This window comes from Pezoporus occidentalis, unplaced genomic scaffold (genome assembly GCF_034315485.1).
Source record: "Pezoporus occidentalis ecotype Australia unplaced genomic scaffold, CSIRO_AGI_Poc_V1 ctg108, whole genome shotgun sequence".
Classification (NCBI taxonomy): Eukaryota; Metazoa; Chordata; class Aves; order Psittaciformes; family Psittacidae; genus Pezoporus; species Pezoporus occidentalis.
In genome coordinates, this window is record NW_026912865.1 from 3632380 (window position 1) to 3740118 (window position 107739).

Sequence of the window (107739 nt, forward strand, 5' to 3'; positions counted from 1 at the left end):
TGACCTGAGCCTTCCAAGCTAACAACAGACACTGAGATTTTCCCACTTAGTGTACCTCAAGTATTGTGTTCCAAAAAATATCCTATTTTATCAAAAGCTGAGTCCACCAAAAGTCATGCCCTTATGCAATATGCATGTACAATAAACACATCCTACAGACTTAGAAATACTACAAGTATGCATTAGTGATCTCAAAATAGATAGGTCAGCTGGATCTGAGCTACATTTGCTTCTTGCATAGGTTTCAAGGGAATGTCGCCTTAACTACATCTGCATTGCATTAAGGCAAAACTCTGAATTACTGAAGGAGGGAATCATTCAGATTTAAAGTGATTCTTGAAGGGCAGGATTGTCATAAAAACTGGGTTGCAAGATTTACAAGTTAGCCAATAGCAGAACTTAGTCTAAAAATAATAAAAAGATAGAGCTACTAACAAAATACCCTCTAATTCTAATTGAAGGCTGGGCTGACTTTTTACACAACCAGAAATTTCAGCAGAAGGCCCAATTGCCAAAGCAAGGAGCTGTTAATGAATTAAAATCAAAAAAAGAAAGCATACAAGAAGCAGAAGCAAGGACAGGAAACAAGGAAGAGTATAAAAGCATTGGTTAGGTGATGGTATCAGGAAAGATGGAGCCCATCTAAAACCTCAAGCTGCTGAAAGGCATAAAGGGTAAAAGGAAAAGAATTCTGTATGCATGCTAGTAGCAGACTGAGGTTCAAAGGAAATGAGAAGCTACTATTGAATGGGGGAGACAGATAACCTGGTGGTAAACAATATAGTAAAGGCTGACATACTCAGTGATTTTTGCCCCAGTCTTCAAAAGGCTCCCAGTCCTCCATAACATACCTGTGCAGTTTGAGAAAGGAGGAAGCACAAAAATAGGGACAACTTACAGAAACTGGGTGAATTCATGTCTACAGGGATAGACTCATGGAAGGATGGTGAAAAAACTGAGCAATATGATTGTGAAGCCACATCATTCATAGAACATGTGATGATCCAGAGGTCAATGGGAAAGGGATTGAATATTACAGCCATCTTTAAGAAGCGTGCAGAGGGAGATCTGAGGAACTAATGATGGCCAGCTTCAACTCAGTTCTTAGAAAGACCATGCAGCATGTCTCCCTAGGACCCATTTCCAAACAAATGAAGGACAAGAAGGCAGTGAGGAAAAGTGTGGATTTACAAAGGGTGGAGCAGCTCTGACACATCTGATTGCTTCCACTAATGAAATCACTTGTGTGGATAAGGGAGGAGCAGTGAATATGATGAATAGCCTTCGTGACTCCACACATCAAAGCCACCAGTTTTATCATTGTAAAAACTTCTGCAATGCTGACAAGTCACAAATACCCTTCCACAGCTGTTCTTCCAGCCTTCAAGGTAATTTGTTTCTCTTTCCTGGTAATCTGGACCTCCTCACACAGGTTTGCTTGTTTTAGATGTTTCATGTCATGGGACAGGTCTCAGCTGAGTATTCTGCAGAGCTGCTTAACTCATTTGTACAACACCTTAGACAGTGATTAGGCGCAATGATCCTCTTGCTCTCTGAACTAATAATTCCTTGTATATTCCATGGGGCTTTTTCTGCAATTAGTAAATGAAACTGGAGGTATCTGAAGCATTCATTCAACACTAAGAACCCTAACTTAACACGTTTTCTTGTGGATATTTTACACCTCCAAGATAATTGGGTTTTTTTTTACATTAGTTCCAGTTGGGTGAATGTTTTGGGCAAGTCTTTGTCCAGTCATATAGATACAACATATTTCCTTTGGTCAATCACACCTTGCATGCAAATCTGTGTTTCTGCTTATTTTGATTCTTTTTAGAGGATAAGGATCAAAATATGATCCCTCTGCTGAATTCCCTCTCTTGTGTTTATTTGTGCACATTTTACAAGTTCACCTTTTTAAAAGATGTTTTGTTGCACTTGGGGAGTTTCAGCTTATTCCATTAAAACATTTTAGATCAGCTCCTTGTAGCTTTTCTTTCTAGATTATTTCTTAAAACATCAAAAATGCTTATGATAGGTTCTTTACTTTAAAGGGTTGTCATTATTTTCATCATAAAAGTTCAAAATGGAAAAAAAAAAATAACAACCAGAAACATTGCTGTGTTTTTCTAAGTGAAGGTGAATTTAACTCAGATTCTACACTGATTTGACCTACACTTACACGGATGTAGAAGAGGAATCATCAAAGACGCTTGATTACACCAGTAACTAGCGTAATTGAAATCAGACTCAGGACAGAAGCCTCATGCATCTACTGCCCTCTCGAGGTTTGTCAAAGGTAACGCCAGCAATTAAAATCTTCCTTCTCGCTGGGAAGCTGTGAAATACGTACCATCCTTACCAGGCCTGCTCCTACAATCCCACAAAACCACGGAATTGCAGCCAAAGTGTGGCACGGCTTATTAGTTAGCATTAGGTACAGATACTCGTCTCAGAAGACAACATCTTTCTTTAACCAAAGCTTCGATCCCACGGAGGATTAGCATGAACATTTGACACATACACACAGCAAAGGAACCACTTTTTTCCATTGGGAGCAAATTTACAAAAGCAAATTATTCATTTGTGAGATTGGAGGCAGAAGCTGTGAAAGTATTCTTTGATTCTTGTAAGGACATGGGAACTCTCAATTGCAATGTGCAATGCAGTATTTCAAATAATACTTACGTATTTCTGTCAAATAAAACAGTTGCGTCTAAGATTAGCAGAAATCTGACTAAAACAGATGTCCTATTTAGTCTGTTCAGCTTAATTCCAAGTTATTTCAAGCTCTGCTTAGAGTGGCACTATGTCATACGTTACCGAATATATCTTCTCAAAAAATAAATCCAGACTTATTCATACACATTGCTTAACTAGGACAAAGGATATTTCCCAGGCAGATGCAACTGGCCTACTATGAGGACCTGTCACTTCATGGATTTCAGATACTTACACACAGGGAACAATTTAATTATTTGTTTAATCTGCATTCAGTCTACTGATTAAGATGGATTTAGCCTTTGAAACTGTTCTGCCCACATGTGATCTTTTCCGTTAAAATAATCTCGGAAAATATTCTCTGCATGTTTATAGGTTTAGTTTTGCACAGGGCCACAAAGACAGAGGCTGACACAGGGAGCGGAGAGCTCTCAGTTCGTATCCCACAGCTTATAGGACTATTTCCGTGCGGGCTAGAATTATGTGGGATAACAAGTAGCCTTTAAAGCTGTACATTTTCAACACCCTTTTAAGTCAAAAAAGCCATCCAGACAAGGTCCTGGGCAAGCAGCTGGAGGTGGCCCTGCTTGAACAGGAGGGCTGGACAAGATGACCTCCAGAGGTCCCTTCCAACCTCACCTTTCTGTGATTCTGCGAAAAGTCGCATACACAGTAATGGGACTGTATCCTGCAGCCTTGGTAGATTACCTGCAATTACCAAATCTCTCTCGATTCTGCAGTTATGTGTGAGGGTTGTATGCTTGCTTTCTCAAGGAAGATTCATTTATATCCCTTAGCCAGAAAGAGATTGTTAGGTTATTAAGACACTTAAACAATCACTTCAATCTGGAAGGAGCAGCCATCAGTTTGTGCATCTATGTTCAAAAGCATCCTGTCAACGTGTGACTAAGGCATTTGATAAGTACAAACTAAAGCAATTTCAGTTATTCCCAAAAGAAAGGCAGTAACATTTATGTGCTAAAATTTCAGCACAATCATCTTTTTCATTTTAGTCAGCCAAATTATAAAGATAGCAATCACTGTGTGCTTGGTTCAATTTACCTTTGATGGACTAAAAATCAGAAAATAGGACTGAGTAAATCTATTTATCACAAACACACTGAATAACCTATTCTGCAAAGGTTGCAGTAGTCTGCTCCTCCACACATCCATCACACAGCTTTAGTTCTGGGGCATTTTGCCTTCCCTGGAAACAGGCATTAACAACCACTTGATCTAGGATGCCAAACCAATGTTCATAATCAAATGAAAGCTCCAAGGTGTCTTGCTAGTTTTGGGGGTTCAGTTAGCTTCCTGTTTGGAAACTAGCAAGGATTTTTCTGCTCTGATTAGCTTGGCAGGGACTATGACCTTGGCATTCCCTTAAAATTCTTTGCTATGGCAGAAAACCCCAGGCACTATCCTGTATTTTTTCTCTCTTCTGCTTTTCTCCCATGACACAGAGCAAATTTCATCTTGCATTTGTGGTAAAAAATATTAGTTCTGCAACAGAAGTTAAAGTAACTTTTGTGGCTGACAGTGGAAATGGCACAAAGTAGACCTGCCTGAGCAAAAAACCTGTTACACAAGTACAGTTGTGGCGGATTAGCTCCAATGGCAATCTCTCTTTCCATACCTGTCCTTACTCCAGTGAAATAACACTGTATCTTCTGGAAACAGTTCTACTTTCAAAGAGCCTAAAATCCTAATTTTCTAAAGGAGAAAATACATGTTCCAGTAAGTTCTGTAATGAGTTAGTGCTCTCACTTTCTGCTTTTACAGTTCCATTGTTTGGTTGGGTGCCATGATTTAAAGGGTGTCATCTCCATTTACCTCCTCCTGCTGGGGAATGGAAGCAAGTCTGAGAGAAGTTACATCCTCTCAGGATGTAGCACTGCTCATGCCACAGTACTAGATCCATCTGGGCTATTTTTCCCCTCAGTGCAGTATGAAAATACCTACAGGGGGAGGATATATTACAGCAACTTGTACGGGAGGGTCACATTTTGATCCTAACTAGACTGGCATCATTGCTTGAAACCACGAGTTCTTCAGCAACTAATAGTACCAACCTGGCCCTTTGCCTGACAGTCTGGATGGCTGCCAGCACCCCTCCTTACAGCCTTTCACATCTGCTCTTGGACAAACAGGAAGGGGGCTCAGCAGCTGGGCTTCCACACAGACAGCAGCTGTGGTAACAAGAGATCTGAGAGTCATTCGCTGCTCTTTTAGCTGTTTCATGGGACATCAAGAAAATGCAACAATATTTTGCCCACCTATAAATTTCCTGTGAGTTTTCTGGAAAACTTAAATGCAAGTCCTTCTAAAAAGCAGTGCTAACGAAAACACTTGCTCCAGGTGAATAAACACTAACAGTGCTACAAACCATTTATAAATTCACGTCATTAACCAGGTGTGACATGCCTGCAGATTAGGATAGCTCAGTTTATACTTTCCATGTTTCAATTAGTAATTTAGCTATCCTGCAATGCTGACATTAGGGACAAGAAAGGGGAAAACAAAAAAATCCCTCTCTCATGGTAGCACTCACTCTGTTCAGAGCCAAAGCTCGAATATGTCTGTGCTACTACAGGGAACAGTGGATCAGGCACCAGCCCCCAGTATGCAGCTGAAAAGGAGCTCACAGTTAAATCCTAGAAATGTAATCACCTCTTCTTTGGTACTTTATTAATTACATGGGCTACTTCATACCAATCTAGTGTCACCTAAGCTCTTCTGGGACTCCATCTAGCTTCAATTCTTCACACACGGCTATGGTCCTGTGCTAAATTTTTATTAACAACCCTATAAAAGCAATACAGTTCCACATACTATCTGCAGACTATGAACTGCGGCTCATGAGTCACTGGCATCTCTCCTGAGGCTGAAAGGTTGGCAACCACACAGAGGTGAGCTCTAACCTAGAAGGAAGTGCATGTTCGGGGACCTCAGAGGCCACCCCCGCCTTATTCTGACCACATTTCAACAACCATTATGGTTCCAAGTTATCCTGATAGCATAATATATATGCGTGCTTTGAAAGTGGCCTTGAGTGGTTGTCTGTGCCTAGTGTTAAGAGAAAATAATTACAAGGCTGCCATGCCTGGGCTTTGGGAGATGCAGGCTCTTTTTCTAATAAAGTATATCAGGTTTTGGCCGTTGTCTAGCCAAAGGAACTCCCCCTGAATGTGCATCGGAATGAGGAGTCCAATGCATTAAGCTGACTGTAGAACATGCCACAACACTTATTCCTCCCTGAGAAAGGCAAAGGACAGCCTATTGCTTGTCCCACACACATCAGCGTTCAAGCAAACTCTTACCCCCCTTGGTGGCAAATGTACCATACAGCTGGATAGCTCCAGGCAGTCCTGGAAGAGGATGAAAAGACACACACAATGGACTATCTGCAGGTGTTGGGTCAGCCTCTGTTGTTAAAGTAGCCAGTGACTATTTTGCTTCATTACTAAAAAATCAATTTATGGACATTAATGTAATTGTTTATCTTTTAGCATCATGGTCCTTTCTTCAGACAAAAGCTTAAACTATTAGGCACAATCTGCTATTTTAAACAAGATTTTTACATTAAATTCAGAGCAGAGCAACAGCTCCATTAATTTTTCCATCTGTTCTGTTCAGGCTCGTTGGCTTCCATGTACCATTTAACTTTTGTATGAACCCAAAATGCCAAAAGCTACACGGAGACAAATTCTATTGTGCTTAACAATCTGACAGAAGGATAATACACTTATCTACCTCAGATTTAGTAGAACAGCATAGGCTCTTTGTCACTGTTCACCAACTATTATTTTTAACCAAGGGAAGTTTTCCAAACACACTATTGTGTTGGAGGCAGCCACGGGACCACTCATTGATGCCACAATCTCACAGACCAAATACAAGGGCTGACAGTATTCGTATTTCTAGCAAATCTGTGTATCTTTATGCAATTTAACTTCAGCAGAATGACTGGAATTCCTTTGTGCTGCTCTTTATGTGTTCTCCTGCTGATCTGCAGTCCCTCTCCAGGCTTTGTGCATCTCCTGCCAGCATCAGCATCAGCCTGTTAGGAGTGGGATGGATTGAGGTTCTCCTTCCCAGTCAATTTTAGTTTAAAGCCTCTGCACCAGCTTGGCAAGCCTGTGACCAAAGCTGCTCTTCCTCTTCTGTGACAGATGGACCCCGTCATTTCCCAGCAGACAAGGTTTCTCAGAATGGGTCCCGTGTTCTAAGTAGCTGAACCCCCAGCTGTGGCACCAGTCCTGTCACCATTTGTTGATTTGTCAGATTTGACTGGCCCTTTCAAATCCTTCCCTTTGGCTGCTAAATGTTATAATGAAGAACAAGACTTAGCAGCCTACAGTTGGACAGACATGGGCTTTTGGGAAAGAGTCAGCATGCTCCCTACAAAGGAAAATCCTGTCTTACTATCCACACAGTCCTCAAAAGAGGTGAATAAGTAGAAGGATAAAGGTAACACATCAGATACATTTTGATTTTCAAAAAGCCTTTAACACTGTTAAATACTTAAAGTTACAAAAGAAGCTAATGTTGCAAAGAGACTGGACAAAAGAGCCTATTACAAGGTGAAAGCTGGTTACAGGGTAGGAGAGAAAGCATGAAAAAACCCATCCATTATCATGCCTTGGCAATGAATTCATTTATTAGTCAAACAGTATTTAACTGTTAAATAAATGGGACGTATTTAGTGTTAACAAGAAAATGTTTTTAAGCTGTTTACTAGTTAAACAAAACAAAGTCAAGAGGGCTACTGAATTTGTATCTCCAAAACTGACACTAGTGTGAACAGTTCAGTAACTCTGGAAGTTAAAGTTTTATACCAATTACTACGTGAATGAAAGTGGTGAAGTTACTCTAAATTTTATTATCATTATTTTATTTCCACATTTCATTTCAAGCACCAACAGAAACCAGCACAATAAATACAGAGAGAGAAAGAAAAACATGTGTTTTATTTGCATTGAGGCAAAAGGAGCTCGTCTCATTTAGATCAAAGAGATGGAGAGCAACTGATTTTAATCAAGTTTTTGAGAATTTACAGAAAAAAAGAAACAACTCATGCCTATAACACCAGCAAATGTTTGAATTTCCTATGTCAAAACTCTCTCTTCCTTCAGACTTGGCACAATTTTTTATTGCCCACTACCACATTTCAGATCTTTACTTGTTATAATGTATCACCTATGTAAACATCTGGTTCATGTGTAAACTTCAACAAGTAGTTGGGAAAGCTTATTTTATCAACCCAAAAAAAATCAAGTATGAACTAAATACCAAATTAACTACATCATATTCTATATAATACTGTTTCAACAAGAACTACAGCCTGTTGAATTAATAACAAAAAGGATACTGAAAGCAGATGTGCAGTCATGCATTAGTGTAATAATATTAAAAGGCAATAGCAAAAAGGTAAACATATGCATTTTTTTAAAAGTGTACTCACCAAGACAAAAATCAAGGCCATACTCTTAGTTCATTTTGGTAGTGTACAATTTCTTCTTAGCTCAAGCTAGAAGTGTTAACTTCTGAGCATATTCACCTGTTGCTTGGTGTTTGGTAAGAGATACTTTGACAAAAATACAACATGTGGATTTAAATTTTGTGCAATAACTTTTTTTTTATTTTGTCAGTTCAAATTCTTTATGTGGAAATAAAAACTCTGCTCCCAAAGAGCCAAGTAGGGTAAGTGGGAAGAAATATTTGAAATTAAATAGAATATATCTGCAGGAAAGAAAAGTTCAGCAGCCTAAGTCAAGGGACAGAGTTAATACTATTTTTACATGCTTTTTGTTGCTTCTTTGTTCACTTTGTGCTCAAATTGAGTGAAGAAAAGTAGTCATATGGCAGCCTGGAAAGCTCGACATCAACAAAGATTTCCTTTATTGTTCAATGTGCCTTTGTAGTGCAGAGCAGAATTAGCCTCAACCGTTCAAAAAGGAAACTGAAATCACATCTTAAAGTTGCTATAAATGATTTCAAAGTAATTATAGTATCATAGTAATCAAAATGACTGTTCTTTTTCTTCTAATTATAGCTTAATCTACAACCTGCCATTTTTACAAACTGCAGTTCACATTAAAACATTTGCTAATAACAAAAGCTCTTCTTTGAAAACAACACTGCTTTACATCTAGTCAGGCAGCTTGTGCATATCAGAGCACTCTGTCAGAAGAGACATGGAAAAGGGTAGAGGAGACAAAAGCTGAAATACGGCTACAGCTTATCTGTGCCTTTAATGCACTGCAGAATCTCAGGCAGCACTAGAAACAGCAAGTTTCTTCAGATGATCCATAAACACTTGCAAGCTGACATCATCAGTGAGAATGGGTGCTCCAGACTCCTATAAAATAAAAAGGAAACAAGGGGAATTGATTATACTCATTGTGAAGAATAAGGCACAACAGGTTTCAGTAAATAAACACTATAAATTTAGAAAGACCTTAGAAGTGTATCATTGCTGAAATCCTCTAACAAAATCAGCAGACTGTACATTTACATAAATTTTCATATGTTTACATAAATTAAGGCATAAACCACAAAACTCCCTTCCATATTAATGCATATGGCAATGAGCTGCAGTATAGCAAGATACTTACATCAGCCATACCAAACTCCAAGTTTCTGACAGCTGCCAAATAGTAACTTACAAATTTTTAAAAGTAAATAAAACTTCTGTACCACAGTTTTTGTATCTTTCCTACCGCAGAGGAGGTGACAAGGATAAGAGAAACAGAAATATGCAAGTGACAAAACTAACAAATCAGTATCTGTCAGTGAAGCTCAGAGATATCAAAGTAATAAAAGGAGGAAACAAACCCACCAAGGGTCTGATTTGACACTGAATGAAGGTCAACCAGCTTTTATCAAGGAAAGGTGGGCCAGATCTCTCCTACAGCTCTGTGCCACCTCAGAGAAACAGCAAAAACAACATCTGAAGGTCATGCCACTGCAAAAATCGGACCACGAAAGATTAAAAAACAAGCAAGCAAGCAACGACAAAAAAAAAAAAAAATCTCACCATTTTTGGGCGGATTTTTGCAATTTTTTTTTTATCTCAGGAGTAATTTTCAGAAATCCTATTAAGTTCAAAATGGTCATCTTTTAATGACTATTTTTAAACAAATTTAAAGTCTAAATAGAACAACAGTTGGCAACTCTGCAAATGCTACATAGCAGTTCTCTTCACATCATTTGAAACCAATCTGCCATTACTTGCATTTGTAGATGCACAAAGAATTCATACAGATCTCAACAACTCACCCTTTTCAAAGGTACAAAGCACCCATAATTTCCAAATTACATTAGAACTCTCTGAACTCTTACATCTTCTGAAAACACAGACATGAAAGTCTTAACAAGGATGCTTAGAACTGGTGCCCCTTTTTGGGAACTGGCCAAAACCAATTTCCAGTTAATGATCGAGGGTCAAACCCAGGACCAGTAAGAGTTCTTAGATCACTACAATACATTTGACACAATATACAGCCACTCTCAGTAGAGGCCCACTAGATCATCTGCTAGCTGATGGTGGCAAAATGAGAATAAAGGATGTTCTACTTGCAACCCTGCCAAATGCTAACCCTGAGCTCCCTAGGAAGCCACAAGGGAACTACAAGCAGTTTAATTCTGGGGCAGGATACGATTTGCCACCTTGTGTCTTACTCCTGGAAGGACAGTACATCAACCTCTAGCAAATAAACCACGAAACGAGCTGATAGACCCATAAGAAAAGAGATCCCTTACAACGTTGCAAGTGGTAATCCAGGGTAATTAAAACCAATGCACACACTTATTCCTGAAGTTGAGCACCTCACCAAAAAAACTGAACACAGGCAACTGCTGTCATCCTGGCTAACACCAACAGCAGCAGCTTTACTCTGAAGACTAGGAATCCTTCATTATAGTCAGTAAGGGAGCAGAGTATTTTATCTGCTGCGGAATAAAGTGAAAACCAGCAAGGTCACAATGCAGAAGTCATAGAATCATAGAATAGTTAGGGTTGGAAAGGACATTAAGATCATCTAGTTACAACCCCCCTGCCATGGGCAGGGACACCTCACACTAAACCATGTCACCCAAGGCTCTGTCCAACCTGGACCTGAACACCGCCAGGGACGGAGCATTCACAACTTCATTGGGCAACCCATTCCAGTGCCTCACCATCCTTACAGTAAAGAACTTCCTCCTCATATCCAATCTAAACTTCCCCTGTTTAAGACTTAACCTGTTACCCCCTGTCCTATCACTACAATCCCTAATGAAGAGTGCCTCTCCAGCATCCTTACAAGCCCCCTTCAGATACTGGAAGGCTGCTATGAGGTCTCCACGTAGCCTTCTCTTCTCCAGGCTGAACAGCCCCAGCTTTCTCAGCCTGTCTTCATACAGGAGGTGCTCCAGTCCCCTGATCATCCTCGTGGCCCTCCTCTGGACTTGCTCCAACAGTTCCATGTCCTTTTTATGTTGAGGACACCAGAACTGCACACAACACTCCAAGTCTGAGAAGCACATGAGCATTGGCTTTGATTTTTCACAGATCACCTCAAATTTTGTTTTCTGTTCATTCAAAATTTTGATCCAATGCATACAGTGAGAATTTAAATTTAATTAACAGTGTTTTGGTGACAGCTACTGGGCATTTTATAAGATTTGTGCTATTAAGCTCTTCTTTCATTTCAAACTGCAAAATCCCCCCAGTTACCAAAACAAGATTAAAAAAAAAAAAAAACTGAAAGTAAAGGCAATCTCAAATAAATGTTATAGCCAATATAACCTGAAAATTTCCACCACATCTTCAAAGACTAACCAACACAATACAGCTGTACGAAAAGTTTACCATTATTTTCTGAAAAGGTTTACTATACCATATAAGGCAGCTACTTGCTAAAGTTTTAAAAAAATCTTTATTTAAAAACCAAACTAGTCAATTCATCACCTCCTGAAACATGGTTTCAGTGGTGTGTGGGTGCCCTCTTCAGGTAAATGTGGACCAACAGATTTTTCTATACACTTTCAGCCATGCACAAAACAAAACTACATGTAAAAATCCCAGAAGCTCATGAGAAAAACAAGAGCAAAACCAATTCAGTTCAGAATTTTCTCCCAACAGTTACGTTTCTCATTTCATAAACTACATTTGGTTCAACTTTGTTCACAAAACACCCTGCAAACACAGGAGGGTATTATGTTGATCACACACACTGCAATGCCACTAGGGAGATAAACAGACCGTTACTTATGTTACCCTAGTACTGGCTTATTTTCAACTTTAAAAGGGAAACTCATCTTTTCTAATACATATCAGAGTCTCACTTGTCCAGCATGAACAGTTTTCTCAGAGATCAGTTTTGTATTTGCATTTATATTTGGACTAGTGTTTCACTTGCTTACTAATTAAAATGAGCAGGAAACAGCTGTCCTGTACTGCTGGAAACACCAAACTTCAAAAATTTCCAGGTAATGTCTAGATAAAATTAAGACCTTTCAAACTACAGGATTTGTGTGTATGTTGTGTAGGAAACATGATGAAAAGCAACACTAACAGATTGCTGGTTAGGTTATCGACTTCAGAAGCAAGACAGCTGGGTTCAAATCGTGCTGTCCCTGACTCAGTACAAAGTTTTCATGTATTTTCACTCTGGATCTCAGTGCTATTTACTGCCAGAGGCTTTGTCAAAACCAACAGCTCCCTGTGAAAAAGTGCCCTGATGACACTCATCTGACAAACATCACTGGCATAAAATTGCTATAGAGCACTCACACTCATCATCTGAACACTGTATGCCCTTCAGCAAAATACTCTACAATTACAGTTAATATGTAGCTTCAACTCTCTGATGCCATTACATTTTCATGAGAAAATGACGCTGCCCCAGCATTCACCCAACACAGAGTTTCTCTTCCCACTATAAAAGCTAAATGTGGAAGGAGAACATGGAACTGGGATGCAGCATTCAAGAATACAAACTGCTTCAGAAGGTTTAACTTTCAAACTCGCATAACTTCATTCCTAAAGACAAGATTTGAAAAACTGATTCCTGGTCACCTGGGCCACAAACATTCTGAAAAACATCAGTACACTGGTACTGGTGTACTTTCCAGTTCTTGCTTACAACTAATTTAAAAACTTATTTCCCCTAATGCAAAAAGGTCCCTTAGTCTTTATGTGTGGTAAGTGTTCTCATTCTAAGGAATCTGAAAGTATCTGTGTAAGAAAAATGGCTAGACACGAAAGCAGCCTAACAGAAGCTTAAAATAGCAACTACATCATTTTCGTCTAAAGAAATTACAACCATTTTTCTTAACTTCTGCAGTTCTGGTGACATCAGGCCAAAACTGCATTTCATACAATCACAGAATGGCTAGGTTTGGAATGCTCCAGAAGTGGAGCATCCACAACTTCTCTGGGCAACCAAAGAAGATTCTTTTTCAGTTTCACAACTCAGATATTATTACTTATATGTACATAATGTGTCACTTGATTTCTGAAATAGAGAAAAATAAAATCATACATAGAAGCTTCACCAACAGATTCACACTTACCTGTCCCCACGCATACATATTGTTATGAGTCTGAGAAGGATTTACTTTTGAAAGCAGGAAACGAGCCTTTAAAAAACAAGCAACAGGCAATAAATTAATCTATTTCAAACAGAAGTTTTCTACAGTTAGAAAAAAAATTACATGTGTATGAAATATGGAATTTCTGTTACTTGGAGATAAAAACATGGAGAGATACCTATTCAGAAGAATGAGTAGCAGCTCTATAAATAAAGCCACTCCCTGGCTTCAATGGCTATAATTCACAACTGCTAACAACTTTTCAATGCAGCAGAAAGTACGCTTTTGTCTTTTTCTAAGCACTAATAAAGTCAATGTGAATATCAGCAAGATAATACTTAATGAGTTTTTTAAAAAAAAATAAATAACACAAAAAATAATTCTGGTATTGGCCCAGAGGCTCTGGCAACCACTCTCTGTTTTGTCCTACACATCTCACACAAGGAATCTCAGAGTCCAAGACAGTATGATAAAAATGGCAATAAGTATCAGGATTCACAAATTAGGTAAAAAGCTACTATGAGATACCTGGCTCTATAAAAGCTTTAAAATTCAAAATGTTCACTTGCAATTTACATGTGTTTTAGCACGGAAATGTATGTTCACTGAAAAAAAAAAACACACTCATATTATTAACACATCATTTCCTAGATTATAATATATATTTTACCATACCTGGCTTCCTCCATGCTCTGTATCAATGTATCTGGGCATTGGAAATCTGGAATGGAGAATTTCTTGAGCATCATCTATTGGAGCTTGTAGCAAGTGGTGAAAGTTTTCATATTCCGGCATATCTTGGTAACCTGATTTACGCCACTGAGCTATGGTCTGGGGAGAGGAGAAGAAAGAAGTTTAGAACTGATTCACCAATCTTTTTTAGAGGATACACAGAGCTTTTCAGAGAAGGATGTAGCATTGCTGGCCTCTTTTCTATCATTCACCCTTTTCTGCCCTATAGTATGCAAGTTATTTTTTGAAGGCCAAGATGTGCAAGTAACATGCCACTAGATGTTTGGGGGTTTTTAACAATCTGTGGTCCACCTTTCTTTCCTTTTCTGCAATCCTTTATATGCTAAATATTTAGCTCATGAGGTCAAGGCTACTATTTACAGTTCTGTAATATCCATGTTTATGACACTTGGCAAATAAATGTTTATACTGCTATTTATCTTTCAGGTCCTCTAGCACAGCCTCCCAACCTTCCAGGAGTCCAGCTGGCTGCTCAAGGTCAGTGCACTGATACAGGCTGTTACTAGGAAAGACCTGGAGGGATCCTCAGCAGAGCTTCTTCCCTCCTTTCCTTAGCAGCTGCTTTTAAGCTGAGGCTCTCATTCCTGGCTCCTGCCTGCGCTACAGTGCAGCCGTGCCTGTACCTGGATGTGCCACCCACTCACATGGACCCCCAGCCAGGGACTTGACTTCCCGGCTTGAATTGGGATCTGCCTCATTCCCACCGACCTGTTTGGTGATCTGGACTGGTGACTGAGCCTGGCTACCGCCCACAGACTGCTCTGCTTCCCTTGCTTGTGTATGAGGGGACTAGGTCCTCATTAGTGAAGCCTATGCCTGCCTTGCAATCATACTCAACTCCCTGGTCCCCTTCCCTCAGGTAGCAGCCCTTCCCTGCTTCTTCCTGACAGCACCTTACAAAAATATACAGAACATTTTTCTACTTAAGAAGTTTAGTAACTATTTTAGAAAGTGCAGCTATGAGGACATGATCCAGAAGAACATTTCTCAAACTCTCAGCTGTGAACTATTTACAGTTGCAAAGCAGTAAAAAGCAGCAGCTCAGGTCCTCCAGGGAAGTAGAGCACTAGCAAGTCACAAGCATTTATATTTCCAATACTGGGGAATATCTATCTACCTAACTGCCAGGAGCAGTTTCATTCCTCCAGGACAGTGAAAACGAAGGATGACTGTAAAACTTTGGGTTCTGACTCCCCATCCCTGAAGAATTCATTTAGAGGTCTACAACAAATGACTGAAAAGGCAAGATGAAACACATGGTGCAGGGAATAACACTCTCAAAAGTTGGAAAAACAACTGATCTAAACCAAATAGTCTGCGTATTGAAGATAATTCATCTTAAACCCATCATAACAAACAGGAGCAAAATATCGAGTACTGTCAGGCATCCGTGTACAGGCATGTTAGGTTACCAAACTACAAACATGAACTAGGAGTCTGGTATCAGCTATGCAGATGAGAGGTCAAGCACTGGAGCATGTTAGAACTGCAGCTTGACTATTATAATGCAGCACTCCTATACAAAGAGTATTTATGTAAGAATCACAAAATCTTACCTCTCCATGATAAATAAGGATCTGGAAAAAGGTGTCCATGAGGAGAATGCGATCTGGTAAAATGCTGCTGCTGTCCAGAAGAACAGGCTAAGATTTAAAAATAAATAAGAAATTACCAACTGAGGCAGAATTGAGTATCAGATGGCATTACCAGCTTTTGAATCAGACACTGAATCTTGGGAACTTCTTTGATCACTAACTAAAGCTCCATATTTGGTTGTTGTCATGTTATACATCTGTAACCCACACAATCTCATTCTGAAGATATTCAGCTTAATTCTGAGAATATAACTTCATAAAAGTTAAAAAAAAAAAAACAAACCTATTTAAGAGCTGAAATCTCTTTGATTATTATGCATTTTTCTAGTCCTTCAAATACCTCCATATTTACCTCTACAATGTCATTAATTCAAATGATATTTCAGTGTATAAGGATTCAGTAATTATCCAAGTATAAGATTTGGTGGCTGTGGTTGTTTGGGGTTCTTTTAGTCTCGTCCTTGCAGCTATTACTACTGTGCACATATATGCACCAACACTGGTGGATGATTCATGATTTATGAAATCAAACATAACACGGTTTTAATTCACCTTTTTTAAGTGAATTAATTAATTTTTAAGGGCACTGACACTATACTGGCACTTTACTATTTAATTGCATCAGTACCATATGATTTACTTGGAATCATCCTGTTAGGGATACCAAAATATTAACTACTCCAAGAATTTATTTTTTTTAAATAAAAAAATATTATTCATTCTACATTGATAAATCATTTCCTTCCATCACCTGACTGTTATTCACACATGGAAGAATGATCTTGCACCTGTAAGCAGCTCTTCACAAACCACCTCATTGTTTTAAATCCACTTTTAAACACCTTTTTTTATCCCATGAGATAGTCTTAAAAACAAACAAAAAAAAATCCTAACAGTTTGAATTCCAACCTGCCAAAATCCTTGCCTTCTGTGTTTATTTTCATTGTCTTACCATTTATGTATCAGACAACTTTTGTTGTCTCCTATCTTACACTTCTTTCACAAGCTTCTTGGAAGATTACCTTTCTATTTTAGGTTTATACAGAATGTGTTGTGATAAGGTGAGCTGGAAGGTTCTCTACCAAATATATCAGTATACATACGTACATATACACATGACAGTAACCACAGCAAAATTAAAAGCTTTGGATGAGGGTGTTAGGACAGAGAGAATTTTATACATCTAAAAAAAAAAACAAACCAAAAACTTATAACCTGTTATTATATTTAATGATACCTCTGGAGGTCCATTAAATGAGTAGGCATAGAGAATTGGCTGAACCATGATAAGTGACTGGGTTAAATCTTGACGCATAAAATGATGACGATAGTATGAGCTCTCATCTGGACTGTTATTAAAAACTTGTAAGAAAGGAGATCTTCGCAAGTGAAACATGAACTGCAAAACAAAAAAACATGCATTTGATCTTTCACAGATAAAAAGGAGAGCTGTACAAAGAGAGAAATATTTTTCACAAACTACACAAGACCAATGCCGCAACAAAATTGAATTCTAAGTCCATCAACATTTCTAACTTGCATATGCACCTCTGTCAGTTCTTCTACACTCTCGTGAAAGTAAGAGAGAGAGACCAGAATGGATAAACCTACAAAGCAGCTTTGAATTAAGAGTAAAGTTTACCATTTCTTCTTCTCCAGTATTAATTCATAAATAGTATGAATGAATATTGCCAAACCTTTCCTTTACTGGAAGTGCTATTGCTCCTGTCAGGGAGGCTGCTATGCTTGAACACACAAGTTATAGTGTGTGAACAGGAAAACAGAACATTAACCACAGCAAAGCTGAACTTCATTAGCAGAGTTGAAAAAGCAAATCCCTCCATTGCTGAATCAATCTCTCCACAACTCATAACACCTTGAGACAGACTGGAAGGTAACTAAAACAGAAATAACATGGAAGTCTACGAAGAGTCCAAAAGCAATGTACCTGGAGCTATGAGAATGATGGAATTTATCAAAATGGATTATTAGCAAAGAAACTATTCAAAGTTTAATTATTTTAAACTATTCAAAGAAACTATTAATCCCTGTAGGCACACACCTTCCTCCTACTCACCTGTGGGTAAAGTGAAAAGGTTTCTGAAAATCTGAAAGAGCTTGGATCATCCTTGTGATACTCTCCAAATTTCTGACACTGGAGTAAAAGAAAAATTCATCCCAATTAAGAAACAAACTTGCTTGGTCACGCCATTACTGTAAGTTTGTCTGGTTTTAAGACACATGATTTGAGGTGCTTACAGTTTTGTAAGCAAACAGAAACCTACCGAAAACAGTGGTTTTGCTATGTCCTTTCCTTGTGTATGAGGCCTTAATGGCTTACTATTTTTTCTCCTCTATAAAATTGCTAAGCAGAGTTACATGATTAAGTGGAGAGCACATTTAAAATTAAATTATTAATAATTACTTACAAGTAAGTAAAAAAAAAACAACTTTTGAAAGAAATTTCACATGATTTTCTAGACACCTTGACCTTTTTCCCTAAAAATATTTCATCTACACTATTATTATAGGCAGCAAAAAGTAGAGAAAGCTTTCATTTCTGCTAATCTAAAACTAGAATTTCAATTGCTGGCAATTACCAATTGCTGATGATTGAGGAAACATTAATAAACAAATCAAAATCAAATTTGTTCTTTTTCCAATTTACAAAGAAAATCTTAGTTAACTCTGCATACCCACTTGAGGAAATGAAGCATTCAGTTCACTTTTTGTTTTATTTTTAAAGAAACAGTCACTGAATACCAGTCATCTAAGTATGACGTTGTCTGAAGACAAGATACCAGTCTGACTCTTGTAATATAGTCCTTCTTACCAGTCGTATCAGTTGCCTGTCCAGCCACCTAAGCACATCAGGCCCCTCTTCTGTCTCTGCCCTATACACTGCCAACCTAGCCATGAGAATTGCAGCAGCTTCCTGGTCAAAAGATGCAGCAATGTTTTGGATTTGCGTCTGTGCGTCTGCCCAGCTGCAAAAGAAAAATACAAGTATTTGCATTACAGTGAAAGGAAAGAAGAACCTCAAAATATCCCTTCAAAATTAAGGCAAAGAAAGCAGTATTACCAGTTTAACAAACTCACACTAGAACTTCAAAAATCTACAGAGTGTAAATGAGCAGCCTCTCAATTAACCATTCTTTAATTAGAAATATCCTTTATTCATAGAGATGTCATGCAACCAGTAAAATAAAATGCCACTTACAAAACAGTTGTTGTATTTTTTTAAATATTTCTTATGAAAGGTTACAGAAAACACTGTCCATGAAGCTAACTACATGTTCCCACACCAACAATTGCCTTGTGCAGCTTTGCTTGTTCTTCTCAATTTACAAGATGAACTATTAATCTGCCCTTTTATCAGTTGCTAAAAATATTTTACTAATGTAACTAATGTAAGTTAACAAGATATTTATATCAACAGTAAGGACAATGCTTTTTTTGGTAAACTGAATTTTCCATTGTATTACCCAACTAATAATTTCCTTCACCTTAAATTAAAGGTCACTGGACATTGAAAAATGCCTGCACAATATTAAACATCACTTTCTAAAATTATGGAATAAATTAAATCAAGGAATCTGACGGTAAAAAGTTATACATTGAAGAACAGGTATTTTTACATACTACAAACAAAATTGAATTCCACAGACAAAAATAACATTAACCACAGCTAAGCTGAATGTTATTAGTAAAGTAAGTGTAAAAAGCAAATCCCTCCATTGCTGAGTTAATCTCTCCACAACTCTAAACACACACCCCACCCTGAAATGCAGCTAGCACTCCCGAGTTGAGCTACAAAGTGATCTTTGTCATTCCCTAAGTCTGACCCTCTCCTCAATTTAGGCCATAAAATTTCACTCAAAGCTTCCTCTTCATCTAAAATCACTTGGGTTACCTGATGTGAGCACTCTCAAAATATCATTATAGAACCACTGCAACCTTTTGGAGAAGAAACAGCCCACAGAACAAGAGAAGAAACTGGCTCAAAGGTATAATCATGCTTTCACCACCTGTGGCACTGCACATTCCAGAATAATAGACTGATAACAAAATTCTAAAGATGAAAAGGTAAATATATATATCCTGCTTTTTTGAAAATGATTCATTGCAAGTAAAACTTACTTTCTGGCAACTGTGGTCACTCTGATACGTCTCTGTCCACTGGAATGCTGGTACTGAGTCACAAACTGAATTGCACCACGTCCTCCTTGAGGAATAGGAGCATTGTGCTAAGTACAGGAGGAAAGAAATTAAATGTAGTGGAAACTTGAGATTTTACAGTATAATTCAAAAACGTATCAACAGATTACTAGAAAATGATAAAATTATTTGCAATGGGCAGCTTAAGTTATATAAATGGATTGTCTGGTGCTTTTATTATGTTGAGTACCTTTACTAAACATGGCTAATAAACTTGGAGACAGCTAAGGGATGTTAGGAGCAGCTGCTGCCTCCACCAGACACCTCTAAAGCAACCAATGCTCTGTCCTTCCACACATCCTTACAGAGACAACACATTCAAAGGGGCTGTGTTAAAATTGTTGATGTCATTACTCTACTTGAACATCACATGATTCACCAGAATTACAGGGCAACAAAACTGATTCTACTCTAAACTGTTGATAAATGAATCCTATCAAAAGTGTCAATCATAATATAAAGACTGGAATCCAGGTATAAACCTTAATTTCAAAACTCTGCTTTTGAAATACAGATTCATAGGCTGCTAACAAGGTAAGTAATCCCAGGAGAGGACAGTTGAAATCAACTATTACACACCATGACCAGACCAGTTTTAGAGCTACTAATAAAATTAGGCCAAAATAAATATGCAAAAAGTAAGCTAAGTTAAGTTCAAGTTTTCAAAGTTTTGCATAAGTTATATAGTATGTAATACAACATACTAAATATATAGAAACTACTGTCAGCTCGCATAGTTCCTGAGCTTCAAATATTTGGGAGAAGGGGAAGAAATAAAAGGAAGTAGCACATTTGCTTGTCATGTTTTTATCCTCTTTCCTAGTACTCCCTCAGGGAGACAGGAAACCCTGATGCATTTCAATGGAGCAAATCTTTACTTGCAAATACTCATCAATTAAAGCATAAGCTAAAATATAACTTTATGGAGTAATTAACTTGTAATCAAAACATCAGAGAAATACTGAACAGCATTTTTAAATATACATATTACAGTGCTTTCATATGTTGCAACTGAAATATATTTTAGTAACACTCTGAAAAGAAAAACTAGATTTTGATTATGAACGCTTATCCAAATTTTGAACAGCTCTTTGGTTCTCATGATTATATTCAAGAAAATCAGCTCATCATTAAGCTGTTAGTATCCATCTCTAAATTTTGACAACACAAAATGGCAACATTGTTTGCATCCCTGCTACTGTGCCTGAGGGAACCACACAAAAATATAGCACTCACATAAAATAAAATTACTGTGTTTAGTAGGCAAGTAGACAAATATTTCTTACCTGGTTGACCACCTCGAAGTACAGTGCAAGTGTTGTAGTAGGATTAAGCCCACAAATCTTCCACTGACAAGTACCTCCTGTTCCAATCTCCTGTAGACAGATTTTATAATACTTTTATCAACCAGAAGTATTACCTTGTTTATGATGCACAACACCTGACCATTTGTATTTGTTTACAACTACTGTGTCACAGGTTTCATCCCTGATCACTCTGTCAGCTTCTCAAGCACTCTTGCAAAATAACTGCAGTACTGGATGCATGAGTAAGAAAAAAGGAGATGGTTGCAAAAGATTAAAACATTAGAAAGACAGGGAGATAGCATCAGAAAAATAGTAAATCAGAAACAGGAAAAAGTACTAGACTTTGCATAAACAATCCCAAGAGGAGGTAAGAAGCACATGCAAGTGGAATGACTCTTCCAAGGCACACCAGTAAAACTTCAAAGCAGACAGCTTACATAATACATAGGGTGTAGTTACATAGTCTCTAGAAACTAACAAGGTAACTGTATACAGACAGGGATGTATTTTAAGTGACAATTCCTTTTCGCCACCCAAACATAAATACCCAGTGAAAACAACTAAAATAATCAGCCATCCATAAGAGACCCAGTGAAACCAAACAAAACTTTCAAGGAAAATTATACCGGCAATACTGCCAACTGTGCTTCTATCCACTATGGCTAGAAGAAGCAACCACTCAGTGGACAAACCTAAACAAGTAACAAGTGATCTGCAAGTTGTAATACAACCTGAACCTGATCGAATCCAAAATCTTATCCAAACGAAAAGAAAAAAAAAAAAATACAGCCCTTGCATGTATTTAATTTAGAACTGGTAAAAAGGGAACATTATTTGTTTTATGGAAAAGTTTCAGCCTCTCCTCAAATATAGAAATCTTAAATCCTACTTTTCCATAGAAGAAAATGACCTCCATTTTCAGCAAAGTTTACTTACATTTTCAGAGACACAAGGTCCTTTAGAGTTGAGAGAGACACAGGGTCCAATTGCTCCAGAAACCTTCACTTCTCTTGAAGTCTTTATATATAGAAGGAAAACATATGTTAATACATCAGATTAAGAAGAATTCAGTCTTATCATTAGTTAATGAAAACCACAATGCATGTCAGACTTGATACCTTTAGGAAAGGTTGTACATGTAGTAATGCTTGGTACGTTTAGAGAAACTTTTCATGTGCTCACTTTCTGTTCTTAATTATGTATGTTTGCTGTACCAATTAGCACATCTGAAATAACAGCACAAATATAACTCATGGTGAAAAGCTGCTGTTATTTACAAACCTGACAGCCTAGAAAGCATAATGGATAATGTCTATTTTTTAGCAAAGTAATTAAAATATTCACAAAATTAGATTTAAACTGAAGACCTGTAGCATATGACTGTACATACCCCACAGTGAATTTATATTCTGTCTCCTAAACATTTAGCTAAAAGCAAAATCCAGTTCTTTACATTCTTCCAATGTCATTTTCCTGCTTGATTTGTACATCTCTCTAAGAACTGGGGATCCCTTTTTTCATTTTCCAGAATCTTCCAGCAAAATTCAGAAGAACACATACATGAAAAAGAGTTCAATTATTTTGCTAGTAGCAAAAACTTAAACAGAATTTTACTGATCAAGAAAATAGCCCCATATTCTTCTACAAGGCAGGACTGCAGTATTTTGCAAGAAACATTATGCAAGACAGTACTTGAACCTACAGCACATTCAACTCGAAGCTTCCCACAACAGTGGAGGTGAAAAAGAACACTGTTAAACTGCTAGAACAGATTCTGGTAAGGATGGCAAATGAAAAGGAAAGCTATCCTGGACTACATGAAGAACCTGGACCAAAACCCAAGAAACTCTCACTACTGATACCAAAATCTATGCACACAGCACTGAGAGACATTTAGTCTCCCTTTCAGCTGACACTGAATGCAGGGTAAGAAGGAATTAACATTATACCTAACTCACATTTACATTATCATGGATCTGCAAAAAGACAGCCTGGCAGTACAAGCCATGTCCTAGCCAACCCTAACACATCTGTTTAGCATATTCCTAAAAAGGGCAAAGAATCCACAGTTCATAGCCACCATATTCCAGTGTTTAAATAACATGCTGCATTTTTGTATTCTTACCTTTATTTCTAATGTGCCACCAAATCCCATTTTAAATTGCCCTTGCATATCTTTCGTGAACACTCTCTGAAAGGTCTGTTTGAATAAAGACGTATTGAAAGAGTCTCCCATTACCATGTAGCCTCTAGATAACAACAAAACAAACAAAGCCCTCAAGTTAAAACAGATCTCGTATTACGCAGTAATTTTCACATGGGATTTGTATTTCTACATTTTGTCTAAAGACAATTCGCTGTAAAGCATATTTTTGCCTTCTTAAAAAGGACTATCATTAAATTAATATTTTCCTACAATGTTAAGGATGAAAATTTTGATTTGGCTTCTTGCCCAATAAGTATCTTAGGGTTATTGTTGTTATAATACATAACAACATCTTTCACTGAGAAAACACTATACTGGACTTCAGCACCACAAATGTCTCACAACCTTGTCATGCAAAGTCAGCTTACTTCTAATATTCAATATTCCAAACTTATTTCCACACCATTTTGTGTAGTTCACTCATTATTTCAAGCTTAAATCTAGGCTCAAGAAGCACAATTTATCTTTATGCTTAGCAATATTCTGTGGGTGTAACTGCAACAGTTGCTGCTTATCATGAAACATACACTGCATTTAAGAAATAGTAGTGGAAGATATTTTTATTCATCCAAAAGCATGAATTAAATAATATTAGTAAAATGTAATAGATCAAACATTACACCTGAAAGAAGTTTTGAAAGTTTTCAGGTGGATACTCAGAGATAGAAGAAAACAGACATGGGCAGAATCAGAAATTCCTCCCTGTATGCAGGATGCAACCAAATCAGAAATAGGAACAGCTGCAGGAGAAATAGATAAGCTATACATTAAGGCTAGTTTTGCTGGAAGAGAGGAAACAGGGTAAAGTGAGTCACAAAAGCAGACAAAAAGAGCAAAATTACAGAGCTTGAGTTTGATGCAGAAAATGAACAGGATTCAAACGTGCAGGTTAAGTCATAAACTTAAAGATCCTGAACAGTGAAAACTCCCAAGTTAAGGCTTACACAGATCTGAAAAGAGCAATCCAGTAGTGATTAGCATGGCCAAGCTGGCCTGAAACATAGAAGCATATGCTCACCACAACCTGTGGCTGCATCTCTCATTCTTTGTATGCCCAGACACATAGCATGTGCTTAGGATCCTCTGTCACATGAAGACATTGACAGGCAACTAAGAAGGCCTTTTACCCACAGATATACCAGTTATTAAACCGATAAGCATATTTTACCTGTAACTGGTATTGACAAATGTAACAGTAACAAGCAAGAAAAATGAGCTTGGCAAGACAATCCAGACTGAATATGGAAGACTGACCTAAAAATCAAATGGTATGTAAAGCAGGTGGCTATACTAGTAAAGATGAAATATTATGAGTATGGAAAAGGCTTTCAGAAATAGAAAGAAAATACAGTCTTTGAAAAAAATACAGAGGAAGAACTGGCAGGATTTACAAAATTAATGAGGTACTAAACACACAAGCAAGAGTCAAAAGCTGTACCAGACTGCAGATCTGCATAACCAAAGGGTAAAGGCACTATTCCCAGTGACAGAAAATACGGGAGAGGTTTCACGAGAAAGACTAAAACTTTCTTTGATCATATTAAAGTGAACTGACAGCAAGACAAGCTGAAGGAAATACAAGACCATGTTTGAAAGGCAGAGTTAGACAGAGGTAGCAAAAATCAGGAGTAACATATGCACCTGATAATCACCTAAGACAGTAGCTAAACCTATGAAAAACAGCATATAGAAGGGCATAAACAAGACAGAATAACACAGGGTTTTCTACCACTCCGAACAGCAAGGAAAAAAAAAAAGAAAGATGACATCTCTATCTTTACTGAAAGCTGCAGGTTACACACATGCACACTGAAAAACAGCAACAGTGGATATATCCCCTGTTTGAAAGTTATCTATGTTATTTAAGCCTCAAACTGATCATATCAAAATAAAACAGCAAATCCCCTTCTGATCAAACCCACAATTATGGTGACAAATTTGCCAGAGGCTGAGAAACTCCAAAATTCCAGTACAAATGCAGCCATCACAGAACATCAGAGTGGGTTTGGGCTTTTTTTTTTTTTTTGCTAAGTATTTCCTGTTAAACAATAAAAAAAATAAAATTCAAAACTGCATCTCCATATACAACTTAAAAATTCATAGGCACATACCCTGTGTAGTTGGGACAACACTTCATCTCCAGAAGACCAGTCTGATCCAACGCACATGCATATATGTCAATAACATGACCATTTGTTGCAGCCCGATTAGCCAGGGCTTCAAAATGCTAAAACCAAGATGAAAACTCAGTTCATAGCAATCTACAGTGTGAACAATCCTCATCTTCATATTAAATCCTAACTCCCAAAATCTTTCAAAAACAATGTTATCAGACTTCATTCATATATTATTCCAGTACAAGCTAAAAATACATTTTTCCCTGAAGTTAAAATTAAAACTGGAATTTTTTAACTTTTTTTTTTCTGACCAGCTGCAAACCTGACTCATACTAGACAGTCCAGTGGTTGCTATTTAAACTAGAAAATGGCACTGATTTTTGTTCTTAAACTTTGCATTAAGTATTATATCCAACACACAGAACTGAATATACCTTTCTAATCTCAAGTGCCTATAATGACAGGTGCCTATGACTGAGCTGATTGTTTAAATTCTTAACTTAAACTCCTAATTTTAAGCTTATAATCAGTTAAGACAAATTCAACAGGTTTTGGATGCAGTTCACTTGCCCAAATGAAATGTACATAAGTTGAAATGGACTATGCCTAAACTCTACTGTCTAACCCTCCCCGAACAGACACAATTTTGAACAGCTGTCTTAGAAGCAGCCAGGCTTACTATAAATACACCATTTAGTCACATAAATCTTTTCTGACTCAAACCAGAGAAACACTTCAAAGAACTTTACTGTGAGCTAGACAAAGCCCTAACTCAATACACTGAAATTTCTGAAGCAACTCCTGAAGAAATAGATTCAGAGACAGACAAACAAAACAATTTCCACCTCTTCAGACATTTTCTACTAGCAGTATTTTGCAATGCCAGACAATGTAAATGTTTACTTACTGGTAACATGCCTATAAATGTCACCCATTACCATCTCTTACCTTCGTACCCTTTTTAACATATTTAGCATTGTCTTTTTCAATGTCATGCCATGATCTTATAGGTAACTTCAGTTCATCCCCTACAACCATGCCAGGTCCTTGCGTAGCTGGTCCTCCAATGAACATCATTATACGTGCACCGGTATTGGGGAAAGTGCACTGAAGGAAATTAAAGACAAATAAAACTATCATGTTTTGCTATAAATTCAACAAAAGAAATAGCTATTCAGGTATGTATCACGTTGACAGGATTCTAAAAATAACTGTACTTTTTCCCTCCCAAAACATAAATTGGCTGTTAATTCAAAGTTCAGTTTTGCCTCATTAAAATGATTCTTTCCATGTAAGGTATGATATCCATCAGAATCATTATATAAATCTAATAGGCATCAGTTATAAGGCTTTTACTTACAGATTGATTGTGGCAGTTTTTCTTCAACAAAATGATTTTTTTACGTATCAGCATAACTGTTGTTAAAGCTATTACCTCAAGGAGCCCTACAGCTACGGAAAGAGCCACTCCAGAAGAACGTAAGGGCCGTTTTCCTTGTGGAACTGGCCAAGGATCCCGTTGCAGTTCACCCAGAAGATCAGTAAGATTCATGTCAATTTTCTGCACTGGCTGCAAAAATCTGTAAACAGATAAATGAAATTAGTTTAGATTCAAACTGTTAAATAAAAATTTTATCAGTTGTTCACCAGCAATATATTAGACATGTATTAGCAATGTCTAATTCTGCATTCTAGTGTGAATTCAGAGCAATGTCTCCGTCTCACCAAAATAATGCTGTTTGGTGTTACTACATGTTACTAAGCAAGCTCAACTTAAGAGCTTCAGCGAAGAGCTTGTAAACCAAAAACTTTCTGCCTTAAAGACTTATTGCCACTATCCATAAAGAACAATGAGTACTCAAACAAACACAGCAGATGATAACCTAGGAATCTCAAAAAGAAACTCAAGTTTCACTACTTCAGTGAAAAGCAGAGATCAGAAGAAACCTTTAACTATATAAAGGATTCTTTGTGCTCTCTGCTACAGGCTGTCTACAAATGCAGCTATTTACTGGAAGGCAGAGACTGCAAAACTCTGTCTCTTTTTTATCATTTCATAGATTTCTTCTATGTCATAATGGAAAACACAGGAGAATCAAACACCAACCTGCAATTTCTGAATGAGAGACAGAAGGGAGGGTCAGGGAGAGGAGTGGAAGAGTAAAAGGGAAGGCAAAACTGAATATCCACGTAAGGAAGGAGCATTATAGCAGCCATTAACACTTTTCACCACACCAACCATCTACAATATGCTTATGTAACATTCTCTCAGATCATTTCTGAAGCATCATCCAGATGACTTTACTATCACCTATTAAGTCTTTTCTTCCCAGTGCAAACTGTAGGAAAGAAACAGGCTATAACTATTATTCTCCCAGTAAATTTGTGTCTGATCAAAAGGTTCAACTGATTTGATTGTTTTCATTGTCATAAAACATAGGTTTTCCAGTAAATCAGTGTAGCCAAAGTATGTTATTCAGATGTTTTAAGCACATTACCTGTTAGACGGTGGTGGTTGCTGCACTTGAGGACCCCGACCAACTTGTGAAACGGCTACTTTTGTAAGCCCTAGCATTTCCTGTAGTCAAATACATAAGACTTTATTACAAAATTTGCTTATAGACTATCGGAAGTTCTTCATCATCATCACCTTGACAATTTCATTTTGTTTACTTTTATGCATTACCTGAAGCTGTTTTGCAGAGAGGTCCTTTGTTCCTCTGAAGACGTAACTTTTGGAAATTCCTTCACAGCCAAGCTCATGAACTTGCACCATTCGGCCAAAGGTAATGAGACCTACTAACGCAGTTGGTGGCAGGAGGCTAAGCGACATTTGCATGGATTCCTTCAGAGCTTGCAAGTCTTCATCTTCCATGCACGTGTCCACAACATAAAGAAATATCAAAGGCATCTGAGGACCACGCTTTAAGAAACACAAATATAACCACATGAAAAGCTATTTGCAAAAGTTTTAATTTCAATTATACCAGTAATGTCAATGTTCCACCTGACTTAGCTCCCTCTGAAGTAGTAATCAGTACCCTATGGAAAAGGGAAAAAAAACACTGCCATAATGAACTCTGCACAAAAATGCAATGCTTACGACAGCAGAAAATAAAAAAAACTTTCAGGACATCAGGACATGAAGCATGTGCAATTGTATAAATATCTTAGCATACAATGAGCTTTTATTGCTCCAGGTGAATGTAATAGTCTTAAAGCTGTTCATAGCTACTGAATACTCCAGCATGATGACATTCCATAGTGTTTCACCATGTCATTTTACTCTAGAGATAATCAGTTCTTTTTATTTTTTCTAAACTAATTTTGCTGTACTATGAGCAGATATCCCCCTTATGTTACAAGAGTTGGCAAAAAGCTGAGATTCTGTTCAGTGTTCACTCTTCATAACCTGAATGCCTCACTGAAGTCTTACAAATTTTAATCCTCAAAAATGAAATTTAGAGTTTACAAATTTTCAATTGCAAATGTTTGCAATTTTGGGATTTAGGTCCATTTTTTATTTCTATTCAAGTAACCATAAAAAGAATTAATATTAAAATTCTAATACCTGAATTGAATATGTATTAGTCTTTTCCTCTAAACCAGCTAGCCCTAAAACTAATTCATAATCATTCAAATACAAACTTAGAATCAAATTATTAATGACAGATTAATCAACAGTCAGATAAATTTAAACTGAAATTCAAATGCGTTTGAGCAAGAAGCAGTAAGCAGACCACTGGCACAAACACAGATGAAACTCCTGGTAAAGAAACAGACCTAACAGAAATATTGTAAGAGAGAAGAGATCTCTCTTCTTACAGTGTTTTGTTTTGTTTTTAAACAGTCTTATTAGTTACCCTTACATTCTTATAAAGAGTTATGTTTTCCATTTCCATTTGGTGACACAAATGTTCAATGTACTAATAAGCACATACAGACTCACAGCCCTTAAAATGCAGTGAAGAAATGAAATTGAAATTAATTCTTTTGTATATGCAAGGCTATAGATGTTAAAGATCTTATTTAATTATTTTACCTGTACTACATATTCAATGCTGGAGAACTGAGGCAAAAGTTCAGCTGGCTGATTCATTTCAGATATGCCAGCATAGGTAGGAGGAAACTGCAAACAAAACCACAGAAATTAAGTATAAATAAAAGATTACAACTTCTACAAAACCATACATACAGATTACTTTCCTCCATAACAGATGTTCACTACTGCTGTCAGGAAAAAAACATCCATGCAATACCTGAAGATACACTGCACACTCATGCTCTTGCTGCCAACTTCAGTTTGCAACTATAATTTGAAAAATGAGAATGCTCAATTTTACCTTATGAAGAACATTTTTTATATGCTGAATGCTTCATTTTCTTACCTGATTTCTCTGATAACAGAAGTTGCAAGCCCAGAGTTTTGCTCGATAATCCACTTGGCTGTAAAATACAATGAGAAAAGATTACATAGTATGAACAATTTGCTTTCCTCCACTGTCCCCAAAATACTTTTTATTTTTCAAAAGCACACTGACTTTGAAAAGCTTTCTCCTAATATAATTTTTCCTCTAAATAGCTGTATTACGAATTCAAAATAAGCGTAGTCTTACACATCAGGCCAATTAATGTCATTAGAGAGGAAGAATGGTATTCAAGGAAAACAAGCAAGTACAAAATTTAAGAATAGAGTCTCAGCACCTTTATTAGAGACTTTCTGCATGACCTTCGGCAAATCATTTTAACTCTCACTACCTCTGCATCTTCCTCCTTTCCCAGCCTATGTCTATTAGCTGTCAGAGCTGGGACTATCCCAAACAGGCATTATGCCCTAAAAAAAAAAAAAACCAGCTTCCAACTTAAGAGCTCTCTCTCTAATGAAAATGACATTTTCTTTGTTTTCAATTGATGAGCCTACCTCCTTTTATCTACACTTTCATGGCTATTCAGATAGTTAAAAACAAATGTTAAAAAATGCAACTTGTATCTTCATGCCATGGAGGTATCTTAAGGAGTCCTATTCACATTTTAAGGGAAAAATAAACGTTACATATTTTCAGTGTACACTTTTTGCTGTCACATCCTCTCCTGTCTACAAGGGCAAAAGTGATTAAAGTATTATTAAACCTTCGGATAAATCCCAGCATGGTGTAAACGCAACACAGTTCTATTGAGATCAAATGATCTATACCAATTTCAGAGGCTACAGACTATCTAGCCTGATACACTGCCACACAAGCTTCAAAAGGTCCCCCCAAATTGAGTCTCTGATCCCACCCTGTTAAATAAATAAATAAATAAAAATCTACTCATGACTTGTAAACATGACACAGGGAAAACGTAGAGGCACATTTCACTGCAATGCAAGGGATCTGACTGACCCTTCACAGCTTTGTCTTTCCATTATTTTTCTTTCAGCCCTCAGTAAAAGCTAATGCTTCTGGAAAAGTTAGCTTCCACAAAGTCTGATTTCCATGATAATCAGACACTGTGTCTGTTTAATACTGAAACTTAACTTTACATCTGCTTTGAAACTGTCTTTTCTCCCAGGCAGGCACAAGTCATTCATAAAATCAAGTTTGTTCTACAGGATCTTTTACACCATGTCTAGTCTCTCATTACCACTCAGTACCTTCCCCATGCCTATCAAACTCCACCTTAAAAACTGATCTCTTTCTTTTCCATATTCTGTGATCGGAATGACAAATGAAACACTTCCGCTGCTTCCAACCGAAACTTATCCACGATCAGGCCACAATCACTAGTGCTTGTGCTACTATCACCCTTCAGCTTAAACAGCTTTTCACCTTCTCTCATGCCTACTTCTGATATATCTATCTACCACATCTTTCAGCTTCTGTTTTGGTAAACTAAACCAGCTAACCTGTTTTGGTCTACAAACGATCTAAGGACAGTAAAAGTTTATTTCACTTGGAAATTCAACTACATCAGGGCCTAGTAGTTAAAAAGACATAGCATAGTAATTTTTTTATCCAAGTAATTTTTCTAGAGGCAAAATGCAAAAGTACACTAACTCAGAGGATGTTAAATTAAATACGTTGAAAAGACTGGTTAAATGAAAGCTACATTTTAAGGATGTAAATTACATATGCAAATGTACATGCAGAAACTTTTAAGATCTATAAGTCTGATCTGTATACTCATGTGAGGAATGCCTGAATACACCAGATCTTTTGCATAATTTAACTGGCACTACCCTAAAGATTGTTTATAAGGTAAAATATTGGCATAACATATGTATTAGATTTACCATAAGGGATTCAGAACGGCTCGACACGTGGTCCTACTACACAAAACTGGTTCATATTGAATAGGAGGCAAGTCTGGCCGTTCCTTCAATGGCGTGAAGAGGGCAGCCACCGGGACTACCATTCTGGTGGCTTCAAGACGACTTGAAGGCCAAACATTCCAGCTGAATCTAACTCCATCTCTGTCCTCATTCTGCTGGATAAATTCCAGGAACGTTGTCATGGCCAACTTTTCTGTTTGTCACTAAAGCAAAAAGATAACCATTAGCAGAACATTGAAATGCAAACATTTTTAACCACTGAATGCACTTAATGACAGTCACCTATTCAAATACAGTAACTGAGTTACAGTCAATAAACAAAGTAACACTTTTTAAGTACTAAAAGCAATGCACAGAATTCCAAGGGGAAACAAAAGAAAATTAGGGCTCCTAGGATGCAGCAAACTCTTCAAAATAAGAAGCATTTCATGTTACAAGTCAAATACATAGCATTAAATAGTCTGTCTTCTGATCATTTCCTGACCTAAGCAACAAACTCAGGCAAGGAGTATTGGAACTAAAGCAATAATTCTATGGGAAGTGTAGAGATCATGCACCACACACTATAAAAAAAGACTTGCTTACAACAAAAAAAATACACACTGCTTTAAGGACTTTCACTAATGTGTTTAGTTATTCATTCTGTTCATTACTCAAGAATCATTCATTCTTGCAAACTGTTTAATCCTCTGACTTCTTTTAAGAATCAAATAAAACATGTTTCTTCTAAGTGTACTTGGTTTATGACTTCTGCTGTACCAAATTTTTTAAGAGTTTTCTAGACAGATTTTCAGTAACTCATGATGCAGCCTACATGTAAATATAAAGGAATAGCAACACAGTACTCCACAAGAGTACATTCCTAAAGCAGTGCTAGGAAATAACTGTCAGAGATACAAGTGTCGTACTCCACTACATTACCTATCAAGATTCACCCTTCAACAACTGAACTTAAATTTACCATTTTGGGCACCAACTTAAGGCTTTCTAATTCTTCAGCTAGTTACTCAGAAACTCAAGCACTGGGGAACACAGGTTTATCTGAAAAGCTCAAAAGGTACCTGTGAAGATCTGGGAAAGTCAGCAAGTACGCCCTCTCCCCAAAACCCCCAGCGATATACACACTGCTCCTGACCTGCTGCATGTTTCCAAGTACATTTTAGAGCACATATAGCACAGGTTTTTCCAGTAACTACAACAGCTGAACTCCCACTGCCTAATAAGAATGCACTGTAAAAGCCTACATGAACCACCTAGAAAGCAGTCTGGAAAAATACTCATAGGTCTCAATCTAGACTCTACTAAGTTAATGAACAGCTTTTAGAAACATTGTAATCCTCTTGAATTGAGATTTAAATCAGGAATTCTCACAAGCACACTCACCTTCTTAGTCCTGCGATTTCATATGCTAAGGGAGACTCCTGGAAACTTCGTTTATGAAGACCTAGCTCTCTTTACTAAAATTATAACGGCATGGCACCTTTAATTTCTATGACTGCTAAAAGCTTTCCAAGTTCATTTAAATCACAGTTTAATTTAATGATTTTATTCTAACACTGACTTTTAAGAAAACATTAGCAACATCCACAAACCAAAGAGAAGCTGCACGTTCCACAGTTAGCATTATTCGGAAATAAGCAACTGCCAGCATGTGATGATAGGTACAAAAAGCAGTCTAAAAATTGTTCCTATAGAATACAGACTAACAGGCAAACTTAACAGAGTACCTTTCTCAAAGTTTTCCACAGGTGCTGTCACCTGTGTATTATATGCACATTCTCTCCCTGAGAAGACAAGAAGAAATTACAACTTAAAGGCTATTTCAGGTATTCCATAGGCATCTGCTACAAAGTCCACCAACTCCATCTCCATACACTGCAACATGAACTCCCACTTCCTGCACTGGACTTTGAAGTCTCTTCTCCACATTTCACTCCAGCTACATTTGAAATGGTTTTATGTGGGAGTTATTTTTACTACTCAGTTATTCTCCTCAGAAGGCCATGTACAAACACCAGTGTGCAGTGACTAATAAAGTGCACATGTATCATAAAAGATTTGTTGGATTTACTGAGCTTTTTACTGTTGCTTTCTAGTAAAGTGTGTATTTCCTGTTCAGAAAGCAGAACCTGCTAGTAAGTTTTCCTCCACCTTTTCTTCCATTCTTTTCTTCCTTTCCAAGAGCCAATAATGCTGACATATTTTATCCTTCACTAAATGTGAAACTCACAGTCTCACAAGTTCCTTTACATTTCAGCACCACTGCTACAACTATGCAGGCACATCTTCTGGGACAGGTGTGGAGACGCATTACATTGGACCAGAAGAACAAACCCTCCTGACCAACAGGCTACATACCAAACCTCATACACCTGAATGCCACAAAACACGTATTGCCCAACTCAAAAAAACACAGACAAGTGACTTTCAGAACAGCTGACCAGCAATAGCTCCCATGTTGGGGTGTCATTGTTTTAGCTTTGCTGCAGAAGAGGACATCCCAACAAGACCAGCAGTCACTGCATCCTGGCTTGCTGCCTCAGGCCCGTTGCTGAAGCTGAATTTACCTCGTGTCCCTGCACAATGGCAATCTCACTCTATGTCACAGAAAGAAGCCACACCTGAATTGCATAATGTCACAGGCTGATGATACCCGACTATGAAGGCCTGATACTCAAGCAAACAGTAGTATTTATGGAATTACTCTGACTAGATGCAAGAGTACAGTTAAGTCTTCCTAACAACCACACATACCAAATGTGTTTGACACACCAATCGGAAAGCTATCCTGTAGCTGAATAAATGGGTTTGAAATGCGTTACTTTGAAACTACGTTATTTTGAAATGCCTCCAGAAACAACTGCAAACAGCTCATAATCTGAAGCCCTCCTTCATTTCAGCACCATTAAACACTACCTGTAAATGTGTCCCAGCACAGAAGATCACCAAAATAATATCAACTAGTCCTTGCCAGCACATACAGACAAAACTAAAACATTTCTCTCTACAGCATTTTAAAGGTTCAAGCACTGATGGATGGAAGTACTTCACCATATATTTAAATGCCACTAAATCAGTACAGTTCACTGTGCACTTTTCTTAAAACAAACCTGTTCTTATTCATAATCTGGCAAAATGAGATTAATAATAACCCTTCAATTAATTTTTCATGCAAAAATCAGCATTTCAGACACAAATCTATTTCAGTTCCAAGAAGGAATTCATCAATATACAAGGAGAATAACTTAGTAGTTTTTGTAAAGCAACCACAACTTGTCAAAGTGACAACCACGAGAATTTCGTTTTGTCAACACAGCCACCATCCAAACCTGCTTGCCCAGGTATGTTAACCGAGGACTTCTTTTGTTTTTTAAACAACCACTGCATGTAACACCCCACCTAAATTAAAAAAAAAACCTATGCAAAGGCAGCAGGGCCTACACACGATTTCTATGTAGCCTTACTGATACCTCAAGACACCGCCGTCAGCTCCAAGGAGCTCCAGGACAGGGCAGCCGCAGCTGAACTGAGCCGCACTTTACACCCGGCGGACGAGAGGCCGCGCCGAGGCCGTGCCCCGCCAGCCCTACCCGGGTACCGGCAGCCCTGCAGAGAACGGGGCTCTCAGCGCCTGCTCCCACGACCCCAGCCGGGCTTCACCGCCACGGAGACGGCGGGCAGCGCTGACCGGCGGTATCCCCGGTCCCTCAAGGACCCCGAGAGCAGCTTCCAGCCGCAAGGGGACCCCCCCCCCGCCGCCACGGAGAGCGGTGTAAGCGCCCGAAGCCCCGTAAGGGGAGGCGGGGAGCTTCCCACCACGCTCCCTCCTGGGCTAGCAGCCGGGCGGCGGCCCCACTGCCCGGAGTGCCCCCCATACCCGCGCAGCGCCACGTCGCCGGCGAAGAACTCTCCACCCGTGGCCTTCTTCCAGCTCCCCACACCCTCCGCTGCCTCCTCAGTCTCTGCCCTGCCCTGCCCACTCACCGCGCACCGGCCGCCGCCACCTCTCTCGCACTCCGCGCACGCACGCACCCGCCCCGGCGCTGCCGACGCAGCCAACATGGCCGATAGGAGAGGCCGCGCCACGTCAAGGGGCAGAGAGCGGGAGGCGGGCTGAGCGCCACGGTTTCCCCCGGCCAGGCGCAGCGCCCGGCTGCCACCCGCTCCTGGCCTGTACCCCGGAGAGAGGAGCGGGGCAGGCGTCAGGCATCCCGCAGCGCTGACCTTCACCGTCCCCACGGCTCCTGCCCGTTTGTGTGCCTGTGTTTTTAATAACCCGCTCGACTTCCAGCTGTCTCTAAAGATCGTTTCTTCCAGTCTCGCTCTTCGGACTGCCTGGGAAAAAAGATACTGGAATGATATTCCTGCTGGGTTTAGCCTGATAGAGTGCTTTTACTATCTGCACAATAACTTTCACATAAATGTAACCATACAGTTTTGCCCAGTTTGGCAGTGTGGTTATCACCCCCCCCCCCCAACCCAAGCAGGGGTGACACCGAGCACTTCAGAATCGTTTTAAACAAGCCTGCCACAAAAGGCTAGAGCAGTGTCTTCTGTCTTTCCAGAGATACCTCAGTGCGACAAACACGGACATGGAAGAGGCCTGAGAAAATTCTATGGGCTACCATGTCCTCCTTCACTGTGACTGAAAACATGCTATGACCACCAACTAAAACATACTTATTCTCTTTCCTAATACATAGATGTAATCATGATAGACTTTCTATCCCAATACTATCTCCAGTAACGTTTGCCAGTCCTCTTCAGTCCTAAAACATGCCTAGGTAAACAACAGAAGAACTTAAAGGGAGGGATGTTAAATTTTCACATCCACAAGTACCACTGCCAGGTGTGGGAGCATTAAAGCAGGAGCCTGCCAAGGACATGCAACCTCTTCAGTTTATAAAAAGCACCCACCCCCACCAAAATACGCGGCATGGCAAAATAACTTCAGACAGATGCACAGAAAGCAGTTCAGTGCTGTAATTTTAGAAGTACTCAAACACTATGTGAAACATTCTCAGAAAGTTACACTGAAAAGAGGCAAATCCCGAAGTCAGAACTGCAGGATGAAATCTGTAACCTGTGAGAGAAAAAGGGGCAACTGACACTTAAAAGGGGAGAAGAAAGCACAGGAAAGTATACTATTATGAAAGTTCACTACAAACAAAAGGTATAAACATTCTTAATCAGTCATTAGCACAATTAAATTTCATCATGACTCAAGCCAGTGCTCTAAACTTATGTCTTGCAGCTGTTAGGATGGTGCAAACCACAGAGAAATGCAAGGAGAAGCAAAACAATAGAATAGAAAATAGGATCCTAACAGGGTGTATACTCATTATAGGAAGATATTATCTCCCAATCTTAGAGGGTAGAGTTAAAGCATTTAATTTTTTTTTAATGCAGAATTTTCAGTTCATGTGTTAATTGTTTTGGTTTTTCCCTCAGCAGTGCATGTCCACTGATGACAACTCACCCTTTCTTTGGAAAAGTACTCTTCCATAAGGCCTAGGCAGTTGAGGAGAAAGAATATTCATTCCTAGTTTCTTCCTCTTCTTACACTGAGCCATATTTGCTAGTCACTTCATCAACACTGTTGGTAAAACTTGCTAGAAACAATTTTATTATCCATGGAAGAAGACTCCCTGTAACAATTAAAAATACGTTACTTCATTTTAAATGTATAAATGGAAAGTTCCAGAAAAAGAAATGTAAGGATAGAAAGTTATTTAACCTGTATTTATATCTGTGGATTCTTTTTCTGTTCACAGTTCTTCATGACAAACAGAAAAAAAAAAATTCTGAATATTACTGAAGTAAAGGAAGAAAACTTTTTACAGGGACTCACCAAAGTTTTTCTCTTGCCTATTGGTCAGCCTTTCCAGAAGTATCACAGTAGTTTTAGCTAAGCAGGTATTATATCCTGTAGTGACTGCAGCAGCTGCATGGTCCTTAACTAGAACATTAGATCGGGTTTCAGAATTAAAACTCTTTGTTACACGTAGGTGGTTCTGGAAACACCTTAAAACAAACAAAAGCCAGTGGAGAGGAGGAGTTAAGGTAGGTGTTTGTTCAGAACTGCTAAAACACAGCCTTGTGGAAGAAAAAGCATTGCTCTTTTCGAACTGGTATCAGACGTGACAAAGCAACTCTGATCTACTAGATGGACTGTGGGTAGCACTAAACTGACTTTGCATGCAGCAGAACCAATGGGCAAAATAATATACAGATTGATATGTTGTGTAACAGGGATTTCATAATACACAATGTAAATTATTACAGCATTATCTTTCCATTTTTTATCTTAACTAAGAAACAATCCCCCTTTGTGCCAATGCTACCTCATTTTTGATTTGGCATGTAGATACTCCCACTACACAGCAACAAAATAAGAACTCAGGCATTAACCCTTACAGATTGAGATATCTGTTTAAATTTACAGCAGTCAACTTTTATGCAACTGATTTCAGTCATAAATCCTAAAGCATTTCAAGGAACTGCAGAATCCCAGAATGGTTTGGGGTGGAAGGGACTTTAAAGATGATCTCGTTCTCTTTTGACGGGCAGCACATGAGCAGGCCCACCTCCCACACTGCCTCAAGAGGCACCCGCCCCTACCGCACAGGCAGCCGCCACGGGGTACAGGGGAGGACCCGGCTCGGTCCCGCAGTTCTCGCGAGAACTACTCGCACTGCCTCCCAGCGGCACCCGGTGAGGCGGGGTGTTCGTAGCGGTGGCGGTGAGGTTATGGAGTCGGGTATGGAGGAGCTGATGCCGCGACTGCTGCCTGTGGAAGACTGTGATTTGGCTGAGGACTTCGACCCCACGGTGCCTCCCAGGACACCCCAGGAGTATCTGAAGCGCGTCCAGTGAGTGGCGGGTGGGCTGGCGTAACCCGCCTGTGAGCGGCGCAGCAGCCGGTGCTGCCCGGGTTGAGTTTCGCGTTGCTGTGCTGCCGCTAGCTCCCTAGCCGCAGCCAGCAGAGCCGTTTCGCTGGTGCTCCCGGCGCAGCGGGATCCCGTCCGGCATCGCGGCTAAACTTACACGCTTCCTGCGAGGCTGCTGCTGCTTCGCCGGGGCTGTGTCGCGTACGCGGCATGTCTCTCGGCGGGTCGGTGCCCCACAGCGCTGCTCACAGCTCCGGGACCGGCGCTGCTTGGTTTTCCCCTGGAGGAGAGAGCCCTGGCGCCCGGCTCTCCGTGCCAGCCGCTGTGCGAGGCCTCCCGAGGCCTCGCTGCGGGAAGCGGTGCGCAGTTTATAGGGGCGTTAGAATATAAGCAAGCTCCGAAGCGGCTGGAGCAGCTGTGTAGAAGCTGAGAGTACTTGACCTATCAGTCTCAAGTCAAACTTTCCGTAAGAATTCCCGCTGTGTCCAGTGTTTTACATACCTGAAGATTTGTGCAGGTGCCGTCTTTCAGAGGTGTGCTGCATATGACCACCTGTTACGAACAGGAAAAACTGGATTTTATTTTGTAGGATTGAAGCAGCTCGATGTCCAGATGTGGTTGTGGCGCAAATAGACCCCAGAAAACTGAGGAAGAAGCAGACAGTGAATGTTTCAGTAAGTCTGAAAACTTTCACACGTTGTTTTGGGGTTTGGTTTGGTTTTTTTGAGAAAAAAAAAAAATGGGAAAGATGTTAATATAATGGTTTTACTACTTTGGGGAATATTTGGCATAACTAAATAGCATGCTGGATTTTAAAAGCATCTACAGGATGAGTTCAAATGTCAGGGTTTGAAGAAACACCTGTTCCGCTGCTGGGTAACAGCAGGCTTTATAATTGCTCTAAACTGATAATGTCTATGCTACTTGATATACAGCAAGCTGTTCTGTTTGTCTCAGGTAATCTAATACTGAATTAAATTTCACAAATATTTTATCATAAAACCTGCATAAATTTTAGAAAGCTATCTCCATATTTATATTTGGGTTTAAATATGTATCTAGGGTAAGGGCAGTACATACTGCTATACTTTACTAAAGTTAGACGAAATTTTAGCACTGCTTCTTTCCTTTTTGGTGTAATATTTTATTGCACTATTTCCTGACTGCCCAAGTAGATTTTTCTGTTGTCTCGTTGCCCTTGCCAGCTTGGTTTTCAATCTACTTTCAAATTGTTTGAGAGACCAAGATTGTCTTTCTCAAGTGAAAACTCTGTAATCTGAAATTTAACTACTCCATTGCTCAAGAAAAGTTTTTAGTACTGACATACAACCATGTAACTTCTGTGACCATTCTGTTCATTTGTTTTTGTAGTGATGTTCTTAAACATTTGTAGAAAGTTGTTTGCTTTTTTTTAATAACTCTTTCATCTTTATCTTTAAAGAGGTTGTATCTACTTAACTGTCAGTTAATTCTAAAACGTATTTTTGTGGTCTTCTTTCTTCCTTGACTTACTGTCTTGGCAAGTAGAATGCTTCAGATTCATAGCAACTGTCCAAGATGGCACCCTGCTTTTTATAAACAGGGAAATTTAAGGCAGAGCATTGCTAGAAAGAAGACCTTAAGTAGTTGCCAGTGTATTTTGAATACTTAAGTTTTCTTCGTATTTGCATACAAGAAGAGTCAGAAGAAATTTTTTCTAAACCAATTGGTAAGTCAGTCTTGGATGTGGTCATGGAATTACCTTTCTTAAATGAAGGTTTAAAGAGTATTGTCTACCTGATAGTAAATGTTTACTGACTCTCTTGCTCTTAAGGATTCTTCTTACAAAGCTTTATTTGCATTATAACTAGTGCCAGTGTTTTCTTAGATTTCCGGATGTCAGCCTGCTCCTGAAGGATACTCCCCAACACTCAAGTGGCTGCAGCAGCAAGTGGCCAATTTCTCAGCTGTTCGTCAGGTACAAAATGGGGGGGGGGGGGGGGGGAGGGGGAGGTGAGGGGACTGTGGATAGAACACCCCTTTGTTTATGGGGGACAATCTCGCATCTAGTATAGAAGTGTTATGACTTTATGGTAGGACAGATATCTGTACGCAAATGTTTTAAGCTCTTGGGGGGGGAAAGAAATCTGTTATATGCTATGTGGCTTTTGAACTGCTGGTAAAACTCTTGAGTCATGTTTAAAGAAAAAAAAATCTGCTTCAACTTCAGCAAAATATCTGTTGGTGTTTAGATTAAATGATGTGGTGTAGCTGAGGGAGGACATAAGCCCCTGTGTTAACTGGTTATATTAAAACCTAGTGCCAGCAGGAATGTTCTACAGAACTCAACACCAACTGAAAAAACAAGTGGATTCTAACCCATGAGGAGATTCATGTATATACAACACAGTGTCCATTTAGAATATTGACAGTGGTGGCACCCATTACAAGGAGAGATACTGACTTGGTAAAATGTATTTGCAAGGTTGTGTTAGCACAAACTTTTCCATACTGCACCCTGCTCTTAAATAACCAACTGCAGTGAAGCTGCTGTAGCACTCAATTTTGCATGCGCTCATTTACCCTGTTTTGTCAGGGAAATAAATTGGTGAAGGTGGGAGTCTGTACTGCTGCATCTACAATGTAAACATTAACTGAGCTAGCCCTTATTTCTACAAGGTGTCACATTGCATAATAGGTATTGTGCATAATCTGAGGTTTTAGTAGAACAAGCAAACTTACATCTAAAGGTATATTCATTGTATAGATACTCCTTTTATACCCAAATGAATTGTCCTCTCATCTGTGCCAGAATTAACACTTTGAAGTATTAGAGTATTCTAAAAAATATCTAAGAATGAAAAGAGAATCAGAAGTTACTTGTTCAAACACTATGCATCAGCTGCTGTTACAGCATTTTTAGTGGTCACTTTTACTGCTACAATAACAACTGAGTTAGGGGGAAAATTTCTTCTGTTACAAGAAGTTTACACTCTGTACAGGAAACTGTCCAGCAGGACAGTTTTTATTATATGGCATCCCTATCAGGTAGAAGGAATACCCTAGGAAAGCATGCTTTTTTCCTAACAGTTCTGTAGATACCTGATAGAGGTACAGACCACTGCTGGAAACAGGATATTGGCTTTATGTGTGGTTTTGGACTAAATCAGCTTTTTTTCATAAGCTTTAAAGACTTTAAAATTTCTTCAGCTTTAATATTACTTCCAAAAACCCAGCATGAGCAGCTTAGTTTCATTTATACTAAGAGGCATGGCAACTCTTTGGCCAGTTATGCCTCTACTGATTTACAGAACATCATAAAATAGACTTTTAATGCATTTTAAGGACAATGAAGAGTAGCTATGGCTAGGATAAAATAACTGCAAAGTTGAACTGTGGTTTCGTTTTAATTACTCAGAGCCTGAACAAGCACCGAAATCACTGGCAGTCACAACATTTGGACAGCAATGTTACTATGGTGAGTAGAATTCATAGCAGTGCTGGGGGGGGGTGGGTGCTTCAGGTCATTAAACCGGTGGTTAATCTTGCTTTACAGTCTAATGCAACGTCTTGGTCATATTATCAAGTCTTCTCTTTGGTGTCTTCAATATAGCGGTATTTCACAGTTTTCATTTCTTTTTAGCCAAAGCCAGAGGATGAAGAAGGCTGGAAGAAGTTCTGCCTAGGTGAAAGAATATACTCGGAAATAGATACACAATCTGATGATGAAAGTCTAGGAATCAATTACATAAAGGTGAGTATAGAACTTGCATCTAATTTTCAGATGCTATTTTCAAGAATAACTGCCAGAAACAACTCTATTGTTTATTACCACTTTGCGCTACACAGAAAGACTCTTGTGAGCCCAGAAATTCCCCTTTTTCTTCCCCTTTAAGTGGAAACCAAGTGAAGCAGAGAACAAGTCTATCCCTTTAGTCAAAAAGTTTTTGTTACCCCTAAAGCATGCTACTTAGTTGCTCACTGAACTAAAGGGGAAGCTTTCTGCATAATGTGCTTTAGTGTTTTGTTAAATGGTGATACGTGCCTGCTCTCCTTATACATGCTATCCTACAAATGTGCCCTTCACTGTCGTATTTTGAGAAAACAAAACTAACAGATACCAGGGAAAGCAAGGTTCTTTGATACCAAATTTGACTGGACCTTATCTTGAATTTGCTTGAAGGCTTCTTAAAAATGGATTTCAAAGCTTAGAAAGACTTTCAATTCACTGCAAATGTCTGAGCACTACATTAAAATGTTAGTATGTTCTAAACTAGAACAAAAATGTCTATGATAATGTTTCCAACTTGATTTTTTTTTTCAGGTTGGCTTTCCCCCTCTGCTAAGTATTGTAAGCAGAATGAATCAGGTAAGCCTACCTCTTAGAATTGCATAGTGACATTGCATAAACGATTATTTCTCATATTCTGTCTGTTGCAGGTATTGCCTATTTTTGTGTGCTAGAGTAGGCAACTGTTTATTACAATTGCTATTCATTGTACACTTGCAAGAAAAACAAGTAATCGCTATCTGACCTTCAGCTACAAACAGCTTTACTAGTGAACATTCATTGTGTCTAGTTTTAAAAGTGTTTTGTCCTTGTAATTTCTCAAGAACACTTTCTGTTTGGTTTTTTGGTTTTTTGTTTTTTTTTTTCTGAAGGGCCCATTAGGTGCTTAACAGTGTTTTAAGATTTCTCAGTGTTTTTAAGTGCAGTCCTGACACTCAATGGTGAACTCCTACAAGGAGGCTACAACTCCTACAGCAAGGCTGTAATTATCGCACTTAACCTTCCTATTATGTTTCCACCTTTGTAGAAAACAGCCAGTCAGCTGCCTCTTTCCTTATCTGTAGCTACTTACCCATAACTCTTTGTTGACACAGAAAATTAATTAATTCCAGGAACTGGTTCTTTAACACCTGCTTTACCTTTATAAGGTAACTTCAACCTGGAATAAATACCATATAGCATCACAGAGTAGAAATACATAACATGCATAATTTTTTAAAATCACATTGCTTTTTATATAATATAATCCTTTGGGTAGAAGGACAGCAGAACAAAACATTTCAGGTATTTTATTGTCTCTTTCTGTCCCCCTTTTAAAGGCAACAGTAACCACTGTCTTGGAATACCTGATCAGCTGGTTTGGGGAGAAAAATTTTACTCCAGAACTGGTAATTTTTAATTTATTCTAATTACTTGCACATGAACACATTAAACAAGGGATATATTGTTCATAATTCTGTATGAAAATGTTTTAGGTTCTGAAGAGTATGTATCATTTTCATTTCAGTTGCTGTCAAAACTTTGATTAGGGTAGTGTCTCATTGGGCTTTCAAAATTTTCAGTTCTCACAGTAACGCTTAAATGCAATTTTGTTTTGAGAACTATGCTCCAGTTCTGCTGTATATAACAAGAACTGCATGAAACTTCAGTGAAATGCTCATAATTAAAAACTTTGTTATTTGAATCTACACAGGGTAGATGGCTTTATGCACTGTTGGCATGCCTTGAAAAACCTCTGCTACCTGAAGCTCACTCCCTTATTCGACAGCTGGCAAGACGATGCTCAGAAGTCAGAGTACTAGGGGTAAGATTTAATGCTATATTGCACAAAGGACTTGCTGGACTTAGCAAGTTATAAGATGAATCATTTTTCAATTCTTGGTAATTTTTCATGTCCTGAGTTTGCTTTGAGGATGAGGGGAAGATTACAAGCACACAGTATATCATGTAACAGCTTTTCTGTTTGACACGGGTAACAAATGACCTGTTATAATATTTATTCCCTTTCAGGAGAACAAGAATGAAGAACAAATATCAGCTCTGAACTTGATAATCTGCTTAGTTAGCAGGTAATGTGACTTACTTAACTAAAACAGTAAAGGATGTCCAAAAATTACTTGTCCTAACCTAGATTCTTTGAAAGTGAAAATAAAGTACCCTGGGGCCTATGTAGCAAATACACTTGGGTAAAAGGACTTGAGATAAACCTAAGAGTGAAGAAAGCATATTGGTATCCTGAGACAAGCCCCCTGAACTGCAAAGCTATAATTACAGTAAAAACACTGAAAGAAGTGCTAGAAAGCAAGGGATCTAACAACTCGGAGCATAGTAATGTTGCATTAGAGGTTCCTTACCATATTCTGCTTCTCACCACTAGGTACTTTGATCAGCGTGACTTGGCTGATGAGCCTTCCTAGACTGTTTCGAGAATATCAAGTATTTTGTGTTGTCATAGTACAAACAGCATTGTCCGAGTTAACAGCAAGACTCTGCACTGTTCAGACCTGAAGTACGATACAAGCCCTTCAGAGCACCCTTATGATAATGCACTTGGGACTGCTGTGAATAACTTCAGCTGAGCTGTAGCACAAATTGTCAGTGTCCTTGGTATCATCATCACAAAATGGTCAATGAAGTGTCTGACATCATCTCTCAAGGTACTGTCTCTGTAAACTACATTCTTAGTTAGAAATTTCTACCATATGTGTAATCCTGTGGACACTGCTATTAAGTGAAATCTGAAGTTACATTACAAATGGGTTGTTCTTTATCTAGAACACACCCACTAAAGTCTTTCTTTTAAAAAACTGAAGCATTTTGAAGAGCTTTCATAAATACGGTGGCTTTTCTCATTCTTCCTGATATTCAACAGCAGCCTTACCATAGAAATCTACACAACTAGGGCTGAATGTGTTTGTTTTTTTCAAGCTTTGGTTCCTGAGCTTCAACATGGCTAAGCAGTTCAGCTATAGCCACTAACTTCCTTAACTTAATAAAACATGAATGCTACTACTTTTGGGGTATGTCGTGGTTTAAAACCAGGCAGAGGGCTCGTTCACTCACCCCCCCACGCCCCCTTCTTGCCCTCCGCCTACTCCCGGAGGGATAGAGAGGAGAATCAAAAAGAATGCAACTCCCATGGGTTGAGATAGGAACAGTTTAGTAACTGAGGTATAACACAAATCACTACTGCTACCACCAATAATAATAATAATGATAAAGGAAATAACAAGGGAAAAGAATACACCATCTCACCACCAGCTGACCGATCACTCGCCCACCCCACCAGCCCAAGCACCCACTGATACCTCCTCCAACCCTGCAGTCCTAGCTCTTCCCGGGTAACTCTCAGTTACATCCTGGGCATGACGTGCTGTGGTATGGAATACCTCTTTGGTCAGTTTGGGTCAGGTGTCCTGTCTCTGCTTCCTCCTGGCTTCCCTTCCTCCCTGGCAGAGCATGAGGCTCACAAAGTCCTTGGCCAAACCAAAACATCATTGTTACCAGCTCTGTTCCCAAGCCAAAAGTCAAAACACAGCACTGCACCAGCTACCAAGGAGAAAAATGACTGCTACTGCTGAACCCAGGACAGGGTAATAATGCTCTTTTTAAGTAAACAGTTGCAGAAACCAGTGAAATTTACACAGCTGTATTCAGTGCTTTTAATAGTAGCATTTATTAAACAATGAACAAATTTATTTTCTGTATGGTATCTTGACAAATACATGAGCTTGCCTATTTATATATTTAACATGGAGTGTTTCATTAGGAGTATCAGCATCTGCTTGGTACATATATGACTCCCTCGGGTTCTAATTATCTTCAGTAATTAAAAATTCATATTAAAAGAACTATGAATTCTGTTGACAGCAGCAAATTGATAAACAGTGTTAACTGATACCTGCTTTTGGTTTATTGTAGAATTTAAGTCCCTCCCATTGCTATTATTAATCATTAATGACAACCAGTTACCAATAAACCTTTAGTATGTTTTTGAATGATTGGTGCTTTTGCATCTGGAATAGTAGTCTTAGATGCCAAGTGAAAAATCAAACTGACTTACAGTAACTACTAGACTTTTAATTCTGGAGACGTAAGTAGAAATGATTCTATATGGTCTGTGATACTGAATGTCTACCACTGCAGATGCCTGAAGTAATGGCATTGAGATGTCCATCTATGATATAGTGCAAATTATTTCTAGTCTTTTTAGTGACATTTTCAGCAGGTTGAAAGTAGCAGCTGGCAACTGAAGAACCCATGAAATGCAAGAACACTAGTTAGCTGATTCTCTACCCCTATAGTTACAAACAAGTGTGAGGAATGAAGGTAAACAACCACCACAGCCTTCCTATAAGCCACTAGTATAAGAACCCAGAATTTTCAGTCAAACAGCTGATCCCCATTGAGTACCATACCACTTTAATTACTTTCCTCTATAAACAGTGGGACAGCACTTTTTTAGTTTGAGTTCTGCTCTAGATGCTTCCTAGAACTGTCAATTTATTCAGCTACAACTGATCTGAACTAGCATTTGCGGTACCTAGAAAGATCTGAATTTCATGCATCTTAAGCTCAAGTATAACAGCTGCCTGGTTATTGCATTTATAATCCATAGTTTGCTAGCTTTTAGCAGCGCCCTAGAAAAGGCTTGGTCTATTACAAACTTCAGACCTTCCCTAGAGATTACAGAGGGTCTTGCCTACCGTGAAACTGGACAACATAACGCTTCTTCCACCACAGAATGTAGTTACAACAATCAAAGGTGCTATGTTAATACATTAGCTTTCCTAGTTAGCCTGTTGTATGCTAGTCTATACAAAGTAGAAACTGCTTCACTATCACAAGGCAGTCTCACACTTCTGAATGAACACGGTTAAGTTTCTGCTGTGATTCATTTGAATGTATAAAGCCTGAACCTGCCAACAGGAAAGTCTCACAGCAGAATTCATTAAAAGTTTTAACAAGATCTTTTCATGCTTACCTACAGCAAGACATACACTGTTATGCAAATCTTCTAACAAGTAGTATCTAGCAAACCCCTATGACCTCAAGAGTCTTGGTGATGTCTTTATAGGTTCTTGCAGGCCTAATCATCTTCCTGCACATGCTCCTGACTGAAGTAAGTTGCATGTAGCTAGCAATTAAAAACAACTACATTAATACTGAGTTTATGCACAAGCCACTATAGATGACCTTAGCCATAAAATTTTCTGACACAAAAAATGGTTGTTAATTAGGTAGGAGGAACTGTTTAACTGTGTAGAAATAAGTTCTCTCCTGCCCCATATCATTTCTACAGAGGAAGTAAACCTCCAGTGAACACCACTAATGAAGGGGTTCGGTTTACTTGCTAATGGCTTCCTCAGAATAATACAAAAGCAATTGCTGCCTCATGGTTCAGAGTGAACAGAGGAAGGCAGCACTTGGGCATTCATGTGAGGTAACACAAAACATTAGTTCTTTAATGCAGTTTAGGCTTTTATTCTGTTCTCATGACATGCCTCCTGTCTTCCATGTGTGCTGCTTTGGTAACTGAAATGTTTTGATGAAAACTTTTGATTAGATGTTTTTTACCATGTGGACATGAATACTTTAGTATAGAATACATTTCATACCAAGATGCAAGGACAGTGTTGTTAATTTGTTGAATATTTATTATATATTTTGAAATTGTGCTGCACACTGCTATAATTTACAAGCTACATACAAGGCTGAACCAAGATACAGAATCCACACACAAAGGATTTTTAAGGTAGACACCCAGATTTGAATGTGCTCTACATCTTCTGTATCATCACCTGAAATTTACCTGCAAAGAAAAAGAGTCAGATCAAAATATCAACATTGGTTTTTTTAAAGCAATTTAGCATTAAACTCCAGCTGAACTGCTTTTTTATTTTTTTCTTTAAGTTGATCCATTTCTCACATCACAACAGTTTTGTCAGCTAAATTTAGAATTCATGCAAAGACTGTGGAAAGTTTTTAATCCACCTTAAGCAGCTTGGGTAGTTACAATAGAGTTCTCATTCTTTCTTAATGACTTCTGTAGAGAAAGCTGTTCTGGTTGTTTTTATCTTCACTTGTTCAAATGGCCTTCTGGACATCCATCCTTATTCATCTGATGCTTAAATATAAATGCAACTTTTCTAGTTTTGCTTTCCACTCAGTATCATGGAGGTTCACCTTCTGTCAGTAATTTCTAAATACTAAAGCATTTCGTGACAAGCTGTACCCAGAAGTTCATGACTCCTATGGCCCAGCAGCTTCAAACTAATCCCACCTTGAAAAATGCTTATAGTGATGAAGTCAATAAGAAAAGTTACCAAGTAAGCTAATAATTGAATACTCCAAAAACTACTTACATGCAGGCATTGATGAAACTTCAGCTGTTACAATACTCTTTATTCCCAAATTTGATAGGCCTCCTCTGATTAGTCCACAGGTAAATGCTAAATACTAAACATAAAGTTGCATTTTTAATAAATGTGAAGGTTGAAGCTTGTTCCTAAAGATGAAACTAAGTACTCAAGAACAAGACAGCACTTGAACAACATAAAACTATGGAGGTTCTGTTACTGTGCTCAAGAGACTTCCTCATCTCCAGCAGATGAAAGCTCTGACACATGGTGCAGCAGAGCTCACAATACAGAATTGTCTTGTTAGAGACACTATCTTGAGTAGCTTGTTTCTGTTTCCACTATACCTGTCGGAACTTCATATACTTAAAATTATTATTCCCAAGACGTGGCTAAATTAGCAACTGGTATTAAAGTCAATGAAGGAGAAACAGTCCAAGACAGCATTCTTGCACAGGCCATGTCTTAGAATACAAAGGCCTACAGGTATCTAGAATATATGCTGCAAACCAGAAGAAACATCTTGCCAAACACCAAGAAAAATAAACCCAAGGACTGTAGCCTGCAACTGCGATGACTATGAAGATTAAGAGGCCATAAAATGGAACTGAATGCCCCATTTCTTACATCTGCCTGCACCAAAGTGCTGTATAAGAGTTTCTGCAGAAGCACTGATTTTACTTACCTAAACTCTCACTCAGCATCTACACTCAAAACCATTTTTAATTGGTGGAAGATCTTTCCACATGTTCATATAATCTCAGAAGCTTGTTCTAGGTAACAAATAGCATCTTTCAATTATGTTTTGGAAATTTAAAAAAAAAAAAAAAAGCTTCAGAAGGCATATGTTTTCCAAAGAGAAAGAATTTGTGTGGTGGTGGCAGACCGACTCCTACCATCAAGTAACTCAAACATGATAACAGCAAGTTTTACAGCAACTATGACTATTTCTTGAGCCATAAATCAAATCCAGTGTTCCAAAACAAGGTGCATTTCTAAAAGCTCAGGTTTTGGAGACTGAACTTTGGCTGCCCTTTTGAAGAGTTTGCATCGATCCAGTTACATAAAGTTTTCACTAATAAATCAATGTAATTCAAACTGGTAGATCTCAAAGATAAAACTGAAGGGTACCTTTGGTGCATGTTCTAAATACTGCTTTCCTGCAGACATTTGTGTCAAGAGACGAAATTTATTGTCCTGAAGGACATAAATACCCTATTAAAAAAAAAAAAAAAAGCTTTTTTTAGTTGCATATGCAGTAACATGTAATCAGCATTTTATGTGATTTGATTTGTAGATGCAATATAAATGTTCACAGGTTGAAAAATCTAAAAATGCGATTTTAGATTAAGATATATGTGATTTAAACGGTAGTATTTACTTATATGAAATATCAAAATAAAAGATACTTAATTGTGAGTTTACAACAAACCCCCTACATAATAGTAGGATTAGTTAACCCTAAAAACACATCTGTTTACATTTTTGGAAGAGTCCTTCTGGTGCTCAGAAACAATAGCTCCTTATTAGAAAGTCTTTGTCAATATACCAAATGCATGCTGATTTTTACATTCAAATCTTAATTTTCATTCTTATTCTCAAATTCACTGAGAATTATCTTCTTTAATAGTGATATGGGCAACAACACCCAACAGATGATCAAATTAGAAGTCTGGTATTTTCTATATTACAATTTTGTGCCACAATATGCATTTTAATAAATTACATATGAACACACAGTATAGCTTCTTCTACACCTGTTATTTTAATTTCTTTGTTAATGACTGTGCTACCTTGGAACTTCATAACCCTTCAACTTAGATTAAGGCTGCATATGCAATTGAGACCTAAGCTAAATACTGCAGCTTTCTTTGAATTCAAAACCAGATTTCTAAGGTAATCATTATCTTAAAGTTATTACTTGGTAAACTGCTCACTGAAAAATAAAACCTATTTTACTTGGCACAATCCTTGTACAAATTCTCATGTTTCAATTTTGATATAATGGGAAAATGGCCATAAGAAAGTCATTCAAAAGGAAGACTGTTTTACTCTAGCAAAATTATTTTAATCTTGCTGCAAGAATTGTGGCTGTTGATGCAGGAAAGGACATAGATACAATGCAATGTCACCAACATGTAAATTTGGGAACTTTTCCACCGTTCCTTTTATAAGTTGAGTGCAACTGCTGAAAGCCCTAACTACTCCTCAAAATGAAAACCAAACATACTTCAAGGCAGCCATTCTGTTTAAATACATGTTAAGACAGCAATATCACTTTCTCAAACTAGTTTTCTACTAAAATTTATTGGGAAATAACATTAAAAAGTTCCTGTTTAAGTGTTAATCAATTGTAACCATTACTCTCCTGTGAGTTTGTAACTCTGCAGCACAGCATAGGAAATTCAAAGCATTTAGTCTTTCCAAACAGGGTGGCAATAAAGACAACACAAGCAATTACTAACTTGTGTTCTGAAGCTACATGGTAAGATGAACCTTAAAAACATACTTTTAAAACAGTGAACATTTTGGGTTTCTTATAATTCTAGACTTAAGGAAAACAAAAATGTGCTACTAGCTCAAAACTCTTACTGATTCTGCAAGTTAAATCTTACTCTACAGCATTAGTACCTGATGATTAGTCCTTAGGTTATCTATTTGTTTTCTGAATACAGTTGTCCAAAAATCTTTGCAAATGAACTTCATAATATCTAGTTCATCCTTGAATCTGGCAGTATCTTTTGTAAACCTAAGAGATAAGCGAGAAATATATCAATAAGGAAGGTATGCACAACTTGACCAATTAAACAGGAAAAAATGGTACTATGCACATTATTTTTGAGGCCATTATAGAAATTAGTTTTTCAGCATGTTGTGCCATCACTTTGTATTCCTCAACTATTTTAATTTAAGAGCGAGTGTTAATACCTGCAACATGACAGCAGAATAAATGTTTTAATTATATGACTAGTAAAGAGTTGAAGTACAGAAAGATGCAAAGCACTGCATCAGTTTTATCTTCAACTAAACGTCTAAATGGAAGATAAAAAGATCACCTACTGCTTCAAAGGAGTCCTTCAAATGTGCTTTTTTGCACTATCGCAGAGGAACAAACATGTGAAACTTGTTCCCATTTCCCAAAAAGGGATCTCTAGCTTATTTCAGAATTCTCTCCCTTTATCCTCCTTAAGGGTCTTTACCTGACACTAAAGCACCACTCTGTAAAATGAAAGCATGATTTCAGAAGCTCAGAGTCTCCACACCACCTCTGAAGGAGGGTGCTGAAGTTGGATGTGCATCCCCAAAGCGCCTGGGGAAACAAGGAGGCAACGTGCTTGGTTTCAAAGTTCCAATGACTCAGAGTGTTTTCGAGAAACACAGTAGCCAATCGCAAAATTACATTTATGAAGAAGAAAACTATGAAACATCCCAGAAATAGGAAACATACCAAAGTAGGTCTACAAAAACTGCAACTAAAAGGGATTGTAAGCATTAACAGTAACCATACACTTTGACTCCGTTTTCATGACAGGAAGCGCTGCAAAAATACATACTCCAAAACTTCCCTGTGGTATTCAAACACAGGTCCCCGCAAGAATGAGATGCCAAAAGACAGGATGGCAGGTCTAGTAAGAGGAGCACACCCGCATCATAGCCCTCTGTCCGCTTAGGGGAGCCGGCAGCTTTCCACCGAGCTGGCGAACCCTGCCCGGACCCAGCAGACCGGGAAGAAAGGGGCAGGGGCTCCCGCACCGTAACCCCCCAGAAGACAACAGCGCCCGCTGGCGGGGGAGCAGGAAGAGGGGCACTGCAAGGGGCCGGCCGCGGCGAGGACTCACCTCTCGATCAGCCCCTGCCCGACACGGAAGCCCATGCTCTCTAGCTTAGTGGTGCAGCGGCCGTTCTCCTGCAAGAGACAAGGCGCCGCCGTAGCGTTAGCCGCGGCCGCTACCGGGCGGCTCCCCGGGCGGCCCTTGTCCCACTCACCCCTTCACCCTGCTCGGCGGCGCGGTACAGCCCCGCCACCATCTCGTTGTGCAGCAGCAGGAAGAGCGCCTCGTCAGCCATCTCCGCTCCGCAGCGGAGCCCCCCGCCCGACGCCGCCTCAACGGCCAGCTGCCGCCAGAGCCGGTACTGCCGCCGTCGCCGCACCGCCCCTTCCGGCTGCACAGCGCGGCCGGCTGAAGAGGGGCAGCACAGAGGCAACGGGCGGGATGGCACTCCCGGACGGGGAGCCGCTTGGCGTTCCCACCCGCCGCCGGCTGAAGGCTCTCCTGGGGCAGAAAACGGGCGTTTACGTATCGGTTTCCCGAGCCCGCTGCCTGGGGCGGAGGCGCGAACCGAGACTCCACAAGCGAGTGCCCTGACGGGGACTGAACCGGGGCGGGGGGGCAAACTCGTCTCTTCCCTGCGGAGCTGCCCCTTCCCGCCTCACTTCTGAAACCGGGAGGGACAGACGGGCGTGGGGGTTTACTGCCTTCAGAACGTCACTCGCTCATTCGCCTTCCCGCCGCTGCACGGAAAGGCACCGGCCGCCTCAGGGGAGAAGCGCAGCGAGACACCGGGGACAACGCCCGGAGACGGGGTCCTACAGCCGCTGAGCGGAGAGCTGGCTGGAGAGGCCCGTACCGCGCAGCCACGGGAGACGGGATGGGTGGCAGCGCCCAAGTCGCTGCTCCCGGGCCCGCAAGACACCGGACAGCCCGCCGGCTTTGCGTAACGCCGTCGCCTATTGGCTCCCCTGGCACGGCGGCGACTGTAGCAGGGCGGTGATTGGCCCCTATCTAAACCGCCCGCGTGCTAGCTCGTCGGCCCCATAGCGGGTGGAAAAGTAGGATGTGTCCCAGGTGGGTGAGGATAAAAGTCCTCGAAGTGGCTCTCTGATTGGGCTGCAGGCAAATGACGAGTGTGAATGCTCATTAGCTCCGAGCGACGTCACTCCGGCGGCACCTGTGGTGATTCGCGGAGATGGCAGGCAAATGTTTTCGCTAATTGGCAGGCTGGGGTGCCGGTCTGCTTCTGGCCCCCGTGATTGGTGAACGCCATGGGGAGCATTTTCCACGGGACGTGCCCTTTCCTCTGGTGCCCGATTATTGGCTATCGGAGGACAGCTGCTGAGCGGCCATTGGCTGCGGCGTCCTGGCCCGCGGCTGCCGGAGTGGTGGGCCTCCCGGCGGGCTGCGCGTGGGCGGAGCCTCTCCTCTTGCTACCCAGCGGTGCCTTGCGCTCGGCCCCGTGTAGGCCGCGCGGCAGGCGGGATGGCGGTTGCGGTGCGCGCGCTTCAGGAGCAGCTGGAGAAGGCCAAGGAGAGCCTCAGGCACGTCGACGAGAACATCCGCAAGCTCACGGGCAGGGACCCCAATGATGTGAGGTGAGGTGAGGCGGGCCGGGGGACGAGATACGGCCAGGCTAGGCCGGGACAGGGGCTGAGGCGAGGGAGCCGTGGGGCGCCCTACTGGTGTCCCGGAGAGTGGGGGAGGCGTGCGGGGGGGCTGTGACGAGGAGCTGCCCGCACACTCCGCCAGACCCCCGCGCCCTGCTCCGGGCCACCCCCCCTTGTCCGGCGCAGCATACGGGGGGGCTGGCGTGGCGGGGACGTAAGCTGTGGGGGGAACGGTGATGGCCTTGGGCACTTCTGGCTGGGCGAGCTGCAGCGCCCCGAAGAGGCGCCTTGCGGCGCGGCGTGGCAGGGGGACCGGGTAGGTACCGCTAACAGCGCCCGCTGTCTCTTGCAGGCCCCCTCAAAACAGACTCTTAGCCATCACAGGCCCTGGTGGAGGTAGGGGGCGTGGGAGCTTATTGCTAAGGTAAGGAACTGCACAAATACGCGGTGGGGTTTGTGCCACCCTTTGCCCTGGCATTGCTTTGCTGTCCTTGCACTGGGTTGTTCTGTGTTTCTCCTCTTATCCCGTTGCATAGTATACTGCTGTTTCAGTGAGCAGGCACCAAAGCGGGCCACCGGGGCATTTGGGGTTATATGTCGCCACCTGTAATGTAAAGTACCTTCTTACTCTGAATTATAACAAATTTTAACTAATGGTTTTCCCTAATGCTTTCAGCTGTTAGCCTGAAATATAATGGGAAACATGAAAGTTAAGGGAGGTGTTATGTGGTTTCTGGGACCTTGTCTCTTTAAAATCGTTCAAAATCAGTCTCTCAGTAATTAAGAAACTGGTAACTGTTCCAGGGAGAATAGTAAGAATTGAAGTTGACAGGAATTTTAAAACACTTGTAGGTAAACCCAGTAGTGGGGGGGGGGGCAGGTATAATATGTTATTTTATTTCCTTTTTTTCTCCTTTCTCCCAAGTAGAATGGAAAGGCCAACTTTTGTTCAGTAGTTCTTCCTTAATGGAGTATATAGTGGATAGTTTTGTTGAATTTCAATATTAAACTGCTGGTTAAGGCTCATTACATCTTAAATTATTGCAAATATGAACACTTGAACATCATAGAGCTCCTTGTTCTCATGTAGCTACTCGATTAAGTGAGTGCAGAAATTCAAGTTTAAATTAGTTGGTCCCCAAGCAGTATGTTAAAACGCTTTATTGCAGTAGTAACAGTGAATGATGATACAGCTGAGTATTTATTGTTATATCACAACCATAAAGCCAAAATACAGTTTGATTATGCAGGCTTAAGGTGAGCCTGAAGTTAGCCAAACTTGTTCTGAGATCACAAGTATTTTCTATTTAGGCGTGGATTCTCGGATAGTGGAGGAGGACCCCCAGCCAAACAGAGGGATCTTGAAGGGGCAACCAGTAGGTGGGTGTGAAACTGATACAGAGAACTTGCTTTATCAGGATGAGAATTTATAATAGTAGATTTAAAATACTTAGATTCAGTAACTGTTAATAAGTGATGACTTTCACTGTCTTCTTTAGAGATTATGTATTCAAGAGTTAAATCTGGATTATGGTAATTGTGATGAAATCTTTTTTTCATACTTTATAGCAATGTAAAGATTATAGGAATAACAAAAAGATACAGCAATACAAAGATTCTTGAAATTTTCTTTTTTACTTTGTGTACAGTTGGCTATATAAAATTGTGCTTTGTAGTTCAGATTTGTTTTACAGTAAACACGAATTATGACTGAGATCTCCCATTCAATAAATTGAATGCGTACAGTGTGACCATAGACTCAGATTTTGAGCATTCACATCTGGGTGCAGATCAGATGTGACTGATTACAGTGAGCTTCATTCTATGGCCACTTCAGTGCAGTGGTAGTTCTTGACTAAAGCAAGCTTTTGAAAAATTCAAAACTTTTGAATTTTTGAGTTAATGCAAAATGAATACTGTAAGCAGCTCTACCAGTAGTATAAAGTTCTGTGCCACAAAGCTGAGCATGAAAGCTGAAAATAACTTTTATTTAATACACTGTGTAGTTGTTCTTTATTAAAGACTCGGTTCATCCAAATTCTCAGGTTGTAAGTGCTCTGCCCCCGTTCTGTATGTATTTGGCTGCGTAACATAAATATTATTTCCATTTGAAAAATCATACCAACCTTTATATCTTGATACATTTAAATTTGTCTCATGATCCCCTTATACCAGTAGCCATTTTAGAGATTTAGAAAAATAAAAACATCAAAACCAAGAAATAGTTTCCAAAAGTATCTTAAAAAGTCAAGCATGGTAGTGATGCGGGCTCTTCTGCCTTCCTTTATTGTGCAAGTTGTGTTAAAACTTGAACTGTGTTCTCTCACTGATTTTTGCCAACAGTAGATTCTGTCTGTAAAATGCTACTTACTGGTCATGAGAACAGTTGGGAGAATTTTGCTGGAAATGTTGGTTCTTCTGTCTAGATATGCTGTCTTGTATTTTTCTCATGTTAGAACAGATGCTGTCCTAAATATATGTTCTTTAGTGACCACTAATGTTTTTTCTTAGGCTGGGTGGAGAACGTCGGACAAGAAGAGAATCACGCCAAGAAAGCGACGCAGAGGATGACGATATTAAAAAGGTAATTCATGGTAAATGGAGCTGTGCAGGAAGCAACGTACTTTTCTGAAGCAGTAATGAAGTAATTTATTTTAATTTGTTGTAGCCAGCGTTGCCATCTTCTGTTGTTGCTACCTCCAAAGAGCGAACACGTCGAGACCTTATACAAGATCAAAATATGGATGAGAAGGGAAAACAGAGGTATGCAGAAATCTCTTTTAAGCACCAACATAGTACTTCTCTATGCTAGCGTAAGAAGTAGTTTTACATTTTAGAAGTATTGTGCATATGCTGCTATGTATCAGAGATGATGCTGGAGATGTACCATAGTGGTATAAAATTGATTTTAATTTTTATTTTTTTTTTAAATACTCTCTCAAAATACTTCAGAGCAGTAGCAACACATTGTTCACATAACTGACAGTGGTTCTACTTCTTAGGCCACCTACAGGAATAGGTTTGCTAGTGCTATTGCCAGTGATCATCCTTGAGTAAGGCAGAAATACATATAGCTTCAGTAGTTATTTAACATTTTGGATTGTTACAGCTGTCTTGGTACATCATTTATTTTGTTGTTTGAAGGAGGCTTTTCTTTTGTTTGTTTTTTTGTTTTGTTGGGTTGCAGTTTATTGGCTTTTTAAAGGAGTAGTTCCAAGTTCCACCATATTTTTTTTCCTATTAGTTTCAGACTCGTTGCGTATACAGTCTAACTGTCCTTTTGCCTGCTTTTTAGATTCCTTCTACATGTATCTTTCTCCCTCTCTCCCCCCATATTTTATTTGTGTCAGGGTAGCTCCTGAAAATTCTTGCTGAAGTGCAGCTCTATTGAAAAGAGGTGTTGGAAAAGCAAACTTGCAACTCTGTCTGACCTCTTAGATTCTGTCTGCTTCAGTCTGCAACTCTGCTGGTGCAATAATAACCCATACCTCAAATAAGTAGAAGGATAAGAACTTGAATAAGGAACTTACTAGCTTCTCTGATAATGCCCACAGGTCAGTTAGCACAGAAAAGTCACTTTACTTGCTTTGTTTATAGTTGCAACATCGCTAGCAGACTGCTGTTACTTCCATCACCAATTTCCAACTTTCCTGACAGAAGGAATTTCAGAGATCTTAGTGGACTTCCTAGAGATTCACGTGCTAAAAGTTTGTTCCCTCAGAATCGTAGTTGTACTGTTTTGCCCTTCAGGAGTCTCTTGGGGAGATGAGAAAACCAGTGTTGGTCTCTATATGACTTGTGGTATAAAGACGTTCTTTAAGAGGACAGCATCCATTGGACTCTTTTTGCTCAGTGTCTTCTGGGATGTCACTCATATAGAGTTACCCTTTGAGTAAAGTAATCTCTGGGTCTCAAATCTTCATTTGTTTCTATTTCTACTGTTTAATATACAAGTACCTTTACCTTTCCATGTCAGGTTTGTGCCACTGTAGTAGAGTAGTAAAGAGAGTAGCATTTGCTTTCTTAAATGAGAAATCTCAAGGCAAATAAGAGTCTGCCTCTTGCAGTAAAGAAAGACAAGATGAAGTGCAAGCAATTAGTTCTTGTTCAGAAGAAGGGAACTCCTTGAAGAACTGGATGAGAGCAGTTCAGGTTTCATCCCACAGTGCAGTGTCTTGTGGAAGATACTGTTAGGCAGACTGTGACAGATAAACTTTAACTCCCCTTTGGCTCCATTTCTCTTTAATCCTCTGAGCGAGGTGGGTGAATATGTTTTTTCAGAAAGCCCAGTGACCTTCCAGTTCACTGCCTTATTGATGGCTCACACTGTGTTTAATCAAGCTGTGCTTCAGTACTCTCTGCTTTTGAATTTTTAAAAATTTTTACATTTCCTTAGTGTCATTATTTCCAGATGTAAAATGTGCAAGCTTAAAATTTTTCCAGTGCTATCTGTGCGGTGTTATGGATAAGAGCTGTGTCTTACTCTTAAGCAGAATATGATATGTCACTGTAAATTATATCCTTGACTGTTGGCACAGTCAATATGTGTTCTATTGCTACTGGCATAGAGTAATACTGAGCCTTTAAAAATAAATGTCTTTGAGGTAGGAAGTTTCTCTGATTTGTATGGAAATAAAAATCTTGGGACTTGGACTGAATCTCGACTTTTTTTTTTTTTTTAATTCAGGAATCGACGTATATTTGGCTTGTTGATGGGCACTCTTCAAAAATTTAAACAGGAGTCCACAGTTGCTACTGAAAGGGTATTTATTTCTAGTTTTGTCAGATTGTAAATAATCAAGCAAAACTCTGTGGTTAAGCTGATTCATATAGGAATGAAAATTCCTCAGGCTGCAGGTGCAACAAATTGGTAAAAGTGCATATAGGTTTTGGTTTGGTTTGGTTTAGTTTAGTGTAATGGGGGTGGGAGGCAGGAAAGGGTCACTAACAATTTCATTACTTCACAGCACTTTTTCTGACCATTGCAGAAATGAAAAAGCAAGGTTTTGCTGATTGTTTTAATTGCTGTCCATATTGAAAACACAAAGTGCGTTATCTTTTTGTTTTACTTACTTGGGGATTGTTTCAAAGTAAATGGAATTTAATCAGGTTAACTATTTAATAGGCCATAGGATACTTCTGTAAGTGACAGTGATTCAGTATTGCTGAAGCAGTGCCCACCCTGATGCATTCCAGATGTTTAAATTATAACCAATCAAGTATACAGACATATGTGGTTGTATCTTGCTATCTGTTTGACTACAGATGGCTTCCCCCACTGAGTGTGGATAACAAGAATACCCACTTCTAATGAACGGACATGTAATTGTACTGAAGTGAAGGCTTTGCTTAGTCTAGTGGCAATTTTGAAGAACTTGCGTATAGCATGGTGGTAACTTTATTCCTAGTGTGTCCTTTTAAATTGTGAAGGGTACAGTATTTGTTTACACTTGCCCTAAATGGGTTATTCAGTTGATACAAACCTTTAGATTAAAAACAGTGTTTGGAAGTTCTACTTTCAGCAGTCTGGTGGAAGCAGATACAAAGTCCTTAAAACCTTTTCTGTGTAGTGTTAGTATATCTGGCTTGCAGTGCTGGTATTGATTACTTTCAGATGTGGTATTTTGATATCCTCCTGTTTTATCTATCTTGTGATGTAGCACATGAGAAAAGACCAGAGTTCTCTGTTGCCTGCTTGCCTTTAGAACAAGAAAATACTGATGAGGATGGTCTAGAAACTGAGTCCTTATCTAATTTATAGTAGTATGTATTTGCATAAAGAGATTTTGAGGAGTTACTGCTTTTTGCAACATTTTTCTGAGAATTTGTGTAGACAGTGTTCTCTTCATACATAAAAAGCTGCTATAAATCAAAGTAGAGGCCTGAGAAGTGTTACAACATAGCTATTTAGTTGTTCAGGCGCTAAAATGTGTTCTTTATTAGACAACTATTGTACAATCTGAGCATATGGCTGTGTAGGACATACAAACAGGGCATTCCTGGATTATAGTAGTATATCTAATTAGCAATTAATATACTGGAAGTATTTGCAATGTAATTTGTTTTGTTGGTCACAAACACCAGTCTGCAGTACTTCATTTGTGTCTGGGCAAGTTGACTTTTTCCCCTCCAAGTGGAATACAGGAAATCTATTTCTCTCTTTTTTGCCATTGGAGGGGGGGGGGGGGGAAACATGTTGAAGCTTGTACTGAAAATTCAAATCCAAACTGAATGATAAAAAATCAGACAGAAATAGGGCCCTGTAATTTTATAGTTAACCCACAAAAAATGAGGTGCCAGCAAGCACTGACACTATTTTCTTCCATTATTTGTAGTTTAGGAGATGCTTCTTAATGGGTCTTTAGGAATGCCTTTAATGGTGTAAATAAAAATTTTAAGTGGCCCAAACTAGAATGCTTTCTTGATTTAGAAAAAATATTTAAGATATTTCTTTGTCTATCTTAGCAAAAGAGACGCCAAGAAATTGAACAAAAACTTGAAGTGCAGGCAGAGGAAGAAAGAAAGCAAGTTGAAAATGAAAGGCGAGAACTGTTTGAAGAAAGACGTGCTAAACAGACAGAGCTGCGGTTACTGGAGCAAAAAGTTGAGCTTGCCCAGTTGGTGAGTTTTAGCTTTGCTCGTGATCTTTCTCCTGTTTAAACTGTTCTTGTATATTTTAGGGTTATTTTCTTTCATTTCTCAGCAAGAAGAATGGAATGAACATAATGCCAAAATAATTAAATACATAAGAACAAAGACAAAACCCCACTTATTCTACATACCTGGCAGAATGTGTCCTGCTACGCAGAAGTTGATGGAAGATTCACAGAAAAAGATGAATGGTAAGTGGCCTTTGTGATACAAAGGCCCTTCTTCTTGCCTCCCTTTGTTTGCTGTATAAATTTCTTTTAAGCTTGTGCTGAAATACATACATTTCAGGACAAACTGTTCTTGCATAGGTGTTCATCATAAGTGAACATGACTCTTTCAGTGACTTTTGTCGGATGTGCTTTGATTCTTTCAAGAGAAGTCAAAAGGGGTATATGCGTGATCACAGAGAATACGTTTAAAACAGTTCTTTCTGTTAATTAGCTTTATTACACAGATGTGTACCAGTGCAGCAACTTAAGTTTTGAAAAAGCAGATTCTATGGATTGAAGACCTGAGAAAATGCAGGATTTTACTAAGGATATGAGAAGCATTTTCTTAAGCACAGCACTAAACTTTATAGTAATTTTTTTTTTGCCTTAATGTGTCTTCATTTCTGTTTCGCAGGATGACTATGTTTTTTCTTTTGGAAAACAATTTAAAATACTCCGGTTGATGGTAGTCTTACTGTTCCTTTTTATCAAACTGAGAATGTATTTGGTGGTTTGGGTTGGGTTGGGTTTTTTTATTATTTTGTTAAGGAGCTGCTTCATCATGTGGGGTTGGGGTATAAGAGAAGCTAGCTCTCTCGTCTGAGTATTTACATCATTTAAGCTTTCTTAATACCTAATGAGCTTTTTGCTGATTCTTACTGTCTTTTGTTTACCTTAGGAAGTATAACCTTGTTAATAAATAAATACCAGGAAATTAAGTTATTATTTTGATATACTTTTGGCTGGATTTTTGATGTAAGCGAAGTCAAAAATTCTTTTTGTTAGCTTAGATTTAGGGCTTTACTGTTCTGATGCTCAGCTGAGCTATCACTATTCCCTTCGCTTTGTTTTCTTAATGTAACTAGCAATCTTTTTCATTATGCATGAATGGCTTGCTAATTCAGAATGAGTAAAGATGCAGTACTTATAAGTGAAAACAATTTGATAACTTACTAGCTTATAGTTAAGGGGAACATAGACTTCAGTGTCTATACATTATCTGAAACTACTATTTATGCCTTTGTTCCCTAGCACTCTTTGAAAGCAGGCGAAATGAATTTGCGGAGCAGATTAACAAAATGGAAGCCAGGCCCAGAAGACAGTCTGTGAAGGAAAAAGAACAGCAGGAGGTGCAGAATGAAGAAAAGAAGCAAGAACAGAACAAGGAGCAGGAGGAGGGTAAGATGCCTCAGCAGGTGGAAGAGTTGGAGACAGGTAATCAGCACAATGATGTAGAAATGGAAGAGGTAGGGGAGGAGAAGGGAAAAACAGGTTCAGGGCATAGTGATGCAGAGAAGGAACAGGAAGAGGATGAACAGAAACATGAAATGGAGATTAAGGTAGGAGAGGCTACTGAGGTGAGGGAGAATGACAAGCAACAGGATGGTCAGCATGAAGAGGTCACAGTTGTAAAAGAGGAAAGTGAAAACATTCAGCCAGTGGATAATGAGCAGGATGTGGCTGAAATGAATGATGCAGGTGGTATAGAAGCTGTAGAAAATGAAAATGGCAAGGAAGTGGAACCAGAAACAGAGTGTGATGCTCAGCCAGAAAAAGGGTGTAACGTGCCTTCTCCCAGGATGGAGAAAGGTACCAAACCAGAAATTGAAGCTGAACCTGAAGAAAAACAAGAGAAGGCACCTGAAGGTCAGCTAGAACCTGTGGCTGAGCCTCTGTCTCAGCCACAGTCTGTGCCACTGTCACAGTCACCTCAGTTGTCTCAGTCCACTCAGGATACAGAGCCCCAGGCAGACAAGGATGAAAATGCTGTGGTGTCTGTAAAGGTAGTTGAGGCACAGACAGAGCAGAATCAGACACCCAGTGTAGAAATTAAGAGTAAGACGAGGAGTAGAAGCAGGGGTAGGGCAGGGAACAAAACTGGTAAGACTCATAGCCATAGTAGCAGCAGCAGTAGCAGTAGTAGTACTTCAAGCAGTACTAGTAGTGGAAGTAGTTCCAGCACTGGCAGCACTAGCAGCCGGAGTAGTTCCACCAGCAGCAGCACTACAAGTGGAAGTACTAGCAGGGACAGTAGCAGCAGTAGCTCTAGCAGTAGTGGAAGTAGAAGTCGTAGCCGAGGAAGAGGGCATAACAGAGATAGAAAACGCAGAAGGAGCACAGACAGAAAGCGGAGGGATGCTTCAGGAGTAGACAGAAGTCACAAGTCTTCAAAAGGTGGGAATAGAGATACCAAAAGCTCAAAGGATAAAAGTTCAAGATCTGACAGAAAGAGATCCATATCAGAAAGTAGTCGGTCAGGGAAGAGAACTTCACGGAGTGAAAGAGATCGTAAATCAGACAGGAAAGACAAAAGGCGTTAACAGAAGAGACCAAGCTTCCTTAGTGTAATCTTTGCAGCGGAAGATTATTTGAATGAAAGGATTCCTTGTAAGGAGGAGGAGAAGGCTGCCTTAAGAATTGCATGCTGTAAAAAATCTTTTGGAAAACAAATGCAGACTGTTTATCAGGCATTCTTGTACTTTTTACATAATTTTGTAAAAGGTTACTTACCAAAACATTGTGAAGTTCCTGAAAATGTAAAAATAAAGGATTAACACTCCTTTGCATCTTTTTTTAAATATCCTGTACTCATTAAGGTCCTCTGTATATTTTAATAGGCAAATCTTTAAGTAGGTGCGATCGCTTCTGTATCATACAACTTTTTTTTTGTAGAAATAAATGTGCATTTTAAATAAATTGAAATGTCCTGTTGACAATTAAATTCCCCCTTTAGATCATATGTAGGGAGGCAATATTGCAGGAAATGTAAAATTTTGCTTTTCCCTTCTATTTGTTGTGAGACTGGGCATCTTAAGACCCAGTAAAGGGAGCAATCTCTCCAGTGCTGGGTAGGAAGGGAAAATAATTGATTTGAATCTATACTTTTTTGTTGTGTAATCACAAGCTCTTGCTCAATTCCGTCTTCCACTTTTATAAAACTTTTTCCTATCCATAGGCAAGCAGTGATTAGATGAGAATGTTAACATTGCCAAGATAGCTCAAGTCAGTCTGGAATACCATTCTTATCTGCCATCTGCAGGTGCTTTGGTAGTATGTACATCTATGTTCTGGAGACAGTTAATCTGTTTAATGATGTTCCTTGCTTTGATGGCCAGTGGACGAAAGACTTCAGCTTGCTTCTCAACCAGGATTCCCTTTATTTTAGCTACAGACTAATATTTGACCCCCTCATACCACTAGGAATAATTACATTGCAGTGTTGGAGTTACCTGGGACTACCTAATACTAATGTTATGTGCGTGCAAGAATGATTTCTGAATGTGTTTAATACAACTGGAAGTGGTATGGTGTTTATCCATGAAGGTGAATACTGTTTTTATATAATTTTGTATGGAAAACAATAACATGTTGCTGTTCTGTACATGTGCAAATAAATGTGGCTTTGTAGACTACTCTTGATGCCTATGATGTTTTCTATAGCACAGGTGTATTTCCTTAGTCTTTCTACATTTAAAGTGTGAATCATAATTACAGGTGGCTGTACCTTAGAAGCTCTGCATTCAAAATTGTTTTCATAGGCTTCAGTTAATGCCTGTTTACTGAATATGAAACACTGCTATAATCCTTGTTGTCTTGGCAGGAAGAAGTCTCATATTGCAGACCAGGTAGTCCAAGAGAGATTTTGGAATGGAAATGAGATTTAAGTTTCTTTTAGTGTAAGAAATGCCATATATGCCCCATTTTTCTGGAACATAGAGCAGACTCTTGGAAAGTTCTACATTGGGACAGTGTCAGTTTTGGGATTTTTTGTCTGAACTCAGAGTAGTGACAGTCTTTTGTGTTATCAAGTGCTGAACTTCCTGACTTCAACAAATATGTCTAGCAAGGGATGAAGTGGAGTGTTCTTTCAGCACAAATAAAAGCAATGAGATGGTTCCTCAGGCTCTCCTCAACAAGTTTAAGACCTTATTCTGATTCTTCAGTCCATTTGTCACGTGAGTATTCTATTTGCCTCTGCTTCTCTACAACTGAGAATCATTTTTTGTTCTTGTTCAGTCTCCAACCATATTTTTTTTCAAAGGAATATGATTTAATGTGCCGCCTTTTTTGAAGGACAACCACAAATTCAAATGCCTTATTGAAGACAAACAGCAGTTTACCACAGGGAACGAACTTTTATACTAAGTAGCTGAGTAAATGTTACTGGCTTACATGTTTCAATTAACTTCACATTTCACATTGCTTTTTGGAAGCCTCACTCTCCACCCTGACACTGGGTATTTTTAAGGTTTCTTATTTTGAGCTTAGTTGGGTGATTCACTGCTGTAGTACATGTACCGTACAGGTTTTAATGGCTGATACTGCAGTCACACAGATTGATGGTGAAAAACCACTGTTTCAGAGGTGCGAATTAACAGGGTTCATAAAAATAATGTGGTGGTTCCTGGTAACGGAAGTTGGGATTGGGTTGGTTATGTTGTTTTGGGTATGTTGCAGGCAGGAATGTATCATCTTTGTCAAGGTGAAGATACAGGGGCTTTGCTACTGAGTACAAGGCTGGTAGTTTGTTAGAAGAAACTGCCATGGTTAAACTGTTACAGGCTGAAACATGAAGTTCCTATAAGGGTACAGCTCTTCAAACTCCTGCTCCTTTATTTAAGATGGCATATGTGCTTAGAACAGCTTCATTGTGTGTATTCAAAGAAAATTGGAACATATTTTTTGTGTGGAAAGTCGGTGAACTAAACACCCCCCTACAGGAAAATTAATTTTCAAACCCAGTGTATTTGCAAATAGATTTCTAGAGCATCTTTTGTTTATCCCGACAGTACTGGCCTTGTTGTTAGGTCCCAGTTGTAATTTTGAGATGCAGGTTCAGCTGCTGATTTTGCAGCCATTACTGTTGGCACAACAGGCAAACCTATTCATTTTATCTGTGCCTGAGATCTTTAAAATGAGTTTTCCTGCTCAAGGAAGTATTTCTCTGAGACTACATATATTTATTATGGGATCACATGCTGTGGCAGTGGGGTATGGGTAATACATGGAGATCTGTGTTTTGGAGGATAAAATTTAGCTCTTTGAGATTTCTTCCCTCTTCCCCCATCCCAGTTTTGTAGCAAACCTGTGTTACCACAAACCCTGTTCAGGCAGTTGTTACTAGGTGATAGTGTTCTATTACATGGCAAAACATGAGGCATTCGAAGCTTGGAAACGTATTATCAAGATTCAAGGTAATACAAGGCATAAATTCCATGATTTGTTAGAAATGCACTGTGAGTTTTCATGCCTGTAACTGATTTTGTAACAAAAGAACAATATGGCTTTTTCTATTTGTCATCCTGGCTGAAAAAGTTGGTTTAGATCTGCATGATGAATGACTGTTACCTGTTTAGATTTGTCTAACTGGAAGAGTGAAGTAGTGTTCCTTTTCTCCCTTTGACTTATATTTTAAAAGATAAATGTCATACCAGAAAGATTTTGATTTTATTTTTTTTTTTAAACATTTTATTCAGTGTCAAATTTGATCTATATTTTCATCCAAACCTCCAGAGCCAAGAGAAGTATAGTTTTGAAGTGCTGTTGCCATGGACCATATTCTTCTATGGATTAGTGCAATATTTGACACAGTGAAACCCTACATTCTGTATGGAGCTCTTTGGTGCTATCATAAGAATATAACCAAAGCTGTATGTACTGTTATTATAAAATAGATGTTGACTTTAATGTACTTAGGAGAATTTTTACCAATTTATTATTTGCTTTTGGATCTTCATTGTTAATGCAGATAGATACTGAATAGTCTAGGAAATGCAATATCTCTTCTGCTTATACAAAGCAATGTCTTAAAAGAGCCATTCAGGGTGCCACACTACTCAGTTTATCTAAATTATACCGGTAACCCCAAATTGATCCTTCTGTGAATTTTAATGTAAGGGATTTCTGCATTTCTAGCTTGGTAGCTAACAAGATGTCATTGCAAATAAAAGTTAATAGTTTCATCCTAATGAAAGCTCTTGGAAATAGATCTTTTTCATTTGTATTGTTTGTCTTCATGTGTGTAATAGTACTTACATTTGTTGCTTCATTTCTGCAGAACAGAAGTTCACTGAAATCTCTATCTGCTATAAAGCTTTCAACTTTGTCCTTTGGAATCCAGCTATGATAAATTCCCTGAATCTTTATCTTTGACTGTAGTTCAAAGGTGATTAGAAGTTCTGCGTGTATAACACCTGCAATTATAGGGTATACACCCAGAAGAAAACAGTATTTTATCTAAATGATTTCCTACTGAGGTTACTAGTGGAACAAATAATACAGAACAAGGATCAGAGCAGTGCTCATTAGCCTTTTAATAGCTTCAAGCCTAGAACGACTTAAGACTAGGCTACTTGAAAACAGAAGACATAGATGAAACTGAGTAGCCAAGGCAGGTGGCAACATTTTATCTCCATATAAAACCTTGAGAATTAGTTTGGGTATCAATATGAAACTGAAGTCAGAGCCATTTCAGAGCTTTTTTGACAAACGCAGTGTGAAGATCCCAAGGTGTGGGTCTGATAGTTTGCTCTCCCACACAAACTAGGCCCATTATTGGGTTTCATCCCATGTTCCATGGTTGGTTTGCAACATTATAAAAGACTCTTCTGAGCCATTGTTAACCTTGGTGGGATAAAAATGTTGTCCTTTTTTTTTTTTTTTCCCCAATACACGTTTTTGGTATCTTCTCATCAATTGGTCCTAATCTGTAGAGATTTGGGAATGAAAAAAAAAAACCACCAAAAAACTTCACCACCTGCTTTTCTGCTCACCATTTCTTTGAGTTTGTCATGTTTTAGCTACTTGGTATTCCATTTCTCCCCTTACACCTCCTACAGATAAACCTAGAAGACCCCAGGGAAGGTCCCAAATCACTGACTCCCTAAACCACACAAGATTAAGAGAATGTTGATCCTGGGGATGGGGCTGCATTGGAGCTAATTTGAGTGGAGCGAGTGAGGCTTGCTGATCTCTAGCGTATTTTCCCAGGTGCCCAGGACAGTTCTCTGGTGGATTACCTAACAGCAGAGGCAGCTGGTGTGCTAGGTCATAGGATAGGCCTGTCTGACTACCAGGTCATGTGGTGAAGGAAGGGGCCAAAGTGTTAGATTGCAACTGGAGAACATGTCATCTACTGTGATGTTTTTGCAGGTTAACATGACCCTGGTGCACTTTGTGCCCCCTCCCAGTTACAAGTAGATGACCAGTTTGGTGGCTCAGTAGATCAGACTAAGCAGAAGCGTCTGGCAGGTTTGAGTTGTGGAGCAACTCCATGGAGGGAGGGGGAACTATGCTGCAAGTAGGATACAGCTTAGGTTAATGGCGAGAGAAAGCAGAGCAAATTCTATGTGAGTCATACTTGAGACTAAAGAGGGGCAGGAAGCATATGACTGCAAATACTATCAGGCTGGGAAGGAATGCAGATTCTTCAGGTGCTATCGAGAGAGGAGAGGAGCAGCTACCACATGCAGGAGAGTGGGAAGGGTGAAGCCCCTTTTGTATGCAAATTAGAGGTACTGTGTTTAGGTCACCAAGGAAGTGCAGGACAACAATGCAAAACCTTTGAAGCTGCGCTTACTTGTGATGCAAACGCCTCTGCAAGATTTCATTTATAGCATAATTTCATACCTAACATCACCAGTGTATAAGTCCCTGCATAATCACTATTTTAAAGCATAACCCATATTTGAGAAAATATTATTTATAATGCTTTATCCATATTGGATAATAGGTTGCTAAGAAGCAGAGGGTTTTCCTTAAAAACCAGGACATATCATCTGCTTAGCTCTGGTATATTGCTCTGTGATACTTGATGTAGAGACAGCATATGGATTTTCTAGTTATCTCAAGAGACTGAAAACTGCCTTTAAAAGACTTTGGAGTTCAGAAAGTATTCCCCGTGCTAAGGGATTGTATTCTGCATCAAGTGCATGAGAAAATTTCAACAGAATATGTGGAAAAATATTCTGTTCAAAGTTTCCAATGATCGCTATTTTATCTAAAATATATCACTGCATGCAAAATACAGTTTGTTAAACAAAAAAAGCTAGAAAACTGTCAGCAGCTATACTAGCAATCATGCAACTCAATATAAGCATGAAATTGACAGTCCACCTTAAAATCAGATGAAAGATGTGTTTTAAAAATGCATTCATAATCCAGAAAAAATCCTAATAAAGCTCTTGCTGAGTTTCTGCTAAGTCTTTCACAAGCTCACTACAAATTAAGCTGTCTGATACACTAAATTTTGATGTGACCAGAACTAGTTTCTCTATTCAAAACATCAGCCTAGCTATCGGAACATAGTTAATTATTAAATACGTGTGTATGATCAGGACACCTGACTTTGCCGAGCAGGTTAGCAAAGTGTACTGCTATTTAAACAGATGAGAGAAGGAAAACAGGTTTATAAATTTATTTGCAATGTTTTGTTAGGCTAAGAAAAATAATGTTCTTGCTATCTGCACATTGATGCAGTTTCCAGTTTCAGTGCATTCCAGATTTAATCTAAAATGTCAAGGACCTTGGATCAGAGAATTTTGCTTTTAGTAATTTCATTTTCAGCAAGTCTGCAGAGTACAACCGTACTTTCAGAATGGAAGAAGTGTGGTGACCAGGAATGTGAGAGTAAGTAAAAAAGTTTGTTGTCATTTTTAAAAGGAGTCTATGGTGTATGTGCAGTTGCTACAAACCATAATGTTTAAATCAGCAATGAAACAGGCTGAAAATTAGCAACCACAGAAAATGTTTGTTATCAGTATAGTAAGTTTATGAGCAATAGGCTTAAACTTGTCAAACAAAACCAGAAAAAAATACTTACCAGATTGCATTGTGTAAGTACATAAAGATCAAAGTTCAGTGAAAATACTCTTGAATAGCTGATTTTTCTCGGGTTTCCTCAAAACGGGCCGCACAAAGCACCTTTAAAGTACTTTAAACTCATTCTTTACAGGTACAAAATAAATGAAAAAAAAAAAAAAAAGGTAGGCTCTAGGCTGAGAGAGAAAACTGTATGCCTTGGATTCAGAGTACATTCAGAGCCCATTCTGCAAACTCCAGGATTTTATACTGCAAGCGGAATGTTTGTTTTTACAAAAGACCCTGACAGTATACCTTCTTTACTTATCTTTTTCTTCTTCAATATGAACTAAGAGCAGGGAGTAGTTATGCAGTTCCTGGGGAGTGACAGCTCTGTGTAAGGTGGAGCCACTGAATCACAAGTGGGCAGCAATAAACAATGCCCCATTTATTATCTGTTGATTACCATTGTGAAGCCTGTCATAATCATATGTAGTTGAAACTGTTTCTAAGCTGCCTCCACTGGTCTGGCAGCCTTAACTGTTACTTTTTCTATATGGACAGCTTACCTTGAAGTGGAAGAGATAGATTTCCTCTGCTGATGGACTCTTATTGTCAGCCACACTGACTTCAGTCTGGATGCTCAGAGAAGTCTGTCTTTGTAGAACACCATATGGAATGGGCTCCAAACTGACCCGAGTACATGAGTAGTGGTGGTTTCTGTGGGGAGGCAGGGGTGAAGACAAAGAGAATTTGAAGTCATTCAAACTGAATTGGAAACTTTGTTTTGACAACATGTTTAAGGTTTATAGTGCTTAAACTTACTTATTTTCTTTATAAGATAAATGTATTCAATATAGAGGACAAAATCCCTGAAATATTTACTAGATTTAACTTAGAATTTCTAAAATATATAAACATGCCTGGGAAATATTTTTTAGCTGTTTAGATCTGGGTTTAGTACTTGAATGTGCTAATTCTCCACATGCATTTAGGCTTTGAAAGCTTTGTTGAATAAGGATGGGAAAATTTCCTTATAGGACAAGTATTTTCCTCCCTGAAAGAAGACAGGATAGGGTTGCTTTTTGCTTGATGATATAAATGCATTAGCCTCAACAAAGCACATTGATGTATTAACAATTTTATGTTTGTTACAATGATGCATTAACAATCATGTTAATAATTGTAAACAATGTAAACATATAAACAATGATGTTAAATACAATGATGTATTAACATTTTAATGTATTTATATATATTAGACTTCTTCAGTAACCTATCTGACTTATGGCTGCTATACTTACTTGTTTCATTCTTCCTACACACTTTTCCAGCGGGAATAAGCAGAGTTCACGCCACTACAGACTACTCAGGGCCTGACTGCCGGTATCTTAACTTCAAAACAGGGGAAGAGATAATCGTATACTCCAAACTTTCAAGGAAAAATGAAAACCTGTGGATAGGAAGTGTAAGTACTTCAATCTGAAAGACTTTTCCCATAAATAATTTAGCTAGTATAATAATAGCATAACAACTGTGGTCTGCTTGCTTCTGGGAATCTTCCATCCCTTCTGTAATATTAACCATCAGTTAATATTATAGTCAGTACAGTATCTGGGAGATGGGTCACTGTTGTCATCTGTATATAGAAAGGTAAAATCAAATCTTGGCAAAGATCACCCATGGAGAAACAAAGTCAGGATCAAAATCCAAGTGTTCTGTCTCCTTCCTTTAAGCATTTGGCTATAACAATTTGATCTGGTTCCCTTAAAAACATTCAGGTCTATCAGGTCAGGTACCTACCTACAGGTCTGTGAGCAATGCTTTTCAGTCATTTAGTCAGCAATCCAATACTAGGACCTGACTTCATAGTTCAGTGCCCAAGGAAAGTTCACAGAGAAGTTATGCATATTTAATGATTTGGAACAACTGACAATGTACAAACAATGTATAATGTAGAACAGCCATGTAGTTATGCTATAGCTAAGAAGGAATAGATGCATTGATCCAAATCCAACTGCTAGTAAAACTGTGCCAGTCCTTCAAACCTAGAAGATACTGGTAAACTTTTTTTTTTTTGTAAATGATCTGTCACATTTATTGTGTAACGATGAAATTCTGTCTTCCTTTTTTTCATCCAAGAATATCTTTGCAGGCACCTCACTATTCTTTGCTTTCCAAGTTGCACTCCTCTATTTAAAAGCTGTGTGCAATGGTTTGATGTAAAGCTAGTGGTTGGTTGTTAGGTTTTTTGTTGGACTGACTCTTACTTGATTCTTCTGTGCATTATCATGAACTTTCTGTGGTGTTGCCACCTTCACTGCCATTTTCTCTTCAGCTGGCCTTGCACCTGAATTTCATATCCTACTTTTCTTGTAGCTTGTTATGGGTCATGACTTATCAAGGCACATTTTTTCTCCCCCTTGAGCCAATGGCAAATTTGTAGCCAATTTTAGTAGAAGCTGGCTGAGACCATCTGTGCTCACAACACTGTCTTCACTTGAAGCAGTGCTAAGGCTACTGGTTTGGTTCTGGCAAACACGTGTTCGTTAATACAGAAAATAACAGTATGGATTAATATACTTCCCTTTGCTGTCTGAACTGGCAAATGGAACACTTCGGTGAAGGAAAAATAAACCAGTCTTTTGACCAAACATAATTAAGGGGTTAGGAAGCAGCCCTATAAACTTAGTGTCTATTCATACTTTTCTAGCATGAACGCAAGCACCTACCATACTTATCACTGAAGCTCAAATGTCCTCATTCCTTTTATATTTTTTATAGAAAGGAAAGGATTTTGGATATTTCCCAAAAGATGCTGTGAAGGTTGAGGAAGTTTTTACTGTGGAAGAAGTTGAAGTGCTCACTAAGGTAAACCAAGATCACCAGATTTTCCAATGTCATTCACAGCAATTGAAAATCTAACATCCAGGTAGAAATTAAAGTGTTAATGCGCATTTTATTTCAGATAAATCAAAACATATTTTTTTATTATTGTGCCATTTGCATGTTTATTGTTCTTTAAAGTAATTTTTATCTAATAAACCATAACTACTAGGAATAATATAATTATTTACAGGCCTTTATGTAAAGTTATATGCATGTATAACTATACAGACAGAAAAAGAATAAAGATATTGCTGTGCTACATGGAGCTGTAGAAAATTACACATGAAGACACTTTAAAAGTTGATATTGTTCTTTCAGGAAACTGATTTTCTTTGTCTTCATGGACATAAGTACACTTATGAAAATGAAAATAGTGCAATACATGATCACAACAAAGAAAGAGAATATTCATCATCTGATGCAGAATCAAAGCTGCATGAAAATGAACTCTTCAAGTATACAAGAGAATCTATGCGAAAAGAAGAAAAGGTTGAATCAGTTTCTGAAAATGATTCCAAGGAATCTCACACTCAGGAGGAGTCTGTAAGCAAAGAGTTGTTTATGAAAAATGAGAACAGAAGAGATGATACTGAAAAGCCAGAAATGCAAAACAGTTTCCCAGTAGAACCCATTCCAACTCAGTCTAGCTGGATTGCAGGATGGTTCACCACAGAAAATAAAAATGGAGAGCCCTTAAAAGCCATTACAGAACCCTTAGGAGAAAATACCTACCGAAGCAGAAAAATAATGGTAACTGCTGAAAATGATTTACAGGAGTCAAATGAGAAGGAGGAACAAGAATCCCCAGCATCTGCTTGGTTTCAAGGTGGACTGACAGATTTCCTGTATTTTGGTGAACAGAATGTGGATGTTGGTTTGGCATCCGAAAAAAATGATGCTCCTGGTGTGCCTGAACTTTTCAATAATGAACAGGAAACAGCAGTCACAGAGTTACTGACAGAAGAAAAGAGTGAAAGCCAAGAATCTGGATCAAATTGGTTTAATTTGGATTTAAGTAATGTTCTTAATTTTGTCCATGCTGAGAAAGTTGCAACTGCTGCGCAAGAGCAGCAAAGCAGAGAAACACAGGATGAAGCAAATAATAATGAAGTGCAGACTTCAGAACAGAAAGAATCAGACATGGACAAAAAACCTAAGGAGATGGTTAAAGCAGTGATGGGTGAAGATGATAAAGAGAATTATGCACAAGAAATAATAGATTCAAACATGCCAAATCCTGGGGAGATAGCAGCAAGTGTGCATACTCTTAATGACACCAAAAGCACAGAATTATTTTTTGATATGCCAACAGGTGACAAAGAGAAGCCAATTGAACCTTATGGTTCAGAACAAGACTCGGTATCAGAAAGCCAACTGCTGAAAGACACTGAAGCTAAAAAGAGAAATCAGGAGTCAGAAAGTAAATATGGACAGTCAGGTTGGTATACAAATACAATTAACAAATCTATTTCAGGTAACACATATATATATATTATAATCAGCAGGGATTATCATATGAGAATTGTGATCCCTCAGACAAAAAATACAGATGAGAAGCCTGGCATAGCTGAAGAACAGAGCCATTTCTTTTCTTTCAGTCATTTTGCAGACATACAGTTCAACAGCCAAAGAGAAACGAAGGGCAGAGTTTGCAGGATGATGTGTTTTTTAGTGAAGAAGCCTTTCAAACTGAAAATTATGGTAACATGTTACAAGGAAATAGTAACAGAGCAATGAAAGTATAAGTCAGAGAGCTAGGGAGGAGCTGTCTGAAGATACAGGTGCAATTCAGGAAAGCAATCTGTTTTGCTCACTAGCTGTACAAAACACTGAACACAGTAATGAAAAAGCAAAATGTTTTGTCGAATTAGTTTAGCAACAGTGATGTTTCACAAATGCATCACTATTAACCCCAGCTGGTAACTAAGCCACTAACACAGCTGCTTGCCTGTTCCCCTCCAGCCCCCTGTTGGATGGGCAGAGGAATTAGGCAAAGACAAATCCTGTGTGTTGAGATAAAAACAGTTTAATAATTGAAATAAAGATAATGATGATGATGAAAAGGGAGATAACAGGGAGATAACAGGGAGAAAGGAATAAACCCCAGTAAACACAAGTGATGCACAGTACAGTTGCTCACCACCTACTGACCCATGCTCACCCCACCCCTGAGCAGCAATTGGTGGCTCCTGGCCACCTTTCCCCAGTTTCTATACTGAACACTACTTTCTGTGGTTTGGAATATTCCTTTGGCTACTTTGGGTCATGCTCCCTCCCAGCTTGTTGTGCCCCTCCTCGCTGGCAGGCCATGGGAAACTGAAAAGCCCTTGACTTTGAGTAAGTACTGCTTAGCAACAACTAAAACATCAGTGTGTTATCAGTATTATTCTCAGACTAAAGCCAAAACACAGCACTGCACCAGCTAAGAAAAATAACTCTATCCCAGCAGAAATCAGGACACTGTTGAAACAGTAGTGCAACCTGAAGCATCTCAGAGACAATACATACCCTTGTTTAGATTCCAGTGCTGAAAAAAATGTTTCTAAGAGTAGTGAAAGTCAGGAAAATGCCAATATAAAAGGCTACTGTAATGAACTGTCTCCAAAGATTCTCTACATTTACTTTCAAAATTAAATTTTTAAAATAAGAGTGAAAATTGGAACTCATCTACAGGGAAAATAAAATATGGAAACCATTAAAAGAGTGTAAAGGAAAACCCCAAACCCATACTTGTGTATTCAAGAATCTGTAAATTCAGAAGGCAAATTACTAAGCTATAGAGAAATACCAAGAACTGCAGATAATTATTTGGGCATCAAGACAACTCTATGTGTTAACGAACCAACTGACTCTGGAAACATCTAAGAAACTCAAAGCAGTCGAATGCTGTTTGAAAGCCATTTACTCTTTTTGTCTTTTGACTATTGGACTATTTGTGGCATCTTTGGCCAGTACTGTCGTGAAGCACAGAATTAATCAATTTGTTAAAAAATGAATCAATTTGTAAATGGTATTTTTTTGGAAGCAGTATTTTATTGGCTTCAAGAAATTTACTCCAAATCACTAAAACTGAGGCAGCAAGGTACCTTCAGTTATACTTCCCCGTGAACACGCCTGTGGTTTCTTGTATTTCACAGTGAAGTTAGTTATCTTGTGAGAAGTTGTTAATCTTTAATCCTACATGGCATATTTGTTGTTTTTGTAAAGGTTTTCCCAGTTGTATTTGGGATAATGGAAGAAAGAGACCTACTAACCCTGAACAGGGAATCTATAGGCTAATTATCAAAACTAAGCAGATGTTTTCTTGAACAAGTTTTGCTTTTAAGCTTTAGTTTTATCCTTCAAAGTCTGTAGAGCCCACTATTTGAACAAGTATTTCTTAAATCATAAATCTCTAGCATATTTTTTACTCTCATGTACCACTCTAGTGCTTGCCTTTGAGGAAAATATAAGCATAAAATGAAAATCTTGGTAGAGGTTAATATCTCATAAAAGTATGTGTGTCTAAATTGAATCCTCTGAAAATAAGCACGATTTCCCTTCATAACTATTTGCAGGAGTAGGCAGTAGAAGAAAGCTACTAGAAGAAACACCAGAGAAGCAATATGAAATGAATGCAGCCACAGTCAGTGAAGGCGGCAGTGACCAATATTCAAAAGCAATAGTGATTCCTTCAGAAAATTCTGAAGAAAAAATGGACAGTTCAGTAGCTGACTCTCCACTTGATGTTGAAAAGCCCTTCTCAGATGCCATCCAGAACTACGTCCCAAGTAATGGTAAGCATTAAGTTTCTTAACTGTAAGAAAAATAAATTTGCAGTATTAAAAGCAGTTGTAATGACATTGACAATTGTCATGTAAAACCTTTTTTTTTTTCCTCCTCTTTTTTTTTTACATATGAACAAACCAGGAGGCTGGGTGTATCAGATACTTCTGTGCTTGAATGATCTTGAGATCAGGGAATCAATCAGATCTGTATTTTTGGCCGTAACAAGTGCTATGAGAAAGGTAAGAATTCTTCATGTTATAGTATTGATGTTAATGCAACATTAAGCCAGTTATTGCTTATGTTCTGCAACAAATCTCCTAAAAAAAAAAAAAAAAAAAAATGAGCCTTTTAAATAAACCCTTTGCAGTCCCCTTGCTTCTGGGGGGTATGCTAAATGAGAAAGAACAAGAAAATTTAAGGTTAGCTGTAATTCATCTGCCTCTGTCACTGGTACTGCAGAATCCGATGGCCTCAGTGTGTTACCTTTTTTCACATAACAGCCATGAAACAGCTCGGTGGTCAACATACCAGATTTTGTTGTTTCTGGTTTTGTTTTAATGAAACTCACAGCTCCCTCTAATTCCCAAGACAGTACTCATTAGATTTGCTTGGACTTAGAAAGTTCAGGTTAGGATGAGTAAAATAACCAGAATACTTCCATTGTCTTTAAAAATTTCAAAGCCTTCATTCCAAACATCCCCATAGTTCAAAACTGCATAAAAAACTTGTCTAAGCAAATATATGCAACACAAAATGGGATTATGAGTGGTATGGGGATGTCTGAGATATCAAATATAGGGACAGAGTGAAGGCAGACTTTAATGGACATAACTGCACAAGAAACAATGCTGTCAGAGGCGTGTGAGGAAAAGGAGACAGTGTTGCACTGTCATCTCTAAAAAGGAAAGTCATATCAGCTAAAGTGGTATATGGTAAACTTAATTTTGTTACTTTGGTTTGACTGGTAACTGAAGTTTAACCACCACATGAATTTGTTCCTGATTTCCAGTATCAGATTCTATAGATTCTGGCTAAATTTTGCAACCAAGGAGACAAAAACTGAAGAGCTTTGCTTTGTTCTCCTTATGAACTGGATTTCGATGATCACTGATAGTTCACTGCTATCGTTCTTGTATTGTTTGACACAGCTAAAAAAGCCACTTCCACCTTCTACCGATCACTTTCTCTTAGGTGGTACCAGCTTTTCAGGCAAGCCACTCAACTCTTGCACTGTGAATATTCTGTTAGCATATCTAAAACAAAACAAACCAAAACACAACAAACCAAACAAACAAAGTGCAGTTAAGTACAGGTAAAAACTTAATAAATACGATATCAAAATAGTCCTAGTGAACGAGATGAGAAGACCCCGCTGCTCTGTGGCACTACAGCTACTGTTTCTCGCATCTTTCCCTGCATTTGTGTGCCAGCTGCCCCAGTACGATCAATTTTGCACAGAGAACTCGGCCCAAACCCTCGCCGAGCTCCTCCCGAGCAGGTCCGCTCGGGCAGCAGCAGCGGCCGCGGCCTCCCGCCTGCGCGCAGTGAGGAGGCCGCGGCTGTCCCCTGATCCACCTGCGGCCCTCCCCGCCCCGCCCCGCTCCGCGCTAATGCGAGCTCGGGCTGCCCGCCTCTTGGGGTGGCACGTCTACCGCTCGGGTCAGGCCAATCCCGAGGCCAGCCAGCAGCGTTTTACTTTTGCGAAGGGCTGCTGCCGCCCGGGTACGCATGGACGCTGCGGGTGCCGAAGGGCAGGTGAGTATCCCTCCGCGTAACTTTAAGGAGGAACAGGAGTAGGGTCGGGGCCAGCAGGGCAACGTCAGTAGCAGAATAAGGGGGGGGTAGGGTGCGGTGGCTGTACGCTGAGGGCAGCTGTCGGTCCTTCTCGTCGGAGTGTGAAGGGCAGAGTCTGGCGGGAGGGGTCCCGGAGACTCAGCGGCTCCCTAGATCCGCAACACAGCCGAACCCTGCTGCGCCGGGAGGACGACGGCACCCCTGAGGCGCACCTGCCCCCGGCCCTGCCGGCTCCGTAGTTTGAAGCCGCGGCCGGAGGCACCCCCGCTCCCGGTGGAAGCAGGGCCATGAGGTCCGGAGGCTGCTGCCCCCGTCGCCCTCTCACCTCACTCGGCAGTAGTATTTCTCGCTCCGTCCCCCCCGGCGGCGGTGTTGCGCCACCATTCCTGTCGCAGTGGTACAATCTGCCGCCCCCTTCGGGTTCTCCCGGCTTCTCCCACCTGTGGCCGCGCTGCTCCCCTCCCCTTTTCCGTCTCAGCAGTGGTCTTTCCTTCCTCCCCTTCCACCCCGGTAGTGGTACAGGCCGGTTGTCAAGCGGGTGGCCGGAAGGAGCCGCACGGCGGTAGGCTCGTGCCGCCCGCGGCAAGATGGCTGCTGGCGGTCGCGGCGATGGTTTGGATGTGGCCAGTGCCAGCTTATGGCTGGGCCTGCGGGAGAGCGCGCAGCGATACTGCGGGTTGGCCTTGGAAGGGGCGCGCAGGGTGAGCCGGGACACACTTCCGCCCGCGGCTGGCTCCGGCGCACCTGAGCCGTAGCTGGGGTCTCGCACCGCGGCCCTTGGCTTTAAGGGGAACCGCGCTGTCGGGGGTGGCGAGGGGCCCAGGGCTGATAGAAACGGACCCGCACCGTCAGGTGTGGCGCAGAAACCGCGTGAGCCGGGGAGCGCCTTGGTGGTGTGTGTCGGGGCCCAGCAGCCTGCCGAGGGCTGCGCAGCCGGGAAGTGGAGGTCGGGACAGGATCGGGGCTGAGCGGCCCCTGCTGAAGCTCTCCTCGGGAATGCCAGGTTGGACGAAACCTTGGGTGAGATGGTTTAGTGTGAGGTGTCCCTGCCCATGGCAGGGGGGTTGGAACTAGATGATCTTAAGGTCCTTTCCAACCCTGGCTATTCTATGATTCTATGAAAGAGCCAAACCAGTGAAGCAGAAGCTCCGATTTCACCCTCACACACACAAGTCGAGATTAAGTCTTTACAGTAACACATTTCTTAAGCACAGGTCACATGGAGTAAACGTGAGCTACATTAAGCAGGTGTTTGAACAAATAGTGATATCTATCTACAAATAAATTGTGAGTGTATTTAAGTGTTTAAATGTGTTAAATCATTTGATTGTTTGGTGTGTTATTTTAGGATGAAGGTGGGCGAGGAGATTTTCATACCAAGCAATTTTTGTACCACTTAATCATAAAATACTTATAAATAAATACTTATTAGTACTGATTCTTCTAACAGCGAAGTGTGTAGACCACATGAAGGAGAACTTGCCCTAATTGGATAATTAGTGTGTTCAGAAGGAAAAGTTTTCAGAGCTTTATCTCATCATCATATCTTGTTGGAAGTTTTCTTATTTTTTTGCTTCACTTGGTATGTGTGTAATTTAAAAACCAAAGGTTTCTGCTATAGTTTTCTCAGAATTTTGGAAAAAAAATAGATGTGCAAGCCTCTGCAAGCCTTAGATGTAAACTAAGCCAACATATAATGTCTATTTCTGTTGAAAGTATTAACCTCTTTTCCTTTAGTTGAAACTTTTCACTTTGTTTTTCAGGCTGTGGCTTCACTGCCAGAAGATATGAGGCCTGGTCCTGATCTTTATGGTTTCCCATATGAAATAGTGATTTGTGCTGGCATTGCTGGAGCCTTTACAGTTCTTTTGTTCCTGTATAGAAGTTACCAGTCGGTAAGTGTCATGGTTTAACTCCACCTGTCAGCTAAGCCTGGTGCAGCTGCCTTCTCACTCACTTCCCCTGCATTGGGATGGGGGAGAGTCTTGGAAGAGTCAAAGTGAGAAAACTATGGGTTAATATAAAGGCACTTAATGGGTAAAGCAAAAGCTGTGAGTGCAAGCAAAGCAGAGAGTTTATTCACCACTTCCCGTTGTCACGCAGGTGTTCAGCATCCTCAGGAAAGCAGGGCTTCATTATGTGTAACAGATACTTAGGAAGATAAACACCATTATTCCTAATGTTCCCCCCCTTCCTCCTTCTTCTCCCAGCTTTATATGCTTAGCATGATTTTATATGGTGTTAGGGTATCCCTCTGGTCTGTCGGGGTCAGCATTCCCTGCTGCATCCCCTCCCAACCTCTGCACCCTCAGCCTACTCACTGGTGAGAGCAGAAAAGGCCTTGACTCTGTGTAAGCACAGCTCAGCAGTAATGGACACTTCCTTCCCTGTGTTAGCAACACTGTTTTCAGCACAAATTGAGAAGAGTCCCATAGTATCTCCTATAAAGAAAATTGACTGTATCCCAGCCAAAACCAGCAGTATTAAAATCACATGCAGATATGTAGAGTGCATTAATGATTTGAATTGAATGGCTTGAATTGAATTTGCTATTCTTTTTTCAAAATATACAGTGTTTCAGAGTTTTAAATCTGTTGTGATTGAATTTAGAAACCCTCTAAAGGAGAAATTGAGAAGTAGCTTGTTTTGTCAAGACAGTAAGCGTTTGGACAGGTACTGAGTGACTGCTATCATTAGAGCAAATGTAATGAAACTTGTAATAAGGATTCTTTTTTTCTTCCATTTTTAATTTCTGCACCAGACTTTCAAAGTCAGCCTTTAAGTTATTTCTCTGGGATATAGAGGTCTTCCCTAGGGAAGAGATGAGAAGGATGCTGTGTTACAACTTTACAAAGTTTCTGTAAGTTCAGCCAAGTTCTGCATCTCTTGTCCAGGCTATTTGTGACAGATCTCGTCCCACAGTTTGTTAGATTTTTATTCTAGGGCACTAGACCCCATGTGGCAGCTGCAGATTTGGCACTTCCCACCAAGGTGCATTTGGGCGGGATGCCCATCAAGTAGTACCATGACCCCAGCTCTAACTGTTAAGTGTTATAACATGTGGGGTTTTTTTTTCCTCATAGGAAGTTAAGTCTGAGCTAGCAAGTGGAGCTTCCCCTTTTCTACTCTTTTGGCTATGTATGTGCACTACCGTTTTGTGTTGACAGTCATGGTTATATGATGACTATACAGAGGTGTATTATAAAAGTGATCCAGGTGACAACTAACCTCCTTTTCCCTCTTCTGTCTAATTAGAATGGAAGAAGGACAGGGCAAACATAGCTATGGAGGGGACAAGAGCAGAGGATGCAGATGCCCATTTTAACAGCAGCCTGTACTTCTCTCTCTTTTTTTTTTTTTTTTAAAGTTCCAAGGTTAAACTGATCATGGAACCACAGCTTAAAAGATTACTTTTCAGATACTATGGAAGAGTAATTGATCAAACATTTTCAATATTTATTCTTTTTATTTCAGGTTAGAAGTCGACTTTATGTAGGTAAGCGTATTTTTCATACTGTTGTTTGGGTTTTTTTTTGTGTCCGACTTTTTGGTTGGTTGGGGGGGGGTCCTCCTTTGAATTATTTGAGTGTTGCAACACTTAACTGCATATTTGTTTTGGTTTACTTTGGGATTTTTTTTGTTTGTTTTTTTTTTTAGGAAGGGAAAAACAGTTTGCCAATAAAATTGCTGAACTAGTTGAAGACAAATGCAAAATTCTTGAAAAACTCAGCCTTTGCAAAAAAGAGGTAATGGTCCTCATTTATTGCTTTCAGATGTGTCACAGAAATAGGCTCATTTATCTAAGTATTAAACTTATCCAAAAGTAAGATGTTTAAAGGCTTTCAAAGTGATTCTTCGAATGCTTTTTCCTCTGAGTGCCTTTAAGTGCAATTAATTAGAAAGTTCTGCCTTTAACTCTTAATACAATGTATTTCACTGGAAGGAACTTCAAAATGGATTTGTTTTATGGCACTGGGATCATCTAATAGGACTAAGGCATTCCTGAATTACAGCAAGGTGCATTTGTGAATATTTAGGTGGTTGCTATGTTTCAGACTGGGGCATCATAAATTAATATTGTTGTTTCAGCCAATTCTTTACATACATTCTGACATAAAATATTTCTTTTCAGTTTGAAGATTTAGAATTGTCTCTGAAGGATGGTAATGTTATGAAAGAATCAACAGACACGTCTTTTTTTGAGGTAAAAAGATAAATAGAAATTGTAATTTCCACAGCTTAAGTCAGTTTTTCAGGAAAATGCTGCCCATACTAAAAAAAAAACAAAACACAAAAGAAAAACAAATAAGCAAAAAAAAGCCAAACAAAGCACAAAACCCCTTGTTTTGAGAGCATTGTTATTTTAGTCTTGGATTACTGAAAATGACATAAGTAAGACATTTAAATTAAGACAAGTTGTTTTAGCAATTGCATTAAAATAATTGATACTGGAGCAAATGGCATGTTAAACAATATTTATTTTTTAAAAAATTAAATTGTTTCTAAGAGAGTAGTGCATGAAGTATTTTTTTCTCAAATCTGGCTGAATTAATTTATATTTTATAGGCTACTGGAGCACAGTTGTAAACAGAAATTACCACTACATTGTTTATATTGCCCAAACTGAGAGTATATTTGTAAAAGAGTTCAAAAAAAGTGAATCAAATACCTAGTAGGCTCTGTGAAATTTATGTAATTGAAAAGCAAATAGATTTATTTCATTCTGCACCTCAGATCCTATAAAGCTGATTGTTACAGGGTTTCTTAACATGTAAGAGTCTCTAGAGTACTTTGAGATTTACCCTTGATATAGTTAAATTTGTTCAATATACTTTGCTGTCATATTTAAAACATACTTGTCATGTTCATATGTAATTAATGTCAAATATTTTATGTTAACTGTCAAAACAACTGGATTTAGGAAATGCATGAAAAACTGAACAAGTCAAACTTGGAACTCAACCAAGAAATAGAGAATTTAGAAAAAGAACTGGAAGAAGAAAAATCAAAGCAATCAAAAAATGATAGCTTGGTAAGAATAAATGGAATCCTGTTTGTGTTACTATTTATTAAAAAAATATACCACAATACAAATCTCAGTGGAGAAGACAAATAAATCTCTTTGTTTTTTTTTTTAAACAAAAAATGTGTTTCCCATTTTGTGTCCCTTCATAGTCCTTGTGGCATATCAGAAAAATGACACCCAGAAAGAAAAATAATCAAAAGATGAGATCTGTGTTTACTGATTTGGCAGTAGAACCTTCTCAGTTTGAAAATTAAAATAACTTTATTAATTGCCTAGACCTTTTCAGTCAAATCTGTGGACGAAGCTATATGACAACTAATAATTTTCAGGTGGCTGAAAGTGAGGAGAGAGTGGAGTCTTTAGAGAATGAAGTAAAATCTCTCCAGTCACAGATTGATGAGGTATGTACAGTCTTCATAGTTTCTGTTTTCCAATCTTTACCTTATCTGTTTTCCATGTAGTTACTGGTGGGGTCTTTTTGGTGGTTTGTTGGTGGATTGCTTGAGTTGTTTTTTTTCTATTCGGGGTGCAGAAATAATGTGCTGTATAAACCAAGACTTTATAAGGCGCAGTACTTTTGTGTGGCTTGATTTAGCAACTTTGAATTTCATATAATGATCAGCAGTTACTGGAAAGCACAGTTACCTTGTCTTTGCTTTCTTACTCTGCAATGATACATAGTGTTGCAAAACTAGAATCAGCAAAAATTGTTGAAATTGTAGGGAAAATCTGAGAACATGTTTATAGCACAGCTAGAGAACCTAAGAATAAGTCAAATAATACCATCATGATCTCATTTATATATTCACCTATAGTGTTTAAATAACACACCTTATTTCACTTTAGGCCAAGTCCACCCTAAAAGTATATCAGATTAATACAGAGAGACTCAAGACATCTGTTCAAGATGCAGAAGATGAAAACTGTCATCTCCAGGAAAGTGAAAAGCAGGTAGGTTCTTCCTAGGTGTCCTTAGAATACCATATTTTCTTATAATACTATAAATACAATTTCTCCAAGGAGCTTGTCCTCAGATGTGTTTGTTAATCCCCGTTGTGTGTTCTGCTAAAAGAAATGACGAAGAGGACATGGTTTTAAATTGATTTTATGTTGGAATAAGTTTGTCTGAAATAGTCATGTTTTTAAAGAAGATTAATGATTAGAGTCTGTGGGGAAGCACACATAGATTTCAGTGAGAAAGAGAGCATATGGTAATGTAAGACTGATAAGAGTTTTGCTGAGACATGGAGGAAAGAAGAAAGATTTGAGCAAGTCCACAGCTAGGATCCTCTATAAAGGCACAGAGAAAATGTTTATACTTGATCTAAAAAAAAACAAAAGAAACTAAGAAATTGCAGAGTATGCAAAAGGCAGGTAAAAAATTTACTGTAGTGTCACTATCCATGAATTAATGGAAAGACAGATAAGTAGTACAACGGAACAGAAAGCTCTGTTACTTCCCAAATTTTAGCTCTTAATTTTCTTCAGTGCTGTAGCCAGATCCCAAACCTGATTATTTAAAATGTTCAGCATAAGCAGTACTTGTCCTGTGCATTAACAGGTTTTACAATTTATTTTTTTTTCCTGACAAAAAAATATTCTGTCTGGACATTAAATATTCCATGGAATGTTCTTGGTATTTTGAGGGTTTTGGTTGGGGTGTTTTGGTTGGCTTGCTTTGGTTTATTTTGGGCATTTTCTGTTGTGTTTTGTTTGTTTGTTTGATGGATATGTGCTTGTTTTCCTGATCTCCTTTTTGTCTGAATGCTAATGATAGATACCTTTGGGAGGGAGAGTGGGGGGAAAAGAGTAGAAGTACAGGCCTGTTGTGTTTTAGAAGTCATAAAAAGCTGGGGAGTGCTTTGGTCTTCTCTATCAAAACATTGTACTTATTAGACTTACTGATTCAGGAGGGGAAAAAATGGTTACTGGAAATAAATTTTCTGCAGGAGTATTTCAGCTCTGCAGAACTGTGTTATCTGTAAAACTTCCTAATTTTTTCTAATTTTAGAAGGAGTACATGTGTGTATCTATGAAAAAAAAAAGGGAACACAATTTTATAAGATGCCATGAGTGGAAAACCACTAGATTTGGGTGTTATCACTGTGAGATGAAGTTGCATAAGAATTATTTTGTTTCAGGAGTCTTTTCCACTTAATCTGTGCAATGTTTTTGTTAGTTTCTGTGGGGAGGAAGGGGCTTGTCTTGGTTGTTTATTCCAGATGTCACTGTATACTTATGTAAAGCATTTTGAGAAGCAGTACACAATTTTCATAGGGATTTTTTGTGTGTGTGTTTTTTCTTTGGTAATTTATTGGGTTCCACAAGAAAGAAGAGATTTATTTTTGTGCATGTGAAAAGATTCTTCATCTTTTATTAAAAAATAGTACTTGGAGTAAGACAATTACTCTACAGTTTACAGATACTCAGGTGGGTTAGGGGTGGGGGCATGGAAATAAGTAAACCCAACTCCTGGGATGTAATTACTAGATTCCTAGGTAAAAAGAGTAAGATTTTTTGCACTCCTTCCAAGTAAAATAGCCTGGGCATAGTTGCTTAATCACATTATTTAGGAAAAATAACTACACTTTGCTGTAAACTGAGCTTTCTTGCATTTGTTTAGTAATGTGAGAACATTTGTGTATGTTGTATTTTGCTATGCTTTCTAGCAGATAAATAACTTGATAAGACTTGATGGAACCTGATAGGGGAAGAAGGGGAAGTATTTGGTTTGCTTATTTGTATTCGCTTTTATGAGGTCCTTCTAAGCATGTGAAAGTCAGTTTGCTATATTAGAATACCTATGTCCCTTTTTTATTTTTCTTTCTTACTTTTTTTTTTAAGATGGAATTTCACTTGTGCTCAAAAGGTAACAAAGGTGTTACTTGTTCACAGAAACTAGAGTACTTTCTTCCTCTGTCCATTTGCACTAATGGGTCATAATCTTCTGGCACATCATAGCTTAAACATTCTAACAGATGTGCTGTCTCAGATTTATGATGTGTCAGAGAGAGGATTGGGCCTTTTAGTTTGAACAAGGGAACTGTTAATGAACTCCAAACTTTCTGTGCTTTGTTTTTTGCAGGAACATCAAAAATATATATTGCTTTAGCTTATTGCAAATCCTTGCTGTCTCTCTGTATTGAAATTCTTACAGGTACATAAAGTCACGGGTATTTATTTTCTCTTTGGCTTCATGATGAAGGAATCTCTTAAAGTTTAGCTTCCCTGTGAGGATGACAGTTAATGAGAAAAGTTAGTTGCCTGTGTACGTCTTCTAAGCCGTATTAGCGTAAAGAGTATTTTTGATTTATCTGTAATAACGTAGTTTGAATGAGGCTGCAAATTCATACATGGCTTTGACTGCGTGAAAAGGTGCAGTTGTCTGCCAAGTGGGGTTCACCCAATTCTAGTCACATGTTTTTTGGTTTATGCCATCTAGTTTATCTTTGATCAGTGTTCAGGCTTGCTTGTCTATTTGCATGGCAGTTCCCCTGTTTAACTACCATTTTCTGGTTTTATTTTTAGTTTAACTGGCTGTTGTCGCTCAACCTAGTTATTCCTTTCTGTACATTCACTGCTTTCAAATTGGTTGCCTGTTGTGCAATTTTCTACAATATTCTTTTGACTCTTAGGCAAAATTTTTTGTGCTGTACCCCATGTTTTTGTACTGCATGTTTTGTTTTAACAGAAATTTGCATCAGTTCAATTTTATTCTCACAATATGAAGGCATGGTTCAATTAGATAATATGTTGCAGTAGTTATTTTTAATGATCTGGTGCTTAAGTGCACTAATCCTTTTACTGCTGTAAAGTATTTTTGTGAAATGAGATTTTTCTAGGGAATGTCTAAAATATAACCTTGGAATTTACTTGTCTTTTTAGTTAACCACAGTTAATTACAAAGATACATACTAGCAGGTGTTGAATACATGCAGTTGCTGTGACTTTCTTTAACAGGGAACATTTTTTAAAAAAGAATTGTAAAAATCTAAAATCTAACAGGTATGGACAAGACTAGAAGAAATCATAGAATTGTTTGGGTTGGAAGGGACCTTAAAGATCACCTAGTTCCAAACCCCTGCCATAGTACAGTTTTACAGTTCATATGAATTTAAATAGCTTTCTAAAAAGCTTCCTGGTTTTCCTGACCTTTCCAATCTTTACCAGGTTAAAAAGACCCAGGTAGAATTTCACAAGTGTGTGTGCATATTGGAGAATGAGTGTTCTCTCCATCCATTCCCCAGTGTTTGTAGCTGTTACACAAATTGTAGCTATTTTATATCCATTGTTTTTGTCACATCAGGGTTTTTAAACTGAGTGGAGTATTAACTGAACTGTTCTTACAAACGTTTAAAAATATCCTAACAACTAATTACAGGGGAGAGCTGTTGCAGATAAATCAACTGGACAATAACATTAAAGTCTTACTTTTCAACTCTCAAGGTTTAACTGTCTTCTGTCTTGTAGTCTTATCTCTGTTAATTCTTACTGACGGGTGAGAGGTTAAAATTCTGCTTATGTACAGATAATATAGATAACAAGCTCAAGTACTATTCATCGTTGACTCTTGGTTGTGATAGACAATCAGTGCTAATCTGCTGGTTTTCTTTTTAGCTTTTACAAGAAGCTGAAGGATGGAGTGAACGATTTAGTGAATTAAATGAACAAACTAAGATGCTCGAGTCTTCTAAAGCAGATATAGAAGAAGTGCTGAAAAATAAAGAGAGTCAAGTCAAGGTAAATTATGACAGCTAGCATTAAACTAAATTATTCAGACTGATGCTAATAAAGGAGTTCCAAGAAAGTCTAACAAAGTCTCCTTGTCTAAGTATGCATTAAGCTGTTCTGGGGTTTTGTTTGCTGTCTCCATCCTCTAATGTCTTGTTTGCTGCTAAACAGAAAAGGTTGCTTAGCAGCACAATGCAGCAGTCGGATAGCTTTGGAAGCACATTAAATAAAGAAAAAACTTTCAGCTCTGATTGAGTATTTGCTTTTTTTTTGTTGTTTTTTTTTTTTATTTGGAGCTGAGAGTTGGGGGTGTATTCTTACATGTGTGTGCATACGTCATGTACCTGCTAAGCACATATGTGCTTGGCTATTTGAAAAGTTCACAAGGACACACCTGTTGACCTGCAGGTGTATGTTGCAATAGAAGAAGTCATATCAGACATCTGGGGGGGCTCACTTAATCTACAAAGGGACTAAATAAAGGACAGAACTCCTAAAAAAGTAATGGTAACTACATTTTCATTGCTGGTATTTATGTTACTCCTTGTGTTTTGTTGGGGGCTTTTTCTTAGTCGCTAACACAATACTTACTGAAGATGAAAGACTGGAGTTCAGCAATAAGAGAAGATGATGATGCTGAAGATAATCATTGGGACACAGATATAAAGGGTGAAACAGAGAATGGAGAGCATTTAGGTATGGTTTGTATAGCTTCTCATCTTTAATTTAATAGATGTTCTAGAATTACAGAGCTAACAAACTTCCAGGAAAGTTGAAGGATTAGCTTTGTAGAAGTCAGATTTTCAAAACTCAGATGTTATTCGTGTCAGACAGTTAAGTGACAGTTGGACACCTTCAGAATAACAACCTATGCTACTATTTAGTAGTGTGTGGATATAGCTAAAGCATATGCATTGCCATAGAGCAATGTAAAGACTAAGTACTCAGTCTCTTGCAGAATGACTAGCCTATATTAGTATTAAGAAGTGATTCTCAAGCATTTGTAGATGGAACTCTAGCTTTCATTTCTTCTTGAAGTTCTCTCAGCAATAGCACTGAGGGTCCTTAGAGCCTAATTTCTGCTTCCTTGTCCTTATGCAGGCGTTACTTGTTTCAGGCAGTATGATAGCAGTGGAATCAGATGAGCATAGATGTGGGTCCCCTCAAAACAGCAGCACAGAAAAGCCTTTCTCTCACCTTTTTCTTGCTGCAGCTTCTTTTTATGCTGGTGCTGATTATTCCATAAGGCATGTCACAGTAAAACTTACAGTGTGTATTCAACATCTTACTTTTAGTATGAGCATTCTAAGTCTGATTGATTGGCAATTGATTGGCAAACAAAGCACTAAAATACAAGCATAGCATATCCAAACACACACACTGCTTTTTGTTTTCTTCTTTTTCCTCCAAATCTGCTATGCCTCTCATGATATCTTGAAGAATGCTTTATTATAAAAGCAAGCTCTGTCACAAACCTTTTAGTACTTTTTATGTGATTTATTCTATTCTGTCAATCAGATGATCAGCAAAAACGAACTGTGAAGAAATTGATCTATGCTGCAAAGGTATGTGATTTTTAAGAAACGGGGGAACTAGAGGGAACATATGCATTTTTGGGGATAAGTTTAATTGCATATAGATCTCAGTAGCACAGAGTTCAGCATCTTTTAATGTTTAATTAGATATTTTTTCATGCAAAGTTTCTGGTAATCTTAAAGTGCTTAGTTTTTGATTGTTTTTGTTTGATTTTATTTTGATTGTAGTTAAATGCTTGTTTAAAGACCCTGGAAACAGAAAGAGATCAAATGTATTCAAAACTGTCTGATGAAAATAAAGCTAAAGGAGAACTTACAGGTAATTAAACGTTGTTTTGCCTTTAAATTTAATAAGGTGCTGCTTTTGCAAAGTGGTGTTACAGACCAGAACTGTTACTTCCAGGAAAAACTGAATTAAGCTTACATTAATAGCTCTACTTGATTTTTAAAATGCTTGTTTGAGTTTAAGTTGCTTAGCTATTTTAAGTATTTGATTTTAGAGGTAAAGCAATTGAAGTTGCTGAAGCACTTTGTAAATTTTGTTGTACTCTGCTGGAATATTCTAGAACATGATAGTTGTAAGTCTTAAAATAAATGGACAAAGTTGTTAATAAGTATATAATACCTTCATTGCAAAATTTCTGGACATAGTGGAGTTTTAATCTAAATTTTAAAACCATCTGTTAAAAATGGTAGCTTGTTATTAGTTTGTAATGAATGCAAGCTCAGTACTTCTTAAAATCCCAAATGCTGCATTTAGAGAATTGTACCTGAAAGCATCTTGCTCTGGTTTTTCTTTTGTTGTGTAGAACATACTGAATTAAACCTTATGAAATGAAAACACTGCCACTCTGATTCAAATTAAAGCCTGTCATTAGCTATTACTTTTATAGATAACAACCATCAGTGTAGCCATCACATTTGAATGTACTATGGTTTGGTTTCTGGGTGATGAAATGCTCTGTACAACTGTATTTTTCAGTTTTTGATAATACTTTTAACTGAGTCTTTGTGTTAGTGTGTTTCCCAAATTGATTGTAACTCTGTCCTATAAAGGTATTCAAACTTACTTTAAGCATTCTATGTTTCTTGAGAGGCATAGAAATAGTAAATAGGAAAAGAAACATGACAGATTTCAATTTGGAAAGATAAGGTAGTTAGGGTAGTAGCCCTTCAGTTACTCAGTAAGACCTGTAGGTAAATCTGCAAAAAGTGTATGATAGTACCGATTTTACTTCTGTAGCAGAGTAATCACAATAAGAGCCCTAAATGGAAATTTATAATACTGTTTTCAAAGAAGCTATGCAATTTGGAGCAAAGGCTAGATATAAGCTCAGATATGCACTAATATAGTATTGCTTATATTATTAAATCAACATAGGATCAAAGAGTTTTGTAGAATCCTAATGTACTAAAATATTGCAAATATTTTGATTTTGTAAATTATGCATTATCCTAATAATGATTATTTCTAAATTTGACAGAACGTATAGAACATCTTCAGAGTCAACAAGCTTCCTTGCAGTCTGAAAACAAACATTATGAAAGTGAAGTTCAAAAGCTTCAGCAGAAACTTAAAGTAATGACTGAACTTTATCAAGAAAATGAAATGAAATTACACAGGTGCCAGTTCCTCTTTTTATTTTCAATGTTTACTGTTTGATTTGAATGTAACTCTTTTCACTTGGGTTGCTAAAAATTACTGAAAATTTGAGTACTGCTTTCCAGAGTTTTCTGGATTGTGAAGATCCTATGAAGTTGTACATGAAGTTACATGACGTTTCAGCTTCATTTACGTTTGTGATCACAGTAATATTATAGAATTTGTTTCCGTTAAAGTAGTGGTATATTATTTTGGGACTTTTCCACAGTGAGTACAGTACAGAAACAAAGATAAAACAAGGAGTAACAAACTTTTAATCTGTGAAATAAAGGGTAAAGTTTGATTGTTAAGGTGGGAAAGGTTGATTATTTTTATTAAATTATTGACAATAATAAATTTTATTTAAAATATTACTTTTTATTAAATTATGTAGTAAGGCTATCAAAGTTACTGAAAGAATGATAAACAGTAGCTGTTTGTGAAGTATATTTTGTATAGTAAAGAGAGCTGGTAATGTCAGCAGAGGAGGGGTGCTCTTATAAAATTAAGCTTAGAATTAAAACATAGGCAAGCTGTTTTCAGTAAGCAACATAGAACCCCTGTGAATCAGGCTTTCCTCACCAAGGAGGATAGAATATGAGGGCTGTACTATCTGCCTCCCAGTCAGGATGATCATAGGAAATACGACTTACAGATTGAAATCAGAAATAAGTTAAGCTCTAGAAATAAAGTTGGGATAGGACATGTAATAATCTTCAGAAGTGTGTGTGTGTTTGTGTATGGGGAAGGGAGTGAGCAGCATACACCATTTTAGGGTCCAGTGGTAGAACTACAGTTGTACTAGCCAGAAATTATTTCTTCAAGGAGCAGACATGATCGTGAAGGCAGCAAGAGAAGCAGCACAAGTCTTGATCCTGTACTGAGCAGTGTGCAGGACCTTTTTAAGTATTATTTTCAGTAATCTGCTCTGAAATACCTATGTTTGTATAGATATTTAACATCTTTTGTAGACGGAGCAAAACCTAGAAATCCACTCCATTAACATTCGAGTTTTTAAAATGCAGGGGGGAGTGGGAAGGAACCTATTAAAAAGAAGCAATGATGGACAGTAAGAAATGAAAAATGTTAGCAGACTGTGTGGATGATATTTAAAAATACCACACTAAAGCTCAGCAAATGTATGCTGCTTATTGAAGATTTTAGAAATGCCAAAATGAGATAGCAGAATAAAAGGGGCTATTAGTATTAATAAGGCATCTTTTAAAAACAAGGGAAATAGAAAAGTGGGAAATAAAGATTGAGTAGAAGTTTATATCATATTCAAAAGATCCATTGTTTAGATAGTTTGATTATGAAGGACTGCTGTTTACAGGAAAATGACCAGCTTACCTGTTCAGGGCTGTATGCAGCAGTAGCATCCACGTGTGTTCTGCAGAATTGCCTTGTGCGTATTCTGTAGTGTGGAATGTGGGGTTTCTCTTCTGTAGTGTCCAGTAAGGCATTAAAAAGAGAGACCTGTAAAGAATATGTGTATTTTTTTAATAACTATTTTGTAATAGCTGATAACAACCTTTTTTCTTGTCTGGAAAGCTTTTTACGTTAAAATGTAAAAGAAGTACCATAACAAATCACTGAAAGTTAGTGCAGTTTGGGTTTTATTTTGATTTGATTTGATTTGTATCTGCTTCCCTCCTGCCCCATATAGAAATATTCTTTGGTAATGTGCATTGTCTTCCAGAATCCTTTTAGGAACAGTGGTAATCTAATTGTGTAATATAGAACAGCTAATGGACTGAATAAACTGATAGGAATACAAACTAGTGCTATTTATGCCACTTCATATGCTGCCTATAAAACTCTTTATCTGGATACATATCATGTATTCATCATACATTCTTGACAGACCAATGACAAAATTGTTGACTTGAAACAGAATTAACCATAGTTTTTGATTTTTCTTAAAGAAAGCTGACAGTAGAAGAGAGAGAACGCCTACAGAAGGAAGAAAAGCTTTCTAAAATAGATGAAAAAATAAATCATGCTGCTGAAGAACTGAACAGCTACAGGTAATTACAGATTGCAGTTGCTGTAATCACTTGTTCTAAAGTGAACAAAAGGCAATAGAGAATTAATAAAAACACCATCATAAGTGAATGTATTTTCTTCCAGTTTCTTGTGCTCTGTGTGTGTGTGTTATGTGCTGGTTTATGTGTAATAATGCATACTAAGGAAGTTTTTGCTTTGCTAAAAAATTAGGGTATTTAAGACCATTAGCAACATTTTTTTCCATTAGAATGCTAATTGTATTGACATGTTAGCTTTAATGGAATGGTAGAAGTGGTCTTTAGTTCCTTTTACTGAACAGAGATAAAAATACAAAGTTAGGAAGAATACTGTGAGGTAAATACAATGTTCAGTTTTCCTAACATGTATGTTTTATAGTTACAGTATTCTTTTTCTGTATGTCTGAGCTTTTAAAATAGTACTGTTGTTTAGAAATTCTTTGGTAAAATGTGGGAATATTTTCTGTAGTTTGGTTTGGGGTTTTGTTTTTTATTTACTGCTTGGCTCTGTTTTGTGTTACACCAGCTGTTTATCTCTAATTTGTTTCTGTTGTTTCTGGAACTATGGCATCATTCTTCAATCTGCAATGCGTATTCCCCACCTTCCTTCAATGTTTATGCAGTATTGACTCCAACTGAAACATACTGATTAACAATGCTTCCTGAAGTGTTGATTAGATTAATTCTGTCTCTACAATGTAAAATTCTTGAGGATATTCTTCAGTGTTCATACAGGAAGACAGAATTCGCCCTTATGATTTACTTAGAATTTTCATTTATCCCATGGGCCTAAGTGACAATACTGTGTTTTGGATTAAAAAAAAAAACAGACTTAATTATAGCATTATGTTTACCATTGTGTTTACTGTATATAAAATTACTTTCCTCCACATTTTATTACAATGTTATAAACCTTAATTTTGTTACAGAGAGCGAGCAAAAGATCTTGAAGACGAGCTAGAAAGAACCATTCGTTCTTACCAGAATCAGGTATATGCTGTGTGTTACTTACCATCTAAGCCAAGTAGATGGGATCTTACTGCAACTGAAATACCACTTTCAGTGAGGTTGTGATACTGTTTGGCTTGATTTTGTTGAGTGTTTTTTTTGCCATTCACTCCCCCCAGCGCTGTCATCTGGTTCTGACTGCCACAATTTCACAGCAGAGATCACCAGATAACTTTGACATTTAGATATCTCATTATAAATTATCCACACACATTAAATTTATGAATAAGAGCATATACTCAGTCTGAAGTTCTCTTGTTTTACATGGATAATGATCTAATGAATCTCTCTTTCACAGATTACTTCACATGAGAAAAAAGCTCATGATAATTGGGTATGTTCCAACTACTGACTTTTCTAAACTTTGTGTGTCTTCCACGATTTGAATAGCTTGCTTTATCCATTTTTTGTTTCTTATTAAAAACAGATAATCAAAATTAGCCTGTCACCAACACAAAAGCATGTTAAAAATACTTATATAAAACAGTTGGAATAATTAAGCCAGCTACCTATGAGCATAGTACACTGATGTTACAGTATTATTTGCTGTAGCAATAAATCTGCCGAAATAACGTTACCATTTAACAAGTGTGTGACATTTTTCTAATAATAAAAATGTTTGGCCTTGTTTCAGTGCCATTTTGGTATTTTCCCTGGATGTACTTCACTCGTTTTATCTACTAATAGAAAACATTATGTCCTGTGAGAACAGCGTGTTCCATTGACAGCTTCCTAAGAATGTTGCTGCAAAATCCATTTTTACCTGTTCTTCCAAACAGGAAACCTCAAAATATCTCCTGACTAGTACATTCTGCAGTTTCACAGAGTGGTCTGTATAAGATAGAATCCTGTTAAAAGCTGTGGTACTTCATGGTCATAATTTTACAGTGTTTACTATCCGATTTTAAAATAAAAATTTATTTTATAAAATCTGAGACTTTAAATCTTGCACATATTCTGTAGAAGCTAAAAGCAGCTATAGCCAAAGAATTTTATTTCTGCAGTTTTAAGAACCTGCAGGAAAGCCATGTCATTCCTCAAAAATTTGGATAATAGAGCTGCTACTGTCATTTGGTGACAGATCTGAGGCTCTATTTCACACGCTTTATACGCAAGTCATATCTTGTGAAAATAGAGTCCACACACTTAAGATAGAAAAAAAAGTCTTGGACCTAGGACCTGTCACATATATGAAGCATTTAATTACTAAATAGCAATATCTAAGCATCTGACTTTTGTCCCTTCCCAAAGCTTGCAGCCCGAGCAGCTGAAAGACACCTCAGTGATATAAAAAAAGAAAATGCACATAACAGACAAAAGTAAGTGCACTCCCGATCTAACTGTGAACAAGTACAATTTGGCATGTGAGTATGTTCTGGACTGATGCAGTTTGATGTTTTCTAGACCTGTGTTAATCAGTAGTGGCCTAAACAGTGCAGAGGGAGTGTAGTGTTCCACTGGAGTTCTGAAAGGGAGTCATTTGAGCATTCCTGTAATGATAACATGTAAGAAAGCAAGAACTTAAGAACTATGAAAAGGATTGAAATGTTTCAGGAATGAAGCAGAATGTAGTACTGGGACTCAAGGACTTTAGGAGTGGGTTTGTTTATTTGTTTGTTTTAAATAAGTATGTTTCTACCACGTGTTGTGGTTACCTAGTGATTTTACAGCTTATGTATCTGAGAAGTTAATACTGGGCTAACCAGTCAGGTGGTGGTGGTTGGGAGGAACCTTTAGGTGTGAAGTTAACCAATACTTGGAATGCAGTTTAGAGTGCTCATGACAGTAATATCACGCTAGGAAATGTGATATCTAACATGCCACTTTGACTTCTGAATTACAGTTTAAATACAGCAGCATAGAGAAATACTTTCAGGAGCTCTTAAGTTTAGAGTTCTGTGACATCCTTGTCTTTCTTCATTTTATTCAGGAAATATGTTGCTTCATTAACCCTTTAAAATGGAAAACCCAGCAGTAAACAGTGCAGGCCAATAAAACTTTTGCACTTCTTGGTTATTTACTACTTTTTTGTTGTTTATTTGCAGATTAACTGAAGCAGAATTTAAACTTGATCTTTTAGAAAAAGATCCTTATGCTCTTGATGTTCCAGCTAGACTATTTGGCAGAGGTACAGTATTGAATTGTAATTGTTTGAAAACTGTCTTGGCCATGTGTATGTACAAGTAACAGTCATTTAGAAAGAATTGTTGGGTAATAAGTGGCTCTAGGTCATGTTGAGTATTTTGTTGAAACTAAGAGCGTTTGTAGTGTTCATGAGAGTAGACTGGGAACATGATACAGATGTGTAGAGCACAATTTTCATTTCACCTTTACAATTTAGTTTTCAACTTCACCTGAGAAGTTAATTATACAATTTGTTAAACTAAATATTGTGAACTTGAGTATTTTGTTTTAACTGTTCCAGAGCATTCCCCATATGGACCCTCACCAATGGGCCGGCCTTCATCTGAAACAAGAGCTTTTCTTTCTCCTCCAACTTTATTGGAGGGTCCTTTAAGGCTTTCACCTATGCTTCCAGGTGGAGGAGGAGGAAGAGGTACAATTCTTAAACTTGAAAATCTATCTATTCTGGATTTCTCTCTCCTCTACTATAAATCTGTCACACCTTTTCCTCTTGCTGGTGACAAAAAGTATTAAAACATCTAATTCAATATAAACAGTTGATTGGACAAATTCTCCCTGTTTTTCAACTTGCTTCTAAAGCTTTCTAATGAAAGAGTACAATGGAACATACAGTTGTTACTAGTATTAGGTTAGATAGTGGATTCGCTTTAGAAGCATAGATTGAGGAAAGTGGAAAGCCAGACATAATCAGTCTTGGGTTATTTCTTGGACAGATGGGGTTCTGCTGAAATAGACTTGTGATTTTAATGTAAACAAGATTAGCTTTCTGAAGAAAGAGTACTGCCTCTTTTATCTCATTAAGTCTGCATTTGGCAAGAGGAGAGAGTACCTGTGTTGGCAAAAACATTTAATTTTACTGGGGGTCATGATGATTGTTTTCCTCCCTTTGTTCTAAATTTGAGGCAGTCATTATATGTGGAGACATTTTCTTTCCTACTGATAAAAGGTACCAAGAAGGTTTTCTGTAAGGAGTAAAATTCAGAGATTGAAGAGTAGGTAAAAGCAAGCTGTGGTGTCATGGGTTGTAAGGGAAGAAAAAACACTGTTCATGTTTTTGATGTTGATGGAGATAATGTAGATAAATGCTAGAGTGGAGTTCAGCATCTGTTACAGGTAATAAAGAAGATACTGTTTATTTTACTGTTAAACCCATTGAAGCCTGTACATGTTTCCTGGGAAATATGTATAACTGTCTCTCCTGTAAGGATTTAATTAATCAACATTGATTTTTAAAAGACCAGCATGAACTATTTATTTAATTCTTTGTAAAAAGTGTATCTGGGTGCATATGGAAATTGATTAATTTTCTAAGTCGGAAAAGTTTGAGATTCAGTGTTCAACTGTAGCTGTACCACACACAATGAAAATCATATTTGACAATTTATTTGTAGAGAGGCAGCAAGTAATGAAACTGAGCTGTCCAATGTATCTTATAAATGTAGCTCAGCTGTTCCTGGTCAGGAAGAGTAAAAACTGTATTTCAGGATGCAGTATTAGCAAGGAAAGAGACTATGCAAAGACATAACCACTGCCCGTTTCACAGTCATGCACTAATGTAACTTGTGCAGATTAAACAAATGATGCGTTTAAATAATGGCAGCTGCAGGGTAATTATACTGCTCATCTCACTTTACACAAGACATGAAATGGCGTCAAATTTGGGTTGAATTTTAGGATAGAGAATGAGACCAGAATTCAGTATTTTTGTAATTCTTCAGACCTGTTCTATTTTAAAGGAAGCTTGCAACCTAAAATCACTCGTTGTTACACTTCCGCTTGCACCTGCTTCTGTGTTGAGCAAGTGTGTTCTTATTATTTTCTTGAATAAAGAATTAGAACCGGAAGTGTTGAATGTAATGTGGATGTTTTGTTATGATGATGGTATTAACTGTCAGTGTGCTAATTTTTGGTTTAGCAGCAGGTTTTTAAGTACTGAGGAAATGATTTCTCATGAGGGCAGTAGTTTCTCTGATTTGAATAAATTGAAACTCTTAAATTATTATTAAAAAAAATAAAGGCAGATACTCTAGATTTAGTTCAACAGGAGTGCAAATGTTTTAATTCCGAACCAGCCTTTTAAACACTTCGAGTAAACATAACTGGTCATCAGCAAACAGATGGAGAGTCCTGTGGAGCCATGCGCCTCTCATATGTTGACAGTGTTGGTGTTCCTTGATTTGTTTTACTATTTTCAGTCTTAAGGAAGAAAGCCTTAATAGAGGATTTAAAATACCTTCATAAAGAGCTATCTGTTTCTTCGATTAGGATCCAGAGGACCAATGTATGAAGCTGGTGATGAAAGAGGAGAGCTGAGTTCTGATCCCCACAGACCACCTTCAGATACTGGATCCCTATCTCCTCCTTGGGATAGAGAACGCAGACTAATTCTGCCTCCACCAGGTACAAAAATCTGCTTAGCTGCTGTATCTATGAAAAAATAGAGTTATTGACTTTCAGTGTATATAATTAAGTATGTTTTGCTTAAAAATATGAAATGTTTTCTTGGAACTGCATGTGCAACTCCACTGGAAAGGTTTTTTATAGTAGTTTTTTTCCTCTTTGAATAGAGTGGTTCACTTGCACTTCTATGCTATCTTTTAAATCTATATTGGTACTAGCAGTGTACTGTCAACTGTTCAGTTTCATCATTTTACTGAGAGTTTTAGTGCATCAGAAGACTTGTCTGGGCTGGATAATTTGTAAGAAATCTGAGAAAGTAAAAACTTTCAATCGTACATTAGCTTTAAATGAATAAATAGAAGGTAGGTAATGTTGGAAAATACTATGTTTTTCAAACAAACATTTATATTAATAGTACAAGAGTACTGTGGTACAGTCGACCTGTTTGACATGTTTTCATGTTGATACTGCCTCTTTGATAATTAACAATAAAATTAGTCTTAGCTCACTTCTTCAGCTAAACATCTGTATTGCATATTATCACTCAAGGAAGACAGACATGAATCAAAAAGAATACTACTGATATTTCTCAAGTAAACAATGCAGGGGAAAGGACAATGTTCCTGTATACCTATAGTAAAGTAGAAAAAAATGCTACAAAAGTTAAAGCTAAACAAATAAATAAGGTAAAGTACACAGATTACAGTGCCTCAATTGCTAGATACAGCAAGCAATATTGTAGTTGCTACACTTTTGTGTGAAAGCACGATTATAAAACTCAAAGTCCACTCTGGAACAGTTTCACATTTGCCAGATCTGATCTGTTGACATGATAACTGCAGAGAGGTTGTCTCATTTTGTTGACCTGAGCTGTGTTCTTACCCTATCTTTGTACTTGGATCTCATTCATATATTTTTTGCCTTGTAGCTTGCATGATTGAGTGCTACACCTGATGCTAGGAAGTTGGTGAAAACACATTATAGCACTATGAAACGTAACAGAAAACAGCACTTTTATCTAAGAATGGCTTAATATGCATAGTGCCTTATTTTGCTTTTCACCTTCATTGCTATGCTGAACTTTTCATTTCAAGGCCTGTTTATAAGGTAGACAGTTGTAACTTTTGAAATGCTACTGTGTTAAACCAAAGTATCAATGAACTTTTGCAGCTCTTAGAAACAAGCTATACTATATACTTGGTGGGATCCTGTGTCGTTGTTTTAGGACTTGTTTACTTACCCTGATTAATAGTGACTTTGGATATTTACAAAAGCATAACATATCCAGAGATTTTTGCTGGCCTAAAATTGTATGGAATGGGGGCATCAGTCTTCACTGATCTGTTTTGCAATTTCTTCAATGTTAGGTGAGCCTTATGCTGATCCAGTTCTTCCTCCTCGAAGACAAGAAAGATTTTTCCCTAATCCTCCAAACACTGGAAGACTTTCTGGACCAGCAGAACTACGAGCTTACAATGTGCAGTCTTTTGATAAAACAGGTGGGAATTGCTTCCATGGTACTATCAACTGGTAGCTCACAGTGCAGTTGCCCTCAACTTAATCACACATTTCACTGACCCAAGTACCATTTGTTTTAAATTGACTGATTACATAAATTCTAGTTTTGTGGTACTTAGCAACAGCCAGAAGCGCAGAGGCAAAGTTTTGGTGACTTAAACCTCATCACTGAAACAGTTTTAAGAGCTTTAAGCCCTAATTCTTATTAAGCAGTTTTCATCCTTATGTAATGCCTAGTAAGTCACATGTGTCTGATTCATCAGCTAGGCTGAAGACATTAAATCACAACAGAAACTTTGCCACATAGCATTCAGCTACTGATACAATTAGAAGTGAGTTACCGTATTTGCTGCCCAGTAGGAGAGAGAACCTTTGTTACTTGGTGTAATGATGTAAGAACTGGGAACGCTGAGTTCTGTTTCAGGTTGAAGATTCAGGTTTTACAGTGAATTGTTCTCTACTGGAAGCCAGTTCTGTTTCTGTATTGCCAGTCACCTTCCTACCCTCTTTCCCAAGCCAAGAAAGCTTGGGAAAGCCGTTTTCCCAAGCCAAGAAATCTGGAGAGGGACTTCTTACAAGGGCATGTAGTGATAAGACGAGGACAAATGGCTTTAAACTGAGACAGGGAAGATTTAGATTAGATATTAGGAAGATGTTCTTTACTGTGAGGGTGATGAGACACTGGAACAGGTTGCCCAGAGAAGTTGTGGCTGCCCCATCCCTGGCAGTGTTCAAGGCCAGGCTGGATGTGGCTTTGAGCTGCCTGGTCTTGTGGAAGGTGTCCCTGCCTGTGGAAAGGGGTTTTGAGCTAGGTGATCTCTAAGGTCCCTTCCAGCCCAAACCATTCCATGATTCTCTCTGGTTCACTTCTCACTTCGGTTTTCTAATGCTTTGTGTTCCACTGAGGTCTCTCTTCTAGCACCTGGATGCTGACTGAGAAGCAGGAGAGGTGTGCTTTCTTTGCACTCACTTGTTGCATCCATTTTTACCCTTTTGTTCAGCTGCTGGCAAGCAACAATTAAAAAAAAGATCCCCAACAATGTAAAAGCTGTATTCAATTCTTAGGCAGTTCAAAACCTACTTAATGGAAACAGGGTTTTGGATAATCTTACTGCCGGCATTTAGCAGTCATTAAGTGTATGTGAATGTTGCTTTTTAGAGACATGCAATTTCACTAGACTTGGGTATTTGTAAAAAATAGCAAAAAAACCCTCCAACAAATTAAACCCCCCACCCCACAGAGTCTGACCGCAGAACAGTAGCGTGTCTGTTGGTACTGAAATCCAGGCTCCAACTCGAAGGAGAAAGTTATTTAAAGTGAACACACCAGTACGTGTTTCCCTAAGCTGAGGTGGCTAACTCTACAGAAGCATTCAACTTGAAGCAGGTACCTGGAGCAGGAAATGTCTCATCAGAAAGGTTAAAGCTTGACAGAGCTCATGAGCAACTTTCCAGGGATTTAAAATGGAAAGTGTTGTGCACTATCAGGGCATGAATATTCTCCACATGACAGAGAGTTTAAATGCTTCAGATAGTTAACTAGCAGTATCTTTAACAAAGGCAGCACCTGCTTGAAGTGACAAGGCAGATTTTTGGAAAAGACCTGTGCATTAAGAAAAGAACTTTGTTTGCTTCAAAGGAGAAGGAATACAACATGTAGATGAAAAATCTGTCACTTGTTAGAAGTGTGGTTTCAGTCTTGTGCTTTTTAGTGTTGTCTTGATTGAGGCAGAAGTAGAAGAAATCTGGATTTATTAAATCTCAGGTTTTGGTTTTTTTTCTGGGGTTTTTAATTTTTTAATTTATTTTTTGAGAAAGGAGTACCTTTAGTGTCCATCTTTAGTATCTTTGTATCCAGTCAGACTCTCTTCTGACAATTCCATTTAATAATTTTCTCCAGTTACCAAAAATACTTGTTCTCAGGGAAGTATAAAGGTAAAAATGCTGACGTTCCTATTTTCTTCTTATTTCTGAGTGCTCATCCAGAACTGGTGTAGTTATCAAAGTCTCCTTGATGTTTAGCCACTAAGGAAGGAACCAGGTTTTGTCAGACTTGAATGGGATTGCTGTCAAGCTCTATGCCAAGAGCCTATCAAAGGGCAGTCCCAGAATGGGATTTCTACCAAAGGAATGAAGTAGTATCCAGGAGGGAGGGGAAGAATGGAGCTGTGACAGTAATGTTAAGATATATTGCTAGGAAAGTGCATTTATAACTTCTAAAAATAGTAAAATGGAAGAAAAAGCCTTATTTGGATACAGGAAACTACTTTTGAAAAAGCTGCAACCTTATAATCCTTGTGCAGCTTGTACAGAAGGTGGGAGTAAATACTCCGGCTTAGCTTTGTGTTCCTCAGTTGTCTTTTAGGCCGCCTGCAGAACAGTTTCTGGGTACAGCAATATTTTTCTCTGTAATTTTTTTTTCTCTCCTTGCCCATGTATCCTGATTCCAGAAAAACAATGCTGAAAAATACAGAAATGGGTGGTGGAGGAGCTCTGCACTGAGTAACATGTTTAACTTTTGCATGCAGATGGACAAACATCTTCTGAAAATAGCCCACGAACAGAACCAAGTGGAAATGGGATGAAAGACCATTCTAACCTTAGTGTAAGTAACTAAAAGAAACTTGATTTTATGCAAAATAGCTAGGAAGTACCTAGGAAAACTTGTCTCCAGTACATCAGTCACATTACATTGCACTGTGCAGTCCAAATTATAAAATGATACGTATACTTTTATCACAGCACTTAGTGTCTGGTGAATTAATTTTGGTGTATGACTAATTAAAACCCAAAAGATTAAAGTAAGGCCAATGCACATAGATAGCCTTGCTCAGGATTATGCTGTAGCTGAGGAAGAGTTGAAACTAGCTGTTACCAAGTGTGCCAGCCTACATTGAAGTGGGCCTGATAGGGTTGGAGGTATTCCTTTCCTTAGCCTTTTCTTTTAAGCTAACTTCCCTGTTTTCACTGTGTTGCAGAATTCACTACCTGATCAGTCACTGGCATCTGAAGGTGATACTGTCAGTTCAGGGTTTGCTCCTCCACCTTTCCCTCCAGTCAGACCTCCAATGATGCCTGTGGATCCTAGAGCACCTTTAATGCGACGGGGACCCCCTTTTCCTCCTCCTCCTCCTGCTGGCATGTATGGACCACGTGAATGTTTTCCAGTACCAGACTTCGGGATGCCACGCCCTCCACTGCCAAGTAGGTAGCTTTTGTCAGCATTTCCTTCAAGTTGATGCACATCAGTGCTTTGTGCAGGTAGTGAGTAACCACGCTGGGTGAACACTTATACCTTCACTTGCACGTACTTTGCCTCATTTCAGCCAACTCGGAGCATCTTTCCTGATTAAGGTTAATTGCACTTTCTTTTTCACAGTTGCTCACGTTCGTTGATAAAAATTTTTACAGATAGCTTTGGCTGGAAAAGACACATACTCCTCGGCATTTAAAGGGTTATCGTTTGGAGTAGGAAAGCAAGTAGATGGTTTCCTTAATTCTTTTCCTCCTACAAGGTTGCATCATATATAGATCTTGAAAGTTTTCAGCCTTTAGCTTTGACTCAGTGCCCATGCAAAGGCAGGCATTTGGGACATATCAGACTGAAGGGCTTCTTTCTGCCTCCTGCTGTTCTCTGATTAATCTGTGAAGAACTAAACTGTCTGTCTCCCAAAACAGAGGGGAGGTATGACAGCCAAGGGCTGCTAGAGCAGACCAAAGGGTATGGTGGCAGCAGCAACCCATTAACAGTGACTGGCTGCTGCTGTGAGCCTGTCACAGGTAACTATGGAGAAAAGTGATTGTTTTGTCCTCCTCCTTCCTTTGTCTCTTGGAAGCTTAGACCTAAGTCTACTTTGCCCACTACTTTTACTCCACCTAGTTCTGTGGGTCAGTGCTGAGCAGCAGTAGCATGGGGTGGGAGGAGCAAGGATGTTGTTAGTGTGGTACTAACTGGACTGCTCTTATTATCCCACAGTAAGAAATCCTTTTCCAGTGAGATCTTATCCTCACTATCCACCACCTCCTCCTGAAAACAGAGTTGAGCCACCTCAGTCAAATTCATCAGCAGTAGAACAACCTGACCCACAGCAGACTTGACAGTCATTTGAGTGCTGTGCTGAACTCTTACTGTACTCTACAGCTGGCATCTCTCCTTATGTTAAGTAACCATTGTTACTTAGGTTTTGCTCAAATTGAAGCTTAATAGAAAATCTTCAGGATAGTGTTTTGTAAATAAAGAATGAAATAACTATGAATATTGTGAATAAGTGATTTCCATTGTACAATAGCCATTTTTAAATTATTTCTAACTTGACTAATCTCAAAGGCGTATACATTTAAATTATGTGAACCATGTTTTAAAAGTCCAGCTGCTTTTGTCCTTGTTTAGCTGAACAGGGACTCTCTCTGCATGCCAAAAGTGATGGTTGCAGCTTTATGAATAGATGTGAAAACAAACTGAAACAGTTAATAAAAGTCTACTGAAAATGAAAGGACTGTCACTGGAAACATTGTACTACAGAAGTGGTTGAAGTGAATAGGTATTAATATTATTCCCTACTACCTGCATACTGGTAGTTGTATCTTTCAGTTGTCAGAGCTTTATAGAGGGACAGTTGCCCTGCCACTACAGAGGGAGAGAAGGGGAAGTAGAAATATAAAGCAACTCTCCCATCACTCCTCAAAACTGGTAGTGTTGTTTGAAGATGTATAGATGGGTTTATGACACAGGAGCAGGAGTCATGGTGCTGTGATGCTTGCCTTTGATGAGGCATGTCTGCAACAAACAGGAATTTTTACAGTATGCAGATAAAGTCAGTTTATTAGTCTTTAACACTGGCAGTTGGGAAGCTGGGTGGGACAAAATCACCCTTTCCCTATTTCTTCAGCTCTGACGGTGGAAAGCACTTGGGCTTTAACAACAAAGTGGCCACATGGGCTGGGGGAGGAGCTGTGAGCATGCCTACCTATCCTGACCTATAGTACAGGTAATTAAAACTGCAGGGTGCAACACAGAATTTGTCTAGAGCAGGCAGAGAAGCAAGTATACCAAATACACTTACCAAAAAAGCCAACAGCGGTGAAGACCATGTTGCTATGGGAAACATCTAAAAAGCCCAAACAAACACACCCTTTGAGACATGAATTGTGTCTATGTGCATTTTGTAGTGCTTGTGAGGCTTCACAAAATGCACAGAATGAAGAAAAAAAACAAGAGGTGGCAAACCACATCATTTTGGGCCTATAAAAGCAGTTGTTGTGGTGCCTTGTTCACCAGTTTGTGCCTCTTTCCTCGTGGCAATGGCCATCACAACAGGCCCAGACAGGGCACTTTACTGCAGCCAGGGCACAGGCATTTCCAGACGGAGCGTCCCTCCATGCTTACTGACTTGTACAAGCTGAAGACTTATGCTAGAGGCCTTTGGCAGTTTAGCTTCAACTCAAAACCCACATAATTACTCACAACACAATCATCTCGTAGGGGACCCTTTAAGGTAAATAAAGCAGGAAGCTGTTTTTAGCAAGCCCCCACTTGCTGCAGCTCAGCAGCCATCCCCCTCCCCCCCCCCCCGTTCTCTGCATGCACATGCAGACACCAGAACACAGTTTGAGCCTGTAACACAACCTGCATCCACCCCATAATTAGAGTTACCAAAAAAAGTGGGCTAGAGGTTTTTTTCTGAGTGCTTAGGTCAAATCTGCAGAGTGACTGCTGCTCAGGGCTCCTGCTGCTACCATCGTATACTTCCACATCAGTGTATTTCAGCTGCAGAACTCTTCTATGGCTCATCCCTGACACTTCTTTATTCTCCTTCCTACTTCCAGTTTAGTCCTCAGAGGCATTTAGTTAAGCCTTCATACTTGAGCTATTAAACAACAGATTCTAGCAACAGACATTTTAATGCATCATCCACTTTGAATTGTTTTAGTTGCTATTTACTTCAGCTGTTCCATCATTTTTAGCCAATGAGTTGGTTTCTAAAGGCTCTAAGTTTGCCTGGAAGACTTCACAGGGATTCTAGAAGGAATGACTTGGATTTGCCCTTGCCATCAGGAGCAACCAGAACTGCTAAGTGTCAACTCACTCTTGTAGGTGGAGCCAGTGGGTGCCCAGAGGTCCTTAGTTTGACAGTACTACCACTTTAAGAGCCCTTTTTTTCCCCCGTCCATCTCACCTTAAGGGCTGCAAACTACTTGTGAATGGAACTGTATCTTCTGAACACACACACACACACACACACACACACACACACAGAGAACATTTTCTCTGTGTGGGCTCAATATTTGTTCCAGCTTGGAACAAAGTTAACTGCAAAAAAACCAACCTTACTACACCAAAACAATTACTCCATGCCCACAATGACACTGGAAGCTGCAGGGAAAACAGCAGATAGCTGGACTAAAATAATGCAGACTAAGATCATCCCACAGAGAGAATGGAGTAATTTCAGAGGTTTTTTTTTCCCCAGTAATAGCCAAAAAATCTTATTTGCAGGCAAACAATTTGAGAACAAGCTCAGGTCGATGCAACATGAAGCAAGCTGTAGTAAACCATACGGTGTAGTTAGGTGTGTTGAACAGAGAAGGGTCATGCAAGCGTGTATGTGGGAAGTCCCTGTTCCCCAATAGAAAAAGCAATCCAGTTTTAACAGTTGAGGGCTTGCATTCCAAGTTCCTGCTGCTAAATCTAGAATGCAGCAACACTTAACTTGGCATCGCTGTCCCTGCAGGAAAAACAAAGAGAAACAAAAAAACCCATTTAAAATCCCATTTGGGATTATGCAAGCTCAGAGTCATTTCACACGGTTTGTAAACTCCCACTCCAAATGCAAGCGCGCTGCCCACATCAGGACCATACTGCTTCAGCTTGAATCCCTTCCTCTGCATACCACTAATTCAGGATTGCTAAAAATACAAGCAAGCAACAAAACCAACTTCTATGTATTTCTAGACAACAGAACCATCAATCAGAAGTGTAATTCTCCAAGCACTGCTCAGCGTACATTTCACCACACACTCAGGCCCTACTGGCCTCCCCATGCTTGTAAAGTAAGAAAGATTACAGTAGTCTGTGTTAGATAGCTTGACTTCATACCCAGGACTTAAGACAAACCCAATGATTAGACTGCAGACTGGATGCAAAAAAAAAAATCAGACATGGAGCTCTAACAACAGGCATCTGTTGACACAGCCCATATTCCACACTGTGGCTGGAACTGCAGCTAGAGAAAGGACTGCACAACTCTCTCCCATCAAGTGGCCTGTTTCTCCTGCTCATCTATATTTTTCAGCATTAAGTTAATTAAAAGCAAATCAGAAAATAGGTTGGACTAAAAAGAGAAACACGTTTATGTAACCGAAAGTTAAAACAAGTTACTTCCCAGCTGCAT

The 107739-nt window shown here is 38.7% G+C and overlaps 5 protein-coding genes and 1 long non-coding RNA gene across 11 annotated transcripts; 4 read left to right on the forward strand and 2 right to left on the reverse strand.

The window, feature by feature from the left end:
• Window positions 1-7594: 7594 nt before the first annotated feature.
• SEC23A (SEC23 homolog A, COPII coat complex component) lies at window positions 7595-35928 on the reverse strand. Of its 3 annotated transcripts, none has more exons than XM_062623734.1 (20): window positions 35793-35928; window positions 31770-32011; window positions 29884-29941; window positions 29538-29624; window positions 28182-28418; window positions 27994-28073; window positions 26931-27075; window positions 26444-26602; window positions 25490-25605; window positions 23298-23421; window positions 22109-22189; window positions 21152-21241; window positions 19788-19894; window positions 18481-18634; window positions 17725-17802; window positions 16885-17046; window positions 15609-15695; window positions 13975-14130; window positions 13282-13347; window positions 7595-9082 (listed from the first exon to the last, which is right to left on the reverse strand). In XM_062623734.1, exons 2-20 carry the CDS (start codon window positions 31988-31990, stop codon window positions 8993-8995), a joined length of 2298 nt encoding a protein of 765 aa, XP_062479718.1. In that variant the 5' UTR covers window positions 31991-32011; window positions 35793-35928; the 3' UTR covers window positions 7595-8992. The 3 variants fall into 3 exon arrangements, with proteins under 3 accessions (XP_062479718.1, XP_062479708.1, XP_062479727.1); XM_062623724.1 differs by having other exon boundaries at window positions 35686-35835; XM_062623743.1 differs by lacking the exon at window positions 35793-35928 and adding an exon at window positions 32770-32793.
• A 1412-nt stretch (window positions 35929-37340) lies between these two features.
• On the forward strand, window positions 37341-38275 carry LOC134166269 (uncharacterized). The gene is made up of 2 exons (XR_009965813.1): window positions 37341-37458; window positions 37665-38275. It is a non-coding gene; the product is annotated as an uncharacterized LOC134166269 (long non-coding RNA).
• A 258-nt stretch (window positions 38276-38533) lies between these two features.
• Window positions 38534-45479, forward strand: GEMIN2 (gem nuclear organelle associated protein 2). 2 transcript variants are annotated; one of them, XM_062623758.1, is made up of 10 exons: window positions 38534-38680; window positions 39288-39372; window positions 40566-40655; window positions 42096-42155; window positions 42321-42431; window positions 43002-43046; window positions 43787-43855; window positions 44161-44271; window positions 44478-44536; window positions 44845-45479. In XM_062623758.1, exons 1-10 carry the CDS (start codon window positions 38559-38561, stop codon window positions 44882-44884), a joined length of 792 nt encoding a protein of 263 aa, XP_062479742.1. In that variant the 5' UTR covers window positions 38534-38558; the 3' UTR covers window positions 44885-45479. The 2 variants fall into 2 exon arrangements, with proteins under 2 accessions (XP_062479742.1, XP_062479751.1); XM_062623767.1 differs by lacking the exon at window positions 44478-44536.
• A 2624-nt stretch (window positions 45480-48103) lies between these two features.
• On the reverse strand, window positions 48104-53227 carry TRAPPC6B (trafficking protein particle complex subunit 6B). The gene is made up of 6 exons (XM_062624080.1): window positions 52814-53227; window positions 52666-52733; window positions 51458-51575; window positions 49958-50041; window positions 48833-48926; window positions 48104-48279 (listed from the first exon to the last, which is right to left on the reverse strand). The coding sequence occupies exons 1-6, from the start codon at window positions 52892-52894 to the stop codon at window positions 48248-48250; spliced, it is 477 nt and encodes a 158-aa protein (XP_062480064.1). The 5' UTR covers window positions 52895-53227; the 3' UTR covers window positions 48104-48247.
• A 763-nt stretch (window positions 53228-53990) lies between these two features.
• On the forward strand, window positions 53991-63766 carry PNN (pinin, desmosome associated protein). Its single transcript, XM_062623982.1, has 9 exons — window positions 53991-54197; window positions 54562-54633; window positions 55521-55589; window positions 56721-56793; window positions 56878-56972; window positions 58897-58972; window positions 60675-60830; window positions 60913-61051; window positions 62102-63766. The coding sequence occupies exons 1-9, from the start codon at window positions 54085-54087 to the stop codon at window positions 63388-63390; spliced, it is 2082 nt and encodes a 693-aa protein (XP_062479966.1). The 5' UTR covers window positions 53991-54084; the 3' UTR covers window positions 63391-63766.
• A 5609-nt stretch (window positions 63767-69375) lies between these two features.
• On the forward strand, window positions 69376-104841 carry MIA2 (MIA SH3 domain ER export factor 2). 3 transcript variants are annotated; one of them, XM_062623950.1, is made up of 29 exons: window positions 69394-69697; window positions 71203-71336; window positions 72653-72739; window positions 73076-74195; window positions 76315-76533; window positions 76667-76764; window positions 80083-80214; window positions 81794-81815; window positions 81977-82065; window positions 82452-82523; window positions 83241-83351; window positions 83675-83746; window positions 84192-84296; window positions 87963-88085; window positions 88649-88772; window positions 89595-89641; window positions 89840-89930; window positions 91096-91234; window positions 93179-93280; window positions 94207-94267; window positions 94584-94619; window positions 95537-95604; window positions 96331-96413; window positions 96711-96842; window positions 98696-98830; window positions 100198-100329; window positions 102877-102953; window positions 103327-103552; window positions 104325-104841. In XM_062623950.1, the coding sequence occupies exons 1-29, from the start codon at window positions 69583-69585 to the stop codon at window positions 104444-104446; spliced, it is 4074 nt and encodes a 1357-aa protein (XP_062479934.1). In that variant the 5' UTR covers window positions 69394-69582; the 3' UTR covers window positions 104447-104841. The 3 variants fall into 3 exon arrangements, with proteins under 3 accessions (XP_062479944.1, XP_062479934.1, XP_062479952.1); XM_062623960.1 differs by lacking the exon at window positions 96711-96842 and having other exon boundaries at window positions 69376-69697; XM_062623968.1 differs by lacking the exons at window positions 69394-69697; window positions 71203-71336; window positions 72653-72739; ... (1 more) ...; window positions 76315-76533; window positions 76667-76764 and adding an exon at window positions 78837-79020.
• Window positions 104842-107739: the final 2898 nt, after the last annotated feature.

Bases quoted from the DNA above. Each gene is read 5' to 3' on its own strand.
- GEMIN2 (XM_062623758.1), top strand. From the start codon at position 38,559: ATGGAGTCGGGTATGGAGGAGCTGATGCCGCGACTGCTGCCTGTGGAA. The intron at 38,681-39,287 runs GTGAGTGGCGGG...TTTATTTTGTAG, and splicing joins GAGTATCTGAAGCGCGTCCA to GATTGAAGCAGCTCGATGTC. The intron at 43,047-43,786 runs GTAAGCCTACCT...CCCCTTTTAAAG, and splicing joins TTGTAAGCAGAATGAATCAG to GCAACAGTAACCACTGTCTT.
- SEC23A (XM_062623734.1), bottom strand. From the start codon at position 31,990: ATGACAACGTTCCTGGAATTTATCCAGCAGAATGAGGACAGAGATGGA. The intron at 29,625-29,883 runs GTAAGAAAATGA...TTTTGTTTGCAG, and splicing joins TCTGTTATCAGAGAAATCAG to TTTCCTCCTACCTATGCTGG. The intron at 25,606-26,443 runs GTAAGAGATGGT...TCTTGGTTTTAG, and splicing joins ATGTTAAAAAGGGTACGAAG to CATTTTGAAGCCCTGGCTAA.
- TRAPPC6B (XM_062624080.1), bottom strand. From the start codon at position 52,894: ATGGCTGACGAGGCGCTCTTCCTGCTGCTGCACAACGAGATGGTGGCG. The intron at 50,042-51,457 runs GTACTAATGCTG...TTTTTTTAATAG, and splicing joins ACCTAAGGACTAATCATCAG to GGTATTTATGTCCTTCAGGA. The intron at 48,280-48,832 runs GTAAGTAGTTTT...TTTTCTTTGCAG, and splicing joins AGTTTCATCAATGCCTGCAT to GTAAATTTCAGGTGATGATA.
- PNN (XM_062623982.1), top strand. From the start codon at position 54,085: ATGGCGGTTGCGGTGCGCGCGCTTCAGGAGCAGCTGGAGAAGGCCAAG. The intron at 54,198-54,561 runs GTGAGGTGAGGC...TGTCTCTTGCAG, and splicing joins AGGGACCCCAATGATGTGAG to GCCCCCTCAAAACAGACTCT. The intron at 55,590-56,720 runs GTGGGTGTGAAA...GTTTTTTCTTAG, and splicing joins CTTGAAGGGGCAACCAGTAG to GCTGGGTGGAGAACGTCGGA.
- MIA2 (XM_062623950.1), top strand. From the start codon at position 69,583: ATGTCAAGGACCTTGGATCAGAGAATTTTGCTTTTAGTAATTTCATTT. The intron at 93,281-94,206 runs GTAATTACAGAT...ATTTTGTTACAG, and splicing joins GAAGAACTGAACAGCTACAG to AGAGCGAGCAAAAGATCTTG. The intron at 100,330-102,876 runs GTGGGAATTGCT...TTTTGCATGCAG, and splicing joins GCAGTCTTTTGATAAAACAG to ATGGACAAACATCTTCTGAA.